This window comes from Aethalodelphis obliquidens, unplaced genomic scaffold (assembly GCF_003676395.1).
Source record: "Aethalodelphis obliquidens isolate GAN/ISIS:26980383/991018 unplaced genomic scaffold, ASM367639v1 scaffold53, whole genome shotgun sequence".
Classification (NCBI taxonomy): Eukaryota; Metazoa; Chordata; class Mammalia; order Artiodactyla; family Delphinidae; genus Aethalodelphis; species Aethalodelphis obliquidens.
The window spans coordinates 12,558,513-12,697,848 of NW_020837997.1; the positions used below are offsets into that span (position 1 = coordinate 12,558,513).

The following is a 139,336-nucleotide window of genomic DNA, read 5'->3' on the forward strand; positions in this document are numbered from 1 at the left end:
GCTGCAGACAGTGAGGTCTTCAGGCGCTGAGGCCTGAGTTCCCATCCGTGTGCAACAGACAGAAGGTTAAGCAGCTACGTGGACATCGGCCTCACCTCTACCATGAGTTTTACTGAAGGAAAATGTCCGGGTTGTGCCATTTGCTCTTGGGAGCGCTGTGCCCGCCGGGTGGGCCCCGGGGAGCCATCCTGCATCCCCTTCTGGAAGGGCTGATGGGCGGTCCGGGATACCGTCCCTCATGTGTGCAGGTCGGGAGGGGAGACAGTTCCACAAATGTTTCTCCAGCCCCGCGGGGAGCCTCGCAGGCGGCCCACCGCGGGGAGCCTCGCAGGCGGCCCAGTGGCAGCTGTCCTGTGCGAGAGGTCCAGGGCAGCAGCCACGGGGACCAGGCTGGCCCGAGTTCAGTGTGGAGCCATGACCCCGAGGAGGGGCAGACATGGGGGGTCCATCAGGTGAGAGGCCGTGCTTCAGCCATGTCCCCGTGGCCCAGGGGAGGGGACACGCCTGGGCAGGGTGAGGGCCGAGTCTGCAGGTGGCCCCGTGCGGGAGGGCAGGCGGGTGGGGCCCGTGCAGGGACAGAGAGGGCACCATCCGTGCCTGGCAGGCCGTCCTCCTTGAAGACAGGTGCTCTCGGGAGGCACTGCTGCCACTGGCACAAGGCAGGCCCCAGGGACCCGGACCACCCCTCACCCGTGGTCGCTGCCCGCGCGAGCTGGAGCTGGGACCCGGCCAGTGCCTGCTCTACACGTGCTCCATCTCCTGGTCCTGGTCGGGACTCTCCTCCTGGTCCCCGTCGTCCTCATCCCCGTCAGCGCCCGCCCTGCCCAGCGGCGCCTCGCCGTCCCGGGCCAGCTCCTCCACGTGAGCCAGCATGTCGGCCATCAGCGCCTCCTCCAGCCGCTTGCGGACCTGCTGCACCAGTTCCTCCTGCCTCCTGCGGACACAGGAAGACCTGCTGGCCAGGGCACGTCCATCTCTGGGGAGACGGGGGCGCTGCAAGCGCCCCGTCCAGACAGACGCCCCCGCTCCCGCCCCCAGCACAGCCCCCAGGCCCTCCCCAAATCAGCGCTGCTGAGAGGGCAGCTGCCGGCCCGGGCCAAGGACCCCTGTCCCCTCCCTGCCGCCTCTAAGGTGCCCCCCTCAGCACGTGGACCTGACTCTGTGCCTGTCGCTCCCCTCCACCGGCCACGAGTCCCTCCTCCGGCCACGAGTCCCTCCTCCCAGCAGGACCACAGCCACTGCCACTGCTGGACCTGACACCTACGGTTCCCACCTCACTGACTTTCTATTTCTGCAAGTTGTGCTTTAAAGATTTGCTTGGACTTTTCAGACAGTCATGCTCTTTTCCTGCCCTTTCCCTAGGGATGAGCCCTGTGCATACACGTATGTGAACATGCACACGTGTATGTGTTCATGTATGTATACATGCATATGTGTACGTGTTTGTGCATACGTGCAGTGTATGTACACACGTGTGTACCTCTATGTGTGTGTACACATGTGTGTGGTCTCACCGCCGTGTCCTCGCCTCTCTCGGGGCACAGGGCTGCCCTCTTGCACCCACCTGGCTTTTACCTGCAGTGCCAAGACTGCCCCCCACAGCACTCCAGGTGCAGCTGCTCTGCCTTCCAGCCCCTCCGCCTTCTCCCAACCTCAGCTGTGCACTGATGTTTCAAAGCTGAACACCACGCATGTTCTACCCTCTCAGCACCTCTAGATGTTTCCTGCCCAGGAGCCACTTCCAACCACCTTCCAGGAGGCCCTCCCAAACAGCTCTACCCGCACCTGGACACCACCCACAGGGTCCTGGCCAAGCACAGGCCCAGCATCCAGGGCCCGGGACGCGCTCTGCTTCCCCTCAGCCCACCCTGCCCGGTCCTGCATGTGCCAGCGCCCCCTGACCCAGGGCCTCACAGCCCACGTGCAGTCCTGCTCAGGGGAGCCATCGCAGGGCCAAGAGCCCTGTCCTCTCCCGCCCCTGCAGGCTGCCCCACCCCCCAGGCGCCCGCCTGTCTGAACCGAGCCCTCCCCCAGCCACTTCCACGTCACACCTGGATACTGGCGTGGGGGGGGGGTGGGACGCTACCTGATGTCCTCATCGGTCACCATGAAGGCCTTGCAGAGCGGCTGGGCTGTGTTGAGCCACACCCCGGGGTTCTTCTCCACGGCGGCTGAGAGCTGCCCGGTGATGGGCATGGTGCTGGTGTGCAGGGCGCTGGCAATGGCCGAGAGCAGCGTCTCATCCGTGCAGCCGGGACCCACGCCTGCCGGGCAAGGGAGGGTGGTCGCTGCGGGCACCAGCCTTGCCCCCTCAGCCCCGATTTCATTCTGAACCTCCCTTTACAGCAGGCCCTGCCCGGTCCTGCGTGTGCCAGGGCCTCACAGCCCACGGGCAGTCCCACTCAGGGGAGCCGTCGCAGGGCCAGGAGCCCTGTCCCCCAGGCATCTTCCTGTCTGAATCGAGCCCTCCCTGGCCATTTCCATGTCACACCCGGACGCTGGAAGGGGGCGGTCACTCCACGACATACAGGGAGACAACTACCCTCTCAGGGACAGCAGGGATGCTTTTATGGCGCGGCAGGGAAACCAGACCCCCGAGTGTTTTCAGGACCCCGTGACCAGACGCGGCCCCAGCGTCAGGTGCAGCCCGGCTGGCCCCAGGTTGGGGGAGCACGGGCCTCATCCCTCCTCCATCTCCCCCTTGCCCCCTGCAGGGGGTCACCTTGCAAGCCCTTGGGGAGGTCCATGGTCTTCACGAGCTCCTCCGCGATGTCAAAGGCATTCAGGCCGCTCAGCTTCTTCTCCCAGAAGAGCTGCCGCCACACAGACAGACGTCAGGCCGACAGGACGGCCAGGCCACCTGCTCCCACAGCAGGCGACCCTAGGCGGCCAGGATGGGGGTCTCAGTGTGACCTCTGACCCCCACACTTGCTGGGGCTGCTCGCGCCCCGGGGTCCTCACAGGGCAGAGAAACCCCAAGCCCTGCTTCTGGCAGGACGAAGACCCAGGACGTCAGATGCGCCATCGGACAGTCTGTGGCTCCCCTTCACCCTGGAGTTGGGGGTTGGGAGGTCCAACCTCCACCCCGGGCTGAGCCATGGGCCCAGGGCAACAGCCCCGGCCGACCCCTGTCACAGCCCGAACAAGCGCTGTCCGTGGGCACCGCCTGGTGCAGACAGGGGACCCAGGAGCCCCCGGACGGGCAACAAGCTCACACCCTCAACTGCACCTCCAGACTCTGGGGAGGGGGGCGACAGGCAGCCCCACAGGTTTCTGACCTCTTACCTAGAGGGCTCCAACCCAAATGGAACAGCACCCAGGGCGGCTGCCCATGGCGGGGCCCATGCCCTGCAGGGTCCCTGAGCGTCTCCCCCTCTGACGGCCATGGCCCCCTGCTCTGGCCTAGCACCTCCACACCCCGCTATCTACCGGGCGTTTGTAAAGATGCGTGAAAACGCGGCTAAGGCTCAGTTTTTGGAAAACAGATCACAAAACTGCATTTGCGGGATCTTTTCAATCTGTTCAAGACAGCAGCCGGACCGAGGAGGCCCCGCATACGCGTGTCGGGTGCTGGTGCCCGCAGGACCGTGCCCCAGGGTGACGGCTCCTGACCGCGGCACTGGGGCCCCGGGCCCGCGGACTCAGCTCTAAAGAGTGGACCAAGTGCTGGAGCTCACCTGCCGGGGCTGCTCCACGGCCTTCTGGGGGTCGCTCTTCACCTTGTTGCTGGGGTGGTTGGTGATCTTGGTCACTGGCTGCTTGAAGATGGACGCCGTCTGCCTGACCGGGAGGGCCGTGTTCAGGTCGGGCTTGCCCTGCAGGGTCGGGCAGGGTCCTCAGCGGGCTTTCCCCGTCAGCGAGAAAGCCGTGCCCCACAAGGGGCTTCGGGGAACAGGCCCCAGTCACCAACACACCCCGTGGCACCCACGGATCCAGAGGCAACGCCAAGCCCAGGCCCAGCCGCTTCGCTGCCCTCGGTGCGGCCGCAGCGGGGACTCCGTACACACACCTGCTCTCTCTCATCCCCCCACCCCGCCCTTCTCACCTCCCGCGCCTCGTTCTCCGCAGAGAATGGGACTGGGGGCGCCCTGGCCACCTCTGTTCTGCAGTCGGGGCAGGGAACAAAGTCCCCCGAACATGCGTCCATCAAAGACCCACAGACACACTGGTCACCAGGCGCCCAAGTGTGGACCAGAGTTGAGCCGCCTCCCAGGCCCCGTGCCCGAGCCTCTCCTGGGGACAGATGATGGGCGGTTTCCTGTCTTCTTTCTGCTTTTCCACAGCTGCTGAGCTCCCCACAGTGAGTACCTAGGCCTCTAACTCCAGGACGGTGGGTGAGCCCTACCCAGCAGCGGTCAGCGTGGGCTCACCTTGACCTGGCTCGGGGAGTCATAGCGCACCCGCTGCCGGCTCTTGTTCATCTTGCCCATCAGCATCTTGCCCGTGCGGAAGTCGAAGGTGCTCAGGTCCATGGAGCCGCCCAGGTAGCGCGCCAGCTGGGGCTTGCTCCGGAACTTCTTCCCGCTCGGGCTGCAGACACAGTGCGGTCAGCGGAGGGGGGAGCCGGGAGGGGGGCGCCAGGCCAAGCCGGTCCACCCTCTCCCCAGCGCAGCAGATGCTGAGGCCGAGAGCAGGGATGGACGCCCCGACCTTCGGAAGGATGGGGCCCAGCCCTGGGAGCCTGGCTGGAGTTTCTGGAACATTCCAGAAGCAGAATCTGGCCATGTTCTCGAGAAAAGACCCAAGGATAGCAGGTCCATTACAGCATTATGGACCTGTCCTGGGGGGGCTGGGCTGTAAAACCTCAGTTTTGGGGCTCTTTGGGCACCAAAGAGCTGCCCAGGCGAGACCTGCTGGGAAAGCCTGAAACCTGGCTGTGAAGCTCTGCCATCCTGCTCACCCCACGGACCAGCTCAGCGGACTCGCCTTTCTAGGAAAAGCTAACGCCAACCTCTAGCTGCAGTGCAGACTCAGAGCTCATGCTACAGGTGACCAGAACGGGACCCAGTGAGCACTAATAATGACACGTCCCTGGGCACGGGGACTCCTGCAGCCACTTTGGGAAACAGTCTGGTAGCTCCTCTAATGGTTAAACAGCAATTCCACCCCTAAGTATCCAAGAGAAATCAAAACACATGTCGACATAATAACTTACACCTAATTACTCACAGCAGCATGACTCACTGGGCAGAGTGAAAACAGCCCAGATGTCCCTCCACACATGGGAGCATCACTCAGCCACAAAAAGGAGAGAAGCCCTGACACTCGCTACAACGTGGACAGACCTTGAGAACATGATGCTCAGTGAGAGAAGCCAGACACAGAAGGACACACAGTGTGTGATTCCACTGATGGGAAACGTCCAGAACAGGCAAATCCAGAGACAGAGAGTGGGTTCCTGGCTGTCAGGGACTGGGGCTTCTCTTTGGGGTTATGGAATGTTCTGGAATTAGTGGTGATGGTTGCACAGCCCTGAATGTACTAGAAACCAGTGAGCGGCACACATGATCCTCCAGCAGGCCTGGCACCCGTCTAGGACGTCCCCGTCACTCTCCATCTGAGGCTAACGAGGGCCTGCACGTTGCTGATCTCCCCTGAGAGCCTCTAGGCTGAGCCTGAATTCAAGCCAGCACACGCCCGCCCCCTCCAGGTGTCCCTGGGCACTGCGGACAAGTGGCAAAAGTGTGAAGAGTGGAACCCCTTCCAGCCCCACCAGGGCCTCACCTGGGTCAGGGCCAGCCCCACCACCTTGGGTTCTGAGACCCCCGTGGACTCTTCTGGAAGATCCATTTTTCCGTTATGCTCTGTGCTGGCTGACGTGAACAGGGTCCACGTGCCTGGAGCAGCGGAAAGGACCCTGAGTCCAGACTCTGGCTCCAACTATGGCCACAAAGAGGGCCAGGACCCTGACAAGCACTCGCCAGCACTTCTTGGCCTCCAGTCACCCCACCTGCTGCTGTTCTGCTTTAAAAAATGCATGAGGACAGGGAAACAGAAACGCAGAACTGTAGACTAGGGGCTGGGGAGCAGGGCTAAGGGCAGAGATAGTTAAAGGTCTAGGGCTCTTCTCGGGGGAGGAAAAGGCTCTAACTTTGACCGTGGTGGTGGGTGCTGCTACCTGTGAATTGTACGCTTTACACGGGTGAACAGTATGGCATGTGACTCCTACCTCAATGAAGCTGTCACAAAAGTGAACGCAAGACAGAGAGTGGATGGGGGCTACGAGGAGCTGGGGAGCTAATGGACACAGGGCTCATTTTGGGGTGATGAGAACGTTCCGGAACTAGAGAGTGGTGATGGGTGCATGAAAACTGCTGAACTGGACACTTTTAAAGACTGAATCGTATGGAATGTGAACTATATCTCAATTTTAAAAACAGGTTTTGCAGATCTGTATTGGGACAGAAAAATGAGCTGTTTTATCCAATAAAAGAAAAAAACTCCTGCAGTAAAACCACAGGTGTAGAACAAAAATGAGCACTGTGGTCTTTCTAGGGAAACAGGCCTACCCGGTGGAGTAGACAGGTAGCCAGAAGCCTGGTGGCCCTCGGCTGAGTCGGTAGGACCCTGAAGCATTGGGGCCGTCATGGGGATGGAGCCAGCACCAAGCACGGAGCCCAGGGCCTGGGCCGGATGCAGGGCTGTACTAGCCGTGATGAGTGAGTGTTGACCCCAGGCCTATAAGGAGGCTTGTAACCCGAGATGCCCAGTGAGGCCCAAACAGCAAGATGAAGCTGGTTCTGGCCAAGCTGAGCCCGCTGCCCAAGGAAGGGGGGTCAACCTGCCGAGCACTTCCTGCTTTCCTGAGTATTTGCACCTTTAAAATGACCTCTGGGGTCTTCCCTGGTGGCGCAGTGATTAAGAGTCTGCCTGCCAATGCAGGGGACACGGGCTCGAGCCCTGGTCCGGGAAGATCCCACATGCCACGGAGCAACTAAGCCCATGCACCACAACTACAGAGCCTGCGCTGTAGAGCCCACGAGCCACAACTACTGGGCCCGCGTGCCACAACTACTGAAGCCCACACACCTACAGCCCATGCTCCACAACGAGAAGCCAATGCAATGAGAAGCCCACACACAGCAACGAAGAGTAGCCCCGCTCGACGCAACTAAAGAAACCCCGCGTGCAGCAACGAAGACCCAATGCAGCCAAAAATAAATAAATAAATAAATTTATTTATTTAAAAAAAAAAAAAAAGAGCTCTGGGACTTCCCTGGTGGTCCAGTGGTTTAAGCCTCCACGCTCCCAAGGCAGGAGGCGTGAGTTCTATCCCTTGTCAGGGAACTAGGATCCTGCATGCTGCAATGATGCAGCCAAAAAAAAAAAAAAAGCTCTGGAAAGTCCTCTCTATTCCACACACCCCAAAGAATGACGCTAACTTCCAAGTCCTCAACTTCTTGCCTGGATTGTAAATGTCAGGCAGGGAGATGATTTTTCCAAAGAAAATGCTCGGCTGTAACCAGATGCTCCACCGCCATCTCCCAGTCCTGAGGGCCAGGTCACCAAGCTGGAGGGGTGTGTGGGTGAGTCCTACAGAACTGTCTGTGAGGTCGCTCCACCTCTCCTGCAAAGAACACACTGGCTCTCTCCCACTCTCTGGACTAGCAAACCAAGGTTCCACATCCCTAGGGGCAGGGCTAAGATCCAAGGACAGGTCTGTCCGACTCAACAGCACCGGAGATCTGCTTTCCCTCTGCATTAAGGAACCAGGAAGGGACTTCCCTAGTGGTCCAGCGGTTAAGACTCCGCGCTCCGGGCTTCCCTGGTGGCGCAGTGGTTGAGAGTCCGCCTGACGATGCAGGGGACGCAGGTTCGTGCCCCGGTCCGGGAAGATCCCACATGCCGCGGAGCGGCTAGGCCCGTGAGCCATGGCCGCTGAGCCTGTGCGTCCGGAGCCTGTGCTCCGCAACGGGAGAGGCCACAACAGTGAGAAGCCCGCGCACCGGGGAAAAAAAAAAAAAACTCCGCGCTCCCAATGCAGGGGGTCCAGGTTCAATCCCTGCTCAGGGAACTAGATACTTATCCCTCAAGTAAAAGATCCCACATGCCACAACTACAGATCGCGCAAGCAGCAACGAAGATTCCATGTGCCGCAACTAAGACCTGGCTCAGCCAAATAAATAAATATTAAAAAAAAAAAAAAAAAAAAGAGAGAGAACCAGGGAAATCCATCTGTGCTCCCTGCCTAGACACCTGGCTCAGCATCAGGTGGTGAGAAGGCCAAGGGCCCACATTCCAGAAAAGATATCACATCCCCCCCAGACCTCCGACCTGCTGGGACAGGGTAGGTCATCCACACCAGAGACCTGGGAGTGGCACTGGACCCCGCACCCTGCATCCTGTCTCAGGCCCTCACCTCTCATTGGAGCCGTGGGAAAACTGAAATTCCATCTGTCCAGCCCCAGTTTGGAGCTGTTCCCTACCACCAGACCCCTATGCTCGGGGGCGGGGCCTTGGAGCGGGGTCCCACTTGATGGAAGCCCGGAGAGGTTCCCAGGCAGGTGGGGACAAGAGGTGAGGCGATGACAGGCTGCGGCTCTCTAGCCACGCTGGCCCCGGTTCAGCTCCTGAGCCTCCTCACAGGCTGCTGGCGCTGCCTGGACCCTCCTCCTGGCCCCACTGCCAGGGCTCACCTCTGTGCTGCCTCCCCAGACAAGCCCTCACTGACCCGCACCCAGCTCGACCAGGCACTCCCATCAATCTGCCCCTCACAGACCCCCACATCTCTCTGCATATGTCATCACCTGTTAACTATGAAAGCAACGGGGTGATGGCTGGGGCACCAGCTGTCACCCACGAGGGGAGGGCCCAGGTCTCACTCCCAGCTGAATGGCCAGGACACCCAGCATGTGCTGCAGAGGCATCTGTTAAATTAACAAAGGACTAGAGGAACAGAGACCTGCCTCATTCTTCAGACCTAAAAGGAAGAAGTGAGAACACAAGTGCGCTCAGAATTAAATGAGGGGCGGTGGTGAGAGGCCTCTTCACGCACCCAGAAGGAAGCTTCTCTAAACAGCCAACGGGGGAGTGACGTCACAGACAGCCGCAGTGAGGGGGAATACACACGTTTCCCTAAAAGATGATCGTAACCCCACTACTTCATGCTTGACATTACGAGAGGGGCAGCCAATTACAGTACACACTGGAGGGCCACCAGCACTCTTTGGACACTAGAACCTGAGCTTGTCCTGGATGAGCTGCCATCCTTACCCTGCTCACTTCCTTCACTCCTCCCAAAGCGAGGACAGCAAAGGCCCAGGACCTGCTGCACACCCCCCAACACCTGGCAGGCATTCAACACGTGGCAGGTGTCCCGCCTGCTTTTCTTTTGTCAGGGTCCTAAAGCAAAGGGGAGGGAGCCATCAAGCCTGGCTCAGAAACAAAAGCATCTTCCACCAATCAAGAGGAAAAAAAAAAAAAAAAGGAAGGAAAAGGCAAACAGCAGGTGGTTGACGGTCTGAGGCTGGGCTTCCAGCCGCCTACTGATTCTGTTTCACTGGGGGTGGGGGGGTCCCTGCCACCTTTCTCGGGCCAAGGGCAGCCCTCCCTCCAGTTTGGGTGAGGGAAGCTCACAAAGGCCGCGTCCCCGGTCTGGCGACTGGAGAGGCCACTACCCACGGTGCCCAAGGATGGGGGAGGGGCGGCTCTTAAAAGACACGCAGCTCCAGGACCAGGCCACCCTGTGAAGGGCCCAGAAACCTGCATCTCTAGGCAGCCCTCCCTGGTCCCCCAGAGGGAACCCTGCTCCCTGAAACCCGGGATCCCCACCCGACCCAGACTGCGCGCGGCCCCAGGAGCGCCCCACGAGAACCAAAGGGACAGCCCAGCCCCCACCCCCGCCTCCCAGCGGCATCTGGCCCGTGCCGGGGTGCCCCTTGCCCAGCCGGCCGCTTCGCCGCGGCCGCCGAACAAAGGCCGCCGCCAACCCGGGGCCGGTCCCAGGACCATGCGGCAGCGGGGGGAGCGCAAGCACACTGAGCGAAGGCTTCGCCGGGCACGCACGCGCACTGGGCTCGGGCCCGCCGGGCACGCACGCGCACTGGGCCAAGCGCCCGCCGCGCGCCGGCACGCACGCACGCATGCACGCACAACGCACGCGCGGGGCCCAGGCCGCGGCCCGGGTCGGGGCGCCCAGGCCGCCGCAGAGGCCGCTGGGAGACGCCCGTTGGGGCCCTGCCCGGCCGGCACGTTCATTCACCTATAGTAAAAGACATCCCTGTGGCCGGCCGACAGCCCCGACCTTCTGGGCACTTCTTCCCTCTCCCAGCCCTGCGGGAGCGCCGGGCACTCCCACCTCTTCCGCTCCATCGCGCCCGGCTCCTCGACCCGCCGCCGCCGCTGCCGCCCGGACCCCCGCTCGCCGCCGCCGCCTCAGCTGCCTCCACCGCTGCCGCCGCCACTTGCCGCGGCTGTTCCGGCCCGTGGGCCTCCGCCCTCCGCCCCAAGCCGGGCGCGCGCCGGCTTTGCCGCCCTTTCGGCCCCCTCCCCGCGCTCGCCAGCCCCCGCTCGGGGGGCCCGCTCCGCCCACCCGCCCGCGCGCGGGGGCCCCGTGCTGCGCAGGCGCCGCACAGGTCCCGCCCCGCCCGTGGCCTCCGGCCCCGCCCCTCGGCGGCGGCGCCAATCAGCGCGCGGCCTGAAGGTGGGGCCTGCGGCGGCGCGCGGCTCGTCCGCTCCGCGCCTGCGCCCTGGCCCGCCCGCAAGTGGTTGGTGGCCCCTGCTTGCCGCTGCGCTGTCCGCCTTGGTCTCTCCCGCGTCTCCTCCGAGGCCTGTGTCCCGGGATGCCCGTTCAGTGCCGGACCGCCATCCCGCCGCTTCCCTGGTCTCGTCACTGGCATCCGCGTTTAGGGTCATTGTCGGTGACCACCCACCTCCACACCCCAAGGCCCACCCGACGCTTTAATGACATCTCAGAATCGGCCCCCTTTTCCTGCCTCCTCCTTAGTCCAGCCGCTTTCTGTCTCCTGGGGCTCCAGGCCCTTACTTGGGAATCTCCCGCCCCACCTTGTGTCCCCTCTCCCTCCCCCAGGCCCTCTCCTGCCTGCCCTGTTCCCCCAGGGCAGAGCCTGGCCGGCCCAGGTCAAGTACTTAAGAAAAGACTGCTGAGTGAGTGGCCTTAGCTGTGGGCAGTGCCAGGTGCGGGCTGGGCCTCCCGACGGGCCTGTCCTGGCGTCGGGTCCCTGGGGGAGGGGGAGGCTGCGGGTGGGAAGGCCCTGGGCTCCCCCGAGGGCAGCAGGCCTGGGCCGCGCACCTGGAGCTCCCTGCAGGTGTCTTCGCAGCCTTGGGGCCCCCCAGGTCCCTGCTCTAGTTGGAGGCGGGGCTTGGGCGGGACGCCGAAGACCATGGCCCGCAGGTGTCACTTGTTTGTTTATATTAAGTCCCCGGGTAAGTGTAACTTCTCAATTCCTTAACGTCCCTTTCCCTCCTGCGTTCCCCAAGGGGTAGCTGGGCTGCTCTCCCACAGACAAAGGGCATAGTGGCCGGGAGGCACCCTGATCGGCGAGCGGTCACCCCATTACAAAGCTGGTTCGGGGCACTGTATGCCTGTGTGCAGGTCAGGCCCAAACCCAGTGCTCCAGGACCTGGCCTTCCACAGAGAGCAGTACTGGTCGCTGTTGTGTTTTCTCCCAGTGTGTGCGATTTCGTTTTAATTTAAAAATCAAAGTTGCAAAGATAGACGCGTGCATTGTAATCAGTGAAAGCACGTGAAGACTCTTAAAGGAAAAAGTTGTCAGCCTTCCTGTGACAGGAGACCCCAGCACCACTCCAGCCCTGCTTTTACTTCTCTTGGGTGCACACCCAGAGCTGGAATCACTGGCGATCCTACATTTTAATTTTTTGTTTTTGTTCATTTTTTGAGAAGGGCAAAACATTAATATATTTCTTGTAACTTTTATACAGTTTTCAAAGTGTGCTTTCCATTTACAGTTATTACCAAATATTGGCAATATTGCTCATGTCCTACAGTACATCCCTGAGCCAATCTTACACCCAACAGTTTGTACCTCCCACCCCCAACCCCTATCTTGCCCCTCTCCCCCTCCACTGGTAACCACTAGTTTGTTCTCTATATCTGTGAGTCTGCTTCTTTTTTGTTGCTGTATTTTTTAGATTCCATAGATGACCAGGATCATACAGTATTTATCTTTGTCTGACTTATTTCACTTAGTGTAATACCTTCCAAATCCCTCCATGTTGATGCAAATGGAAAAATTTCCTTTTTTATAGGTAATATTCTATTATATATGTGTACCACATCTTTATCCATTCATCTGTTACTGGACACTTAGGTTGCTTCCGTGTCTTTGCTATTGTAAATAGTGCTGCTCTGAACACTGGGGTGCATGTACCTTTTTGAATTAGTGTTTTTGCTTCTTTTGGATATATACCCAGGAGTGGAATTGCTGGGTCATATGGTACTTCTATTTTTAGTTTTTGCAGAAACGTCCTTATCGTTCTCCATAGTGGCTGCACCAATTTACAGTCCCACCAACAGTGTAGGAGGGTTCCCTTTTCTCCACAACATTCTCACCAACATTTTTTATTTGTAGACTTTTAGATAATAGTCATTCTGACAGGTGTGAGGTGATACCTTATTGTGATTCTGATTGGCATTTTTCTGGTGATTAGTGATGCTGAGCATCTTTTCATATGCCTGTTGCCCTGTGTTTAATTTTTTGAGGAACTGCCAGACTGTTGTCCACTGTGGCTGCCCCATTTCCCATTCCCAGTAGCAGCGAACAAAGGCTCTGATTTCTCCACATCCTCCATTGTTATTTCCTGGGTTTTGACAGCCGTATACCCATGGACGTGTGGTGTTGGATTTGACCTCATGGTTGGATGATGGAAAAGCAACGCCTCCACCTCAAGAACCAGCCCCGCCGGTCTCACTTGCTTCTCAGGGAATCTGAACCCTTCGGGTCCAGGCTGACCCCAGAGCATAGACAGTGGGTCTCTGGGAGTTACTCGGCCCGAGCCAAGGACTGTCCTCAAGGGACTGGTCCAGAGGCCTGACCGGGAGGGTGGCTGTGACCCAGGGTGCTGGCGGCAGACGCAGAGACAAGAGGCCAGGAGGCCTGGATGGGAGGGACGGGGGCTGCCCAGCTCCTCTCCCGTTGGGCTGGGCGCTGCTCCTTTGAAATAAACTCTTTGCCCAGGCCTGCTGGCCCAGTCCCCAGTCAGACGCCTTCTCCTGCCCGTCTCCACAAGGCGAAAGATAGAAATTAAACCAGGAGGGGCCATGTGAGGACCTTGAAAAGACTTTTGGAGGCAGGGTCTCTCTGCCCTGCAACTGCTGCTATCGGGGCCAGTGCATTCTCTGTGGGGTCATCCTGGGCACTGCGGGGTGTGGAGCAGCATCCCTGGCCCCGCCCACTCATGCCGGGAGACCCCCCCCCCCAGTCGTGACAACCACAGATGTCCCCAGCCAAGCATTCCTGCAAGCTAATATGAGGCATTCATGGCACTTACCTTGGTCAGAAAATTTAGTGGGCGCCAAAAACTTCAAGATTAATGGCAGTTAATGCAATATTTTAACAATCCAAAATGAATGCAAACAATCCATGATGAACAAAATGTCAAAAAAATTTTAAATTTTATTGAAGTATAGTTGATTTACAATGTTGTGTTTAATTTCCGCTATACAGCAAAGTGACTCAGTCATACATTCATATTTTTTTCATGTTCTTTTCCATTATGGTTTATCACAGGATATTGAATGTATTTCCCTGTGCTATATAGTAGGAACTTGCTATTTATCCATTCTACATATAATAGTTTGCATCTGCTAATCCCAAACTCCCACTCCATCCCTCCCCACCCTTGGCAATCACAAGTTTTTTCCTCTGTGTCTGTTTTTCTTTTGTAGATATGTTCATTTGTGTTGTATTTTAGATTCCACATATAAGTGGTATCATATGGTGTTTTTCTTTCTCTTTCTGACTTACGTAGTATGACAGTCTCTAGTTGCATCCCTGTTGGCTGCAAATGGCATTATTCTTTTTGATGGCTGAGTAGTATTCCATTGTATATGTACCACAATTTCTTTACCCATTCATCTGTCGATGGACATTTATGTTGCTTCCATGTCTTGGCAATTGTATATAATGCTGCTATGAACATTGGGGTGCCTGTAACTTTTCAAATGATAGTTTTGCCTGGTATATGCCCAGGAGTGGGATTGCTGGATCATATGACAATTCTATTTTTTGTTTTTGTTTGGCCACACCATGCGGCTTGTGGGATCTTAGGTCCCCGACCAGGGATTGAACCGGGGCCCTCGGCAGTAAAAGCACGGAGTCCTAACCACTGGGCTGCCAGGAAGGTCCCTATTTTTAGTTTTTAAAGGAACCTCCATACTGTTCTCCATAGTGGCTGCACCAATTTACATTCACACCAACAGTGTAGGAGGGTTCCCTTTTCTCCACACCCTCTCCAGCATTTATTATTTGTAGACTTTTTAATGATGGCCATTCTGACTGGTGTGAGGTGGTAACTCACTGTGGTTTTGATTTTCATTTCTCTAATAATTAGCAATGTTAAGCATCTTTTGGTGTGCCTATTGGCCATCTTTGGAGAAATATCTATTTAGGTCTTCTGCCCATTTTTCGATTGGATTTTTTTTTTTGTTATTGAATTGTAGGAGCTATTTGTATACAAAATGTAAAAAATTTAAATACAGATTGAACAGTACTGTGCCATTTTAAAGTGAGACAAAATGAGGAAGATATGCGCTTTATACATTTTTAACGCAATATTTACTGAACACCAACCTAGTACAAGACGTAGGAAGATTTTTTTTTGGAAGATATTTTTATTTTATTTATTTAGTTATTTTTTAATTTAATTTAATTTAATTTTAATTTATTTTATATTTTGGCCGCTCAGCGTAGCATGTGGGATCTTAGTTCCCCGACCAGGGATCGAACCCACACGCCCTGCATTGGAAGCACAGAGTCTTAACCACTGGACCACCAGGGAAGTCCCCCTTTATACAATATGTTTTTATGTAGTTTTTTTTTTTTTTAATAAGTTTATTTATTTATTTATTTTTGGCTGCGTTGGGTCTTTGTTGCTTCGTGCGGGCTTTCTCTAGTTGCAGTGAGCAGGGGCTACTCTGTTGCAGTGCGTGGACTTCTCATTGCGGTGGCTTCTCTTGTTGCAGAGCACGGGCTCTAGGCACGCAGGCTTCAGTAGTTGTGGCTCGCGGGCTCTAGAGCACAGGCTCGGTAGTTGTGGCGCATGGGCTTAGCTGCTCCGCGTCACGTGGGATCTTCCCGGGCCAGGGCTCGAACCCGTGTCCCCTGCATTGGCAGGTGGATTCTTAAGCACTGCGCCACCAGGGAAGTCCTTTGTGTAGTTTTTGATGGTTAACTTTCCCCTCCCTGAACACTGAAGTGGTTGAAAAAGTATTGAAATGTTGAAAAGGAGTTGTATGAAAACTCACAGAAGTTTAAGCCTAAATATTGTACTTAATCTGAACCTGAAGTTATTAAAATTTTACTTTTGGCTTTCACAGAAGCAAACTGAGATATTTTCATTAAAACCATTAGCCATTACAAAAATACATAAAAACTCGTGTATAGGGGCTCACATTTCCTTTTGTTTCAGGCTTTGATGGGGGGCTGTGGGACTCTCCACATCTGCATGAGTTAGAAATTTTTTAAAAAAAAATCGAGTAACTTATCTCAGAATCCGTCACTTATAGGTATTTAAGTGGCATCTATTCATTTATGTCTGAAATAACCTCACTCCACAGATATTGTTATAATGGCAAATGACAGGAAATGAATGTCCTTTGCTAATAGACTGGTTAGTAAATGTTGGTACTAGTCAGCCGTTTAAAAACTGAGGATGCTGTGTGTTTTTTTTTTTTAAATTGAATTGCAGATTTATAATGTGTTAGTTTCAGGTGTACAGCAAAGTGATTCAGTTATACACATGTATGTATATTTTTTCATATTTTTTCATTATGGTTTATTATATTGACTATAGTTCCCTGTGCTATAGAGTAGGTTCTTGTTGTTTATCTGTTTCATTTATAGCAATGTACGTTAATCCCAAACTCCTAATTTATCCCTCCCTTCCCCCCTTTCCCCTTTGGTAACCATAAGTTTGTTTTCTGTCTGTGAGCCTATTTGTTTTGTAAATAAGTTCATTTGTATCATCTTTTTAGATTCCACATATAAGTGATATCATATGATATTTGTCTTTGTCTGGCTTATATCACTTAGTATGATAATCTCTAGGTCCATCCATGTTGCTGCAAATGGCAATACTTCATCCTTTTTTTATGGCTGAGTAATAGTCCACTGTGTACATGCACCACATTATCCATTCCCCTGTCAATGGACATTTAGGTTGCTTCCATGCCTTGGCTATTGTAACTAGTGCTGCTATGAACATTGGGGTCCATGTATCTTTTTTTTTCTTTTAATAAATGTATTTATTTATTTTTGGCTGCATCGGGTCTTTGTTGCTGTGCGCGGGCTTTCTCTAGTTGCAGGAAGTGGGGGCTACTCTGTTGCGATGCGCGGGCTTCTCATTGTGGTGGCTTCTCTTGTTGCGGAGCACGGGCTCTAGGCACGCGGGCTTCAGTAGTTGTGGCACACGGGGTCTAGAGCGCAGGCTCAGTAGTTGTGGCTTGCAGGCTCTAGAGCGCAGGCTCAGTAGTCGTGGCGCACGGGCTTAGTTGCTTTGCGACATGTGGGATCTTCCCGGACCAGAGCTCAAACCCGTGTCCCCTGCTTTGGCAGGCGGATTCTTAACCACTGTGCCACCAGGGAAGCCCTCCACGTATCTTTTTGAATTAGAGTTTTCATCTTTTCCAGATATATGCCTAAGAGTGGAATCACTGTATCATATGGTAATTCTATTTTTAGTTTTTAAAGGAACCTCCAAACTGTTCTCCATAGTGTCTGCACCAGTTTACATTCCTACCAATAGTGTTAGGAGGGTTCCCTTTTCTCCACACCCTCTCCAGCGTTTGTTTGCAGACTTTTTAAAAATATTTATTTGGCTGCTTTGGGTCTTAGTTGTGGCACGCAGGATCTTTCGTTGCAGGCTTCTGGTTGGGGCACACAGGCTTAGTTGTCCCACAGCATGCGGGATCTTAGTTCCCCGAACTAAGATCGAACCTGCAACCCCTGCACTGCAAGGTGGATTTTAACCACTGGACCACCAGGGAAATCCCTTATTTGTAGACTTTTTCATGACGCTTTGTGCTTTCCAAAGTGGCATGGCTTCCAGGAAATAAGCAATAGGTGTAAAATGTTTGTGCAGAAAAGTGTGTAGAACATGCCACTACTTGTGTTAAAATATACAAAGCTGCTGTGGACTGAAAGTGTCTCCCTGAAATGTACATGCTGACACCCTAACCCCCAGTGTGGCTGTATGTGGAGATGCCCCCCCCCGAAACAATTAAGGTTAAATGAGGTCAGAAGGGTGTGGCCCTGGTCCCCTAGAATTAGCATGTCCTCAGAGTCCCTGGAGAGCTCACTTGCTCACGTCAAGGAGAGGCCACGTGAGGATGCAGTGAGAAGGGGGCTGTCTGCAGGCCAGGAGGCGGGCCCTCGCCAGGAACCAACCCTGCCAGAACTGAGCTCAGACTTCCAGCCTCCAGAACTGTGAGACACTCATTCTGTAGCTTAAGCTGCCTGGCCTGTGTTTTGTTGTGGCAGCCCAAACAGACTAATAAAATAGCTCTTCTTCACAAATAGAACGTTTCTAGAATTTTCCGGAACTTGGCAGGAGTTGGAGGGAACTGCCTGTATGCAGTATATCCTCGTGTACCCGCTCATTTTTGTATCCCCGGTGATGGTTTAACACGTCTACAGGTTCTGATGTTCCTCCTTCAAGGCACAGAGCCTAATTCTCCTCCCGAATAAGGTGTGGAGCAGGAGATGGCCTGAGAGTCCTGAGTAGGTCATAAAAGGCACAGAGGCTCTTCCCTGCCTGCTCTCGGGCCGCTGTGTAGTAGAGAGGCTCAAGCAGCGTCTGGGAGGCCCACGTGGGGAGGAGCCACGTGAGGGGGCCTCCGGGAAGCCCCGACTCCCCACCCCACCCCGGTGCCACCCTTCATCATGCAGCCGATGCCACCACTGCAACCTCATGAGGGAGCCTCAGCCAAGACCCCCCCGACAGATCACGCCCAAATTCTCGCTGAGAGATAATGAATGTTCGTCTGGAGCCACTAGGTCAAGGGTAACTTTTTAAGGCAGCAATCGATAAAAACCCCGTGCAGGTATTATCCACTAAACATCTGAAGTAATCAAACCATGTCTGCCAGCCGCTGGGAAACTGCAGATTTGCAGTTTTGGAGTTGAAAGGCTCCCCGGGTCATCTGGGCCCCTGGGCCTGCAGTCAACATAACCAAGCCCCAGCATGAGCACGTGCAGGCCAGCAGGTTTCAGGGTGAGGTTTAATGCCATGTGTGTTCACACACCAAAGTTATTTCCACCAACGTAGGAAACCTAACTCGCGCCGTGTATTTCCTCGAGGTCAATCCCAAGAGCCTGGGCCGTTCCAGATGCAGATGGAAGGGGGCAGCACCACCAGACACCTGGAGGGGGAATGAAGCAGGGTGAGCAGCAGATGCTGAGCGCCCAGTAAGAGCACAGACGCCGCCGACAGGCTCTAACACCAGATCTGGCTGTGCTACTTAGGAGTCTGTGAAATGGGGATGCGCGTGCACTCTGGGCTGTCAGGTGGGCAGCACAGCGCCAGGCTCGTCAGTGCTCATAGCAGCCCGCCCAGGGAGGCCAGCCTCCACTTTCCTGTCTGTAAAACGGGGCATCCCTCCGCCCCACCCAGGGTGCAGGCTCAGCCTCCAGGACTGAGCCCCGAGGGGCAGCGCCCACTCCCCAGCCCCACAAACCGAGGCTGCTGGCTGGCAGCTCTGCGCCACCAGGCAGGAGGCTAGTGCAGGGCTCCGCCCTCAGGCAGGGTTCTCCAGGTGTGCCCCCAACACCTGCCGGTCCAGCCCTGGACCTGCGGGGAACACTGCCCCTCTGCTGCTCAGGAATCCCGGGCTACACCAGCCGACAGCTGCTGAAACTTACCGGAGGGGTCCGAGGGGGATGGGTTTAATTAATCGTCCTTCTTGAACTTGCCGTTGATGTAGGGCACCCAGTCCAGAATCAGCCGCCAGTCAGTGGCCCACACCAGCCCCAGGGCTCCCACGGTGCCCCACATGCCCACTGTGGGTAACCTGCAAGAACGGGGGTCAGGCCTCACCCTCCCGGTAGCGTGGCCGGATCCCCCCCATCCCAAGCTGCCATTTATCAGTGGTGCCCACACCACCCCCACACACCGGGCCCTGCCCAGCTTTGTGGACACATCCTGCTGATGACCCCGAGGGCAGGCACCAGGCAAGTGACCCTGAGGCAACTCCATTCCCATCTGCTTTCATATGAGGATATGCATGAGGGGTTTTTTTGTTGTTTTTTTAGTAAATTTATTTATTTATTTTTGGCTGCACTGGGTCTTCGTTGCTGCACACGGGCTTCCTCTAGTTGCGGTGCACGGGCTTCTCATTGCGGTGGCTTCTCTTGTTGCGGTGGCTTCTCGTTGCAGAGCACGGGCTGTGAGCGTGCGGGCTTCAGTAGTTGTATCACGTGGGCTCGGTAGTTGTGGCTCGCGGGCTCTAGAGTGCAGGCCCAGTAGTTGTGGCACACGGGCTTCGTTGCTCCGTGGCATGTGGGATCTTCCCGGACCAGGGCTCGAACCCGTGGTCCCCTGCACTGGGAGGCAGACTCTTTTTTTTTTTTTTTTGGGAGGCAGACTCTTAACCACTGCGCCACCAGGGAAGTCCCTGATTAAGGTTTTATTTGAGGAATTCCACTAAAAAAAAAAAAAAAAAAGCCCAAGCTTGTAAAGCATAAGGATATCTAAACTTTGCAGGTAGGCACGTTAATGTGGTTTGCAGCAGCTCGATCCCTGAGACAGCCGATGGACTGAGGGAGGTGTGAGTTATCAGGGTCCCTGTCTCACAGATGAGACCAAGGCACAGAGAGGGCAAGCCATGCCCCCGAGACACACAGCCCACCGTGTGCAGAGCCGAGGCAGGGACTCCAAGACCACCACACTCCACATTTACGTCCATTGATGGGCAGGGTCCAGGACGGCCCCAATAGTCCCACCTCCTGGTGTTCACACCCCTGTACAGCCCCTCCCCTTGAGGTCGGCAGGATCCAGTCACTCGCCTCTGATAAATCAAATATGAGAGATGATGGGCTGTCACTTCTTTCGTTTTGGTTTGGTTTTCTTTGGCCGCACCACACGGCTTACGGGATCTTAGTTACCCGACCAGGGATTGAACCCAGGCCCCGGCAGTGAAGGCGCCGAGTCCTAACCACTGGACCGGACCGCGAGGGAATGTCACTTTTGAGATGGACTTTTAGGGACTGGCTCCGTCAGGGCGTGCTCATTTGCTCTTACCCTCTCTGCGGGGAGCCAGCTGCTAGTTTGTGAGCTGCCCTGTAGAGGGGCCCCTGTGGCAGAGGATTGAGGGTGGCCCCCTGCTGCAACCACAGGTGTGACCTGGAAACACATCCTCCAGTAAAGCCTTCAGATGAGACACTGAGCAGGGGACTCAGCTGTGTTCCAATTCCTGACCCACAGTAACTGACAATGAATGTCTGCAAAGCTGCTGCATTTGGTGGGCTCTTTGTTATGCAGCGACAGAGAACTCTCACAGGCTCCATCGCTGGTCTGTGCAGAGGCAGAATTTGTGCATGCGTGCCCACTTCACCGGATCGCCATAACCCATGGGCCTGGGGTGTTGGGGTGGAGAGATGGAAGCAGCAACACCCCCTCCCCAACCTGCCTCACCAACGACACCCCCTGCTCCCTGGGGAGACCCTGGGGAGAGGCCCGTACAACTCAACTTTGCGCCTTGGTGGGGTCCCGGGTTATTGCTGCTTTTGGAACAGGCTCTGGGGCAGGTGTCACGAACACAGAGGGAATCTTTCCTCTCACTGCCCAACAGCTTTGAGGGGTGCTGAGGTCAGAGGAGCCTGCCCTCAGGGAGGCCTCCACCGCCCGCCCCCCTCCGCCCCGCCCCGCCATCATCCTGGCCACTACCCTTGGGGCCCGGTGCAGCTCACAGAGAGGGAGGTGGCCACACGCCTGACCTCCACGGGGCACCGAAGGTGATGATGCTGCTGACAGTCCCTCGTGGGACTTCTTTACACCCTCACCACCTCTCCTCCCCCTCCTCACAGGAAGACGCCCGGAGGAGCTGAGTGCAGAGTACCCCGCTGGTGAGCGCGGATGCTCCGAGACTGAGACCCCACAACTCCATAGTGTCTCCTGGGGGTGAGTCCCGCTTCCTGGCCTCAGGAAGCCAGTGTGGGTGGGACAGGACTGCACCCACACCCTTTATTACTTTACATCAACCTCATGCCGTGGATCACATCGGTTTAATTTTTTTCTGGTCCACGACCTAGAGCGTCAGCCAGGAAAGTTCCGTTTATCGCTGTGTCTCCGGCACCCGACTCAGTAGTAAGTGCGAGCACACATCAGTTGCTCAGTGGGTGCTGCTGCCGACTGAACGAAACCCTGGATGAGGGGGTCGCTGCTCTGACCACGCGCAGATAGGGACGGACCGACAGCGCCCGGAGGCTCGAGCCGCCCGCGGTAGGGGCTGCAGGGGCCGCTGGCGGTCCCACCCGACGCCAGGGACGGACTTTCGTCCTGAGCCTGGGTCGCCCCAGCTGTAAAGCGCCACTGTCACTGTCCACCCGAAGGTCCCTGCCGGGGCTCAGGGACACGACTGCGGAGTACAGGCCCGCTGTTTCTCAGCGCCTCACGTCGTGTGCTCCCCAATCCCGGCTGCCACGTGGGGTCACCCCCATCCCACCCGCCTCCCACGGGGGTCAGTCAAGGACAGGCGCAGCCCTCGGCTTCACAACAACGTCAAACAAAAGCAAAGCCAGGAGCGCATAGGGTCAGTTTCCAGCTCCAGGAGCTGAGCCGGGGGTGCTGGGCGCGGACTGGGTGGGCACCATCGCGGCCCCCAGGCAAAGCGCCTCAGGGTTGGGGGCCAGCCACTCGCGGGGCAGACCGCGCCGCCGCTCTGTGCCTCAGTTTCCCCATTTGGGACCTGGGAGGACAAGGGGTCCGGGGGCGGTAGCCGCATCCTCACCAGTTTCTGGCCAGCTGGCGGTAGCGCGGGCCCACGAACCGTTCCAACATAGCGGCGCCGTCTCAGCTCAGGGTGACCCTGGCCCCTCCGGCTCGGGCGCACTGCGCAGGCGCGGCCCCAGCAGCGCGCAGGCCCGCAGGGAGGCCCCGCCCCGCCCTGCCCGGCCCAGCCCAGCCCAGGCGGGCTGACCGCTCGAGATCCGGGGACCGCCGCCGCTGCGCGCGCAGACTCGGAAAATATTTGCACTCACTTCCGGGGAGGGTCTGAAGAACGCAGACTAGAGTGGGCGGGCCAGGGAGGCGGGGCTTTCTGACCACGTGACGTGAGTACGCGGGGTCTGCCTCTCCGCTCCGGCGGTCAGAGTGGCCCCAAGCTGCGCAACGTCCAGCGAATAAGTGTGGCCCGCGACATTTGACTGGTGAGTTTGTGTCCTTATTACGTGCCAGAACTTTATTTACAGTTAAAGAAACAGGCCAAACAGGGAAGGGTTAAGCCCAGAGTCGCACAGAGGGGAAGGGTGGGATTTGAACTCCCTTTTGGAGGAATTAGGCGTTGTCACTGGACTCGCTGTGTGTGGGACCTTGGCCAGATGACAGCGCTTCCCCGAGCCTCGGTTTGCTGGCATTTTGTTGTCTGTTGCTCAGAGGCTCGGTGGCAAATTGTTTGCACGTTTCGATTGGGAGTGATTCCTCATTCCGGCAGCAGAGGGAGGCCTGGTTCCTCGCGCTGTCAACATTCAGGATGCCACCTGTTAGCTGATGGACCCAGGACAGGTGGGTCCTCCTCCCTCGGCTTTCCGCCGCCCCAGGCTCGCTCGGGCTCGCCTTCTCCTTTCACCGCCTCCGGGGTCCCAGCGTCGAATGCAGCCTTGGAGATGCGGACTGGACACTGTGGGGTTTGTCTGCCCAGCCCAGCCCATCCTGCTGGGATCGGCCTCTCGGCACCCTCCAAGACTGCGGTTCCCAGAGGGCTGCAGGTTCTCACCTAGCCCTGGCCTCCGACCATGGGGTTGGTTGGAGACCATGGTCTGGGCAGGAGGGGTGCTCGTTGCTATTGAGTTGGACATTGTTTCTCCGCCTTTCCAGTTGCCCTGGGATTTTTGAGCTTGGGATCAGAGAGGACCTGAATTAAGTCTCTGTCCTCGATGGAAACTTAAAAAGTGGGATGTAGGGGCCACCCTGGAGATTGTAGAATCTGAGACAGAGATTAGAAATCATGAGACAGAGACTAGACCTGCGTGAAAAGATGAGCAGAGGTGGGCATAGAGGCCTTGGGGCTGCAGGTCCTGGATCCAGCAGTTTCTGAAGCTCTGCCGCATTGTTCCTTCTGCTTAATGCACTTCAGCTCACGAGGCAGAATGCTTTTCATTTCAAGTGATAAACGAAGAACAAAAACTGGCTTAAGAGAACAGAAGGAAGTTCTGTGGCATGTTAGATGGCTTCAGGCACAGCTGCATCCAGGAGTCTAGCAATATGATTACGAATCTTCTCTCTATCTCTCAGCTCTTCTTTCCTCTGTGTTGCCCTTACTCTGTGGTGAACTCTGAGCAGAGGCACCCAGAAACTCTTGGTTGACATTACAGCAACCCTTGCAGGAAGATGGCACCTCTTTCCCAATAATCACAGAAAATGCCCCCAAGCTGCTTCTCATTCGCGTGCTGTGGAAACAGGGCAGAGTTGGCCCCTCTCATTTGAGGATGTGGGCTGAAATTGGAGGAGAATCCCCAAAAGAAAATACCAGGATTCTGTGACCAGAAGAGATGGTGGATAAGCAAGAACGGTTGGCCCCGCTCGCACCCTGCTGGCCCTCTGCCCTGGCCTCCTGGGTTCCATGCAGGATCCCTATCTGGCCCTCAGGAAAGGGAACGACTTTTCTTGTCTTCATCAATGTGAAATTCACATAACATACAATTAACCATTGTAAAGTGTAGAATTCAGTGGTCTTTAGTACATTCACAAGGTTGTGCGACCACCACCTCCATCTAATTCCAGAACATTCCATCACCCCAATAGAAGCCCCGTCCTCATCAGCAGTCACCCCACCCCTCACCCCCTTCCCAGCCCTTGACAACCAGGAATTCACTCTCTGTCTATGCATCTGCTTGTTCTGGACGTTTCCCATCAATGGAATCACACCCTGTGTGTCCTTCTGTGTCTGGCTTCTCTCACTGAGCGTCGTGTTCTCAAGGTCCATCCACACTGTAGCGAGTGTCAGGGCTTCACCCCTTTTCATGGCTGAGTGATGTTCCCCTGTGTGGAGGGACCACATGGTGTTTATCCGTTCATCTGTTGGATTCTTTTCTTTTACAATTTTTACAACTTTACTGATGTATACTTGACCTACAAAAATGCACGTATTTAAAACATACAACTTGGTATTTCGACATAGGTGCACACCCATGAAACCATCACAGTGTGGAGATAATGAACACCTCCCCCTCGTCCCCTGGAAGTTTCCTCCTGCCCCTTTGGGACCCCACCCACTCCCCCCTCCAGCCCCTACAACCACGGTACTGTGAATTAGTCTGCATTTTCTAGACTTTTCTACCGAGAATCATAGAGTATGTTCTGTTTGGTGTCTGGCTTTGTCCACGCAGCGTAGCTATTTTGAATCATCCAAGCCATTGTTTCCGTCAGAGTTTCATTCTTTCCACTGCTGAGTCGTGGACCATGGAGTGGGTGGACCCTTGTGTTTACCCACTGACCTGTTGAAGGACATTTGGGTGGTTTCCACGTTTTGGCGATGGGAAAGGAATCTGCAATGAGCAGTTGCATCCAGGTCTTTGTGTGGACATGTGTCTTTGTGTCTCTTGGGTGGATGACTGGGGTGGACTGGCTGCTGGCTGACTTGTAGGGGAGGCTTATGTTTAACTGTAGAAGAAACTGCCACAGGCTTTTATTATTGTTGAGGTGTAATTGATGTGTAACATGTTAGTTTCAGGTGCACCGCCAAAGTCTTTTCCAAAGTCCTTGTATCTGTTTGTGTTCCGACCAGCGAGGTATGAAGAGTCCCTGTTGCGTTTGGATGTTTTGCCGTTTTAAAAAAGGGCACAGATGCTATTAATTTCCTGTGGCTGCGTGACAAATGACCACAAGCTGGGTGGCTTAAAGCAACAGGGGTTTATCCTCTTCCAGTTCTGGAGACCATATGTCTGAGATCAAGGTGTCACAGGGCTGTGGTCCCTCCAGAGGCTCCAAGGGAGGGTCCTTTCTGCCTCTTCCAGCTTCTGTCCCCTGCCACCCCGCCCCCACCCCACCCCGGCATCCCTTGGCTTGTGGCTGCATCCCTCCAGCCTGTTGTCACGTGGCTTCTCGTCTGTGTCTCTTGTCTTCTGTCTCTTATAAGGACACTTGTCATTGATTTGGGGGTCACCCTAATCCAGGATGATCTTGAGATCCTTAACTTGATTACATCTGCAAAGACCCTTTTTCAAAATAGGGTGCCATTCACAGGTCAGGACGTGGGCCTTTCTTTTGTGGTTCCCATCACCCTGCTGCAGCCCGGCACCATCTGTCTCAGTCAGGCATGTCCCTTCCCTCCCTGGCCTGTGGGTGTCAGGGCTGTTCCAGGACCGGGCTCTGCGCGTTCTCTGTCAGCCCTGGAGGGCCCGGTGGGCATCCAGCAGATGGGGAGCCACAGGCTTTGAAAGGCTTGGACTCAGGAACACACCTGCGACACCACTGGCACTGTCAAGCCACACACACATCCACCGCCCCAGTTTCCCTGTGCCCAACCCCCTGCCACCAGATTTCTCTGACCTGAGTCAAGCAGATGCTCCTTCAAGAAATTTTCATGGAGCCAACCCCTGCCGGGACAGAGAGGCGACGCCTCCCTGGATAAGGATTTTGGCACCTTTAAGATATTTTTAGACACCTGTATTGAGATATAATCCACACACCATACAATTCACCCATTCAGTGTGCATCAATCATTCAGTGGGTTTTGGTGTATTACATTATTTATTTTAAAATATTTATTTTTTTATTTATTTTAATTTATTTATTTGGCCGTGCCAGGTCTTAGTTGAGGCATGTGGGATCTAGTTCGCTAACCAGGGATAGAACCTGGGCCCCCTGCATTGGGATCCAATAAAGATGTTAAAATACATACATACATACATACATACATACTAACTCAGGGAGTGGCCTTCTGCCAGGAGCCAGTCAGCTTCCACATCCCGGGAGCCCTTATTCCAAGTGCAGTTCCCTGGCTTTGCCCGAGGAACTTTGCTTCTAGAACAAGGAATCACCGTGGCCACCTTTCCCAGTGTCTGCGGCCTTGCTCACCACCACCCCATCAAACCCCGGTTGAGGGCTGAACTGTGTCCTCCCAAGAGGACATGTTCAAGTCTTGACCACCCCCCACCCGCTACCTGTGAACGGGACCTTATTTGGAAATAAGGTCTTTGCAGATGTGATTGGTTAAGATGAGGTCATGCTAGAGATTTTGCGGCCCTAAGGCAATGACAGGTGTGTGTGTAGGAGGGACACCTGGACACAAGACACACAGGGAGAGGCCACCTGAAGATGGAGGTGGAGATCAGGGTGATGCGGCTGCAAACCGAGGCACACCTGAGGCCCCCAGAAGCTGGAAGAGGCAGGCAGGAAGGACTCTCCTGGGGGGGGGTGGTGGTCAGGAGGGAACGCGGCCCTACCACACCTGGACCTGGGACATTTGGCCTGCAGAATGTGTAAGAACAGATTCCTGTGGTTTCCAAGCCCCCTGCCCGCCCGCCGAGCTGTTTTAGCTGTCCAGATGTGCAGTGCGGATAAGTCCACAACACCCCGGGCCATCCTTGGTGGGATGTACTCAGGCCACCTAGTGAGCGCCTACGCCGACACCGACACCGGGGGCACCACCTTCCCAACCCCTCTTTTCATCTGTAAGCACACAGCAGCTGAAAGATCCAGGGACAGCAGAGTATTGTCATAAAATGTCACATTTATTGCTACAGTGCTGTTATGTACAGGTCTCCAAATCGACTTTAGAGGATCGTTATTAAAAATCCCAAAGAATTCAGCCAGCTGTGTTGACACTTATATAAAATTATTCTACTTAAAAAACTTTTTGTTGTTTTTAAAAAAATCAGTTATCCTGAGGCACTCAGAGCACAATTTTCCCTGTAATTGTAGTTCTTCCCCTCCCCCAAGGCTACTTTTTCCCGTGCTGGGTTAATCTCATTATATATATATAAAATATATAAAACTTAAATTATATATGTAATACACATTTCAAAAGTTTGTGGGCCTCGGGGGGGCCGCAGAGGCTCCTCAGCCCCTGCCCATCTGGGTCTGTGGGTTAGGCCCGAGGCAGAGGGAAACTGAGGCAGGTTCCCCAAAGAGAGACAAGACCCACAGACCAGGGGAGTCACCAAGGAGAGTCCCCTGATTGGTCTTAGGGGCAGACCCCAGGGGATCCCAGGGACCTGGAGGTGGCCCCGGCCCCAAGCTGGGATGTCCCGCTCCTGCTGGCCTTGGGGTTCCCTCAAGCTTCCCGTGGGGCACCCGGCCCCCAGCCGTGGGGAGTTCCAGTCTTGAGGAGTCAGGCCGCCCCAGTGCTCGGGGCGTGAGGGGGTTTGGGGGGAGACACCTGGGATGCTGGTAGGGTGGGGTGCACGCAGCCAGCCTGGGGGTACGTAAGGCCTCTCTGCAGGGGGTAGAGGGAGGGCAGGTGAGACCCCAGCAGGCCTGACCCCACACCCAGGTGACACGTAAGGTGACCAACCGCCCTGGACTTTGTTTAAACCTGGGACAGCCCAGGCCGAGTGGGTTCCCCTGAACATACGGGAGAGAGGGCTACTTGGGGAGGCCTGGGAGCTGGCACCCAGGGCCTGAGAGCGGCTCAGCCTCCTGGTTTGCAGTGGGGCGTCAACCCTGACAGACACACAGCCTGGGGGCCTTTCTGGGTAGGGGGATCCTGTAACTTCCCCAGTCCACACCAGGAAGGCCACTCGGGGAGCAGGGGGTTTCTGTGCCAGAGTTCAGAGAATGAAGAACGGGGTGTTTAGGGAGGCCCCCCATTACCACGCTCAGCAACGCAGGCCCCGGGCCCAGGAATGCTGCTCCTCACAAAGTCCCGTCTGAGAGAGTTCCCAGGACTTGGAGGGATGTGGGGCTGGCAGGCCGCAGGCAGGGGGCCTGGGGGACCCGAGCTGCTTGCGGGCAGGAACCTCAGCTGTGTGACAGGGGAGCGTCCCTGCCTCCTTGGAGGTGCCCCAGCAGGGTGTCCCCCTTCCTGAGGGAGGGGAGCAGATCTGGCAGGGGAGGCCCCCACCAAGCAAGGGCCCACCTGCTACTTCGCAGTGAGCAAAACCACAAGAGCAAGCCCCCCACACTAGAACCTGAACTGGACGGCACCTGCCACCCCTGGTCCAGTGGCTCCCGGGGCGGGGGCACCTCAAGTTTACACGGGATCTTTTTAAAGTTTTTTGGCCACGCCACGTGGCACGAGGGATCTCAGCTCCCCGACCAGGGATTGAACCCGTACCCCCTGCATTGGGAGCGTGGAATCTTAACCACTGGACCACCAGGAAAGTCCTGGGGTCTTTTTAATACAACTTTTAATAACCTTGTTGATCATGAAATGCAATGCTCATTTCTAGAAACAGCAGCAAAAATAGCAAGACACACGAGACTTTTATACAAAAAAATTTGTTGCTTAGAAAACATACGCAAAAAAAGCTAAAAAAAAAAAGAGACCAAAGGCATCATTCTTACTAATTTTCTAATACATTAAAAAAAAAAAAACCTCATAACTAAGTTTCCTTTTATTTTCCTTAAAAAAAAAAAAAAAAAAAAAAAAAACCTCTCAGGCGTAGGCACAAGTTGCTGGTTGGTGGCTGCCGACCAAGCTGGCTCCGCACAGCATTTCCCTCCTGTGAACGGTATGTTTGAGTCTTCACGTTTTATACTTAAGGCATTCATTTTCTTGTCTGACAACATGTATATACCAAAAACAAAAACAATGCTCCTTGCCGCCCAGGCCTGGGCAGCAGGGCCGAGACGCAGTTTCAGGATCCATCAAGCCAAAGGCCTGGCGGTGGTGTTGCCTCCGGAGCGCCCAGGGCGGTGTTGGCTCAAGGCTGACCACGGGCTGCGTGGGATGGGGACCAGGCGCCTGGCGTTGACTGTCCCAGGTTAGACCAAGGTGGGGTCACTCGTCTGGGCAGCGTTCCTGTCACATGTGCCCGGCAGGGTTGTGGGCCTCGCCCAGGCCTGGGTGGGCGGCCGACAGCACCATCTGGGCATCTCCGACCACGCCGGACACCTTCTCCTCTTCTCGGCGCTTCAAGCAGGCCGCTTTGGGGTTCAGGTTACGCTCTGGGGGGAGGGGGAGAGCACTGTGGGAGAGGGTCCCCGGGGGGAGGAAGAACTGGGGGGGGGGCCCGCACGGCTGCTCCATCTCTCGACCTGTCCCCGTCCCCGAGAAGGCCATACGGGCCGGGGGTCTACAGAGCAGGATGAGCGTCGGGGGGCGCCGGCGGCTCAGGTCCCCGGTGGGCGGGAGGGCGGGGCGGGGCCGGCCCGGGCGCCTACCTCGCACCTGCTGCTCCAGGCCCAGGATGACCTGCACGGCCTGCTGCAGGATGAGCAGCTTGGTCTGCGCCTTGTCCGACTTGAGGTGCAGCTGGCACATGCGCCCCAGCTCCCGGAAGGCCTCGTTAATGTCCCGCACGCGCACCCGCTCCCGCGCGTTATTGGCCATGCGCCTCTCCCGGTCCCTCAGGTCTTTCTCCTCCAGGGACAGCACCTCCTCCGTACTGCTGGGTCACAGCACCGGGGCCCCGTTAGTCCCGAGCGGGGGTCGTGGGGAGGGCACCCGCTGGCTGCGAGTGCGCATGCCGTGTGCCTGGCAGGAGGTGGGGCCTTGACCCCCACCCGCGCATGTGCATGGAGCTGGGCGCAGCCCTTGCCCCCGCCCGCTCGCCGTGCCCAGGACTGGCCAGGAAACAGGGAGGCCCCATGCCCCCCACCCCCAGGATGACGACCTTCCCCGTTCAGAGCAGCTGCTTGCTGGGTGAAGGAGAGCTAGGCCTGGGGCTCCCAGAGCTCAGGACACTGAGTCCACAGAAGCAAACCAGCTCACAGCCTGGAGACCCCTCATGCCTGGGCGCCACAGGACTGCACCTGCCCCACGTTGGACCCTGGCTGCCTGAGAGCTGGGCCTGGAGTGGCCGCCCTGAGCCCTGCCTGGAGGACCCTGAGGCCTGGCACTTGTGCTCTAACCGCTGGGTGGCGGGCACAGTGTTGAGTCCCCCCAACGAGTCTGGAACAGGGGCTCAGAGAGCTGACCACGGGGTCCACACCCCAGCTCAGGCCCCCCAGGGGCGCAGTGTGGGGCTCTGCACGAACAACCTCTCCATCTGCCTGTTTCCCTGGGAGCCCGTCCTGCCCGCCCACCCTGCCCTCGGGCCTGAGCGACCCCCGCGGGTGGCGGCGGCGGCCGGAGCTCAGGACAAGCGTGCAGACCAAACTGACAGACAGGCCTCGGGGCCCCTTTCTTCCCTCAAGTCCCGATGGGGGCCGTGGGGGAGGAAAGGCCCGGGTCGCAGCCCTGCCGTTTCAGCGCTTGGGCGCAAGTGCGAGGTAAGGAGGGCAGCCGGTGGGAATGAGGAGGTGGGCGGCCAGGGTGGGGGAGCACGGGGGGCAGAGAGCAGAGAGGCGGGCGGACGCGGCGTGACGCCCATGCCGCCGTGGGGACGCGGAAACCCCAGAGCTCAGGGGACAGTGGGCGACAGGCCAGGGCCCTAGCTCCGGTCCAAGCGACAGCACTGCAGGAGAGAAAGGGTTAATGGGGCAGCGGGGGTGGGGTGGGGGTCGTTAAGGAATCAGCTGGAGGGAGTCACACAGCCTCCCTGACCCTCACTCAGCCTTGGGGATGGGGGGTGAACCCCACCTGCAAGTGGGGACCGATGGGCTCAGGCACCCCACGAAGTGTCTGCTCAGAGCTAGAGCGACAGTGACATTCTCTGGGAGCCAGGGGACACGAGTCCCTGCCAGCCGGACTCTGGGCTTCCTCAGAAGGTAGGGCTGGGCAGGTGGAGTCTTTGGGGTCTGAGGAGACAGTTCTGTGCCAAAGTGCCCAGGGCTACAGGGCTAGGAGTCGAGAGTCTGTTCCTCTCACTTGAGGAGACAATGGGATGGGACTTCGCTGGCGGTCCAGTGGTTAACACTTCCCCCGCTTCTACTGCAGGGGGTGCGGTTTCAATCCCTGGTTGGGGAACTAGGATCCCGCCTGCCAACGCAGCACGGCCAAAAAAACCCACTGGAGACAGCAATGGGGCCTGGCTAGGCAGAGGGCCCACGGTCAGGAGGGAGATGGTCACTGAGGAGGGAATGGCCACTGCAGAGGAGGATGGTCACTGGGGGGATAGTCACAGCAGGGAAATGGAAAATGGTCGCTGAAGGGGGGCTGGTCACTGTAGGAGGCGGAAAGTCAGCAGAGGAGGTCACTGCAGGGGTGATGTCACTGCAGGGAAAAGGTCACAGGGCAAGGGAGAAAGGTCACAGCGGGGGATGTCACGCAGGGCAGGTGGGCTCCAGGAAGGGAGGAGGGGAGAGCGAGGGCAGCAGTGGGGGAGGGGAGCGGCGCCCCCACTGACCTCGCACCTGCTGCTCCAGGTTCAGGATGACCGACACGGCCTGGTGCAGGATGAGCAGTTTGGTCTGGGGCTTCTCACTGTTGAGGTGCAGCTGGCACATGCGCCCCAGCTCCTTAAAAGCCTCATTGATGTCTCGGACCCGCAGCCGCTCCCGCGCGTTATTGGCCACCCGGCGCTCCTTCTCCCGCTCAGCCTTCTGCTCTGGGGGGAGAAGGTCGTCCTCGTCCTCGTCCGGGCTACGGGGCCAGGGGCCAGAGGGAGACAGTGAGGCAGGGCCGGGCAAGGGCCTGCCGCGGCCTCGGGAGCCGGCGCCCCGTGCGTGTGCACGGGCGCCCTGAGAGGCTCCCGTGCGCATGCGCAGCCGGCGCCCTCACGGGTCGCGCGTGCGCAGCCGGCCTGTGGGGGTGGGGGGGGCGGCACCTGGTCCTGGTGCGCGGGGCCTTGAGGTCCTTCTTCTCATCCTCGGCGGTGTCGGCCGCCACGTTCTCTCCGTCCTCCTGCTCCTCCCGCTTGATGTCGCCCGGCCCTGGGGCGGCGCCGCGCCCGAGATCTGCAACGGGCCGGAGTCAGGGGCCTCCGTGCGCAACGGCAAGCCACCCAGAAGCCCACCAAGAGCGGGACACCGGCCTCACGCCACACGCGGGCACCCGTTCCAGACCCCACGGACCGAAAGGCCTTCAGAAGAAAGTGCGCCGAAATGTCGTGGCCACTCAGGGGCGGAAAACTGTTTCCTAAAACGCTAAGGAGCTGTCCTCAAAAGAAACAGAAATCGATAAACTTGAATATATCAAAATTGAGAACTTCTCATCACCAAGAAAATAAGCGGCTGCGCCACTGGACAGAAGACGCCGTCACGTACAAGCCAACAAAGGGCAGGTCCCCACGATCCCAAAGAACTGCTACAAGTCAGTGCGGACGTGATGGAGAAGCCCGAGGGGGTCAGGGAGGGCCCCCGGGAGCCTGCAATCTGCGTCATCGCTTCAGGAAATGCTGAAATGCTGCGGGTCTGAGTATCGCTTATGGGTGTGACCGCTTTGGAAAACACTTTTTCCGCCTTATCTGGAAAAGGCGGGCACGTGTGTGCCCAGCAACCCTCCAACCCAGAATCACACCCGCCACCAGGAGACACGCTCGGAAGGTTCGGAAGAGCGCCCACGCGTGGGCCCAGGTTGGGGCGGGACCTAGTGTCCCGTGAGGCCAGGGCTGGTCCTTGCATGGCAGCTGAGCAAGCAGTCGGGTGGGAAAGCCACCCAGTAGGACAATGACCCACAAAACCCCAGGCCCAGGCCACATAAAGAGACCCGCGGCCGAGGGCACACAGCTGCTTGAAACCACCACGTGGCCGCGGGACTGGCCTGGGCTCTCCCATAGCTGAACCGCACGACGCGGGCAGTGCTTAAAAGACCAGCTCGGGGGCTCCCTCAGAACTGCTGCCACCAGGCCGGGGCATCCTGGGCCCTGTGGGGGCTGAGCGTCATCCCTGCCCCTGTAACAGCCAAAGATGTCCCCAGACGCCACCCAGGTGTGCAGTGACAAAATCTGGACACCCAGTCAAGAGTCAGGCTGGTTCTGGGGCTGCAGGGCCCTCAGGCGGGCCTGAGGGTTGTGTGGTGGGTTCAGGGGGGCCTTGCGGTCAAATGCGCGCAGCATGTGGCACAGCGCATTTTTCACCAGGTCGATGGGGGCAGGGTGGGTGTAGTCCTGGATCCTCCCCAGGCCTGGGTCTCACCGACTGTTGCAGGGTCAGCATTAACTGACCCTGGGACGGGACCCTGTGACACCCAGGGCCCCAAACCCCAGTGGGCATGCGCAAGCCTGCCCGTTACCCCATTCTATAGCTAACCTCGTGCCAAGTGACTTTGCCCCTCTCGCTACTGCTGATTTCTCTGCTTCCCCAGACAATTAACAACCCAGAACTCCACCAACGCCGCCCCACTTGCCCTGACGGGGCCCTCAACTCAGCATCCAATGTAGTGCACCCTCCTCCAGGCCCCTCAATGCCCGCCCCCCCGATCTGCCCGGGACCCTGGCCCCGCCTAAGACCCTGCCCCACCTGGGACCTGCCCAGGCTCCCCACCATCAACCCCACTGTGTGCCAAGGACCCCGAGACCCCACCTACAGACTGGAACCGTACCTCCTCCTCCACATCTGCAAATCCTTCAAAGCACCTGGAAATCGCACACCACTGCCCCCTCTTCGGCCCCTCACAGGCCAGTCCACAGCATCCACCCACACCATTCCTCCTGGACCAGCAGTCCCCCTCTGCCCTGTTTCCCACTTCCAACCCAAGCCCCCCACCCAGTCTGTCCTTCCAGTAGCAGCCACCAGAGGACGTCTATGAGCACCTGAGCACGGCCCTGCCCCTCTTCTACCCACAGCCCTCCAGGGCCCTCACCTCCCTGGGGTAAAAGCCCAAGTCCTCCCCAAGGCCCTGCACGACCTGCCCCATCCCCTACCCCGTCCCTTCCCGTCCCTGCCCTCCTCCCTCTCTCCCCCTCGCTCACTCTGCTCCAGACACACGGGCCTCCTTGCTGTTCCTCCAACACACAAGGCACAGCTCTGCCCCAGGGCCTTTGCACGCGTGCACCCACACACACACAGCTCTCTCCCCAGCACTCATCCTGACACGCTTCCTTCACCTTCCAGTTTCCGCACAAGTCACCCCCTTTCTCTGCCTGATCTGTTTTGTTCCCTGGTGCCAAGAAAAGTGCCAGACACACGATGGACACTAAACATATGCCTTTTGGGACTCTTCCGATTGACCGGGCGAACAGAGAGAGAGGTAGCAACCCACCCCGGAAGCAGCAGGGCCCCTCCCAACCCCTGTGGGATCCTGGCACCAAGCCAGGTAGGGCTTTGGTGATGTGGCAGGGGGCATCTCCCCCTCTCCGCACCAGTGCCCAGTTAGTTACCCTGGACCTCAGTTTCCTCAACTGGAGATGCGGGTGGACAGTCCCGGGCCCATAGGCCACCGGGAAGGTTGGCGGGTGGCTCTCAGTCCCCATTTTCCAGAGGAGGAATGTGGCTCCAAGGAGGAGTGACACCTACTGGCGGGCCCACGGTGTGGGCCACCCTGGGGTGCAGCCACCTCTGCACAGGGGACGTAACAGGGACTTACCGCTGTAGGAGTCAGGCGGCCGGGAGAGGTCGGGGAGGGCCACGTGGTTGTGCACGAGGCCGCCACTGCTGGAGAGGCCGTCCTCCGAGTGGCTGCCGCCCACCTGTGGACGAGGGGGGTTATCAGTGCTGGCCTGGCCCCAACCGACCCCCCGGCCTGCCCTTGCCCAGCACTCACCAGGCCAGCATGCCGCCCACCCAGTGGCATGACAGCGCCAGCAAAGCCTGAGGCCAGCGGCCCGTGGCCGGGCAGCAGTCCGTGCACGTCCCCCGCTGTGCCCACAGCGTGGCTGCGGAGGACGTGGATGGCCTCGTCCAGGTGGTCCTCCATCTTGCTCTGCTGTGGGGTGGACAGGGGTGAGGGGCCTGGGCCGCCGGGACCCCATACAGCTGCCAACAGCATAGCTGCCCGTCGCGGGCCACAGGCTACGGCCACAGCTTTGGCCACCCACCAGCTTTGGACCCTATTCCCAACAAATTAGCTGAGAAGTTTAACCTGGTCAAGGGGCACCTGTGCTGTCGCACATTCTGCTGTTTCCACGACACCTGAGACTTCTTACAGGATGTGGCTCTGTGGCCATGGCAGACATGCGAAGCCACCCCCCACCCCAAACGGGTGTCCCTGGGTGTTCACAAGCACCTCTGCTCCCTGTGCTCCCACGAGGGTGCACCCTCCCCAGCCCCCAGGACACTCACCAGGCCGTGGAGACCCCCATCGTAGCTGGGCGATAAGGCACCGGGGGCTCCTGCTCGAGGCCACTGTGACGTCCCTGGAAGGGGCAGATGCGCGTGAGTGGGGGGGGCGGTGGTCGGTGCAGCCTGACCCATGGAAGGAGAAAGGCTGGGCTGGGAGTCTGCGGCTGTGATGCCCAGACTGGCCACACAGGGGCTCCCACGCCCACAGAGCAGTCTAAGGGACCCACGTCTAAATCTCAGCCCAGCTGGCCCGACAGCTCTGCCAGGCTGGGGTGTGAACCCAGTGGGCAGGTCACATCTTTGAGCCTCAGTTTCTCCAACTGCAAAACCCACGGGGCAGGCGGCCCCTCCCAGTCCCGCCCCACCGGAGCCCCAGAGGCACCGTGCAGGCCTGTGTGCCCTCTGGAGACCGTGGCCCTCACTTCTCCACAGCCCCTCGCTGAGCCCCGGGTGCAACCTCTTAGGGACAGGGGACCCGGCCCCCTTGGCAAAGCCAAACATGAGGCACACAGTAGGTGCCTAACAGCTTCTGGGGTGAATTAATGCCAACATGCCCATGTCCTGGAGTCCAGGCGGGAGCCTCGGGCCGGCTGCTCTGCTTCTTGGGCATCCCAGGCCCCCCCGCTGGATCCCACATGCCCCTCACGCTCACAATGCATGGCCTGCCGCGTCGCACCTCCTGACCTTTGCCTCTGCTGTGACCTAGGAGCATTGGCTTAGAAGCCCCCCATCCTCTAGGGAGCCCTCCTCGACGGCCAAGGGAACGTGAGCTCTGAGGCATGTGGTCTGTCCAGCTCCCCGCCCACCCGGGGCTAGTCAGCAGACCCAGTCCCCTCCCCCAGCATGCTGCACAGACCTGCTAGGCCCTGTGGGGAGCCCACGGGGGTGGAGGGGCTGGATGAGAAGTTATTGCTTGACTGGTCTGGGGAGTAGATCTGTGACGGGGACAGGGAGAGAGAAAGGGCCACCACGTGGCTGGTCAGGAGTCAGTCTCCTGGGTCACCGACCCAGCCACCCACCACGTGCCGAGTCTCACCGAGGCCAGCGCCTTCCCAAGGGCGTCCCCAGAGCTGCCGGCCGTGGTTCCACGGGAGCCTGTGGGTGGAGAGAGGTGAGGCCCAGCCTCTGGGATGCAGCAGCTCTAGCACCTGGGCTGGGCTTGCTCGCCCCGGCTGACGGGGAGCTCCCTTCTGCACGCATCTGCCTGCACGGATGCCACAGCCTGGCCCTGGGCAGCCCCGGTCTCTGTCGGGTGTCTCCTCACGCCTCACCACGTACCTCCACAGTGCTCTGGGGACAGGCAGGCTGCGGGGCTCGGGGTGAGCAGCCCCCTCGCTGCGCCTCAGTTTCCCCAAATGAACAGTGGGACCTACTCATCGAGGAACCACTTTGAAACGTCTGAGGGGGCCCGAGGAGCCCGAGCCAGGCAAGGGGGATGCGGTTAATGATGATACCCAGGGCTGGATCCTGAGCCCACCGGAGGTGTGGGGTGAGGGGGCCGTACCCAGGAGGCTGTCGGCCCCGCTGACAGGGGGTGTGTGGCTGGAGACGCTGCTGTAGGCGCCCGTGGGGGCCGAGGAAAAGGTGGACACAGCCGGGAGCCCGCCGTTCACCTCTGCTCCGTGCAGCTGGTAGCCCTGTGTGCAGGGGACGGGGTAGGAGAGGTCAGACGGGGCACTGCCCACCCACCTCCCCCGCCCCGGCCACGGCCACCCCACGGGGCCTACCATGCGCTCGTGCTGGTGCAGGCCGCCAAACCCACCGCTGCCACTGCCACCCACGGAGCTGCCGCCACCTGCCGGGAGGGGCAGGGGGGATGAGCCCCCGCCCAGCATGGGCCCGAAGCCCACCTGGCCTGGGGGGCTCCAGAGCTCGGCCGAGGGGTGCAGGCTGCCGTCTGCGGAGAGGGGAATGGTGAGGTGGGCGGGCAGAGGGAGCCCGGGCCCCGCCCCAGGCAACCCAGGCGAGCCCTCAAGTACCTGCCACGTAGAAGGAGGCAGGGTAGGTGCCGCTGGGGGTCTTGGTGGGTGGGTAGGCGGTGGTGTCCCTGCTGTAATCATCACCTGAGCTGGGTGGGTACACCTGTGCTGGGCCAGCGGGCATGGTGAGGCAGGAGGGGCCGGGGGGGGTGGGGACCGGCCAGCCCCCGCCTCGCAGCTCCCCCTGCTGGGTCTCCCCCTCCACCTGGAGGGCTGTCCACCCCACCACCCACTTCCCTGTGCTTCTCCAAACCTTCCCTCTAGAACCGCACCTCAGCCCCGCGTCTGAGGCTCTGCTCGCGTTACCACCTCTCTCTGCTGTTCCTCCTTCACCCCTACCTGCTGCCCTCCCCACAGTCCCAGCCTTGCGCCTGAGGCCTCTGTAGACTGGACCCCCAGCCCAGACTGCCTTTTCCCTCCTTAATCCAGTAAACTCCTATTGATCCAGCAGAGCCCAGCTGTGCCGCCCCCAGCACTGGAACCTGCCTTAACCCCAGCCCTGATCACACGAGACCTGGGGGCCTCAGAGGCAGGGCCCTGGGTGAATATTCTGCCCCAGTTGCCCCAGAGCAGTAAGACAGCAAAGGCTTTCAAGGATCAGCGCCGACCCTGATCGGCTGGGCACTGCAGGAAAGTGCTGGGGTCAACTGGCCACGTCTGCCCCGGCACTGGAGCAGAAAGCGGGGTTCAAGTGCCGAGAGATGGTAGGACAAAGTGGGCTCAGGGGCCTCTCAGCTCTGATGTTCCAGGACGTGACATCACGAGCTGAGTCTTAAAACAGCCTCTGGGCCTACGGCCTGGTACGGGCCACATCAGCCTCCGGGGCTCAGCGCAGAAGGCAAGCAGAGAGGGTGGTGGCCGAGCCGGGGAGTCCAGCAAAGTGCCTTTTCTCCCAACGTGATTAAGTCTCGGGAGCACGGGGCTGGGAGCCGCTGACGGCTCAGCACCATCTGCTGGGCCTGGCAGCCCGCCAGCCACCAGGCATGGGGTGAGGACAGAGGGCAGCTCCAAGCAGGGCGGATGGGGCGGGAAACCCTCTAACTGGCTGCCAGGATGCCCACCCACTCCCGCTTCCAGGACCCCGTTCACACCCTTTCTGAGGCGCCTCGGCCAGAGGAAACCACCTTCTCTTAAAGCAGGAGGGACCCAGGCTAGACCCAAGGAAGGACTTCCCGACTACCTCAGGGCTGGGGCCTCAGGGAAGAAGTCCAGCTGAGCCCATGGGGCTTTTGTCAGACCCCACGCAGGGCCAGCCCACCCTCGGGAGGGGGTCACGAGAGGCACTCGGCCTGTGGGGCCCGTTTGTCCCACAACTCACCGAGGATGGGAGACCCGGCGGCACTTTCCGGACTTTCTTGGGCTGCGTGTCTGTTGGGACAAGAGGAGTGAGCACCCCCGGCCAGGCTCCCGCCCTTACCACTGGGGCCCTTCCCGCTTGGACACTCCTGTCACTAGGGGGTGGGAGACAGTCCCACCCTGCAGCTCGGAGAAGAGACCCCCAAGCTCCCCTACTAAGAGAATGACTTAAACCAGCCTCAGGCCCACGTGGCGAACTCAGGGGGCGGGTGTGTGCCGAGAGCCGGGTCGCAGGGTTCGTGGACACGGGAGCCGGTGCCTGCTCCGCGAGCCCCAGCTCCTGGCAGTTGCCCAGTCGCCGAGTCCCGGACCTGCAAGCTCCCCCTCGCCGAAACTGCTAAGCCCCAACCCTGGCTTGGGCGCCTCCATGGTTGCCAGGTGCCGCTGGCCTTCCGGCTCCAGTGCGGCCCGGACGGGAAGCTGGGATCCCGGTCCCACTCGCTGTGGGCCTGCGTTGGCACCTGTGTACTTCTGGGTGGGTGACTTTAGCATCACTAAATCAAAGCAACCTCGCTAAAGGAAGCGTCTTTCGACAGAACCGCACGGTGCGCAGGGTGTGTATGGCTGGGGAAGCGACCAAGGGCTGTGGAACCCTCGCCGCGCCAATTCAGCACTGCCCGACCTCACAGGACGCGACCGCCAGGACCCACAGGGACCGCCGTCCCCACCACCGCCCCACTCACCCAGGCCGCCATCTGCAGCTCTCCGCCGAGGGTGACCGGAGTAGGAGTAATAGTGGGACCCGCCTTTGACGACCGAGGGCGACAGTGGCCCCGGGCTGCTGAGGGCCAGCTCGCTGGGCAGGAAGCTGGCCTGAGGGAGGGGGAGGGTTAGCAGCCGGTCCCCTGCCCAGCCCCCAGGCCATTCTGGTTTAAAACAACAAAGGCAAGAGCAAGGGCCCAGGCCAATGGCAGGGTCCTGGGGTGACAGTGACCTGGGGCATAGGTCCCTCCCTGCTGACACCGCTGGTGTTTCTCTTATCTAAGATACCACCGATTCATTTTCATGAAGGAAAAAGATGAGGAGAGAAACACCGTCAAGCCTGAAGATGTGTTGCTGTCTGGGCGCGAAACGGGCACAACTATGCTTCAGGTGTCAAGGGAATCTGTGTGTTTTACTTCGTACGTATCCCCCCCCGCCTTTTTTTTTAAGGTAAACGGTTTAATCTCGCAGACATGCGTTTGAAATAGACTCTGTTCCCAGGAAAGCAACAATGACTGGGGTTCGAGGCGCAGTGCTGCAGCCTTGGCTCTCCTGTCTGTGCCATGGGCATGTCAGACGTTCCACGGCTCAGGGGCGTCGTGGGGACAGATGGGGCCATGCACGTTCTGCCCCTGGCCGATGACCTGGGGCCCCACGGGCACTCAGTGGCTGTGACCTGGCTGAGGCCCAGTGTGCACACAGGCGGTGCTGCCTGCAGCAGGGCCTAGCTGCACCCTGAGGTTCCAGGACTGCAGGCAGGGAATAAAGCCCTCGGGCGTGGGGCGGGAGAGAGACCAGGTGGGGCAGGACAGGAGGCCACAAGGGACCACTGTGCCAGGCAACTGGCCCGTCAGCATCCCAGTGGGGTGGCCAAGGGTGACAATCTCGCCCAGGCCGGGGACTGTGCCGAGGTTGGACCACAAGGCTGGGAGCACGGAGCGAGGGTCAGGCCTCGTCTACCTGGCTGGCCTCGGTTTCCCTGTCTGCCACTTGGGGGCAGGCGGGCGGGCAGGTGTCTCCTGGAACCCCTTCAGCTGTGCACAGGGCCCCACAGGCTGGACCCCAGCCTCCCCTTTCCCCATCGACAACCCACCCGGCCTGACCCATGGACCGGGCCCGTTTCAGCGGCTGCTGGAGAGTGACCAGCACTTGGCTGAGCCTTCCCAGATCAGGAGGCAATTTGGGATGAATTCGTTTCAAATTAAAACTAGGGAATACAAGGTGGGGTGAGAAGTCAAGCGGTGACTGTGGCCCCCACTGGGAACCTCCCATCCCTAACCACCTGGAGACGTGGGCTCTCCAGGCTCCAAGGGCCACTGGGGGCCGACGGGACCCACGCCCTCCCCTGCCCACCCTGCAGACGCAGCCTCACCTGAGTCAGGCTGCCGACCCCTGCGTCTCTCCCAAAGGGGGTGTACGCGCCCCGCTCGCCGCCCTTGCCTGTGGAAGAGGAAGGAGGGTCACCCGGAGCTGACCCAGAGGCCGGCACACGCCCGCATACAGCAGGCTCTCCACAAGTTCACGACACTGAAAACCGTGGTGGCACACTGGTCTCCCCATCAAGTGGCGAGGGGCTGAGGGACAAGTGGGGCTCCAGCCAGACGCTATCCCCAGATGACCTGCAGAGGATTCTGCAAACCCGCCAGGGCCCCCCCGTGCCCCATCCCCAGAGCGGGACAGCACCGACTCGGCTCCCCACCCCTGCCCTTCTCGAGCTTTGGTTTCCTCTGTTCAAGGTCATGAGGTGTCAACTCCCCAGGGTGCTGGGTTCCCAGGGGACAGGTCGAGGTCCCTGGTATCTTGCAAGTTTCAGCACCCAGGCCCTGGGCTCCTTCCCCAGCTCCTGGACAGGGTCAGCTCACGAACAAGCATGTGGCATCGCTGGGGATGCTGATTCAAGCCACTCAGTGCGAAGGAGCCCTTCCTCTGTGTGGGTGGGCAAGACCGAGCTGTGGGGGGACAGCCTGCCCGAGAGAGCAGCTGGTATGAACAGACTCCTGCAGCTACACAAACACCTGGATCCAGCCTCGCCTGAAGCAGGTCCCTGGATCCATCAGTACCTGAACAATTTCAGTTTGTTTCTGGCTTCAGCTGGGCACCTGTCCTGACTGAGGGCGGACCTTAACCAGCCTTACCGTGAGCAAGAAATCAGAATGCTTGACTAATTTGGTTTATTCTCAAACTGGGCAGGGGGTGTGGGGGAATTCTCCCCTTTATCCATTTATTTTTTGAATATTTTTACTCATTTTTTGGCCACGCTGCACAGCTTGTGGGACTTCAGTTCCTCGACCAGGGATCAAACCTGTGCCCCTCGGCTGTGAAAGTGCCGAGTCCTAACCACTGGACCACCAGGAAATTCCCTCTCCCCTTGATTTTAAAAGGACAATTTCAAGTGGACTCTTGGAGCAAATGCTGTTTAGGGGACAGGGAGAAGGACCACGCTCCTACCAACACAGCAGATGCCCCACAGGCCACGCCCACCAGCTCAAGCTCAGGGCAGGCGACACGGGGCCCATTTAGGGATGAACAAACCACAGCCTGGAGGCCAGAGGGACTCGCCCCCAGTCCAGAGGGTGCACTCCTCCCTCCCTTCCCAGGGTGGACGTGGGAAGCAAAGCTGGCCAGCCCAGCCAGGGCTCTGGGCTCCCCACTGCAGGGTGGGGCTGCTGTGGTTTGACCCTGCGTACAGCAGGCACCAAGCAGGGGCATCCTGAAAGGAAGGCTGAGGGAGGCAAGGAGAGAAAACAGAGGTTCTGGGAGGGGACCTGCGAGATCCACGAGCCCTGTGGGTATACAGCGGGTGCCCAAGCCATGCACCGGGCCCGGGCATCAGAGTATGAGAGGGGGAAGGAGGACAGACACCAAGAGCAGACCCACCAGGTCTCATCGAGGAGCTGGACCAGGTTGGGGGCCCCACGGGAACAGAGCGACCCTCGCCCCCTGGGCCTGGCACTCACCGCCCGCTGCCCCACCATGGCTATCGCCAGCCCCAGTCCACAGGCAAGAAAACCAGGGCCCAGGGAGGCCGAAACTGCGCCCACCTCCCCACTGTCTCGCTGGGCCTGGCCTGGGCTCCCTGCTGCACTCTCTGAGCTCCTCGGCCACTGGGGCGTGTGGCGGGTGTGTGGCACAGCTGGGCTCTGGGCCCTGCTGACCAGGCCCGGCCGTGGCAACTGCCCGTGCCAGGAAGAAGCCGGAGGAAGGAACAGCAGAGGGGAACCGGTGTCGTGGCAGGTGCAGAGGCCACCCGGCCAGCCCTCACATCCCGGTCTGGGAGATGCACACAGACTCCCGCTAGACACAGTGGGTGCCGGACACTGTGCTCCCCCTTCCTGCCTGGGACTGCACCCAGGCCACGCTCGCCCGTCTGGCTCCTTCCATGCGCCAGTCCACAAGGGCTGGACCCCAGGCCCTCCGGCCTTGGCTGCCCCACTGGTTGGTTGGGCCCGGCAACGAGAGTTCACCCACCTCCCCCAGCAGCCACCAACCCCGCCGCCATGCACCTCGGCCTGGGAACCGCTGGGGACGGTGCCAAAGGAGCCTACCTCACCCGGCTGTCATGTGCAAGGACCTCGTGTCTCAGGAGCACCAGGAGTGCGCAGCCCAGGCCCTGAGGCAGGAGCTGACTCACCCCCCGGCCCCTTTCAACCTCCAGAGATGCCAGCTTGGCAGTCACCCCGACACTCCCTCAGAACAGGGAGGGCCCAGGCTCAGCAGGGCCAGCGCTCGGACACCCAACCAGGGCCTGAGGGTCCCAGAGGCCGGGTCCCTTCTCGCTGAGCCTCAGTCTGCTCATCTGCGAGATGGGGGTGGGCCTTCGGGCCTAGGGAGCCAGGTGAGTCCTTACCACTGGCTACGCAGAAGGCTCTGAGAATCCCCATCCCCGCAGGTCGGGAAACTGGGGCTAGAGAGGGGACCCTCACCCAGGTCCCGATGCTGATTCTCACGGTCAGGATGCCGGTGCTCTGGGGAGAGCAGGCGAGGGGGCCGGCCTCAGACTCGGCCTCCCCAGGTTGTCAGGACTCCGGAGTCCACTTCCCGGCAGGCACCTGGCTGGTCCCCACCTGTGTCCTCTGCTCTGGGTGGCCATCCCGGAAGCCCTGGTGCTCGAGGACCGAGCGGGCACGGGGGTGGGGGCAGGGACCACGTGGACACTCACCTCCGAGCCCAGGTCCCAGGAATGTGGACGAAGCGAGGGTGCCGTGGGACTCACTGAAGTGGGCGCCATCACCGTAGGTCTGTAGAGGGGACGGGCAGGGATGAGGGAGGCTCAGGGACGCCTCTGGGTCAGGATGTGACCGCGCCACAGAGCCCAAAGCACCTGCAGGCCAGGCCGGGGTTCTCCTCGCGCTCGCCCACCCCCACCCCAGGGTCTCAGGCCTCCAGGGGCTCCTCACCCGGCTGGGGTCGAAGGAGGAACTGTTCTGCTCGCCGGTGCCCCACGAGCCCGAACTGGGCCGGTCCTCGAGACCTGTAGGGCAGGAAGGCAGGGTTAGGGGCCCGGCCCCTGGCCGCTCCACACCAGCCGCATCGCCTCGGGGAGCCCTCACTCGACCTGGGAAGCTTTCCAGGCCCCTCCCGACCCAGCCTGGAGCTGGAGCCCGTCCAGATGCACCCACCCTAGCACTACCCATGGTGACACCACTGCCAGCGGCAAGCACCCCGGACACACCGGCACTAAGCAGACCTCTGGGTCCACGGCCCAAGAAACAATTCCACCACCAGCTGCTGGCAAACTTGCCATTGCTGCTGGCACACTTCTACCCACCCGTGCAGCTCCCAGCCCACCCTGGACGGAGCCCTCACTTGCACTCTGGGCTTCCCTCCCCAGGCCCAAGTCCCGCCCTCTGGCCCAGGCTCATGAAGGCGTCAGGGAATGGGAATGAAGGATATCTCTCATCTCGAGAGTGGGAGCCTCCCCCTTCCCATCTCTGGCAATTCGAGAGGCGGGGCTGTCCCTTTGTTGAAGTAACAGCGGCAGCTGCCGCGGACTACCCGCCAGGCACAGGCTGGCGGCAGGGAAGGAGAAATCCAATCCGGTAAGATAGGCGGGGCCCGGGAGGCCCAGGTGTGGCAGGGTTAGCCACCGTGGGGACAAGGACCTTCGATGGAGGGTGGGCAGGGCAGGGCCCTTATCTCCCTGAACACTAGCCCAGGGGCCCAGCCCAGGACCCGGATCTTCCCAGCAGGCAGGCACACGGGCCTGCACCCTTCCCGGTTGCGTGAGCTCCAACACCGTCCATCAAGGGCCACGGGGCTCAGGGCCTGCACAAGCAGAACGGGAGCAGTCCCCGGGCCCCTCCCACCTGTGCCTCAGTTTCCCTGCTCTTCAGATGGGGTCACAAACACGCCCTACTTTGCAGGGCTGGGGGTGTCCACGTACGAGTCTGAGTCAAAGCTGCCCAGGCCAGGCTGAGCCAGAGAGGCCGTGCCCAGCCCTGCCATCTGTGCCAGGGGACGTACCCCACCCCACCCCCGACCCCACGTGGTGGACATCCCAAACACCCCAGCCGGAATCCTTCACCCCGCCCTCCTCTGCGCATCTGTACCAGAAATTTCTTTCAAATTGCATCCTTCTCTTTTGGTGCCTCTGAGTTAATCATTCCCCTGGGGAGTTGGTGTTTAATTGCTGTCTGATTTGCATAACTATGCATGTTAATCTCCCAGTCTGATAAATATTCATATACCTCGGTTAGATTCCGTTTTCTAATCAAAAATTTCCAATGTGATTACAATGGGGAGCTGGGGGCTGCTTTGGTGGGCAGGGGGTCAGACGGAGCTCCCATGGTCTCCACAAATCCATCTAACATGTGCTGCCAGGTTTGGGGTGTCTGCACCCCAAGGTCCTGAGTCCCCACTTGGGCTTTGGGGCCGAGAGCAGCTGGTGAAGGGGGGGTGACCCTGGTAGAAGGCCCAGCACCCGAGCCCCCGTTTCCCTCCACGGCCACTTACTTGTCATCCCCTCGCTCTCCGGTGCCCGCCCACAAGCTCATTCGGCTCTGGGTCCCCCACCCCCATGGGCATCCACCACGGGCCCCAGAGTCGCCAGGACCCTTGAGCAAGAGAGCAGGAGGCCAGGTCCAAGGCCAAAGCCAGGCCTTCCCACCCCCCTACCCCACCACCGAGGGCTGGCAGGGTGACGGGCGCTCCTGAGGCCGACACCCAGGGACCCCTCCAACTTGGGCCCCACAAGCTTCAGGTAGAGGCAACCAGGCCCTGCTCTGCCCTTTCTGGTAAAACCCCCCTCACCCAGCCCCAGCCTCCCCGCTGCTGGAGACCAGACAACAGAAAGAGGGATGGGCCCTCCCCCACCGCTGCCATTAATAGTTATTAACCCCCCACTGGTTAATTATGCATTTTAAATAACCCAATCATGAATATTCATAACATCTCTTATTCACGTTCTAATTAAAATGTACTAATAGAATGAAACGTTGCTGTCACAATATAATTTCTTTTTTTTGAAGTGCTGGAGGTGAAGTGGTGGCAGGGCAGCCCCCGGAAAGGTCATCTCTCTGCTCAGACCCAGCCCTGCCCCCAGGAAGAGGTGGGAGATGGGACAAGCAGAGGGCTGGGTGTGCCCAAGGGCACCACCCGCCCCTCGGAGTTTCAGATCTGATCCGAGACAGCCTGGGTGACAGAACTGCCCACCGTGAGGGCTGCCGCCAGGATGACCAGTGTGGCACAGCTGGACGCGCCCAGCCCGGGCTCCAGCCGGTGTCGGACACCCCCTTGGCTGGATGACATGGGGGGGCAGGCCCCTCTGAGGGGCCTCCGTCCCAGCTGATTCCTCCAGGGCAGGTGTGCCAACTGTGACTGGACCAAGTATGGCCCTTGCCTACTTTTGTCAGTAAAGTTTTATTGGCGCATGGCCACGGACGTTTGTTCCCTGTATACAGCGGTGTTGGTTACAACGCAGAGATCAGTTGCGATAGAAGCTGTCTGGCCCTTCACAGGGAAGGTCTGCTGACCCAGGCACGGAGAAGATTCCAGGAGCAAGTCCCTCCGTATGAAGTAGCCAGACTACCAGACTTCAGCACCTGGAGTGTGGAGAAGACGTGGTCACAGGGCCTAGGCATGGCCCTGCACCGTCCCCACCACAAACCTGTCACGTAGCCATGGTCGTCAGGGGCTTCGTGCTGCAGCCCCAGCTCTGTCAGCACCCCCCCACCCGGGTGCCCGGGCTAAATCCCAGGAGCCGTGCTCTCCCCTTCCCTCACTCCACTGCCCCCTACCCGTGGTCTCGGATCAGAGCCTGGCTCGGCCTTGTGTCCCCTGGGTCAAGCCCCATCCGTACAGCAGTGTCCCCCCCACCCCAGGTTCCCTGCCCACACTCCACCCCAAGCAGCCTGATGGGAGCTTCTGGAAGCAAAACCTGCCTCTCCTCCCTCCCTCTAGACTCTCCCATGGCTCCCCACTGCTCTCAGGGTAAAGACTAGACCCCTCCCTGACCGCCCTTCGCCCCCAGCTCACTCCTCCCTGCCCAACAAGTGAGCAGATCCCCAACCCCGACCCAAGCTCTGCCCCAGTGGTCCCCACACCTTCATCGCCCGTCAGGGAGGTTGCCTTGCTGGCCCCCTGTCCCCAGCATTGCCTGAACAGGGCTGGCCCCCAAACAACCTCGACAAGTATCTGTTTTTGGCCTCTTCATTGCTCTGATAACTATCCAACCAATCACAATGTCCTCCGGCAGTGCCATCCTCCTGCGGTCACAGGCAGCTACCACGGGACTGGCGGAAAGAGCTCCCCACTCGACGAGATGTTAATTAACGCACGAGTAGATGACCCTGTGTGGCTAAGCGGCTGCTGTGCTGGACGTGTGGCCCCCTAGGTAAAGACTAAAGTAGCAACGGCAATAAAAATAACCACCACGCACCATGATCACAGCTGAGAAAAAACTAACAGCACCTGAGGGCAGCCGTCTGCTGGTCCTCACGTAAGTGTTTTCTTCCCGCCACTATCAGCTCCCCAAGGCCGTCAGCTCCCCCTCTGGCTTTTTCCCCTTAGAATTAAAATCCCCGAGAAACGGGATGGTGGCCTGTTCAGCAGCACCTGGGGTCTCATGAGGGGCAAGCCCAACACAGGTGTGAGTCAGGAGAAAGTCCTTCCTCAAGTGGGCCGGGGCCTCCCTGCACGGGCCAGTGGGGTCCTCACCTCTCTTCCTGTGATGTTTGGGGCAACTTCTGAACTCTTACATCACTTCAGACTTGAAGGAAAGCTGCGGGGAGATGCACGACATGCCCCAGACCCTCTCATCCCTTATATGCGCCCCCTTTTTCATTCGGCCCTCCGTGTTCACAAGCAGCTACGCTTGTCTCTGGCCTTCAGAGTTTCAAAAGTTGCTAGGAATTCCAGGGCGCCAGGGAGCTCCCGCCAGAGGGAGCAGGTTCCAAGTGGCTGGAGGAAAAGTGCCCGAGCGGCTCACAGCCCTTGCCGTTGCTGCCCCTGAAAGTGGGGGTGGGGAGACAGGGGACCTGGAGCTGCGCCCAAGCAGGCGGATCTGAGGCTGGAGAGGAAGTGAGTGGAGGGCACAGCCCACCATTTCCAAGAGCAGATGGTCCCCCAAACCAGGGCTTGGGTCCAACCCAACCTCTCCTGAACCCCCGGAGCTGCAACCCCCCAACCCCAGAGGCTTCCCCAATGGGCAGAGCTGGTCCTCAGGTGGGGGGCCCACAGATGCGTGGTAATTCAGAGGAACGGGGTCCCCCAGCTGCAGAAACTGCCCTGCCCCCTCCCTCCTGTGAATTTCAGATTCGTGACCAAAGCAACAGCAGAAAGACCCCATCCTGCTTCAGTCTCAAGGGGGACCCCTCTGTCCAACGGCGAGGTTGGGAGGATCTCGCCCACCCCACCGCTCAGCCAAGTATGAGCTCAGAATCCCAGCTGGGACCTCCCTGCAAGAAACAGGCCCAGGGCGAAACAAGCGCGGAACACAGAAGATGGACATTCACAGATTTAGGATTTATCCCAGAAACATATCTAAGACCACCACCACGCGCCCTCAAGGCAACTGCAGAGCTTGTGGGTGCCGTAGAATAGAAGGAAGATAAGGCTTCAGGGAGAGAGTAAGAGCCAAAGCAGGAAAAACTAAGAAGTTTCTGCTGCCAATTCACAAGAGATTTTAAAAGCAGCGTCAGGGGCTTCCCTGGTGGCGCAGTGGTTGAGAGTCCGCCTGACGATGCAGGGGACGCGGGTTCGTGCCCCATGCCGCAGAGCGGCTGGGCCCGTGAGCCATGGCCGCTGAGCCTGCACGTCCGGAGCCTGTGCTCCGCAATGGGAGAGGCCGCGGCAGTGAGAGGCCTGCGTACTACAAAAAAAAAAAAAAAAAAAAAGCGTCAGAGGCGGCGAGGCAGAAGTGACAATGCAGAAGAGGTGATCGAACAGAAGGGTGGGTTCTGGAGACGCCCCCAAACACCAGGGAAGGGGGGATTCTGAGACAACAGACACGAGGGCCTAACACGAGCCCAGACACCAGAGCCGGCATCCCGGGAGGAACAGGAAAAACACCCAAACCTGGAGTTAGAGAAAAACCCGGAAAAACCCGCGCACGCTCCCTGGAGGCTGCGCGCGCACGATGACACACCCATGGGGCTGGAGCTGAGAGAAGGAAGGCGAGGGCCCAGGAATTCCACCCCCAACCCACTGCCCCTCACAAGAGGCAGGAGCCAGGTGCACATCCAGAGCCGCACCCCTCCCTGGAGAACAACCCCAAGGGAGGGGAGTCCCAGCACAGACCCTGCGAGTCTGGAGGACGCAATGGTGCAGGGATGCTGAGCACATCTGGGCCACGCGTTAAGTTAAACTAAGTGGAATTTCGACGCCATCCCAAGAACGGGCACCAGAGCCCGCAGGTGTCGTGCTGCTTCAGGCACTTCCTGTGGTTTATCCCACTGAACCCTTAAGTGGCCGCCATCAACCTCACTTCCCAGATGAGGAGACTGAAGCCTCGTAAGTGGCAGAATGAACACAGTAAGGACACGAGTTTCTCAGCCGGACACAAACATTGTGAACAAAGAGAAACAACATTTCTAAAGAGTGGCAACGTGTTTATACCAAACAGGAGGGTTGGGGAGGAACGCTTTCCTGCAGGACAACAAGATGTGACTTCACTCCTGAGGCGGAAGGAGCCAGACTCGGGAGGCTTCAGCACATTCCCTAAAACCATTAGAACCACCAGCAGCACAGCCTTCCAAACCCAACCCAAGAAAAAACACCAGGCACGACTGCAAGGAAAAAGTATAAAGACGGGAAAACCTAAAATAAAAGCATGGAAAGTGTAAGACAAATGCAGACTCAATTGTTTTGAGAGCTGAGAACACAGCACCTACAGAAAACAGTTCTGGAACGAGTGACTCAGGAAGACAATCCGACGCACATAGATATACCAAGCCTGTGCTCCGCAACGGGAGAGGCCACAGCAGTGAGAGGCCCGCGTACCGCAAAAAAAAAAAAAAAAAAAATTACCAAGAATCTATAAAAAAATAAATAACGAAAATACGCATTATTGAAACCAACAGGATATGGCCAAAGTGGTCCTCGGAGGGAAATCTATAACCCTCAACATGATTACTGGGCGAGAGAACAGTGATAAACAAACGGGCCTTCTATTCAAAAGTCAAAAGAGAAAAAAGAAAAGAAAAACTAAAAAAACGGGAGGAATTAAAACAGAAGTAGTGGGGAATTCCCTGGTGGTCCAGTGGTTAGGACTCCACGCTTTCACTGCCAGGGCCCGGGTTCGATCCCTGGTTGGAGAACTAGGATACCACAAGCCACATGGCATGGCAAAAAAAAGGATAAATTAACTAAATTAAATAGAAGTAGTGAAGAGAAAAACAGTTAATTGATAAAGATCGATTCGTCAATGAAGCAGATTCTTTGGGAAAAAAGTCAATACAGACACGAGACAGCTGGGTCCAGGACAAGGGAACAAAAAGAATAAGTAGATTCAGGACTGAGACATGGATTCATAGGCTCCGGACACGCAGGCTCAGCGGCCATGGCTCACGGGCCTAGCCGCTCCGCGGCATGTGGGATCCTCCCAGACCGGGGCACGAACCTGTGTCCCCTGCATCGGCAGGCGGACTCTCAACCACTGCACCACCAGGGAAGCCCGGATTCCTATATTATTAAAGAATGCAACATGAACCATTTTTAAATGTGCCTGAAACGGATGATTTTTTTCCCCCCGAACAAAATGCTAGAATTTACAAGAGGAGTGGACAAAATCGCAACAGGCCAATCGCCGCAGCAGAAATAAAGCAGTTGGGGAAGGTGTCACATGCAAACAGGGTGGCAGTCTGCTCCCCAGTGCCCAGAGAATGGGGGGCCCCACTTGCTGGAGACTGTTCCAGAGAAACTGGTGCAGAAACACGGCAGGGAGCCACAAGAAGCCTCAGTGCCACACGACATGGGAACGCAGGCAAAATGCAAAACGGATGCTGGCAGATCTGGTCTGGCAGCTAAACAAGGATATGGACCAAACCCAAAATTCAGGGAATAGCTGGGTGAGAAAAACCATTAATGGACAGCGTCAGGACGTGGGGAAGGAGGAAACCAGGGGCTGTCCTGAGGCACCCAACACACCACAGTGATGCCAATCACTCGCGTGGATGGTCACATAGGACCAGAAGGAAACGCCCTGAACATGATAAACACAGACAGTCAGAGAGATCTATCTTGAATCAACAGCCAGGATCAGGCCCGGTCCTGCTGACAAGAAGCCAAACAGCACACACCCAATGTGGTTCTACGAACACTTGCTGATGTGAAAAGGCACATGGCCTCCGCACCAGGATGGAAGAGACCTGAGGATGATTTACCTGGAAAACCAAGCCAAGGGAAGAATGCAAATAATTAGGGGATGTCAGGAGGCAACCAGGTAGAAAATATGGTAAAAAAGATCCCCAAACCACAGCATGGAAAATCCTAAAACACCTAGAAACAACCCTCACTGCAAAAGTATGTGAGCAAATTAAGGAAGAAAACTATAAAATGGCTAAGTGCCTTATGCTTTCATTTTCAAAGTTTATCTTAAAAACTTAATATTAAGGGTCAAAACTTAAGAAAGAAAACACCAAGTTCTTAAAATATGAAAATGCACTACTATAAACACAAACAGTTCTTCCGAAATTTACCTATGAATTTAACATAACATCAAAATCCCAACAGGTAGGCTTGTTTGTTTTGGAGGGATGTGGGAGGAGACGTAACAGTTATTCTAAAGATCATGAAGAAGAATCAGCATGTCTGAATATGGGGTGGGGGTGGGGGACCCTGAAAAACAACAATTGAAGACTATAAAAACACCACAAAGCTAAAGTAACTAGGGGACTTCCCTGGTGGTCCAGTGGCTAAGACTCCACACTCCCAATTCAGGGGGCCTGGGGTTTGATCCCTGGAGAGGGGACTATATCCTACATGCCACAACTAAAGACCCCACATGCCACAACTAAAGATTCTGCATGCTGCAACTAAAGACCCCACATGCCACAAATGAAGATCCCACACGCCACAACTAAAGATCCCACATGTGGCAACGAAGATCCCACACGCTGCAACTAAGACCTCGCACAGCCAAGTAAAAGAAAAGAAAAGAAAAAGAAAAAAGAAAAATTTAGTAGTAATTCTAAAAAGCTACGGTAACTGACACCAGGTAGTACTAAAGTAACAGGAAGGTAAAAAGATGAGACAAAAATTCATGGGTAAATGGCAATTTAGGAAATGCTTTCAGGTATTTCGAACCACCAAGAAAGGTTTTCTTGAGTTTATTCTGTTGTTCTAGAACTTCCTAAATTAAATGCTTACTCCATTTCTTTTCATTGTATCTGAAAACTGTCAAAGGCTACGATTCTTCCCTAAATACAGCTTTAGCTGCACCTTGTAGCTTCAGTGTGCTTAGATTATTGCTGATTTCCGTCTAGCCTGTTTTAATTTCCTCTTTAACCCAAGAGGTAAACCAAAAACAATTTTGTTATTTCCAAGTCATTAAGCTTTTTACTTATTTCTACGCTTTTTGGTCTTTCACTTCCAGTTTTACCACATTGTTCTCAAAGAATATGGCTTATACTTTGGTCACTTTTTTTTTTTGGTCACTTTCTTTATGTTACAGGTTTTTTTCTGTGCACGGTATGTGACCAATTTTTATAAGAACGGTATGATCTCTTTTACAAGGCATGGCCTTTAAAGGTAAGGGCTTCTAACTGGAGGTGCCCCTCAGAATTGCCTGGAAACTCTTACAGGCCCCATCCCAGGCTTTTTATCAGTGTCTCTGGGTCCAGGGCCCAGGGGTGTGTGTTCTGAGCACTCCCACGGGTGAGCTGGATGTGTGCCCTTGGCCAGGAACTGCTGCATAAGCTCAACCTTGATCACTTCACTGTTGAGGTTCTCTACCTCCCACTTATTTTTCACTTTTTTGCTCTGCCAAGAACTGCAAAGGCATGCTTTTCTGCCCTCCAGCATCTTTTCCCGTATATTCCTCAACTTGATGGAATGAGGTACAGGCACATTCATGACTGTCACATCTGCAATGCAGAATGGACTGTGTCATCATAATTCTCAAGGATTTTGCAGAAATGGCACCAAAGCTAGAACAACATAGAAGACTTGACAACGTAAAACTGAAACCTGTAAAGCACTGAGGAAAATTAAAAGTCTCCATCATCAACAACGGTTATAAGTGAAAACTTAGGGAAAAGGCTGCAGATCACAAAAGACTAACATCCTTCCTCTATAAAAAGCTCTTACAAATCAGTAAGTGCAGCACAGTGCAGCAGTACAAGACACTACAGGGAAACAACACTGGGTGGCTAGCTGAGATGGTTAATAAACTCTGAATTTCAGCTTCATCGTAAGTAAAATGGGGATGACAATCGCCCTTATTTCACCAACCTGTGAGGAGTGAGGACTCAGAATAAACTATCCAGGCTCAGTGCCTGGCATACAGCGCTCAACAAATGTTGACTTAAGTTGCTGTTGATAAGTGTTACTGTTGCTGTTGTTTTAAAAAGTTCACCAGATACCAATAAAAAGGAACAAGCTGTTGATCCAGCCAACAACTTGGAGGGATTTCCAAGGAACTGTGCTCAGCAGAAAAAGCCAATCTCAGAAGGTTCCATGCTGTATGGTTCCATGTATGTAACATTCTCGACACAACAAAGTTGGGAAGATGGAAAAGAGTAAATCAGGGGTCGTTAGGGTGAGGGGTGGTGGGTGGTGGGTGACAGCAGGTGGGAGGTCATGAGGCGATAGAACAATTCTGAACAGACCACGGTGGTGGCTTCATGGCACTACACACGGGATAAAACCAAGCAGAACTACACACACACAAATGTGGGCACGCAGATCTTGTGAATAAACTACAGTATCCAAATAAACTCTTGTAGATCGTACCAAGGTCAGCCTCCCGAGTTGGTGTCATGTGAGGAACTTGCAGGACTGACAGCTGGGGAGGCTGGGGAGGGGCGTGTGGGGCCGCCCCGCACATTTCTTTGCAACTTCCTGTGAATATATCACTATTTCAAAATAAAAAGTTCACTAAATCCAAGAAAAAAAGGGGGTAGTGATCAGAAATTCATCAAAAAATAACTCATCTGGCCAATCTGCTTTTGGAAAGATAATCGCCCATGATTAACATGTAAATGCCCATTGAAACGGCACATTTGGAGGAGGTTGGAAACAGCCAGCACTGGGACGCCAGAGGGACATTCTTACTGTGGAAGCAAGTCCACGGCTGGCAGTTCTAGCCGGGAACTTACTCTGAGGCCATAACCGCACAGCTGTGCTGAACCAGGGTAGATGCCGCCTTGCCTACCTGTTAGGTTTGTACCCAAGGGCACGTTACCTTTAGAGTCACACAGACCAGGAAAGCTGTGAGACAGGAAAACAGGGAAGACGTCGTCTCCTCCGGTGTCAGCAGGTGTTTCCCCATATCTCGTGGGGCCTCGGACCCTGTAGGTTGTGGCAGAGGACGTGCTGCCACTGAGAGATCTGTGCCTTGGGGTTTCCCAAAAGGGAGGGAGTGGAAAAATTATCCCCGTTCTGCAGTCTTCTGCTCTAGATGATGAGGAGAAATCCTCTGGCCTCAGGGACGGCGCAAGCAGCCCGCACACCCCACACGCTCAGCTCCTCTTCCCGAGACCTTCAGAGACCCCTCCTCAGAGACCTGTCCCCGCTGGCCTGGGTTGCTCCTCTCCTAACATGAAGTGCCCTTTCGAAGTGAATCTAAAAGAAGCAAGTTGACTCAAAGGAATTCTAAGTAGAGAGACACTAGGCCAAGACATGCAAGGAGGGTGAAGGGGAGAATGTGGCTGAGCGTGACCTACTAGCATTCAGAAACTCTTGTCCCCTTAAAGCGACACTGCCCATCTGCAGGGCGGTGACCCATCTTACAGATGAAAAAAGCTGAGGCTCAGGAAGGGGTGACTTCCCCAAGCCCTATCCCGCTGTTGGACCACCAACCTTTCCACCCCCCCCACCTTCCCCTGGAGTCTCCAGCTCCACCAACAAGGGAGTAGGGAAATGAGCTCAGAGCTGGGAGAGCCCCCCAAAGGGACCAGTCTCAGTTCCTGTGGCTCCCGGGTCTGGAGCTGCGAACCCCTGCACCCCCTCAAGGCAGACACCGAGATGCACCCCACGCCTCAGTTTATAAGGCACTTTCACGCCCAAGGACTCGCTGAACCCTCTGCCGATGGGGAGACTCCCATTTTACAGACTAGGAAACTGAGGCTTGCAGTCACACCACCTGTGTCAGGTGACACGGCCTGCCTTGTGCCTGAAGTGGCAGCAAGGAGGGAACCTCTAAGCTCAGGTCTTAGGGCTCCCGGTCCTGTGCCCCCTCCCCCGCCCCAGACAGCACTAACTGCTCAAATGAATTGGGGAAAGGGGTCCCCAGCTGTGTGTCCAGAACTGGAGACCTCCTGGGCTGGACCAACCACACCACAACCCTCGTGGGGAAGAAGAAAACTCAGCCCGATGTGCAGCGGGACAAGGCTGGACCCTCCCCACCTGAAGTGGCCAGGGCAGGGCCCTTGAGCGGGCTACAGCTACAGAAACCACACAAAATCAACCTGCAAAATTCACAGGGGTCCCAGTCAGGCTGGGCCAGGCATGGGGTGTCCTGGAGGGGCCCCTTCCTTGGGGGTTACTGGCCCCAAGTGGACACTGGGCAACAGGAGAGAGCAGGGGGATGACCTGGGGGGAGGATGAGGGAGGGACTGTGCCACCACCTCCAGGAAGCCTGCCGGGGCCTGACCCTCTGCCTGAGGCAGGGGAGCAGCAGCACCCCCTGCTCCCCAGGGCTGTTTTGGGAATGGGGAGGCAGGGTGGCCTGTGGGGATTTCCACACTTCAGGGAGGACTCTGGCCAGCCCTGAGGCCACTTCCTCAGGCGGACAGGAAGGCCAGCGTGGGGCAGTGGGGTCAGCAACACGATGTCCCTCCTTTTGCAGGGGGTGGGTGGGGGGAGTACAAACCACCCTTGAAACCCCCTCCTCCTCCAGCCAGAGCCCACTAGACACCCTGATAGAATCTGGAAAAGACAGACCCTTCCATCTTGGACCCCAGAGACGTGGGGGGACACGGCCCCCATCCCAAGACCCCAAAAAGATACTGAAGTCCGTGCAGAGCTCTGGCCTGCCCAAGGGGTCCCCTATATCCTCCCGACAGCCAGAGCGGGCTCCTCCCCATGCACGTGGCTCCTCTCAAAAGCCCAAGTTCACAAGGCCCTGCACGGCCTGCCCTCCCCCCCTCCTCTCCCCACCCCTCCTCCCTCTCCCCCTCCCTCACTCTGCTCCATCCACACAGGCCTCCTCACTGTTCCTCCAACTCGCCAGGCATGGTGCTGCCCCAGGGCCTTTGAGCCCCCACGCCTCTGCTCAAACATCCAAACACCTCTGTGGAGACAGCCCCTACTGCCCTCCCCACCACTCTGCAACCTGACCCCTGCTCTATGCTCCTTGAGGCCATGCCATCTGTCCTCCCTGGGCCATGTCCTCTGCACTCAGTACCAGGCAGGGTGACCAGCTCATCCAGGTGTGCCTGGGATGACCCCAGTTGGAACGTTCAAAGTCCCAGATCCCAGGAACACCCCCCCCAGACCTCGAACAAACCAGGCCAGGTGATCACGCTAGTGCCAGGTCTCATCAACGATCAGCACCTAATACATACTTGAATGAAAACAGCCAGGATCAGAGCAGGATTTGGAGAAAGCTGGGGTTCCATATCACACTCCTCCTGGGCCTCAGGTTCCCTCCCTGGGGATGGACTGGACACCCAGAACCCCACTGGGGCCAAGGAGACCCTGGAGGCTCAAGTGCCCAGCTCACCCAGGCCCTCGTGAGTCACAGAGTCCCCCACACCCGGACCAGGGGCCAGGCTCTCGGGGCAGGGTGGACGGTGACACCATACTGACCACGGGGCTCCCTCCCTTAGCCCCAAGGCAAGTCACACAAGCACAGCGGCAGCCGCCTCCTGGGGTTCCCTTAGGCTCACCATCCCCCCACCGCACGCCCACATGGGCACCTGGACCTCCGCCCCAGGCCCCTCACCCCCACTCCACCTGGCGGGCCTGAGCGCTGCCCCCAAACACCTCTCCCCTTAGTGCCCAGTCCACAAGGCTGCGCCCGGCAGCCAGCCCCACCCCACGGTCGCCCCCCTCACCCTCCATGGGCCCACCCTTCACACGCGGTGATCTCCTCAAGCAAACAAGAAGCCCCCAGGCAGCCAGCGGGGTCCTACCTGAGCTTCCAAACTGGGCCCCGGCCAGGGAGGTGGGCCGGCTCTTCCCATTGGCCACCGGCAGGGGGAACATCTGCGGGGAGAAAGAGGGGGTGAGGGGGGGGGTGCACAGCCCAGGGCCACAGCTCTGCCGGGGTCCTGTCCCCCAGGAGGCCCGAGGCGCCCCGAGGGCCCTGGTGGGAAGAGGCTCCCCGGTGCCCCTCCGGAGCAGGGAAAACTCCCCTGTTTACCTCTGTATTTGTTTTACGGGAATGAAATAACATGAAGGCATTTGATACAATGTATCCGCTTAAAAGTGATCCAAAGTTTTCTTCAAGTTTTGGCTTTATAAAAAATGAGATCATTTACACTCCCAGCTGGATCGCTTGTCCCACCCGTGTCCCAGCCGCGGACCCCGACCTTCACCCTAGGAGCCCGGCATCCACCTCCCCACGAGTCCCTGACCCCGAGCGGTGGGAGTGCAGGGAAGACAGCCAGGCCCCACCACTGGGATGGTGAGCGGGGAGGCCCCCACGAGCCGGGCTCCGGGCTCAGAGCTGCACCCTTCCCGGCCAACGACAGTGCAGTTCTCCCGGGTGGGCGGGCACCGAGTGTGAGTGCATGGCCACGACCCCCCCAACTCGCTCACCCAAACCCAGTGTTAAGTCCCTCAAGATTAAACAGCTTAGCAGCATTAACTGGGAAAACCCAACATCAACAAACCCTCGTGCTGCAGAAGAAACAAACCATGACCCTGCTCTGCCCCAACGGCCTGAGTTTCAGAGGTTCTTTTGGGGACCAAGCAATTTAGAGTGGCCGCAATCAGCATTAAGGCTCTGTGGGGAGCGGCTGACAAGCAGGACATGGGGGTGTGCGTTCTGTGGGCATGACTTGGGGCAGCATCACAAGCCCTGGGAGTGACCCAGGAAAGGGGGTCCTGCCCCCACACCCTGTTCTCCAGAAGGGGAAACTGAGGCCACAGGCTGAGCTGGCAGGGCGAGTGCAGACTCGGGGCAGGTGTGCACCCAGGCACACCCAGGACTCGGGTTCTCACGGGGTCTGTAGTCCTCTCCGGGGGCAGGGCTGTGCTCACCGCACCCAGGGCCTTGGCTTCAAGGCGGGCCCCTTTCCTGCTGGGGACACTGAGGCTTGCACTGGGGGAGGGGCAGGCCTGGGGATCAGGAGTCTGAGGGGGGTGGTGCTCAATGCTGTTTCTGTTTCGTCCTCCAGGGTGCCAGGGGCCGCTGACGTGGCACTTGCCACGGGGTGGGTGGGGTGGGTGGAGGGAACTGGTCTGTGTCCTGCGGGCACTGAAGGTCTGTGATCAGCCCAGCCAGGCCCCCACATCCCCCTCGGAGCCTCAGTATTCCCTTCTGTGAAACGGACGCAGCGTTCGCACCGTGCGGGCTGTTATGAAACCCAAACGCACGTGGGCATCGTGGGCACGTAAGGGCCTCTGCACGTGCAAAGCTCAGAGGAGCACGGTCGGGCCACCAGGCAAGCCCACAGCACCCTCCCCGGCCCCTCGCCCTTCACGGCTGTCGTCAGACCCAGGGACCACCTGAGGCCCACACCCCCTCGGAGCCACCAGCTTAGCAGGCGAAGCTCAGGGCTGGGGCAGAGGTGCAGTTTTACCAGCTAGGAGGAGCCGCTTTTCCTGGCACTGAACTGGCAGTTGCCTCGTTGACTTTAGAGGGACCTACCCCAAGGAAGCGCTTTCCCTTCAAAATCTTTTCAGTCGAAAATTTGTTTCAAAAAAACAAATTAACTCAGTGTCTCTGGGGCAGGTGGGAAGAAAAGGGTGTGAGCCTCCTGTGATGGGGGGCTGCCTCAGGGCCTCTCTCCTCACGGGAACAAGAAGGTCGAACAAAAATCCAGTTCTGGGTTTTCCCAGAGGACACACACTGGGCACCTCGCATGCTCAGCTTCACCTTCCTCATCTGTGAAATGGGTCTGAGCTGGGGGCGGGGGAGTTTGGACCCCCTGGACAGCAGGGGGTGGTGGGCAAGTGGTTGAGGCTGTGGGTGTGGGGGGGGCGAGATCAGAACCTGTACCACCCCCTCCCCTGACCCCCAAGCCGGTCTGTTCTGGCCCAGTGGTCTGTGACTTGTCAGTTTAACAAAAAAACAACTGAGCAGCACCCCTGATTCCTCAGCTGGGACGCAAAAATAAAACGGGGCTTAAAAATACCGGCATGGCCCTTCCGGAGCCGCGGCCGCTCCGTCCCGTGGGCTGTGTTTTTCCGCAGGGCGGATGATGTCGTTTCAGTTTGGGGACTTTTGTTTCGACAGACCTCAGTGGCCTGGGCCTCATACCGGCAGAGAATTAAATTCAGACCGAAAGCATCCTCCCTGAACCCATTTCAAACCAAAATAGTGCTCGCTGGGGGAGGGGTGGGGGCAGGATTTAGGGAGTCCACACACAGCTCCTGGGTTTGTGAGGAAACGCAGACCACCCCCCCTCCCCCCGACACAGGTGGCCCACTGCACAGACAGGCAAACCAAGGCCCCCAGCCCTCCAAGGGACGGTCCAGCTCCCAGCCTCCCTGGGCCCGCCTGAGCTGTGTGACCTCTGAAGGCAGTACCCTCTCTGAACCTCCATCGGCCTGGCTGGGGAACGGGCTGTGTCAAATGGAGCACACCGCCTGGGAAGTGTGAGGACATCCCCCTGCCCCCCCCCCACCCCGTAGACCCACGGCACTGGCTCTCGTGTCAATAAACTGAGGAATCACACGTCCACTGCCTGTGACCTCTCCTCATTTACAGAAGGTCTCCACAGAGGACACCTAGACTATGGGCTCCCACCATCTTTGGCACCCACGAGAGCATGAATAACCCCAATCACACAGTTTTACAGGTCCCAAGGCAAGGTCACTGCATGCCCAGAGCCAAGCTGGGGCCTCACAGCCAAGCCTCCCCAGAGAAAAGCTAAAGGCCATGGGCAGTCCCTCCCTCGCTCCGGACCTCAGTTTCCCCAACTGAAAAGTGGTGGGTTGGACCCACTCTGTGCCTGGGCAAACAGCTGGATGACGACAGGTGCCTCTGGAAGCCGACAAGGGCCCCAAAGCTGCACCCCGCCGCGGAGGCGTCAACCCATCCATCCGAGGGCGCCCCAATTCCCCTAGCCCCACCTGGGGCTCTTTAACCCATAGGAGCTTAAGGTCCAGATGCTGGCAGTGTTTTTGGCACAAGCTTCTTTCCCAATGTCTGGGGGGCGCAGGAGTGTGGACAGCTGGGCATGCGGGGGATAGGGGGGAGACGACGGGGGGGGGGGACGGAGAGGGCCGCTCACCATGCTGAAGTCTAGGAGATCACTGAGCTCCTTGTCCGTGCCCACGGGCGCCATCCTCTGTGGCTGGTTCATTCTCCAGCGGCAACGGGGAGCCAGGGGCCGGGGGTGGGCTCCTCAGGCCTAGAGACAGCCCTGCAGGGTGCCCGCAACGGATGCAAGGAGAGATGAGGGGTGGAGAAAAGAAGAGCTATGAGTGACAGTGGCCGAGGTGAGCAGATGGGGGAGAGCTCTTTAAGAGCCCCTCTAACTGCTCTGGATCTGGGTCTTCCAAGGCTGCGTCCCTCCCAGACTCTGAGACATGGGGGTGGGACAGCCAGAATTCAGGGACTGGGGCCCCTAGAGACCCCTCCCCAGAGCCCTCAGGGAGTTTGAACAATGTGGGGGGAGCGCAGAGTACATTCCCTGAACTCCCTCTGCGACCACCAAGGAATCAAGTTGCAAATTTTAAACTGGATGCGGGGTGGAGTGGTCCCTTCCCAGCTTAGCCAGAACCCGCCCCTCTCCCCGCCACCTCTCCCATTTCCACCCACCCTCAGGCTTTCCACTGGCCCCACCCCAGAAAGGGGGAGGGGCGACCCGGCCCCGCCCCAAGGGAAATTTGGTGACACCCCCCCAGCAGCTGTCAGAGCACGTTGAAGGCCCGGTCACCCCCAAATTCAAAGCGAAAGAAATCCACAAGACGGCGAAACCCCCTTCCTGCTCCACAACTAAATAGGGGGGACGCCCCGCGCAGGGACCTACCCGCAAAGCTTCCCACTACACTTAACCTCCTCCCCCCCATAAAAAACAACCAAATTCTGGGAAAAAAAAAAAAAACAACACCCTAGATTGTTTTATTGTCACGATGTATCCGGGAATTATTCTTAAGCAACTTTGAAAACATCCCTTGCGGGGGTGGGGGTCCCAAGACCAGGGTTTCCCCCCACCCCGCATGGTCCCTAGGGACTCCATTCTAGCATGGGGGGGATCCACCTGCCGGGCCCCATCCCACACCCTGAAAAGAGAGGAAGACAGGGTCTCCGTCCCACAGTCAGACAGTGAAGTCCCTCCAGCTTCTCTTCCCCGAGCCCCAGGTGCGGGCGGGGGTCGCGAGCGAAAGGGGGTTCCGAGATCGAGGGAGACCCGACCTCAGAAGCGGAGAAACCCCCGCTTTGTTTGCCAACTGGAGACGAGTGTGAAACGGATGCCCCAGCGCAACCCCTCCCCCGCGAAGCTTTTTCTTTTTTGGAAAGCGTGTGAAACTGACTTTTTTTGAAGAGTACGAAACCGCACTTTTTCGTGGGGTGGCTGAAACCGATTTTAAGGCAGATCTGGGGGGGCTAAACAGGCTTCTCTAGAAGAGCTGAAACACTTCTGGGGTGTCACGAGAACTTTTGGGGGCTCGAAGGGGACTCGAAGGACGTGTGAAGCCACCCTGGGAGCAGAGAAGCAGAAACGTCTTCCTTTGGGGGGGGGAGGGGTGGGAGGAGGCCCGGGAAACCAATCCCCACCCCACCCCCCGCAGCCGGTGCGGGCGGCGCAGCCCGGGAACCCTTTGAAGCTCGGGGCGCAGCCACTGCCACCGCGCTGCTCGCCCCGAAGCTGCCGCCCGTGCCCGCGGAGCGCGGAACAGATGGGGCCCCCGGCCCGGCCCCCGGCCCGAGCCCGCAGGCGCGCGGCGCACCTTCCCCGCAGACAAAAGGACGCTCCCTCTCCCTCACTCGCTCCCCTCCAAACTCCGCCGCCGGCCGGGCCCCCGGGGGAAGGGGCGCTCGCGGCCTCTACGCCGCTGCCCCGCCGCGAAGTTGGGCGGCCCCGCGGCGCCCCCCCGCGCCCCCGCCCGGCTCCGCAAACTTTCCCGAAGTGCCGGCCGGCGGGGGCGCGCGGGCCCGAGCGCGCACTCCACGTCGCCGGCCCCCTCCAGCGCGCAAAGTTGGAGAACAATGACTCCGGCCGCGCCGCCCCCCGCCCCCCGCCCGCCCCCGCCCCGCGTCCCCGGGTCCCCGCGTCCCGCCGCCGTGCGGGAAGGCCCGGCCCGCCGGACACCAAGCGGCGGACGGTCCCGGCGCGCTCACCTGCTCGGCGTGGCCCGGCCCGCAGCGCACGGGGGGCGGCGGCATGAACGGCCCCCCCCGGACAAAGGGGCGTCGCGGCCCCGAAGGGCGCGCGTGGGCGGCGGCGCGTGGCCCGGCTCCCCGCGTGTCCGCCCCGCGGGCCCTACGCGGCCAAGGCGCTGGCGGAGGCGGCGTGCGAGGAGCCCGCGGTGCCCGCCGGCCGCGTCGTTGGGCTCGGTCCGGCCCGCTACGCCCGCGGCCGCCGCCGCTGCCTCATCTTCCTGCGGCGGGAGACATGTTCCGCCCCCCACCCCGCGCCGCGCCCCGCCTCCCGCCCCTGCCAGGCCCCGCCCCGCGCGCGCCCCGCCCCGCCGCCGTCCGCAGATCCCTCCGCCGTTGCCCGCTCGCCCGGCCGCCGCCGCCCGCCCCACGCTTCCGCTGAACGCGGCTGAGGTCCCACGGAGTCAGGAGCCTGGAGCGGGCGCGCTGGGGTTCCGTCGGCCAACGGCCGGGGTCGAGGGCAGGGACTATCTTCCAGCGCGGAGGCGCACGTGGTCTCAGTGCACGGCCTGACACAAGCGGGTAGGACAGTGAGATGGAAAGATAAGGCAGAGCGACCGGGGCCAATCGGAGAGTGCGAAAGCCTGATTGGCGGGGCCCTCGGCCTTTCGTAACTAGGCCCCGCCTCCACCCCGCCCCCTTCGCTCGTCCCAATGAAGGAAGAGGCAGGACTCTCTGAGCTAGAGGCCGCGAGAAGCGGTAGGGGGTGGGGCTTGCAGTTTTATTTTCAGGTTTGCGTGGCCGCCCGCACGGCCGTTTTGGCTCGGTCGTATCTGAGTTCCTAATGCTGGACCCCGGTGCTGGGTGTGGCGAGCGTTTCAGACCCCCCGAGAAGGATTCAGACTAATCTTACCTGCCAGGCCACCGATGCCAGCTCTGTTTTAGGGTCAGACAGCCCCACGTGTAACCCGCTCTGTGCTTCTGACTTGCTGGTTGCCTTTGCCTGCCTGAGACTCAGTTTATTGATCCATAAAATGGGATCTGGACCTGAGTTTGGGCAGTACTAAGGCCGGACCAGGGCTTCTGACTCTCAGTGGTCTGAGAGTCCACTTAGATCCCAAGGCCCCCCACACACAGCCAGGGGCTCTTCAGCTTTTGGGAACCATAGACCCTACAGAATAAAAATAATAATTAGTATAAATTAAAATAACACAATCTTTCGTGGCCCCCCGTGTCCTCAGAGAGAAAGCTACACTCCCTTGCAGGCTGGGAAGAGGCCACGGGTACCCCTGGCCCACTGGGCTCCGGCCTCAGCGGCCTCCTCCTCCTCCTCACTATTCCAGAACCTGCCACGCTCATTCTCATCTCTGGGCCATTGCCCTGGCTGTGCCCTCTGCCTGGAAGGCTCTTCCACCCCATCTGCAGCCCTGAGTTCCCACAGTTCAGGGCAGCCCTCGGTCCAGGGAGCAGGGCTGAAAGGAAGGAAGAAAAGTGGGGGTCCTGGGGGAGGGGGGTGGAGAAGACCCCAGGGGCAGGTGGGGAGCTCATGGGGCTCCTTTAATAAAGCCTCTTCCTGCTACTTGCAAACTGGGCTGACCTTCACCCTGACCCCGTCTGGGCCAGAGCGCCTCCATGTGCCACAGGTCTGGGGAGAGGACTGAGGGTCTTGTGGTCGGGGTTCAAATCCCTCATCCCTCCCAGCATCACTGTGACCTCGGCCAAGTTCTTGCCACTCTCTTGGCCTCAGTTTCCCCATCAGGAGAATGGAAGGGTGATGGGCACAGAGTAGGTGCTGATGGGCACAGAGTAGGTGCTGAGGACATGTGTGTTCATCCTGCGGCCTCTCCCCACTGTAAGACCTAGGTGTCCGAAATGAGGGTCCCCTCAGCCCACAGTCTTTCCCTGGGCCAACCATGACCGCACAAGTCCATGGTCTGCTCTGGCTTCCTCCTAGCCTGAGGGGTTTCTCAAGGACCAGGCTGAGGCTGAGGCCCCTCCGGGACCCCAGCCTCACTCAGGTCGGGCCAGCACCCTCTCCCCCGACAATGCTAAGGTTCTAACCCGCATGGGGCCAGTGTTCCTGGAGTTGACACACCCACCGAAGCAGGGGAATGATCCATTCATGGGCCATGCAAATACTGAGCACAGATAGTGTGCCAAGCTTGGTGCTGGACACTGGCGCACATTGGTGACTGTGACCTGTCCAGTCCCCATCCTCCAAGGCAAGATGAGCCATCAAAGGCTTCCCCCCCAGGGCATCCCCCCAGGGCTTCCCCCCCAGGGCATCCCCCCAGGGCTTTCCCCCCCCAGGGCTTCCCTGGTGGTGCAGTGGTTAAGAATCCGCCTGCCAATGCAGGGGACACAGGTTCGATCCCTGGGCCAGGAAGATCCCACATACCGCGGAGCAACTAAGCCTGTGCACCACAACTACCGAGCCTGCACTCTAAACCCCAAGAGCCGCAACTACTGAGCCCGCGTGCCACAACTACTGAAGCCCACACACCTAGAGCCCGTGCACCGCAACAAAGAGTAGCCCCCGCTCACCGCAATTAGAGAAAGCCCGTGCGCAGCAACAAATTCCTAGCACAGCCAAAAATAAACTAATTAATTAATTTTTTTAAAAGGCTCCTCCCTTTAGTCCCAAATGTGCTCTTTCCATCCATATGTTTGGCTGTCAGGTCCTCACGCCTGAGTGATTAAACCCATTGTACAGATGAGGAAAATGAGGTTTAGAAATCTCCTCCCTGGGGCCCAGTCCACCCTGGGGCTCACACCTGCCAGAAGGCCCTCCCGGCACCCACAGGCCACCGTTGTCTTCCTTGGGGAGACCCAGCTTGGGGCTGAGTCACCGGGAGGAGCAGCCCGTGGGGGCCCCACTCGGCCACAAGCTCTGCCCAGCCCCGAGGCCCGGGTGTGCCCTACAGGGCCCTGGCATGGGGACAGGCAGCCAGCAGCTGGTGCCAGGGGCCCCTCGAGGCCAGCCACAACCCGCCCCCCCCCCCTGACTGCGGCCTTTGTTCTCCTTTGGGTGCCAGCCGGGCAGGCAGGCTGGAGCCAGGGACCTGCCTCCCCACCTGGGGCTGCCTTCCCTCCCCCCAAGCCAAACCTACTGTGCGCTGCCGGAGTTAGGGACCCAGAGGAGGAGGAGGACCCCATTCCTGGTTGAGCAAACTCATGCCAAGGACAGATTCCCACCAGTGAGTGGGGCAGCTGGGGACAGAACATGGGGATGGTGGTGGAAACTTCCAGAAGACAGTAGTTGTGCAGGCCACGGTTGAGCACGGAGAGAAAGCAGTTGGACTTAGGACTTGAGGGCCACCCTGCTGACATCGTGCTTATTTGTCTCCAGAGTGGGCACCTTCTCCTGGGCTGTGAACAAGCCCACCCCCAACACTCTCCCACCCCCACCCAGCCCCTCCCTGCTTTTCTGAAGCCCGGGAGGAAGGGAGGGGCCCTTATCAGTCGAGCCAGACCCCACACACAAACCTAGGTTCAGGGTCCCGAGGGAAGCAGGGGGCGGCACTGCCTCTGGAGCTGGGGGCTTGGTAAGCCACCCCTGTGGAGGGGCCTGGCCCCGATTTGTCCACGCTCACCATGACCCCCACCCCAGACATCATCGGGGCTCATTCATTCATTCATTCATTCATTCTCCCTGGATTCTGGGAGAGAGGTCTCTGCAGGGCCTGTTGCTCGGGTCTGGGGCCAAGGGCTCTCGCTGGATACAGGGTGGGGGGCTTCTTACCCTCTGCAGAGGAGGGAGGAGGTGCTGGCCGTGGCGGGCATAAAGTGGACGATGAAGCAGCACTGCTGGCCACTCCCCAAGCCTGCCTCCCCTGGCGCTCACAGCCGTGGGCATAAGGAGGGGACCCCGTCCCTCCACCTGAGCTTGTCCTAGGGAGCCAGAGGGCCAGGAGGGCTGGGCAGGGTGGGTGCCTGGAGCCCCAGCCTCGTCCTCCCCATTGCCGGGGCACGAGGAGGGGCTCTAAACTTGCCCTTCTCTGCGGTGGGTTCCCTGGGGCAGCGACACTTGGATGTGACCAGAAAGATGAATGATATCAGTGGGTGAAGAATAGGAAGCACTGGGAGTGGGGGCACTGCACAGGTTACTTCAGGAAGCCATGAGGCTGGAGCCCAGACAATTGGAGGGAAGATGAGCGAAGGTCAGGGGCACTGGGTCTCCATGGTGGCGTCACTATGGAGCCTCGTGGGGATCTGAGCAGGAGAGAGAAGCGGTCCCAGTGGTGCCATTTGGAGGCTGCAAGTTCAAAGGGGAGGAGGAAGGATGATCTTTAGGGGAGAGAGGGGCTGGCCGTGGGGTGGTGAGCTGGGTGGGCTGGGGGTACGTTTGAGGGGTAACAGAAGGCTTGCCTGGGGTGGGGGTGAGGAGGCAGCCACCTATGGGCACTGGGTGTGAGGCCTGGGACCTCACTGCCTCAGTAGTGGTGCCCTCCTCTGAGCAGGGCCGTCTCAGGGCCAGTGACAGGGATGAATGGGGCACAGGAAGCCCGCGTCCCAGTCCCAGCCCTGCCAAGGCCCCAAGGGACAGAGCCCCAGGGGGCAGAGCCAGGGCTTGGCCACGAGGGGCTGCACGAATGAATGAATGAGCACCGCCCCAAGCTGAGCCCCAATTCTGCTCTGAGCCCCTACCCTGGATCAAACCCTGAGACCAAGCTGAGCCCCTGGCCCTGGCCCAAGCCCGACCGCACTGAGCCTCTCCCACCCGGGCCCCCCACCTGCCCCCTCCCCCTGCCCTGTGCCCATCCGCCCCGGGGGGCTGGTGCCACCTGTCGAGGGCTGCCCTTCCTCCTCCTGGCCCGGTGCCCACAGCTCCTGACTCAGGGGCCCTGGGGGCCTGTCCCACCACATTCCGGGGCGGCCTGTGTCAACACTGGGCGCCTCCCCCTGGACTGGCCCCCAGGCATTGTTCGGCCCAGTTCTGGGGCGGGGGTGGGGGTGGGCGAGGGGGGCAGGGCAGGGGACCTGCTGCTGCCCATGGCCCCACCCACAGGGTGGCCCCACTGACTTCTGCCTGCGGCGGCATGGGGGTGCTCCTAGCTACCCAGGGCACAGACACCCTTCTCCCCAGTGCCCTGCAGCTCCCCTGAGCTTCATGCGGTGGGAACCACCCATTGCTCAGATGGGCAAACTAAGGCTCTGGCCCCTGCCTAAGGCAGGCCAGCCTCCTATACCTGGTTCACCTGTCCGCCCAAGCTCCTTCACCTGTTCCCTGGTGCCTTCCAGGAACAGGGGGACATCCTGGCTGCCAGCACCTTGCCACACTAAGGGGTGTGGGTTTTACTCAAGGGTGCTGGGGAAAGCCAGGAGGGCAACGTGGTTTCCTTGGGGACACAGGAGCTGAGACTGAAAGGTTGAGGGAGGGTGATCAGGAAGAGGGCACAGCTGGGGCCAGGGCCGGGTGTGGCCTGGGGGATCAAAATTGTTCCCTGGTGTGCACTGAGGGCCCTGGAGAGCCCTGGCACCGACCCTGGTCCCGGCCACCCTGTCTGGAGCTGGGACCCCTTGCCTGCCCCCCCCCCCCCCCCCCCCCCGAGTTTCCAGGCCTTTGTCCTGGCTGTGCCCTCCTCCTGGGTCACCCTTCCTCTTGCTGTGCCTGACTCTCTCCTCCTCATCCTTCGGCCCTCAGCTTGGGTGCCACCTCCTCCAGAAAGCCTTCCCAGCCAGCAGGGCAGGCCAGGCCCCCTGCCTGTCTTATAACTCCTGTCACCATTCATCCGTCTTTTTGCCGTTTCTGTCACCCCATCACTCGCGCCAGATTAAGGGCTCCCGGGTGGCGGCCCAAGCTTCCTTGCTCACTGTCACGCCACGAGGCATGGGGCATACCAGGTGCTGTGGAGGCCTGGAGGGTGGCAGTGAGGCAGCCGAGGTCCAGCAGGGCTCCTGGTTCCTAGGGACAGGTTTGGGGCCAGACAGGTGGGTGTCCCGGGGAGGACCCGGAGCGTGAGGACTCCTCCCAGCCCCTCAGCCCTGCTCCCCAACAGGTTTGAGTTCAAGTCCCACCCCCACCCCACCCCGAGTCTTGGCTGTATGACCCTGGGCAGGGCTGGACTGGGTCATCTCCGGGCCCCAGGAACTGCTCAGTGGCACTTTCCCTGCAGGTATCATCTCACTGAATCTCACCTCAGCCCTGTGAGGCAGTGACCATACGGCGTCCGTGTTGTACATGGTAAAACTGATGCCCAGAGGAATGCAGCCACATGACCAAAGCCACCTGACCAGGCGGCGAACTCAGCAGGGCTCCATGCTCAGGACCATCTGAGGGCAGGGTCCCTGGGTAGGTGCTTACAAGGGGCAAGTCAATGGTGTCACCCATCAACATGATGCAGTTTTTCTGCCCAGCATCTCCTGCAATCTTTCCACCTGGCCCCTACTTGTCCTGTGCAGCCAGCAGGGAGCGTGTGTGGGGTGGGATCTGTTGACTCAGCTGAGCTCCCTGTGCTCCCAGGATTGGAGGAAACTCTGAAAAGGCTGGCCTCCCATCTCCCCCCACCTCCTTACCTTCTTTGGGGGTGGAAAAGGCAGAAAAGCCAGAGGTATAAAGGGACAAACATCTTCAAATGTGACTCCATAAATATGCTTCTGAGTTGTAACAAACCGACAGGTGAGGTTAGATGAGGTGGGACATCTGGGGAGAAAATATTTTCCACACGGTAAGAGAATAAGGATTTGGGTCCTTCGTATACAAAGAGTTCCTACAAATCAATAAGAAAACAACCAAACTGAAAACTGTGCAAAGAAAGGAACAATTCATTCACACATGAAGACACACAAATGGCCACTGGAGAGACAGAGAAAAAGAAGCTTAGTCACTCATGACTGAAAAAAGTGTAAACAAATACGCAAATAAGAAACCACTTTGGGCTTCCCTGGTGGCGCAGTGGTTGAGAGTCCGCCTGCCGATGCAGGGGACGCGGGTTCGTGCCCCGGTCCGGGAAGATCCCACATGCCGCGGAGTGGCTGGGCCTGTGAGCCATGGCCGCTGAGCCTGCACGTCTGGAGCCTGTGCTCCGCAACGGGAGAGGCCACAACAGTGAGAGACCCGCCCGCGTACCGCAAAACAAAACAAAACAAAACAGAAGCTCTGAATCCCTTTGAACTCCCTCCAATTCCAGCCCTAACACTCAGGAATCTAATAAAAATGAGGGTGTTCATTAGAACAAGGTTTGTGGCAGCTAATACTCAGAAACAATCCAACAACCCGTGCGGGCAACCGGGGATGCGTGAGAAAATTCCAGTGTGACTGAACAAGGAAAACCATCCTGCCTGACAGCAGAGGGAGTTTGCACACCGGTCCTGAGCCAGAAGGACATCCGAGGTGGACTGTTCAGACAAAATACAAGTTCGAGACCCATGGTGCCATTTTGAGAGTAAAGTTTTTTGCGACGCAAAAAAGTGTGTATTGAAGAAATACAGGCGGAGGAAATGCCCCAAGGGTTCCGCGGTTCCTCTGGGTGCGGGGTGGAGGGGGAACTTTCAGTTCTTACTTTATATTTATATTCAAGAGGTGGGATGAGCTGAGAGGTTGGATTGTATTTCTGTGTGAGTGTGTGTGTTCTGGTATTTTTTAACTTAAAAGAAAGTTTCATTTTCAACTCATGGCTGAAGTTGGGTCTCTGAAGAGCCATGGGATGGGGTGGGGTGGGTTTCCACTTGGGGGATCCCTGACCCCCTCGGGGACCAGGCTCACTGGGCATTCCCTGGAAGGAGCAGGCTTCCAGCTGCCCCGGGGTCCTTGGGGGGGAAAGCCAGGGAGGTGCCCCAGGGAGGCCCCCCCACAAAGGGCGACCCTGAGACTACGCCAAGTACAGGGAGCACTGAGGAGAGAGTCCAGCGTGGGGTACTTCCCTACTCGGGGCCCAAGTTCTCACCAGGTAAAGCGGACTTGTGAGCACGCCACCCACCAGGGGCGAGGCTGGGCTGCCTGGTCTCCGGGCAGGTGCTAGGGGAGCGCAGAGGGAGGGCCCCCTTCCCCGAGGGCAGGGACGGCCCCAAGCACTGCCCAGAGGAACTGGGTAATGCGGGGTGACGGAGCATCCCTTCTGAAGGTCCCTGTCTCAGTTTCCCCCTTTGCATGGAGCCTGGAGAGTGGAGGTCCTTCCTCAGACCCTCGGAACCACCCAGCTCTTGGTTTCTCTGGCTTGACCTCCCCATCACCCTGCTGTCTGGGTGAGGCCTGGCCCCTCACTGCTCCTTGGCTTCCTCCCACCCCCAGCTGGCCCCAGGCGGCCCGTGACTTCTCTGTGCCTCACTTATAAGGTCTGCAGAATGGGCACAGAGAAGAACGAGAAATTCACCCACCAGACCAACCAGCTCCGAATTCCTTCCCTGCCTGGGGCCTGGCTGTGTCAGGCTGGACAATGACACCTCCCAGCCGGGGCTGGGGTCCCGGCAGGCCTCAGTGGGGGGCGATCCGGAGAAGGAGCAAACTGGGGGCAGAAGCACCGACTGTGCCCTCTGACCTGGCCTCCCTCCAGCCCCTGCAGCAACACTGGCTTCCTCTTCCCTGCTCCTTGGACACCACGCCTCATTCTGACCTCAGGGCCCTTGCACGGCTGGGCCCTTGCACGGCTGGGCCCTTGGCCGGGAGCACCTCTCTCCCTCACTCTCCAGCCTATTATGCTGGCTTTTCACCTCGCCCCTCGCCCCACCAATGCCCAGGACTGCCTGATTTGCTTGCTCAGTGCCCCCACCCCAGTTCCTGCAGGGCAGCCCCCAGGCCTGGGCCTGGCACACGGTGGGCACCCACTGGGTGGAGAGGCTGGGGAGGATGGTGGTCCCCATTTCACAGGTGACAAAACCAAGGCTCAGAGGGAGAGGCCTGAGGTCAGGCAGAGAGAGGCACTTAGAAGCCCCCGCACAGGCAAAGGCATTTCCTCCCTCTCAGGGGGCTGCGGGGTCCTGGGGCAGCTGGTGGGGCGCCTAACGGGCCTGCTTGTGTGGCAGCAGCAGCTGGGGCTCTTGGGGCCCAACCCCCACCCGGAGTGCAGGAGGGAGGGCGGGAGGGGGAGGGGGAGGGGAAGGCAGCAGCTGGTGGCTGGCCCTGCGCCAGCTTGGGGCTCTGCGGGGAGGGGCTGCACGGGGACTGTGTCTCTCTCTCTCTCTCTCTTTCGGTCTCTGTTTCTCTTTATCTCTCTCTCTGCCCGTCCCCCTCTGTCTCTCTGGGTCTCTGTTTCTTTGTCTCTGTCTCTGTCTCCCCTCTCTCGCTCTCTGCCTCCTCCGTCGGGGCTGGGGGCGGGGCTGGCCCCATTTCAGAGCATTAGAATCCCCCCTTCACTTAGACCCGCCTGCATGACTCCATGAACTGAAGGACACCCGGGCCTCTGTACCCTCACTGTGGTCTCTATCCCTCCCCAGATGGGGAGCCTGGGACACACCTCTCATGGGCTAGGGGACCCCGAGCAAGTCTCCCACCTGTAGAGTGTTTGTGGGCACCCTCTCTGGGCCAGGGCACGGGGGTGGGGGTGGGGGTGGGTCACAGCCAGCCTGGGAAGAAACAGTCACCAAGGAGCCACGTTATAGGCATCTAAACCTGTCGGGGGTCCGAGCTGGGTGGCCCGAGAGGGCCCCGGGGAGAGGATACAGAGGCCAGGAGCGATCCTGGTGGGGGCCCCAGCCTATGCAAAAGCCGTGAGGCCTGGGGCCACCCTCAGCCAAGTTCCTGGGTCCCCACCCCCAGGTCTCACAGCAAGCTGAGCTGGCTGACCCTGCCCACTGTGTCCGTACCCACCCCCCCCGGCCCCCCAGGGTGTGCAAGCAGCAAGGAGGACGCTGCAGAGGCAGGGAGCTGGGTGACCCTCCCCCCCCAGGACCCTTACCACCCAGGCCACATCCCCCCACCTCTGCCAGCACCTCCCTGACAATAGAATCCATCCAGGCAGAAATATCCTCTGGGGGCTGTGGCTTAATCACCCCCTGATTTGCATTTTTGCATATTAATACAGGCAGAGCTGCTAATTTTGCCGCATTATGTTAAAGGTGCAGAAACTCTGGAACTGCTGAGGGGTGAGGAAGGGGCAGTCCTCACTGGGCAGGGGTGGGGGGGGCTGGGTCTCTGGGGACAGGATCCCTGACCCTCGGGTCACAGGGACCATGTCCCCGAGGGGTCTCCAGGTCTCTGCTCCTGAAACTGGGGCATCAACCCTGGCGGGAATGGGGATTCCGGAATTTTCTGCAGGCGGCTCCATCCTGAGCATCCCATAATGGGAAAGTTGAGAATTTAGGATCAGACTGCCTTAAAACCTGCGGATTCTCTCATAGACCCTGGATGCAGCAGTCATCCCCACTTCCTGCCTTCAGGCCAGAAGCCCCGCCCCCACCCCCACTCCCTGCAGCCCCCGTGGTGGGTGCGGTGCGCCCCACAGTTGGCCCCAGGCTCTCTCAACCCAGGCTCAGGACGCCTTCCAGCTCCCACTTGCCCACCTCGGGTTCTTAGCACATGCAGCCCCCTCCCTCCCCGCGCCGGGTGTGCTCCTCCTTTCCCTACAAGGTCACCTCTTGAGCGGTCCTCTGAGCCACCCTGCCCAAGCATGTGTCCAGCCCTGTCACCTCCAGGTCCCCATCACGAAGCTGGGAAACCGAGGCATAGAGCGACGAGGCCGCGTGCTCGGGGTCACACAGGGTCCTCCCAAGACCGCTCCCCTCCCAGGGGCCGCGGGGGCGGGGGCTGGACCCTGGGGACTCGGGGTCCTGGGGTTCAGGCCCGAGGTGAGCACTTGGGCGCGTGCTGCCACCTGGTGGCGCCCCGAGGTGGGGCTGCCGGTTTTCCTCCGGCATCGGAGCCCTCACCCTATGGAGACCACCGCGCGCTGGGGGACCCCGGGAAGCCCCCGGGTGCGGGGATACCGAGCCGGGCCAGACTCCCCGGACCCGGGCGCTTGGACGCCAATGGGCGGGATGGAGAGGCTTCAATGGTGAGAAAAGAAATGGGGGCCCGACCCGGCTGCCCTGTCCTGACCCTGTCCAGACCCCTCCCGCCCTGCTTCTCCAAACCTTCCCGTCCCATTCTCACCCTAAGCTGACCACTTTACGCCCACGCTGACTCCCGGCCTGACCCGGTGGCGCTGGGGTCTGGGGTCTTCCGGTCTGGACCCTCCTCTGCGCTACCCGGGACAAACGCGCAGCCGGGCCCGGGCCGCGGCCATTTTCCACTAGGGGGCGCCCGCCGCCCAGAAACCCGCGGGGCGCCTGCTGTGAGCGGCCACCATCTGCGCACGAGCGTGCCCTGTGCCCGTGGGTTCTGAGTGCTGGCGGCGTTGCGACTCGCGCAGGTAAGTCCACGCGTGCCCGGGCGGGTCCTCGCACGTGCGAGTACAATGTGCTCGCGTGTACGCAGCTCTCAGCTGTGCTCACGCGCTCGGTCCTGCTTGCACGCTGGCGTGTCTACGTTGACGTGGGTGCCCACACGGGCTGCAACAGCTCGTTTGGGTATAGAGTGCTCAGCTGTGTTCACATCTGTACGTGTGCCCTGGCGTGTCCATGCACATGCACGCAATTTGTGTTTGCACCCGTGAGGCGTGTTTATGTTTTTTCATGCGTGTGCACACGTGCTGGCCATTCCCAGACGTCCACCTTTCCTTTGTGCCTTGATCTGTTCGCCTGCCCTCCGGCATGGTCACACGTGTAAGTCTCCACGTGCTGCCTGGCATATCCGCATGTCCTGGCAAACACGTGTCCACATATTCTGGCATGTTTATTGCGTGTTCGCACATGTGCACTGTGATGGGGCACTCACACATGTGCACTGTGATGGGGCACATGAACGTGTGCTCAGGCATGCTCATGTGTATATCTGTGTACACACCTGTGCTCACTCAAAGCCACAGTCCACACTTGGGCCCCCTCCTCGGAGACCCTGGTCCCAGCAGGACCCCCTCCTACCAATTCAGCTGCCTGACTACCATGAAGCCGTCCTCGTCCTCCCCGAGGTCCTGACGCCCATCCCGCTCCCTCCCTGCTCTCTCTATGGCCTACCCTCAATCTCCTCCCATCGGTGGCCACAGGCTCCATGTCACCTGCTCCAAACTCCCAGCTCCTGCCCAGGGAGCTTCTGGCCGAGTTGACATCTAGGCCTTTGCTGTGGCTTTTGGCCCAGACCTCCCCAGGACTCTGCTGGCATGTCCCCCGCTTGGCGTCACCTCTGGCCAGCACTGGCCCCCACAAGGTCCCCCACCCCATTTCTTTCCTTTGTTGCCCAGGTCTCGGTGTCGACTGTTGCCTCTCCCCCATGATGACCTGTGCTCTGTGAAGTCACCCCTCATGTCCAGCACCCCATGGGCACCTACCTGAGAAAGCTCAGAGGCCCGACTGTCTGAAGGACATGCCCAGCAGTCCCCATGATTATGGGAAATCTATGCCCGGCTCTGACAACCAGCCACAGTCCACCAGCCTCGGAGAAGTGCCACCATCAGGGAGCCTGCCTGATACCCCAGCATCCCACCCCTTCCTCTCCACTCACGCCACTCATCCTTACTGTTCCCTCTCCACCCCTCAAACTCCTATTCATCCTGTGGGGCCCTGTGCCATTGGCCCCTCTTCTAGGATGCCTCGCCTGGTCTCCTGGGCATGCACGGATGAGAGGCCACCATGGAGGCAGGCTGACCCCGGGTGGTCCAAGCCCAGTGTGCACACAGAAGGCCATCAGTGGTGCATCAAAGGTGGACTACAGGGAGGGTGAATGCCAGTTCCCGGGCCACCCCGCAGCTGTTGGTAGAGCTGACATGCTGCCCAGGAGGCTCTGATGTGCACCCCTCCCTCCGTGCCTCTGTCCTTCCCTCTGTCTGTCCATCCCCTCCCTCTATCCCTACCTCCCTCTCCTCCCTCTCTCTGTCCCTCTGTCACCCCCGGCCTGGCCACCCCCACCCAGCCCCCAGGGGCCATCTCCTTGGCAACGGTGGCCATGGGGTCAGGGGCTCCATCAGTCTCCTCTCACCCCGGCAGCCCCGACCCTGGACCTGGACAGTGACAAGGAAGTGGGGTCAGGCCTGGAGCGTGGGGTGGGGGGATGCTGCAGGGTTAGGACAGGGGTCCCTCAGCCAGGGTGGGGGTGGCAAGGTGTGGAGGGGGAGAGAGGGTCCCTGGGGGTAGGGTCAGCAGGGTCAGAGATCAAGCAAGCCCTGGGCACACAGTGACTCCAAGTCAGGTCCAGGCCTGTTCTTCCGAGCACTCACAACATGTGACCTGCTCCTCAGCCCAATTTATGGCTGACAACAAGGCCGCCTGGCCGGGCACTGGTCAGAGCTGGCCCTGGAAACCAGGGCTGTGTCCACAGCACGCCAGGCAAGTCCACATTCCAGCTCCTGAGCCGGCTGCCATCACCGCTTCTGGAAGATTCCACTGTCAGCGCTTCTAGATTATTCCACCATCACTGCTTCTAGAATATTCCATTACTGCTACTGCAGGCCACCATTACTGCTTCTAGAATATTCCCCATCACCACTTCTAGAAGATTCCACTGTCACCGCTGCTAGACTATTCCACCATCACTGCTTCTAGAATATTCTTCCATCACTGCTTCTGAAGAGTTTACCCCCAGGGGCCTTTAGGTTTTTCCCTTTCCGGGCAGGGGAAGGTCCCCAAACACACCAGGAGGAATTGGCTGTCTCCCTTCCTCAGCTGTGGGGGGCACAGCTCCACAGAGCAGGACAGAGGGGTTGGGGCCACAGGGGGCCCGGTGGCAGGTCGATGAGCCTGGCCTGTGAGGACATTGATTGCTAAGTGCGTTTGTATAGATCCTGAGACAGGTAGCCCTGGCCCGAGGGGATGGGAGGCAGGGCCATGGGAGCCTCGGGGGATCTTGGGGGGGCTGAGTGGGGACACTGTGGCTGGGGGCGCAGCAGAGCACAGAAGATACCTCAGCCTCACTTTCCCCATCGGGGAGGTGCAGATGTGGAGGCGGTTTGCAGTGGGCCTCCCGGGCCGCCTTTTCCAGAGGATGCACCTCCAGCTCAGAGAGGTCAGGCTGCTGGCCCAGGACCACACAGCCTGGGGGTGGGGGCCCGCAACGCGCTGTGCTGACGCAAAAGCCTTTCTTCACCCAGGGCCTTCCCAGCCTGCGGCAGGTACCGGGGGGCAGCTGGGGACCCCCTCCCCGCCTGCCGGGCGGGGCCGCTGGCCCTTTAAGAGCCTCGTTTTGGCGCGGCCTCGGGTTATCGATCGCAACCTTGGAAACACGATTAGATTATATGGGCTGGGAACAGCAGCCTGGCGGGGGGCCGCCCCGGGACTGCAGGCTTCTTGTAAACGGCTCCCCCGAAGGGCACTGGGGCTGGGTCTCGGGCCGGACGCTGGGGGCTTCCCGGGTGCGGGAGGCCCTGTGTTCCCGGGAGGGACGAAGGGGTGGATGACCGGTGCCCCCATCTTGTATGTTTGGAAACTGGGGCGCACAGAGGGGTGTGCCGTTGTCCAGCCACATATATTGAGCGCCTCATGTGAGGGGAGCGTGAATCCAATAGTCACTATATAGAAAAACATAATCAATTGGTATTATTACCATCAATAATAACTGCGGCTTGTGCTGTCCCGCTGTCCTGCGAAGGCTTTACATGCGGCCTCTCGCATCACTGCAACAATTGGTGTGGGTTGGGGGAGCCCATGATCGCATTTTACAGACGGAGAAACCGAGGCCTGAGCTCTCGCAAGCCCGAGGGGCTGAGCCAGAACGCGCAGCCCCCGGCTCATTCCTGGGGCGCGTCCCCGGCGGGTCACTTGGAAAGGGTCGGGAAGGGACCGGTTTGGGGGACAAGCCCTTCCACCAACCCTACCCCGCTTTGCACCTGCAAAGGCCTCTGGTTGGTGCTTGAGCGTGGCGGGCAGGACTGAAGGCAGACTCACCCCCCACTGTGGGCGGAGGAGGCGGCCAGTGGGGAGGACAGCGTGGGGAGGACTAACGGGCCTCTGCGCCTGTGCGGGGCTGGGGCGCCCCCTCCACCACCAACTTCTGAAGCTTGGGGAGAAAGCTTCACTCACCCGAGGCCTGCCCACGCGCGTGGACCGGGCCGCGCAGGCAGCGCGCAGGACCCGCCTGGCTCACACACTCCTCCGTGGGTTGGGGAGTGGGTGGGAGGGGCACACCAGAGCACATGCGGACTTCCTTGACCACCTACTGTGTGCGCATGCGGGACCCTGCTGGCCCTCACGTGAGCACACCTGCCAGGATACTCAGCGAGAGCTGATTCCTACGTCCACCCACGCTCACCCCGGAGGCTCCCTGAGGCCCACTTCCAAATGCTCCAACAGTGAACGTTTGTCGATTGGCTAAACAATAGTGCTTAGCAGTAATGGTAATAGCAATAAATTAAATCCAAAAGGCTTAGGCTGGATGTCGCCTCTTGCTTACCCTCCCAGCCTCATCATCCCGCAAACCTCTATCATCCAATCATTCCCAACATCTATTGAGTGCAGACTGTATGCTCCAGCTACCGCCTTCGTCCCCTCAACAGCCCTGCGAGGCAGGAAATATGACCCATCTGGTCTACAAAGGAGGAAACAGGGTCAGGGAGGTGGTGGGGCTTTATTGCAGAGCCCAGAAGATGAGTTCTAAACCCAGATCCATCTCTACCTGACCCTCGGGTGATCTCTGAGGAAAGGGGCTTGATCGTGTATTTCTGAGGTTCTGAATGTGGGGAAACTGAGGCCCAGAGCCAGGGAGGCAGTTTAGACAAAAGTGGGGACCAGCCAGGTTTGGGCCCAAACCACACAGTGTGACCTTGAGAGCTTCACCAGGGACGGCACACAGGGAAGCGGCCTGGCCATTGGAGGGGGGTCTGAGTAGAGGGAGGTCCTGGGAGGGGAGCACGCCCACAGGCGATCGCAGACCAGCCAGCCAGAAGGGCCCTACACACAACAGGAGCTTAATAGATGCACCGTGAAGGCCCAGAGGGGACCATGGGAGGGGCTGCCTGGGGGCTGGGCAACGGGAGGGCTGGGGAGGAGGGATCCACCCATGTCCTCCCAGAGTCTTCCCTGCACACCCCAGCACAGGGCTCCCCCAGGGGCCCGCCGTGTGCCCTTTTATAGCCCTCCATCTCTCTACATCCCTCTGTCTCTCCCTGTCCCTCTGTCTCCCTGTCTCTCTGTCTCTGTGACCCTCTGTCTCTCCCTATCTCTCTGTCTCTGTCCACCCCTCTCTCTCCATCTCTGTCTCTGGGCTCTGCTGCAGTCACATGTCTCCCCACCTCTTAGCTCTGGCTCACCCCCTCCCAGAAGCCACTGGCCATGGCCTTGCTGGGTGCCCCAGCCCTGAGCCCCCAGCCATCAAGAGCCTTGTGGGGGAGGCGGGAGAGGCTGGCCCAGGAGCTCAGGGCCGCGAAGACTTAAGAAGCTCCACGGACGCCCCCGCCCCTCCTAGAGCAGAGTCTGAGGCCACTGGGCTGTGTGGCCTTGGCAGGGCCCCTGCCCTCTCTGGACAATGTTACCCCACTGTAGACCCCCAAAGGGCTGGGTCTCCAGGCAGTTGAGAGGAGACACGCAGGGCCCCATCCCTCCCCATGGCTCAGCCCTCAGCTTTACGCAGGCTGGGAGAATCTGTTTTGGGCTCTGTCCCTGAGCCTGGGGCCCCCGAAGGGCCAGGCGCCCGTGGTGAGCGGACACTGGGTGGAGGGAGAGGAGAGAAGAAATGAACCCAGCAGTCCTTCAGATCTGACCCCCTCCCGCAGGGACCTCCCCTCACATCCTGCTAGGGAAACGGAGGCAGCAGCAGGACAAGGGTGTCAAAGGAGGGCCGATGCCCCAGATGCTGGGCGTCCGTCCCCCTTGCTGCCTCCAGGCCTGGCTTTGGAGCATCCCCACCCCATAGATCCGTCTAGATCCACCCCGAGGGGCTGCAGGCTGAGGTGAGCAGGGTGGCCCGGGCCCAGACGGGAGACAGCCTTCCAGGCAGAGGGAACAGCAGGATGCAGGAGGTTCTGTGGGCCATGGGGAGGTCTGGGGTCTTTTTCTGGAGTGCACTGGGGAGCCGCAGGAGGCATTAGAGTGATACGCGGATGAGGAAAGAGTGATGCTTTGAACCAGGCCTCCTGGCCGCTGGGAGGGAAGGGACGTTGGGGGCAGGCGGGGAGGCTGGGTCGAGGCTGCTGCAAGGACACGTGGACACCTGAGCGAGGGCAGGGATGGGGAGACGGGCCAGGTTTGCCTTCCTGCCCAGCCCCAGAGACACAGAGAGAAGCAGGGTGACCAGGGAGGGGCCCAGGGCCAGGAAGGGGTGCAGGGCAGTGGCCGTGGCCCTGCAGGTCCCTCCGAAGCAGTAATTAAGGGCTCCCGGCATCCCCGCGGCGTGATGTATGTGTGCCTTAACTAATCATTTATTAGGTCACTGATGGTTCGTCAATATTAATTCATTTATTTAAACAACTCGGCTCCGTAATGAAGATGTTGCCTGAGAGGGGACGCCAGTGGGCGGCAGGGCCAGGGTTGCAGACAAGGGGCTCAGGCCCAGGTCTGGGGGTCTCCAGGGCACCAGGAGCCAATGTCCGGGTGAAACAACCCAGCGGATCAGGGTTACACCAACACTCCTGGGCCGACGGGGAGACTGAGGCCAGAGCAGGAAGTGAGATCCCTGGAGGCCCCAGAGCAATCGGGGAGGGTGGTGAGAACTCAGACTGACCCCTCTGGACACTCCACTGCTCACCAGCCCTCTTCCTGCTGCCTTGCTTCTGGAAAGCAAACACCAGCCCAGCCAGCTGGCCACGGGCTAAAATGCTCAAGCGTGGCTTTCTCCTTACGCACGCTGTGCCCGCTGCCTGGTGCATCCTTCCCAGACTCCCTGCCTGCTGGCGGACTTAGACTTGTCAGGGGAACATTCAAGGACAAAAATCAGATCACATCCCTCCTCTGTGCAAGAGCCATCTGTGGCTCCCCAGTGCCCTGTGGAGAAAATCCAAACTCATCTGTCCCTGCTGACCTCCCTGACCCTCCCCACCCCAAGGGGCCTCCTTCACATCTCTAACACCCGTGACTCTGTCCTGGTGATTTGGTTACCTGTTTGTCCTCTGTTTTCCCTGCCAGCCTCACCTGGCTGAGGGAAGGGACCCTGTCTGTCCCAGAGTGTGGGTGACACTCAGCAAATGCCCCCCCAACAGCAGACACTTTGGGGGCCAGAGTCTTGGCCCCGTGGCCCCTGTAATTTCAGCATAGCTGCAGCTGCCTCTTCCCAGCGAGACTGAGGCCTCCTATGTGCTTCTGGAGGGACTGGAGGCGAGGGGCAATATCCCTCCATGACCTGATGGATAAGTGCCCGTCATTTGTCCTTGACAGTGACCATTCTGGGGTGTGTCCTTCGAGATCTTTCCTGGGTGGGCTCCTGGATAACCACCCTCACTCAGCCCTGGTCTTGGGCTCAGCTTTTGGGGAACCCATGACTGGAGTTTCTGAGGTCCAGGAACAGAAAATACACATCGTGAAGCTCTCCCACTTCCTTACTCCAGATTCTGCCTTTTTTTTTTTTTTTTTTTCTTTCTGGCTGCGCCATGCAGCTTATGATATCTTAGTTCCCCGACCAGGGATTGAACCCGGGCCCTAGGCAGTGAGAGCGTGAAGCCCTAACCACTGGACAGCCAGGGAAGTCCCCAGATTCTGCCATTAAAAAAAAAAAAATCTAGTGCTCGCCTCGGCAGCACATATACTAAAATTGGAACGATACAGAGAAGATTAGCATGGCCCCTGCGCAAGGATGACACGCAAATTCGTGAAGCGTTCCATATTTTTTCCTTCTCAAACTCTTCCGAAATATAGCAAAGGGAGGAACACTCCCAAACTCATTCTACGAGGCCACCATCCCCCTGATACCAAAACCAGACAAGGATGTCACAAAGAAAGAAAACTGCAGGCCAATATCACTGATGAACATAGATGCAAAAATCCTCAACAAAATACTAGCAAACAGAATCCAACAGCACATTAAAAGGATCATACACCATGATCAAGTGGGGTTTATTCCAGGAATGCAAGGATTCTTCAATATACGCAAATCAATCAATGTGATACACCATATTAACAAATTGAAGGAGAAAAACCATACGGTCATCTCAATAGATGCAGAGAAAGCTTTCGACAAAATTCAACACCCATTTATGATAAAAACCCTGCAGAAAGTAGGCATAGAGGGAACTTTCCTCAACATAATAAAGACCATATATGACAAACTCACAGCCAACATCGTCCTCAATGGTGAAAAACTGAAAGCATTTCCACTAAGATCAGGAACAAGACAAGGTTGCCCACTCTCACCACTTTTATTCAACATAGTTTTGGAAGTTTTAGCCACAGCAATCAGAGAAGAAAAGGAAATAAAAGGAATCCAGATCGGAAAAGAAGTAAAGCTGTCACTGTTTGCAGATGACATGATACTGTACATAGAGAATCCTAAAGATGCTACCAGAAAACTGCTAGAGCTAATCAATGAATTTGGTAAAGTAGCAGGATACAAAATTAATGCACAGAAATCTCTGGCATTCCTATACACTAATGATGAGAAATCTGAAAGTGAAATCGAGAAAACACTCCCATTTACCATTGCAACAAAAAGAATAAAATATCTAGGAATAAACCTACCTAAGGAGACAAAAGACCTGTATGCAGAAAATTATAAGACACTGATGAAAGAAATTAAAGATGATACAAATAGATGGAGAGATATACCATGTTCTTGGATTGGAAGAATCAACACTGTGAAAATGACTATATTACCCAAAGCAATCTACAGATTCAATGCAATCCCTGTCAAACTACCACTGGCATTTTTCAGAGAACTAGAACAAAAAATTTCACAATTTGTATGGAAACACAAAAGACCCCGAATAGCCAAAGCAATCTTGAGAATGAGCTGGAGGAATCAGGTTCCCTGACTTCAGACTATACTACAAAGCTACAGTAATCAAGACAGTATGGTACTGGCACAAAAAGAGAAACATAGATCAATGGAACAGGATAGAAAGCCCAGAGATAAACCCACGCACATATGGTCACCTTATCTTTGATAAAGGAGGCAGGAATATACAGTGGAGAAAGGACAGCCTCTTCAATAAGTGGTGCTGGGAAAACTGGACAGGTACATGGAAAAGTACGAGATTAGATCACTCCCTAACACCATACACAAAAATAAGCTCAAAATGGATTAAAGACCTAAATGTAAGGCCAGAAACTATGAAACTCTTAGAAGAAAACATAGGCAGAACACTGTATGACATAAATCACAGCAAAATCCTTTATGACCCACCTCCTAGAGAAATGGAAATAAAAATAAACAAATGGGACCTAATGAAACTTCAAAGCTTTTGCACAGCAAAGGAAACCATAAACAAGACCAAAAGACAACCCTCAGAATGAGAGAAAATATTTGCAAATGAAGCAACTGACAAAGGATTCATCTCCAAAATTTACAAGCAGCTCATGCAGCTTAATAACAAAAAAACAAACAACCCAATCCAAAAATGGGCAGAAGACCTAAATAGACATTTCTCCAAAGAAGATATACAGACTGCCAACAAACACATGAAAGAATGCTCAACATCATTAATCGTTAGAGAAATGCAAATCAAAACTACAGTGAGATATCATCTCACACCAGTCAGAATGGCCATCATCACAAAATCTAGAAACAATAAATGCTGGAGAGGGTGTGGAGAAAAGGGAACACTCTTGCACTGCTGGTGGGAATGTGAATTGGTACAGCCACTATGGAGAACAGTATGGAGGTTCCTTAAAAAACTACAAATAGAACTACCATATGACCCAGCAATCCCACTACTGGGCATATACCCTGAGAAAACCATAATTCAAGAAGAGTCATGTACCAAAATGTTCATTGCAGCTCTATTTACAATAGCCCGGAGGTGGAAACAACCTAAGTGTCCATCATCGGATGAATGGATAAAGAAGATGTGGCACATATATACAATGGAATATTACTCAGCCATAAAAAGAAACGAAACTGAGCTATTGTAATGAGGTGGATGGACCTAGAGTCTGTCATACAGAGTGAAGTAAGTCAGAAAGAGAAAGACAAATACCATATGCTAACACATATATATGGAATTTAAGAAAAAAAAATGTCAAGAAGAACCTGGGGTAAGACAGGAATAAAGACACAGACCTACTAGAGGATGGACTTGAGGATATGGGGAGGGGGAAGGGTAAGCTGTGACAAAGTGAGAGAGTGGCATGGACATATATACACTACCAAACATAAAATAGCTAGCTAGTGGGAAGCAGCCGCATAGCACAGGGAGATCAGCTCGGTGCTCTGTGACCACCTAGAGGGGTGGCATAGGGAGGGTGGGAGGGAGGGAGATGCAAGAGGGAAGAGATATGGGAACATATGTATATGTATAACTGATTCACTTTGTTATAAAGCAGAAACTAACACACCATTGTAAAGCAATTATACTCCAATAAAGATGTAAAAAAGAAATCTAAATCAAGATAGATTTAAAACATTCATTTAGGGGGCTTCCCTAGTGGCACAGTGGTTGAGAGTCCGCCTGCCGATGCAGGGGACGCGGGTTCGTGCCCCGGTCCGGGAAGATCCCACGTGCCGCAGAGCGGCTGGGCCCGTGAGCCATGGCCGCTGAGCCTGCGCGTCCGGAGCCTGTGCTCCGCAACGGGAGAGGCCACAACAGTGAGAGGCCCGCGTACCGCAAAAAAAAAACAAACCATAAAACAAACAAACAAAAAACATTCATTTAATAAATGAGCCTATGGACGCCACAGAGACTAAATTAGTCACATCACTGGATTCCACTGCTTCATCTGCCTCTGTGTTTTACTGAGGATCTAAGCTTAAACTTTGTTACGACTTGAATGCTTATACATTGTTTTAATATTTTCACCACTACTGACTATCCATAGATGTTATTATACCTGCCATTCTTCATTGCTCCGTTTGTTATTCAAAGAAGTGAAAGCTATTTTCCATCAAATTTCCACTGAAACGGGTTACTAATAAATTTAAGAAAAGTATGAACAAAAATAGGTGCACCAAAGTAAAACAAATGAAATAAGTTTTTATTTTTAAAAACAATCTAAAAATAAGGGTAGTTATTGAAATCTGCCTGGAGATGGCAGAGACGCAGGAATGAGGGTTGGAGGAAAGGTGTAAAGGGACACAAACTCCATAGCACCAGGGGTACCGCTCATCCCAGACGCTGGGATTCCGGGATCTCGGAGTTCTGGGACATGGAGATTGGGGCATTTCAGGATGTCAGGATTCTGAGATTTTCGGGGTTTGCTGCTTTATTCTCCTTCAGGGAGGCAAAGCGTCTAAGGAGGGAGGTGGGCGCCTCTCCCCTGAGGAATGTCTAGGTCCCTGCTGGCCTGGGGCCAATTTTGTTCCCTCCTCCTCTCCCAAGACCCTTGCTGACTTCTTTGGCCAGCAGGTCCCAAGTCTGTCATGGACACAGTCATTGTCCCCCTTGTCCAGAAGGGGACACTGAGGCACCGTGTGGCTGCGTTACACGCAGGCAAATGTCAAAGCCAGGATTCAGACTCCTGGTCTCCATCTCTCCCACCCAAGACATTTCTTTCTTTTCTTTTCTTTTTTTGGCCACATGGCTTGTTTGATCCCACTGTTTGACCAGGGATCGAACTGGGCCCTCGGCAGTGAAAATGCCGAGTCCTAACCACTGGACCACCAGGGAAGTCCCTCACCCAAGCCATTTCTACCAGTCATCCAACTAGGGCCCTCTCCTGCTCTACAACCTGCCAGGGCTCCCCACTGCCCACTGCCCACAGGGTCATGGCCCCGGGGCCAGGGTCTCGAGGCCCACACCCTCCTTGACTTGGTACCCTCAGTCACCCCTCTGCCTGTTGCTCACTCTGAAGGCTGAGCTCCGGCCCTCTCAGCCTGGGACTGTGTGAAGTTTCAGCTGGTCCCCTCAGTGGGCACGTCCAAGGGGCCCTGGGGAGGCCAGCTGGCAGTGTCTTCAGCTCTCCCAGCTGTGGCCTCTTGTCCTGGTTCTGGTCCAGCCTCTGAGGGCTGCAGTGCCCATTTTACAGATGGGGAAACTGAGGCTCGACAAATGCAGCAGGCCTGCCCAGCAGGCACGAATCACAGCAATGACAACAATAATCTCTCACTGCAGGCTTGTTGTGAGAATTTGTCAGTTGTTCATTCGTTCACTCGTGCCCCCAGGTGCACCTCTCTGTTCCCTGGGTGACCTGGAGCCCCAGCTGGTGAGTCCAGGTGGAGTGGAGACAGAGCTGGGCACAGATATTTCCAACCCCCTGGAGGTCAAGGGTGGGGTCAGAGAGAGAGATCCAGGGATGGGGCAGGGGGTCAGAGAGGGGCTGAGGGCCGGGCCTGGGGGAGGGCTTGAAGGATGAGAAAGTGGGTATGTTCTGAGTGAAGAGGGAAGGGAATTCCTGGCAGAGGGACCAGAGCTTGCAAAGGTTCAGAGGTGTGAAAGGGCATCCTTTCCTTAGAAATCCTGCCCGGCTGCAGCGTGAAGGGGAGGCTCAGACTGAGACCAAGGTTCCAGGGTCCATCGAGGACTCTGTGCTCTTGCAGGAGGGCACGGGGGTGGGGGCTCAAGTTGGGGAGGGCTGGGGCCCCGATCTGCCTCCCAGATTTGTTTTTTTTTTCTTATTTTTTTAAATTAATTTGTATTGGAGTATAGTTGCTTTACAATTGTTGATAGTTTCTGCGCCTCCCAGATGTATAACTCAACACTGGGTGCAAGTGGGAGCGAGAAGCCTCACTGAGAATGGAGGATTAATTGAGCACCTACTCTGTACCAGCCTTCGTCCTCATGCTCAGAGGTACCAGCACACCAAGGCTGGAGTTGGCTCGCAGTGGCGGTGGTTTTGCCTGCATCACATCCTGACAACAGGGCTAGCCTCCCAGGCCAGCCTGAGGTTTCTACCGTGCGACCCAGGAGGGCCTCCCATGCCTTTGTGCACAGCTGGAACAGCTGAATCTCGCAGGGCCGGGAGCCGGGTCTCAGTGGCCGGGTGGTATGTGGCAGGCCAGTGCTGGCTCCCTTCCAGACTCGGCACCGCTGGTCCACGTCTGGGGTCTCCTCGGCGCCCGCGGAAACTCCCGGCAGCTCTCACAGTGAGCGAGGCGGGTGGCCAGGGCATTAAAGTTAACTTCCTCTTAAACAGACTTAATTAGTGTTCTCCAGTCCCACATAAATTAATCGTGGCCGGCCACGGAGGCTGGAGCGCCCGATCGATGGGCAGCTGGACGGCGGCGAGGATTTCTCCAGCTCATCCGTCACGTCGCTCTGGCTGATAACGGCTCACGGCTTTATCTTTTCCAACCAGGCCCGGCGGCCAGAGGAGTCTGGGCAGGGGCAGCCCCTCTCTGGGCCTCAGTTTCCACATCTGTGAAGTGGGGCGTTGCTCAGATGGGCAAGGAGCCTGCTGAGGAAGGAGTAAGGTAATAACGTAACAGTCCCCCAGCGGGTCATGGGACCAGCCTGGAGCTAAGTATTACTTCATTTTTTATTTTATTTTATTTTATTATTTTATTTTTTTTGCCGCACCGCACAGCATGCGGGATCTTAGTTCCCCAACCAGGGATGGAACCCTGTGCCCCCTGCAGTGGAAGCGCAGAGTCTTAATGACTGAACTGCCAGGGAAGTCCCAAAGTATCACTTCATTTAATCCTGGCAAAGGGCTACAAAGCACCCGTTTCTGAATGTGTCAGCTGGGGGCAGAGGAAGTCATGTGAACCGGGCATCGAGCTCTAGGATGTAGTTTAAACACATCCCAAGGCGCCTCCTGCTCTGAGGGCTGGGACTTTGGGGGTGGTCACTGTGGCATTGATTGTGCACCTGCTGTATCAGGGCAGGGGCCAGGAGGGGGGTGGAGAATCCCCCAGGAGGCCCTGCACCCCAAACTCTGCCAGGGAAGAGGGCACACCAAGTCTTCAGGGGTCAGTGGGCTTGAACAGGCTGGGGGGATCCTAGGGCGTGAAGGGTGCAGGCAGCTCCCAGACAAGCCCAGCCTGGCAGACCTTTGCCCCCCCAAGGCCAACGGGCCAGGCAGGGGTCTTCAGGAACCCTCCAAGTGGGGACTGAGACCCCGCATTCGTGCATGTTTACACAAAGGTATTGTGAATACCTCCTAAGTACTAACCCCCGGTCTGGGCACTGGGAACATTGCAGTGAGGACATCGGAAGTGACCTTGTTCTGTGGTAGAGACAAACAAATGAAGGTCTAACTAGAAAACCGTGAAAGATTCAGGGAGGGCTTCCTGGAGGTGGGGGCATTGGACTGAGACCTGGAGGAGGAAGAGCTGAGGTGGAGGGTGGCCGGGGGCAAATCGATGCCACCAGGAAGGAGTGGAGAGTGGGGGAGGTATGAAGGGGCTCCCGAAAGCCCCCAAACGTGGAACCATTCTGGAGTCGCGGGGAGGGAAGCGGGATGGGGCATTTGGTCAGGAGCAGAGCTCTGGAGGGGCGGCTTGCGGCTTGCGTGGGGTGGTGGAAAGCGCGCTGAATTTACGTGTGGACGTGGTCGATATGGGGCGTGGCCTGGGCCTAGGCGAGTCAGGCAAGGTCTCCCCTCTTTGAGGGCAGGGCTCAGGTAGCAAATATTCCCCAACCCGGGAAGAATTTGGATTAAATTGAGACCAGAGAGGTCTCTGTCTCGAGGTCCCGGAGGCTGGTGGCAGACAGAACTGGACACGGACTGCTTCCAGGGCTGTGGGGCAGAGTGGGATGCGAGGGGGGGGTGGGGGTGGGGGGTGGAGCCTAAGGGATATTGGAGGCTCTGCTTGGGGGGGGCAGGGAAGTCTCCCCAAGGAGAGGACTTTGAGTAAGGAGAAGGAGCTGCCTAGGTGACAAGAAGACCCGGATTGGATCTGCACATGCAAAGGCCCTGAGGCAGGCAAAGCGAGGGATGGGGAGTGGAAGAGCCCCAAACCCCGGGTTGGAAAAGTGGGTGGGGTGGTCGGGGATTTGGATTTTACTGAGAAGGGAGGGAGCCATGGGGGGCTTCCAGAAGGTGGGGGGCAGGCAACAATGCAATTGTCTTTTGGAAATCCCTTCTGGAGGCTGTCCCAGGCAGGAGGAAAGGAAGGAGGAGGTGGGGGATCAAGGTCCAGGCAGGAAACCGGGGGTGTCACGGACGGGGGGTACAGGGGTGGAGAGAAGTGGACAGATTCAGATTTAATTTTTTTTTTTTTTTGCCTTGCTGCCAGGCGTGTGGGATCTTAGTTCCCTGACCAGGGATCGAACGGGCACCCCCTGTATTGGAAGCTCGGAGTCTTAACCACTGGACCACCAGGGAAGTCCCTAGGGTCCAATTTTTAAGGGGAGGGCGTTGGAAAATCAGGGAGGACCCCTCCACCGGCCTGGGGAGAGGCACAGGTGGTAATGTGTCCCCACCCCTACCTTCATAGCTGCCTGAGCCCAGACAGAAGGCTTTGATCCTGATGGCTCAGGGCTGCCTGGAATCATTATTCATAAACATATTTCAGGCCCAGCCTCTGAGTTGGAATCCCAGCCCTGCACGTGTGCCGACAGTATCCGGCTGCTGTTGTGAGCTCGGCCAGGTCTGGAAGCAAACTGCTCCTGGCCCAGCATCAAACAGCCACCCAGGCGGGCGGCTCCCCCACCTGGCTGGTCTCAGTTTACCCATCTGTGCAGTGGGGCTTCCTGTGGATGGAAAAGAGGCTGCTAATAGGGGTCTGCAAGCAGGAGCAGCTGTGTGTGGTCCCTCTACGAGCTCTGCCATGGAGAGACGGTACACAAACTCCCCAGCCTGAGGGGTCAGGGCAGGGAGCCTCCTCCAGGCTTCAGATTCCCCATCTGGGTCTGGTTGAGCGCCAGGCAAACAATAACAACAACAACAACAACAACAACAATAATCGTATCTGCCCAGGGCGGCTGAGAGGGGCTCCCCAGGTGCCCCTGTTCCTTGGGCCAACTGACCTTCCTCTCTGGACCTGGCGGGAAGGATGCTGGTGGTTAGAGAAAAACGACGACTTCGGAAAATGATGGTCAGGGAGCGGCTGAGTGGGGTCCTGTGCAGACTCGCCAGAGCAGCCAGTCCCACTGGCCCCTGGGGGCCTTGGGCCAGCCACTGGGCTCTCTGATTCTCAGTGTCCCCATCTGTAAAATGGGGGTGGTTTGTGCCTTGAGGAAGTCTTCTGATCTTGGAGCTGCAGACTGGTGCCAGAGGTGAGGTTACCCATGTAAAATGAGCTCCACCCTCATTACAACTTCACCTCCTGCAGGGGAGGCTGGGCCCCCTGCCCCGGGTGTGTCCCCAGAGCCTGGATGTGTGGAAGGCAGGCAGGCAGGGAGGGGTGAGGAGGGAGGGGCTGCCTCTTCCCCTTAGGGGCCCCGGCGCCTCTCTAAACTCCCGGGAACAGCCTGCAGCAGGTCTGCGTGTCTTTGAAACTCCGTTTTCCCAGCTCTGAAATGGCTGCCCCGACTGGCATGCCCTTGTCTGAGCCCAGCCCCCTCTCCGACCGCTTCCACCCCCTGAGGGACAGGGAGCTCACCCCCTCCCCAGAGCCCGCAGGTGGTAGTTTGATGTGAGTCAGGCTGGGGCCCGGGGATGGGTCTGGAGGAGGTAGTTCTGAGAAGAGGTGGAGACAGTTCTGAGAAACCCCGAGACCCTGAGGGACTGCTTCTCCTTCTCAGAAACGCTCCCCCCGCCCGCAGAAAGGCGGCTGAGCCAGAGACGTGGCAGCTGCAGGCAGGGGGCTTGGACCACCGCAGACACCAGCCCCTCACGGTACCCCTGCCTCTGGCCGCCCCCCATCTTCCCCCTCCAGCCACAGCCCCCCACCCAGGCCAGTGTCTCCCACCTCCTGCCTGTGTCCCCCATCCTTCCCCTCCAGGCCCCGGGCCCACCAGGCCCGTCCCCCACATACCTGCTGGTTCTGAGCTGACGGCCTCCCCACCCTGCCCTGACCTGGGTCCACTTGTGGCTTTGGGCTGACAACCCCTTGAGCCCAGAATTCACACCCACTCAGCACAGATTGGGGGGCTGCTTCGGCCCTGCCTGCCCACTGTCCCCTCCCCACACTGGGGAGGGGGTGACGCGCTGACCTGCAGCCTCTCCTCCCCGACGGCTCCCCGGCCGCCCTGGCCCAAGGTCATGCTGGACACAGGAGCCCTGCACAGTGGGCCATCTCAGGGTCCCCTCGCTCAGGAAGCAGACTCAGCCCAGGGCACCCCCAGGGTGTCTTGGTTGGCAGCGCTGGGGCGGTGGGGCCACCCTGATGTCAGGCTGGGAACGGCTGCCACACGCTCCAGGCGGACCAGCTGCTCAATGTGTGTGGCTGGGGTCCCACCCAGGGCCTCCCAGGAGGCGAGATGCTGATCCTTGACCAAGTGCTCCCACCTGAGTCCTTACATGGCCCAGGCCACCCCGGTGTCCCAGAGGGACGGTGGGGCTCTGGTGGTCAGTAGCCGGGGTGCTGAGATGCAGGGAGGCCTCCAGCCCCAGTGCTGGGGAGGAGACACTGAGGAGAAAAGGAGGAACATCCCCTCACCTGGCTGCACCCAGAGCGGAGCCTCAACCTCCCAGTCTCCCCACCCCACCCCTGCCTGAAAACCAGGCAGTTCTCCCAGGAGCTGGAGCCTGGTGGGTGGGAGTTGGAGGGGTCGAAGCCCCCAGCCTCCAGTTTCTGCTACAAATATCAAAGGTTTCACATCCATCAGAACGGCTTTAAAACGCAGACAGGAAAAAAAATGAGAAGCTTTGGAGGTGGAGGAACTGGAATCCTAGGGCGTCGTGGGAGGGGCTGTGAGGTGGGGCAGCCGCAAGGGCCTCTTCCCTGGATCCCTCAGAAGTTACACGGTCGCCGTGTGGCCTCGCGGTCCCACCCCCAGGGCAGCGATCGGCATGGGCGACGGCAGCCTCAGGTTGCAACCCTGGAGTTTTAAACATGGAGGTAAAATTGACTTCATGTAGAGCTAACTATGTTACAGTGAACAGTTCAGCGATTTTCAGCACATTCACAGCTGTGAGCAAACATCACCTCTAGTTCCAGAGCATTCTGTCACCCCAAAGGAAGCCCCGTCCCCATCAGCAGTCACCCCATCCCCCTCCCCAGCCCCTGATAACCAGGAACCGACTCTCTGTCTGCGCATCTGCCTGTTCTGGATGTTTCCCATCCATGGAATCACACCCTGTGGGTCCTTCTGTGTCTGGCTTCTCTCACTGAGCAGCATGTTCTCAGGGTCCATCCATGTTGTCGCGAGGGTCAGGGCTTCAACCCTTTGCGTGGCTGAGTGATGTACCACCGTAGAGACGGACCACATTGTGTTTATCCATCATCTGTTGATGGACATTTGGGTTGCTTCCACCTTTAGGCTGTTTTGAATCACGCTGTTGTGAACATGGGTGTGCAGATGTCTATTTGAGTCCCTGCTTTCAATCCTTCTGGGTGTATACATGGGTGTGGAATTGCTGGATCATGTGATAATTCTACGTTTATCTTTTTTGAGGAGCCACCAAACTGTTTTCCACAGAGGCTGCCCCATTACACTCCTGAACGTGCACCTGAGAAAGTGGGGGTGTGAAACCAAGAGGTTTGAGGAGGTGGACGCTCAGCCTGGCTCAGTCAGACCATCGTTCAGACCCCCTGCTGACCCCTTCTCCTCAGTTTCCCTGTCTGAGTGGTTGGCAGATGGGGTCAGACCGGGGCTTCAAATCTTTGCACGTAGTGGCAGAACCGCTTTTTTCAAAGAATCAATTTGCAGAAGACTACCGGTTCGGACGGATGAAACAGGGTTCCCTCCGCAGCGGGGAGGCGGGAGCATGCAGGTTGGGGGTGTATGAGTTTCCTGTTGCTGCTGTAACAAACTCCGCAAACTTAGGGCTTTAAACCACACATGTTCATTCTCTCTCAGTCCTCAAGTTCAGAACTCGGACGTGGGTCTCACGGGGCTAAATCCAGGCGTGGGCAGGGCTGGTCCTTCCGGAGGCTCCAGGGCAGCATCTGTTCCTGCCTTTTCCAGCTTCTAGAAGAGCCACATCCCTGGCTCGCGGCCCCGTCCTCCATCCTCACAGCCAACAGCGCAGCATCTCCATCTCTTTCCGCCTCTGACTCTCCCTCCTCCCTCTTATAAGAACCTTGTGATGACACTGCCCCCCCCAGGGAATCCAGGATCACCCCCCATCTCAGGGACCTTCAACTTAATCCCACCTGCAAAGTCCCCTCTGCCTCATGAGGTGACACATCCTCAGGGCCCGGGGATTAGGGATGGGTGTCTTTGGGGACCACTATTCAGATCATCACAGAGGACACCCCCCGCAGTCAACCCCTCTCATCCCGATCTTACCTTGCAGCCGGGACACCATTCATAGCCTCTGAGGCTGCGGAAACTGTTTGTGCCCCTGGGGTTAGATGATCTCCAACTTCCATCACTCTCACAACAAGCATTTATTGAGCACCTGCTGTGTACCAGGCCTCTCTAGCGGGGCTGGCTTTGCAGGCGGGCGACCTATGTAGTCGCCGAGGGTTCTACACTGGGTTTAACACCCTGCTGCCACCCTCTTGAGACTCTTAATCATTTGATCTCTGACCTTGTGTTTAGTAAGTGATGGCCCCTGGGACCACAGAGCAGGATGTGAGCTCAGGACCCACGCACGAAATGCGAGCCCCCACGTTCCTGCTGCCCTGTCTGCGCCACCAGCGTCCACAGCATTGGCAGAATGTTCACATGTCCAGAAGTGAAGCGAAAACACCCAGGATTGGGGCTGTGTTTCATCTGTTCTGATGAGAACAAAACGCTTATGCCGGCGCAGGCTACAAAATCCAAACTGCGTTTTTGGCGACGCTGCGCATACGAGGTACGCGATCTTGTATCTGTTTGCACGCACGACCTGAATTGCACAAAACAGGTGGTAATGTCCCTGCTGATCATTCAAACTTTTCATTTTTCGTTACTTAGAAAGACATGGAATCGCAAGTGTTAAAAAAAACCATGGCAAGTGGAGAGACACACACCGAGGGAGAAAGGAAAAAGCTTCGTATTTTAGCACCTTGAACGACGCCTCATTTCTTGCTCTCGGAACAGACGGTCCTGCCTTTTCATTTTGCAGCAAAGCCCCACCCGTTATGCCTCGGTTCCCGCATCCTGGGGCCTGGAGACAGCTGTGAATGGACAGGCATTCTAGTGGGAGAGACACTCAAGGAATAGCTGAATATTTTGAATGTAAGGTAGACAAGATGGTGATATGAGCTGTGGAGGAAATTAGTAGGAGATTGGGGAGGAAAAGGGAGCTGTGGTTATGTATTTGTTCCGTCTATGACACACCTACCCTGTGTTGGTGGTGATGGTAATTGATTTCAAGTTGTCTGCATGAAAGAGGGGCCCGATTCGTTCTCCCAGTCCAGCTGCCCTGCAAGAGTCCCCACGGTGCCAAGCACACAGCCTTCTGTTTTCTCAGTAAGGGAGGGAAGGATTCCTCCTTGCTGCCTCTGACTGAAAAACCCCAAGGAAGGGCTTTTATTGGCCAGTGTGGGTCACATGCTCATTTCTAGACCAATTAGCACAACCAGAGGGAGGAGGTACTACACAATTGGCTGGCTTGGGTAAAGCACTCCCATGGCCAAGACATGGTTTGGAAGAATCCCTGGGATTGGGAGGAGACAGGGCTGGACACAGATATTTTTAAGCCCAGGTGGCAAGGCTGGGTTGGGGGTGGAGCAGGGGAGAAGTTATGGTCAAAAGCCATGCTTGGGACCCAGGTGAGGATTCGCAGAGGAGGGGGCATTGGAGCTGGGGCTTTGAGGGATGAGTAGGAGTTTGCCTGGTGATAAAGGTGGATGACAGAGGAAACAGCATCAGTGAGAGAGAAAGCATGGCTGTAAATGGCAGCAGTGATGGCAGGCTAGGCCAAAGCCCTGAAGAGCCTTCCAAGCCAAGACAGGAGAGTGGGACCTTTGTCCCCCACCAATGAAGAGGCAGAGAAGAGGTTTAGCTCAGGGGAGGTATGCACCAGGTCTGAGAGTGAGAAAGAGCCCCCTGAGGTCAGTGTTGGGGGTGGTCTAGATCAAGAGTTAGCAAACTATGGCCTGAGGGCCAAATGTGGCCCTTGGCCTGTTTTTATCAATAAAGTTTATTGACACACAGCTACGCCCACTCACTTCTACACCACCTACGGTGCTTTCACTACAAGGGCAGAGCTGAGTTGTCCTCACAAAGACCGTCCGGCCCAGAAAGCTGAGCTTATTTACTCTCTGGCCCCTTGCAGCCTGGTCCAAAGGAGTGAGAGCAGAGGTGCAGGCCCAGGAGGAGTCGAGGCCATAGGGAGGCTGCAGGGGCAGCCCCTTCCAGGGAGACTCAGAACGCAGGATGGAGATTGTTGGAAGGACTAACTGTGGGGGCCAGACGAGGGCCAGTGGACAGCGTCTCTAGCTGGGAGATGGGTGGCTTGCAGGGCCATCACTGATGGGGACACGGAAGGGCCCTGAGGCCAGTGAAGCTGGCCAAGTCGGGGGCCTGGGGCAATGGAGAGGGGCTGTCAGGAGAGGAATGCAGTGGCCTGTGGGCCTGGAACCTTCCACGGGGCCTGGTGGGCTTGGGCCAAGGCCCCCAGTGGGCCCCCAGGGCCCTGCTGGCTATCTTCAGAGTGGCCCCTGTGTTGCTGGAGATCACCTGGTGACTCGTGGGGACAGAAGAAGGTCCCACAGCCGGAACCCCCGAGGGTCCGGAACTGCACCGCAGGCAAGGCAGACATCAGGTATGGAAGCTTTCCTGGTGGCCACCCAGCTGGTCCAGGGGGAGCTGCAGAGTCCAGAAAGCTTCCCCTACGAGGAAACCCGTGAGCCACTGTCTAGGGCTTGTCTAGAGTATGTGGAATCACTACAAGTGACCCGGGGAGAGTTGCCCACGCGGTGGGGGGCAAGGCTGGCCCGGGGGGCTGGGTGCAGCTCGGGCAGAGCTTCAGATGGTGGCCAGAGGCATGGGGGCTTCATCCCACACGGAACAGGGACCCCTGGTCCTACAGAAAATGCCCATTGGCCCCGATGGTGCCCTGTACAGGCCCCCAGCTCGGGTGCTGAGCTGGCCCCGACGGCCCCCGCTGCCCCGGCCCCGAGCGCCCCGCCTGGGCCCCTGCGGCCTCCCGCGCTCCCTGGGCCCCGCCTGGCACAGACCCTGGTGCTCCGAGGATCCCCGGAAGGATGGGCTGTGGGGAGGGCCGGGGGATCAATAGCTCCGTCAACCGCAGGGGGGGCGGGCGGAAGCCAGGCCCGGGCGGCTGCCTGCTGTCCCCCACCCCACCCTCCAGGAAGGCGGATAAGACTCAGGGACCCTCTTGAGCGAAGCCGGGCACCCGCCTGCCACCGGGCACCCCTATCTGCCGCGGAAGGACCCAGTTCCTGAATTGCTCGGATGGGCCGCATCGCAGGCCTCTGCCGAAGCCCTTAATAGCCTGGGCCTAATGTTTTATTGTTGGTTTTAAAAGTGTAATTAGTTCAAGTGTAAACAGAAAAAACCTGCTTAATTAAGAATTTTTAAACAGGGGCATAAAAGCGCTGGCGGAAACACTGCGAACCCCTAACTGCTTTCATAAAATCGATCGGGAAGAAGCTCGAGCGCAGGGCCGGGCGGGGCGGGGGCGCGGGGGGCTGCGGGCGAGCCTCCGGATGGATGCCGTTCGCCGACCGGGCGCAGGCCCCAGGGACCTGCCGGTTTACGATCGGGGTCTCGGGACCCGTGCCTAATGATTTTTACGCATTGATGAAGAGGAGAGTTGGCTAGGACGACGAGACTGTTTAAGAAGCCCTTTTGGATGGCTTGGAGCTGAGTCCCGTGACCCCGGGGCTGCCTGGGTGGTGAGAACCCTACCCCCGCCAGGGAGGCCCTGGTCCTGACCCCTTCTTGGGCCGGTGGCCGGCCATCCTCTTGGTGTGGGCCACACACACAGTATCAGTTGACGGAAGCTCGGTGGTCACTGGGTCACCTCCTTGTCGATCGGGCTTGCCCCCTGCGTGTGTTAGACGCCCTCCCTCCGTGTCAAGTGCATGAACTTCCCGCTGGGTGCTGGCAGCGCCTGCCTTCCACAGGGGTGTGGGGGGGGTGTCCACAGAGGCGCTCTGGGCTTGGTAGGAGCCAGGGCCCCCCTGAGAGATGGGCTGGACCCGGCTGCCGGGGAGGGGCGGGTGGGACTGTCACCCATCACCAGCAGGTCATGAAAGCCCCAGGTTGGGCCCCACCACTCGCAGACTCGGGGAGTTTGCCTGCTCCGAGCATCACGTTTAAGAAGCAGGAGAAAATTCCGGAGAGCCGTGTGGTTGATGGTACTGTGCCGGTGTAGACTGGAGCCTGTGGGTGGAGGGTCCCGGGGCTTGGGGAATAAGCGAGGCAGGACGTAGAGCATGGGCTGTGGTCTGGCCCCAGCACCCTCATCCGTGAAGGGGTCCCATCCTCCCTCACCCTCTCTCCAACAGCCAGTTTCTGAGAACGCGAATATGCGGCGTTTCCAAAGTGGTTGGCAGGTCCAGGCTGGGGTCTGGGACCCACTTTCGGTCTCAGAGCCTCTGGGGCTGAGGGGTTGGTGGTCTTCTTCACCTCCGTCCCCTGAAACCCTCCTCGGGTCCACTCAGCACGGCTCCCCAGGAATGGAGACCGGGCACAGGAGCCAGCCTGGGCCGAGGTCCTTGCTTGCCAGTAGCTGCAGTAGGATTCTGGGGTTACTGTCGCTGCGTCCCACATGGCCAGGACGCTGCCCCACTGGACCGGCGTGGACACCCGGGCTGGCCCAACCCCGTGCGACCTGGGGTCAGATCTGGTTGTGCCTGGCTCCAAGGCCTGAGCTTCGATCCGCTGAGCCACGTGGAGACCACTGGAGAGGGCCCAGAAGGAGGAGACTCTCCCTTTCCAGAACAAAGAGGCTATCTGCAGGAGGTCCTGGGTGCCTGTGTCCCTGGCATCTGGGCAGGAAGGGGTCCTATGGACACCCCTCAGGTGATCAGAGAGGCTGAGATGGCCACCTGAGGCAGCCCAGTGCCTCGGGGCAGGGGGACCATGGATCTTGGGGTCTTTTCTTCCTACGGGACAGAGACAAGGTGGATCCCCTTTGGCCCTCTGCCCACCTGCCCACGGGTATTGGGGGTGTCTGGGCTGAGCCCCTCAGTCTAGGGGGTGCTCCCTGTGAATCATAACGATACTGATATATGGAGGGAGGTCCGGGGCTGGCATCCGGGCTGCCCCCCGGAGCCCCACCTGCTCCCAGCCACAGCCACGAAGGCAGATCAATAACCGGCGAGGCAGACAGACTGGGGATTTCTCTCTTCTAATTGGGAGGTGCTGGTGGGGGGAGAGGCGGGCTGGGTCAGCTGTGCACGCACGACTGGCACCTCTGTGGCCAGACATCAGGGTCTCGGGCCCTGCTCTGTAGCTCCCACGTTTGTGGGTCTCTCTCTATCTCTGTCTGTCTCCATGTCTCTGTGTCTCTTTGTCTTCTGTGTCTTTGCATCTCTTTATCTCTCCTTTCTTGTTGGCCTCTGCTTCTCCAGTAAGTCTTTGTGGGTCTCTGTCTCTCTTTTAAGCTCCATTTCTCTGTCCCTCTCTGTCTCTATCCCTCTCAGTGTCTCTCTGTCTCTCCCTCTGTCCCTGTCTCTCTCTGTCTCTCAGAGACCTCTCTCTCAAAGTCTGTACCTCTCTCTCTTTCTCCCTCTCAGAATCCAAGCTAGGACCTGACATCTCCCCCAGAAAGCACCCCCAGGAGCCCCCAGCCCAGGATGGGACCACGTCAGCCTCACCTCCCTGTGGACCCCACCCAGACCCTGGTTGAATGTCCTTTGTCAGCAGAGTGTTCAAATTTGAACAAGTTTCCATCACAAAAGCCATGAGATTTCCATGGGAAAATCCTATGCTGGCCACTGGGCTGCCACAGCTGCCCTGGTCTGCATTCCTGGTGGGGTCCCAGCCCCCTGGCCCTGCCTGCTGCAGGCCTAGCACCCCATGCCTTATCCGTTTGGACCCTTGCCATCTGTGAGGTGGGGTCTGTGCTACAGATGAGCAGACCCAGCGACTCCCCATCCTTTCCCCACCCCGTGTTTGAATCTTCCTCTGAGGGCGGACCCTGGCTGACTTCTCAACCCCTTGGAGTCTCAGGGCTGTCATCTGCAAAGTGGGGGTGAGTTTCAGAAAACAACTCCAGTTCCCTGAGGTAAGCAGGGCTCCCTTAGCAGGCAGATGCTTGTGGGTATGAGAAACAGGAAACTGGATTTCAGTGCCACCAATAGTAGAACCGTGGAATGGACCTATGAGCTGAAGGCCAAAGGTAGCAGCTGCAGGTAAGGCTCGATCCAGCGGCACAGCCTGGTCACCAGAACCCCAAGATGATGGCTAGCAGCCTCTTCCCTCCTTTGAGCTCAGTGAGAGAGAGACAGAGAAAGAAGGAAGGAGAGAGAAGGAGAGGGAGAGAGGCACATCCCTCATTGTCCCCAAGCAATTCAAGGCCTGAGGTTTGCTCTGATTGGATCAACTAAGTCACAAGACCACCCTGACTTAATCCCCGGAGCCCCGGATGAGCCCCTCTGATTGGCTCTACCTCTGGCACGTAATTTTCTTGGGGATGGAAATCGGGGGCCGCTGGGAAGGGAGAGGGAGTTACGGATGTCAGCAGCCAGTACCTGTGCATGGGGTGCCTCCTTCCTAAGGGAGAGAGTGGGGGAGTCAAGGAAGGGGCAGCGATGCTTGTGCAGCTGGGGCTGACCAAGCCTGCAGGCCCTACCCACGGGTGGTCAACCCCAACTTCTTTCCATCCCCAGCTCCTATGCCTTCTCCTCCAGGCAGCCCTTCTTGACTGCTCCTCCCATGAATTTCCCAGATTGAAATCCTCCTTCCGGCCTGGCCCGGGCCACACAGGGCTGCGCTTATCCAACTCTGTCCCTGCCCCTTAGGCTGTGGGTCTCAAGGCCTCTCTGCCCCTCCCCCCCCCACCATTGTCTCCATGTCTTTCAAATAAATCCTGTTGTCCCTCTGCCCTGGCTGTGACCTGGGGTATGCCCCACCCCCAGCCTCCCAGCCTCAGTTTCTCCTCCTATAAAAGTATCTTGATCTGGGGAGTGCTCTCAGCCAGCATCTCAGCCAGAGGGAAAAAAACACAGGAAGCCGGATGAGATTCGACTTTCGTAGAAGCAGCAAATATGTTTCTAGCGCAAGTGCAAGTTTTAGCACTTCCTCCCGTCTGCACGTCTGTCCCGGCTGCGGGCGACCACAGGGGCTTTGAACCTAGCTCCCCACTCACTGGGGTGGGGGCGGGGCTTATGTGGATGGGGGCTGGACCCCCACAGGCGCCACCAGTACGAGGACGAGCACCCGCACCCGCACTCGGGACCCACTTGCACTAAATAGTCATTATTTTGCTGAACTCACGTGTAACTGGGCCTCGTGACTTTATCGGGCGACTCTGGGGGGTGGGGGAGGCAGGCTCTGCTCCGGAACCTGCGGGAGCCCCTCTCAAGGCCTAGGGCCTGGCTGACTTCCCGAACTCTTCCCCCCCCCACCCCCCACAACGGAGCATTTATTAAGCACCTACTGTGGGATCTAGACACTCCACCCCCGGAAGTGGGGGCGGGGTCAGGGGGCGCCTGGGGTCGCACAGAGGCCCCCGAAGGAGCTCCCCGGGGAGAGTGTGGCCGGACCTCCGGGAGCCTCCACCCTGGCCAGGCCGCGCATCCCTCCCAAGGCTGGAGCGTGCGGATCGATGGCTTCTCGGTGTTTCCAGGAGCCGAGAGCAGCCCAGATCGAAGCGGGAGGGGCGCAAGGGGCTGGGATGGGGGAATGGACGGCGCGGGTGCGCATGTGCATGGGTGCCCGCGGACATATGCCTGTCTGCCTGTGCACCTGTGCACACAGCTGTGTGGCAGCGATGCTCTGCATCGGTATCTGTGTGCCCGCCAGTGGCCTGTGTAGATGTCCGGGCAGCGTGTGCCCCAGTGTGGACGTCGGTGTGGTCTGTGCAGATGTGTGTGGACGTGTGTGAACGTTTGTGTGTGTGGTGGACCCTCTGGCCTTGTCTTTTGTGCCTGGCGGCCTGGCCGTGTTGGAGAGGTCACCCTGGGCCATTGGTGGTGCCGCCAGGACAGCAGGGACCCTCAGGGAGCCACAGTCAAAGGGGTTGAGGGTGCCAGGCAGCTGGCTCTCCCAGGGCTCCCCAGCTGGGCTGCCCACATGTGGACACCAGGCTGGTGGTCCCAGGTGTCCACCTTCTCTTCCCAACTGGACAGAACGGGGCAAGACCACCCAGGCCTCTGGGTGGACACTTGGCCAGCATCCCACCAAAGCCATTTCATCAACTCCCAGTATGGGAGGGGCGGTGGGCTGGGAGAATCCAGAGACAGAGAGACAGAAACAGAGAGAGGAGGGGCAGCAGGTGGAGGATAGAAAAGAACCTAGAGCCACAGCAGCAGCTCACACTGTCTCTGTTTCTGTCTGTCTCCCTCCCTCCCTGTCCGTCTGTCTGTCTCTGTCAGTTTTGACTCCACCAGGCCAGCAGGATAACACATCCTTACATAGAAACAGGAATAAATAAAGAAGCCCCCCAGGAGCAGGCATTCCTGGGGTGGTCTGAAGGACAGAGCTCTCTCCCTGCCTCAGAAGCCCTGGCCTGCGTAAAGGCCAGCAGAGTTGGGGGGTCAATCTCTCCACAGCTGTTGGGGAGGCCCCACATGTGCCCTGGCCAGCAGTTCCTGCCTACCGACACCCTTCTGGTCACAGCAGCTGGAGGGACTGAAATGCCAACTTGATGGTACCACTCTCCTGCTAAGACACTCGCTGGCTCCCTGTTGCTCTTAAGATCAGATCAGACTCCTCACGGTGGCCACGTCAGGGGTGGGTCCTGCTGTCCATCCCGCTTTTAGAGAGAGAAACACTGAGGCTTGGAATGGAAAAAGGACTCAGCCTGAGTTCTGGCTCAGCTCAGAGGGTAACAGAAGCACTGGTCAGGCCTGAGATGGTAGGAGAGGGAGGTCAGATGTGACACAGGAGACCAAAGTGGGGAAGGACCTGCTAAGAGTCTCCAGGCACACAAACTCAGGGCCCACCACATCCCAACATGAACACACAGGCACCCTTATTCAAAGGAGAGAGACTCACTCAGGTCCTGGTGACTCTTAGGCTACAAACAAACATGACAAAGTTCAAGTTCTTGTTTCTAGGCTGCAAGTTCAAGGGGAGAGGGACCTGCATGTGCTGAGACGTGACAGTGAGGGGAGAGGCAAACAGGGTAGGCCCGAAGTCAACAAATTCTGTTCCATACTTGGGGGCTACTTAGTGGAGGGACCAAAAACACTACAAACCCCAGACATCGCTGCATCCCAGAAAACCGATCTTCATCTGGATCCCAATTTGCCCAGAAAAGTCACAATCCATTCCTCAGCTCTGTTTAAATAGAAGATCAAATCTGTGATCCTTCTCTCCCCCTCCCCCTCCCTCTCTCCCTCCCTCCCTCCCTTCCTTTTTGTTTTTTTCTTTTTTGGCTGCGTTGTGTGGCATGTGGGGGTTTCAGTTCCAGACCAGGAATTGAACCTGGGTCTTGGCAGTGAAAGTGCCGAATCCCAACCGCTAGACCACCAGGGAACTCCCTGTGATATAGTTTCATATATTAAAATCATGTGAGCTTTATTCACATTACAAAAGTAATTTGTTAACCTTATAGACATTTTTAAAAATCCTGATAAAAGCAGAGAAAATAAAAGAAAAATTACCCAGTCCATCTGTCATAGGTTGAATATAGCATCCCCCCAAAATTCATGTCCACCTGAGCCTCGGAATGGGGCCTTCTTTGGAAATAGGGTCTTTGCAGATGTAAGGAGTTAAGGGTCTTGAGATGTGAAATCATTCTGGATTTAGGGTGGAAGGAAAAGACAGAGAAACACACAAGGAATAAGGTGACATGAAGAAGGAAGCAGAGATTGGAGTGATGTGGCCACAACCCAAGGATTGCCGGCAATGCCAGAAGCTGGGGAGAGAAGCCTGGGATGGTTTTTCCTGTGGAACCTTCAAAAGGAACGAGCCCGCTGACACCTGGATTTCAGACGTCTGGCCTCCAGAGCTAGGAGAGAATAAATTCTGTTGCTTTAAACCACCCACTTTGTGCTACTTAGTTTCAGGCGCCCCAGAAAACTAGTTCACTGTCCTACTATTGCAATATCTGCTCCGAAACATTTGTGTGTGGCCTTTCACTCTTTTTCCTATTCACGGGAATCTTTTCTTTCTGTCTGTAGGTTTATCCAAAACACTCCACTCTTGTCAATTTACAAGAGTATAATGTGAATATTTTCCCAAATAAATACTCAGCAGTCCTCACTTTCAATATCCGGACACAGATATGTCATCGTTTATTGAACAAATGGTCTTCTTTTGGACACTTAGGTCATTTCCAATTTCTTTCTGTTGGAGACAGGACAGCCGAGAGCATCCCTGAATATGGGCACTTGGACACTCTGTGGAGTTTCCTTCAGGACAACCTCAGCGTCAAGGAGACAGATATTAAGGCTTTGATGATACACTTTCTCAAATTACCTCCAAAGCACCTTTACAAAATACACATCCTTTAGTTGTGTCTCAGCATGTACATTTGCCATCATCCAAGCCAGCCAGGGGAGTTGGCATTTTTTAACCTTTGAAACATCGAGGTGTACAATCCAGCAATTCCACTTCTAGATACGCACCCAAAAGAATTGGAAAGAGGTGTTGAAACAAGTACACGTGCACACATATTCTCAACAGCATGATTCCCTGCCGCCATAGGTGGAAACAACCCAAAGGTCCACTGATGGATGGTGGATAAACACAGTGTGGTCCATCCAGACACTGGAATATGATTCAGCCTTAAAAAAGAAGGCGATTCTGACACCTGCTACCATGTGGATGAACCTTGAGGACATGATGCTCAGTGAAATAAGCCAGACACAGAAGGACAGATACTGTCTGATTCCATTCACAAGAGGTCCCTAGAGGAGTCGGATCCACAGAGACAGAAAATAGATGGTGGGGGGCAGGGGCTGGGGGGGGGGTGGGGAGTGAGTGTTTCATGGGCACAGAGCTTCAGTTCGGGAAGATGAGAAAGTTCTGGGGATGGGTGGTGGGGATGGCTGCAGGACAGTGTGAGTGTGCTTAGTGCCACTGAGCTGTGCGCTTAAACTGGTGCAGATGGTAAATGTTTATGTTATGTAGATTTTACCACAGTACAAAAACGTTTTTAAAAGGGATAAAAACAAGGTAGAATTTACACACAGTGAAATGCACAGATCTTAGTCTATAGTTTGATGCGTTTTAACAAACGCACCGCTCCTCGTGTAAAAAGAATTCTACCAGATCGGAACGCTGCGGTTTTCATTCATGAATTCCGGTTTTTCGTGTGATTGGTTATTTGTGTTTCCTCTTCTGGGAATTTCCTCACTGTGGTTTTTGCCCACTGCAACACGGTGGGCTGTTGCCCAGAACCAGACTAAACCCGACTGGCCCTCGAACTCTGCCCATCTCTAAGTGCTCGCGTGGACCAGTGGTCCAGGGACAATTGCGAGGTTGGAGAGTGTCAAAAGAGACATGGGTGGATGACACACCTGCTCGCACAAGCCCAGCCTGTGCCTGGAAGGAGATCCCAGACTCCACATAACGCACGTCCCTGGGGAGGGGGACTGAGATAGCAGTCTTTTTGCTCTGTTCTGTTTGCTGTGGCTGAAAATATCGTTTGCCACTGCACATAATAAAGTAAACATGCTTGTAATTTAAAATTCACTGCTGGCAGCATTGTCCCCTGAGAGCAGAGCTGCCTCCCCAGCCCAGGGCTCAGGACTCTTTCCCGGTTGAAATGTCCGCCTTTTCTCCCACACCCCACTCCTGTCACTCAGATTCCGTCTCCCAGCCTTTGAGGCTTGTCCCTTCCCCTGGCAGAGGACTGAGGGTCCCTTCTAGGGACCAGCAGCTATAAGTCACCCCTGCCCTGAGGGGCCAGGTAAGTGTTGACTGGAAGATGGAGAGACAGACATATGGATGGGGACACAGGTGGACGGATAGACGGCTCGAAGGATGGAAGGGCGGGTGGAGGGTAGATGAGAGAAAACAGGTGAAGGTCTTAGAACAAGGCCTGGCACACAGTAAGCAATCAATTAAGTGTTACCTTTTGATGGGATGGGGGAGGGAGTTGAGGGGTAGACAGTGCAACGGATGAATGCCTAGGTGGTAGGAGGATGGCTGAATGAATGAATGAATGAATGAAGCCATGATGGGTAAGTGAATACGTAGGCAGACTAGGTATGTAAATAAGTGCTCACATCCATATGTCAACAGATGGTTGGGTGGACTGAGGAATGGACAGATGGAAGGATGGGTGAATGATGGATGATGGATAAATCTATGGGTCTACGGATGGATGATGGGTGATGTATTAATAGATGAATGGATGGATGGACAGACAGATGGATGGATGAATAGAAGAACATATTATAGATGGTGGATGTAAGGATGGATGGGTGGATGGATGAATGAATGAATGAGTCATGGATGGAGGATGGGTGATTTATTAATATATGAATGGATGGATGGATGGGTCTATGGATGGATGGATGTAAGGATGGACAGAGGGATTATGAATATATGAGTGGTGGATGGATGGACAGATGGATGCATGGATAGATGGCCATGCACGTGGATGGATGAACAGACGGGTAGATGGATATGTGGACAATTGTCCCTGTGATTCCCACACCCAACAGGGCTGCAGGCCACTGCTTCCAAGGCCTGGTTGGCTCACGGGGGCTGCACTTCCAGGCTTGGATGCAGCCATCTGCTGCCCTCTGGGTGTCAGTCTCTCTCCACATTCTTGGGGGGACACGAGGGGGCCCAGAGTCTGCTACGCGGCCCCCTCTCGCACCACCCCCATTCCTCCTCCTCAGGAAGGGCCGGTCCAGGAGCAACGCACAAGGTGCAAGATGCAAAAAGGTAATTAATCTACGGTGGGGAGAGGAGTGTTAATACCTTGAAGACACAGGGGACACACTGTCAGCTCCCACCAATTAGTGGCCGAAACCCGTGTGGGTGCTTTTGGGGCTGCGGCCGAGTTGATTACTCTAATTAATTTTGCATCGACCCGCATGGATCTGCTGGGGAGCGCTGACTGGCCTGGGAGATGGATGCTACCAGCCGGCCTGTAGACCCCCCCCACCCCCTGCCCCCCCCCCCCGTCCCCCCCCGCCCCCCCCTCCCCCCCCCCGCCTCCAAGGTCAACCCCCCCCCCCCCCCCCCCCCCCCCCCCCCGATCTCCTGCATCCAGCCCACTGCCCAGGACACACCTGAACCTACGGAACAGGGTGGAGGCACAGCCAGGAGCCTGTTTCCCTGCGACAGCGGTTGGAGAGGAGCTGAAGGCATCGTCCAGGGCTGACAGGGACCCCTCAGTGAGCCTGGATACGGTTCACGGCCACTGAGGGCTGCCCGATGGGAGAGCGTATGGGCTCAGCGTTTGCAGCTACCAAAGCTCCCTGCCTTGGCTTCCGGCGACAGCCAGACTCTCCTTCCCCCGTGCATGGGGGACCTCCCTCAAGCAGGGGGTTTTAGTTTCCCATTCCTGAGATAACAAATTGCCACAAAGATAGTGGCTTAAAAACAACACAGCCCTGGAGGTCAGAGGCCTCACGGGGCTGAATGCAGGCGTGGGCAGGGCTGGTCCTTCCGGAGGCTCCAGGGCAGCAGCGGTTCCCGCCTTTTCCAGCTTCTAGAGGCGCCGCACCCCTGGCTCGCGGCCCTTCCTGCATCCTCACAGCCAGCAGCGCGGCATCTCCCATCTCTCTCTGCCTCTGACCCCCCTGCCTCCCTCTTATAAGGACCCTGGGATGACGCTGGGCCCCCTGGGGAATCCAGGGTCATCTCTGTCTCAGGGACCTTAACTTAATCCCGCCTGCAAAGTCCCCTCTGCCCCGTGAGGTGAAAAGTCCACAGGTACCAGGACCAGGACGGGGACGTCTTTGTAGGGCTGTTATTCTGCCGAACCCAGGCAGGTGTCCCCATGCAGAGGCAGAGCAGTTCCCTAGATCTGGTCAGAAGCTGGATACAGCCATGCCTGAAGGGACTGTTTTAAGTTGTTGGGATGAAGAGAAAGCCAAGACGGGAGCTCACCAACATATCCAGAGAAAACAACGTGACTACTGACACCCTCCCCCAGTCTCCTCCCCCTTTCCCCATCGTGGGGCTGAATGGCAGCAATGCCAATGTTCGGTTTAGAATCACCAGAGAGGATTTTGTTCTTTACAGCTAGATGCATCTTTATATATAGATACACCTATGTAACCTTCATCCCAATGAAGAGCTACAGCGTCTCCATCCCCAGAACGCTCTGTCGTGCCCCCAACCAGTCTATATCCCCTGGAAGTCATCACTACCCTGGCCTCCATCACCAAGAATCAGTTTCACCTGTTCTCGAAATTCATATAAATGGAAGCAGATGGGGATATTTGGGTTTGATGGACATTGGATTATGTCCAGTTTGGAGCTCTCATGAACATATCTGTTATGAATGATCTCCAACAAGTCTGTTTTTGTGGACATGAGCCCTCATCTGTCTGGGGCATTCACTCAAGAGAAGAATTGCTGGGACATGGGATAAAGAGACATGCCCGGACTTCTATGTGGTGGGACCACCTTATGCCCGCACCAGCAGGAGATGGGAGGTCTCACGCCTCTACTACAGAGAGAACGGACCAGCAGTCAGGAGACTCAGCGAGAAGACATGAACACTATTTTCTAGCAAATGGTAGTCGTCTCAGATCTGCCTTCACCTAAGGATGATTAAAAATACGGATAAGGGGCTTCCCTGGCGGCACAGTGGTTGAGAGTCCGCCTGCTGATGCAGGGGGCGCGGGTTCGTGCCCCGGTCCAGGAAGATCCCACGTGCCGCGGAGCGGCTGGGCCCGTGAGCCATGGCTGCTGAGCCTGCGCGTCCAGAGCCTGTGCTCCGCAACGGGAGAGGCCACAACGGTGAGAGGCCCACGTACCGCAAAAAAAAAAAAAAAAAAAGAAAAAAAAAAGCCAGCCACCTACTGAGCCCCAAAGAAATCCCAATCCATTCCTAAGAGTGGGAAGAACGCTGGCGATGTTTGTCAACCACAATGAATAAATCTAGAGATAAATACCAAAGTCTTAAAAAGAACTAATTCTCGGATCAAAACAATTCCAGAGTACTTGAAAAATTATGAGAATGAAACTCTTCTCCCCAAAATCTATGGGTGATGGCCAGGCACAAATCCATTGCCTTAAAACGCTTTTATGGCTGAAGGAAAAAACAGGGAATATAAATAAAGTCAGCATCTCAAGAAGACAACAACCCCAAAACAGAGCTAATGAAAGCAGAGGAACAAATTAATAAAGCTAAAAGCCAAAATTAACCAGTTAGAAAAGAGAAACACAGCAGAATTAATAAATAAATCCCACGGCTGCTTCTCTGAAAAAAAAGGAAAACACTCTAAAATAGATAAACCTGCTGGTGGAATCAAGAAAGAGAGAGAGAGAAGAAACACAAATGAGAATTAGGAATGAAAGACAGGCTATGAAACCATAAATACCGAGGACGTTTAGCTGCACAAAGATAAAACGATGGAGGATCCTATGCTAATGAACGTGAAAACTGGGACGAAATGGATGATTTTCTTGGAAAAACGTAAATTCTCTAAATTGACCCCAAAAGCAGCAGAACACAAGGAAAAACATGAGAGAGCTTTGCCCTCAGGTGAAGCCATGGATCTCTACCCAAAATACTTGAAAAAAGATGTTCTAACAAATACTTGTTCATGAATGTTTACAGCAGCCTGATTCACAGCAGCCCAAACGAGTGCCCATCAACAGATGATAGATAAACACCACGTGGTCCCTCCACACACGGGACTGTCACTCGGCCGTGAAAAGGAGAGAAGCCCTGACACTCAATAACATGTGGACGGACCCTGAGAACACGATGCTCAGTGAGAGAAGCCAGACACAGAGGGACACACAGGGTGAGATTCCATGGATGGGAAACGTCCAGAACGGGCTGATCCACAGACACAGAGAGTGGGTTCCTGGTTGTCAGGGGCTGGGGGAGGGGCTGGGGGTGATGCTAATGAGGTAGGGGTTTTCCACTGGAGTGCTTTGATATTGAAATTAATAATAATAAATATATATTTGGCCTTTGTCCCTGTTCCTGATACAGAGCTCGTAAAATGCTGGAATTTCCTAAGTGACAAGAGAAATAGAGGGATCTTGTGGGAGTCACAATAAACCCCTTTCAACTAGCCTGAGTTTATGTTAATGAGGTGACTTTGGGACTGTCCCTAAGGACAGGGAACCAGTGATTAAAGGATGGGAACTTTCAGCTCCACCCCCCAGACCTCTGGAGAGGGGGCAGGGCCTGGAGGTTGAGTTCACCATCCCCAACAGCCAGTGATTTTATCAATCATGCAACAACGAAGCCTCCATAAAAACCCAAAAGGACGGGGTTCGGACAATTTCTGGGTTGTTGAACACATGGCAGGGGGCTCCCAGGAGGATGGTCCCCGGAACATGGGAGCTCCGAGCCCTTCTGACATACCTTGTTCTAGGCTGTTCTCTTCCGTGTAGCTGTTCCTGAGTCGTATCCTTTTATAAGAAACAGGCCATCTAGTACGTAAACTGGTTTCCTGAATTCTGGAAGCCACTCTAGGAAATTAATCGAAGCTGAGGAGGGGGTCATGGGACCCTTGGGTTTATAACACAGGTGACAGCCCGGATTTTTCCATTGCCATCTGAAGTGGGGGCAGTCCTGTGGGACTGAGCCCTTACCTGTGGGATCTGACGTGGTCTTCAGGTAGATGGTATCAGAACTGAGTTAAGAGGCTTCCCTGGCGGTCCAGCGGTTAGGACTCCGTGCTCTCACTGCCGAGGGCTGGGGTTCAATCCCTGGTCAGGGAACTAAGATCCCACAAGCCTCATGGTGTGGTCAAAAAATTAAAAAAATAAAAATAAGAGTTCAACTATTAAAAAAAAAAAGAACTGAGTTAAATTTAGGACATTCAGCTGATGTCTCACAGTTTTTTGGTGTGGGGAAAAACCTCCACACCTTTGCTGGGAAAAAGTAAACTGGCCTGTGGATAGCATAGTACACTGTTTTTTTTTTTTTTTTTTGCGGTACGCGGGCCTCTCACTGCCGCGGCCTCTCCCGTTGCGGGGCACAGGCTCCGGACGCGCAGGCTCAGCGGCCATGGCTCACGGGTCCAGCCGCTCCGCGGCATGTGGGATCCTCCCGGACCGGGGCTCGAACCCGCGTCCCCTGCATCGGCAGGCGGACTCTCAACCACTGCGCCGCCAGGGAAGCCCCATACACTGGTTTTGAAACGAGAGAGAGCCAATGGTTGCCTGGCATTGTGAATGCACTAAACGCCACTGAATTGTACACTGTACAACGGCTAATTGTGCTGTGTGGACGTCACCTCAATTTTTAAACATACGAAACAAACAAACAAAAAAAGAGATGGTGCCTGACGGAGATGGTTTCACAGGTAAGTTCCTTCAAGGTTAAAGAAAGGAGAAGTCAACGTGATTCCATTTAACTATCCCAAAGCCTGGGAAAATGAGAAACACCCCTCAACGAGGTAACTAGTGTCCCGTGCCCCCTCCCCGGTCACGTCCCCTCGGAACCTCAGAATGTCACCTTATTTGGAAATAGGGTCTTTGCAGATGTAATTAGCTGAAAATGAGGTCGTACTTGGAGTAGGATGGGCCCTAAATCCAATTTGATAAGAAGTGCATGTGAAGTCAAAGGCAGAGATCTGAATTACGCTGCCAAACCCAAGGGACGCCAAGGATTACCAGAAGCCCCAGAAGCTTGCAGAAGGATGAGAAACAGACTCTCCCTCAGATACTTCCAGAAGCCACCAGCTCTGACGACACCTTGACCTCAGATTTCTGGTCCTCAGTCAGTGAGGGAATACATTTCTGTCATATTAAGTCATCCCATTTGTGGTACTTTGTTACGGCTGCCCAGGAAATTCATACGGCCCCCATGATCTTAACAATATCAGCGGACCCCGATATTAAACCTGCCAAAGATAAAAGGAAAAATAAATCTGCAGACCACCTCCACCCATTAAAACTGCAAAAGGACAAAATAAATTAAAAGAAAAATTCATCTCATCCAGGTGAATCCAGAGATATTGGAAGAAAAAACACCCCACCGTCATCAATTAAAGCTGGTTCCAGGATGGCAGAAGCTAGTCAGTGTTAGAAAATCTATTCAAATAAAAATAGACTTCACTGTCTTAATAGATCGGAGGAAATGAACCAAGGGCTCCTCAGGAGATGCCACAAACACTTGCCAGAGGTTCTAGGTAAAACGGGAAAAGAAGACTACCTTTAACGTGATGAAGAAATGGACGGGTCTGCCGGCATTGGCATTGTTGTTAACCACACGAAATCTTCACGGAAGTCTCCGAGAGAGAGGTTCCCAATAGCGTCTTCTAGTTTTTTCACTGGGGACCCACATGTGTCTTGGGAACAGGGAGCTGGGCATGAGGTCCATTCTAAACCCCAGGACCTGCACCAGGTAACCCCAAATTCCTGAAGCCTGCACCTCAAGAGTGAGGGCTGAATGGGATGGCAAGGTCCTTCTGATGGGCTCATGCCCCCTTCTGTTTTCCACGAAGCTTTCCGGTAATTCCCTGCAATGGAAGATAATTTGTCAACATCGTCAGGGTGGGTTGACTCCACCGTGGAAGTGCTAGCCAGCTCCATAGGGCAGGATAACAAAATAGCCCTCGTTAATAACGGAAGGGGCGGTAACACTTGAATCAATGCCCATGGGAGCTGTAAAATCAGGGTACAGCCAAAATAGGAAAAGAACTCACTCATTGCTATTTTGGGATGGTGTCATTGGATTGCGGAAACCCCAAGAGAGTTTATAAAGAGGCATCAAGGTGTTAACGATAATTACAGTGTAAATACGCAGAACCAACAGGAGCTTTCCGCAGACTGGCAACAACGGGATGACAAGCTGTGGAAGACAGTAAAATGGAGATAAATAAATCCCAGGTGGAATAAATTTCTAAACATACTGTAATGAAAGCACAGATGTACCGGAAAGACAAAGAACAATCTGAGGATAGTCAGATGTATATCATTTGGTGGAGAGGAAGGCTTCCTTAGCAAGAGACCAAAGGCAGAAAGTATAAAGAGAGAAATTGGGCTAGAAATAAAACACCGGAAGCAAAAATAGAAAGCGGTTAACAAACCTAGAAGAATATGAAAACATGAATGGCAACGTTCGTGTCTTCCATCTGTAAAGAGATCTTACAACTTAAGAAAAAACTTAGGTACCCCCAATGGAAAATGAGCAAAACATCACAGAAGCAGTGACAAATGACCCAAATGAGATAAGATGATTAAAATAAGATGCTATGTCCTCCACATTAGGGCAGCAACACTAAAAAGAATAATGATACCCACCACTGGAACAGATGTGGGTGTCGACAGCCTTTCAATGAGATGATTTGGTGACAATTCTGAATTTAACTTGTCCTTTAACTTGTGAAACCATCAGAGAAGATGTGGTACAGATATTCATCACAGGGTCGCTCTTAACAAGAGAAAATTATTATAAAGCCTTAAATGAGAGGTGGCTAATTAAATAAAATTGGATAGTCAGAAAGTTAACCATAGGGACTTCCCTGGTGGTGCAGTGGTGAAGACTCCACGCTCCCAATGCAGGGGGCCCGGGTTCGATCCCTGGTCAGGGAACTAGATCCAACATGCATGCCGCAACTAAGAGTTTGCATGCCGCAACTAAGGAGCCCGCCTGCCGCAACAAAGACCCAGCACAACCAAAATAAATAAATAAGTAAATAAATATTTTTTAAAATTTTTTAAATTTTTAAAAATTTAACCATAGAATCACCATATGACTCAGCAATTCCACTCCTCGGGATGTACCCCAAAGAATTGAAAACAGGTGTTCAAACAAATATGTGACCACATGTGTTTTCAGCAGAATGATTCACATTTGCTAAAAGGTAGAAACGACCCAAATACCCATCCGTGGTTTATGGATAAACAATGTGGTCCCTCCACACACGGGAATATCACTCAGTTGTGAAAAGGAGTGAAGCACGGACACTCGCTGCAGTGTGGACGGATCTTGAGAACACGATGCTCAGTGAGAGAAGCCAGACACAGAAGGACACACAGTGTGTGATTCCACTGATGGGAAACGTCCAGAACAGGCAGATGCGCAGACACAGAGTGGATTCGTAGTTGCCAGGGACTGGGGGAGTGACTGCCCATGGGGATGGGGTTTCTCTTCTGGAATTTGATAGTGAAGTTGGTTGCACGACTCTGAATATGCTAGAAACCATTGAATTGCACACTTTACAATGCTTAATTTTATGGTATGTGAATTTCATCTCGATCTTAAAAAAGAGGAAAAGGAAAGAAACTCAGTTATGTCAGCAAGCAAAATATTGTTAGCAAAAATTGTAGAAAAGATGGATATCTGCTGGCCTAAAAATATTCTCAATATTACATTAAGTGGGAAGAAAGACTGAAAAACATTTTGATTCCCTGTTTATAAAAATGGGTATATTCGTATCCCTAAGCACATCTGCATGAAAAAAAGCCTGAACTATTATGGATCAAAAGAAGAGAGGTCTAGGGCTTCCCTGGTGGCGCAGTGGTTGAGAGTCCGCCTGCCGATGAAGGGGACACGGGTTCGCGCCCCGGTCCGGGAAGATCCCACGTACCGCGGAGCGGCTGGGCCCATGAGCCATGGCCGCTGAGCCTGCGCGTCTGGAGCCTGTGCTCCGCAACGGGAGAGGCCACAACAGTGAGAGGCCCGGGTACCGCAAAAGAAGAGAGGTCTAAATGTGATATGAAATACTGCATGAGATTCTGGAACAGAAAAAGGATATTACGAAAAACCTGGTGAAATACAGATCAAGTCTATAAGATATAAATGTGTTAATTTCTCGGTCGTAACACACACACATCAGTGACAAGATGTTTCCATAAGGGTAGGGGCTGGGGTGGGGTTCCCTGCCTTATCTCTGCAACTTTTCTGTATGTCTAAAATTATTCCAAAATACGAAAAAGCTTTTTTTTTTTTTTTTTTTGGTGCCTAAACCTGAGAATTTTTTTTTTAAGGAAGAGAACTGCTGTTTCAGTTCTAAGGCATGAAATTACCAATGATTAGATTTTCTCCGTTCTTTTCAATATTTTCTAATTATTTCTGATCCTGGTGACATATTACTTTTTTAATCAGAAAGAGCTGCTAATCTTTTCGTGCAGATCACAGACAATGTATGAAGCCATTTTTGCAAACTTCTTTAATATTTAGGTACAATTATTTTCCACAAATGTACATGTCTGTATGGGAGAAATCTTGGAAGGTCTCTCTCTGGAACGGTGGGGTGGATACTTTTGGTTGTAGGGGATGATGACCCTCATTTTAATACATTTTTGCCACCACAGACAGGCAGTGTTTGTGTAATAAAAAATAATAACGGGATTTATTTTTCTACCCACGAATTTCCCCCATGGCCTCCTGTGAATTTTCCCAATGACCTTTCCCAATACCCACAGTAATTGATCCTTAATCAGATATTCAAATGTGTGCTTCGAGGGAAGACACAGTGATTCGGCAACTTTGATGATGAAGAATATTTCTCTGCCTTCCTCTCCCACCCTGCCTGCTGCTACTTGCCTCCTAGCCCCCCTGCCCCCCAGCTTTCCCAGCCCAGCCCCCTTTGCCCCCTGCCCCACTGGAGTCTTGCAAATATCTTTTGGTTTTAAGAGTTCCCCAGGGAAGCCTTGTTCTAAATGAAGTGTAAAAATCTAAGCGGCACACACACACACACAAAATAGCGAGAGGCTGGAATCAATACCCTCTTCACAGCTGCATCGATTAACAACCATATTCTTCATTTATTAATTATGAAGGGGGATTTCAGAGCCGCCATCTCCTTCTTTTGCTGTGACATGGCGCCCCCCCATCCCTGCTTCCGGCGGCTGCCCCCCTCACCTGAGGCCACCCTGGGTCTGGGGCCCGTGGTACCCTGGCTCTGCATCCCCCAGGCCTGGGAGAAGAGGAGGGAGACAAACACCTGCCCCCACCTGCCAGTCCAGCCAGGAACAGAGAGCTTGGGAATCAGTCTTGCAGCAAATGATTCTAATTTCTTGGCTTCTTTGCTGTTTTATTCCCCCGGTCTTCCCCCTTAGAACAGAAGCTCCGTGAGGGGCCTCACCAGCTTTTTCCCTGCCGTGTTTCAATAAAGATCTGCTGAGTGATCCTGCAGGAGGAGTCCAAAGAAACAGGGCAGCCGGGGTGGGGGCAGTGAGTGTCAGCCCTTGTCTGGGCTGAACATGGTTGTCACAAGAGAGCAAAATGTCCTTGGTCTGGGAACTCATGGGGCGGGGGCCAGCTCAGACTCACCTTTATCTCCACAGGGCAGCATCACCATGGCCCAGAAAGGACCACGGAAAATGCCTGTGGTGGATGAATGAATGGGTGAATTGATAAATAGATGGGTGGGTGGGTGGGTGGATGGGTAAGTGGATGGACAGGTGGATGGAAGGGTGAATGAATCAGTGGACGGGTAGGAGGGTGGTTGGATGGGTGGGTGAGTAGGAGGGTTGATGAATGAATGGGTGTGTAAATGGATGGGTGGATAGATGGGCAGATGGATGTGTGTTTGGTTGGAAACTGGATGGTGGGAGGAAGGATGAGTGGATGGCTAAAAGGATAGATAAATGGAGGGACGACTGGACGGATGAATAGGTAAGTGCATGGGGAGGCAGGTGAATGGCTTGGTGGACAGATGGATGGATGGATGGATAGAAGAATAAAGTGGATGGGTGAATGGGTGGAATAGGTGGGTGAATCACTAGGTGGATGGATGGGTCATTGGGTATGTTGGTGAATGCATGGATTGTTGACTGTATGGGTGGCTGGATAAAGGGATAAACAAATGGATGTATTTATGGATGGGTGAGTTGGTGAATGCATGCAAGATGGGTGGAAGGTTTGGTGAATGGATGGATGGGTGGATGGGTAGGTGGTTGAGTGGTTAGGTAGATGAGTGAATAGGAGTGTAATGTGTGGGAGGATGGATAGACAAATGGGTGTATGGGTGGATGGGTTGGATGGATGGTTGGGTGGATAGATCAGTGGCTGGATGAATGGGTGGATAGAAGGATAGATAAGTGGATGGATGAATGGGTGGAATAGACACGCGAATCACTAGGTGGATGGATGGAGGGATGGATGGATGGATGAATGGGTGGGTGGATGGGTAGGTGGGTGAGTAGATGGCCAGATGAGTGAATAGGGGTGTAATGTGTGGGGGAATGAATAGACAAATGAGTGGATGGATGGATGGGTGGATGGATGGATGGGTGGCTAGAAGAACAGATAAATGGATGGATGAATGGGTAAGAGGATGGGTGGGTAAATCAATGGGTGAATAGGCAGAAGCACGGATGGATGGATGGAAGGATGGAGGAGGCATTGGATGAACGGGTACGTTGGTGAATGTATGGCTTGTTGACTGGCTGGGTGGATGGGTGGGTGGATACTGGACGAGTGTCTTGGTGAAAAGGCAGATGGGTGGGTGGGTTGAGTGACTTGATGAGCAGGTGGATGGATGAATACTCTGATGGGCACGCTGGTGAATGTGTGGATGAGTGGGCACGTGGGTGGGTGAACAAAGGTGCTTAAGTGGGACTATTCTGCACGGGTTACTCTCTTTCCGAGTATTTACTGTACCTGTGCAGGTGCTGTGAGAGGAGAGCTCCTGCTGGCTCAGGAGCAGCAAGCGATTCTCAGAATAGGACGGCATGGGGGTGGGGGGGAGGGGAGCCCTACGGCAAAGAGTCGCAAGAAGCAGAAGCAGCCACTGGACTTGGAGCTGGCAGCAGAGCCAGGCCTGGGAGGGGAAGAACAGGATTCCAGACAAGGAGAGATGCTCGCAGGGGTGGGAAGCCTGAGACCAGCCTCTGCTCTCCCAGCCCGCCCTCCTTCCCGAGGGACCCCCTGACACCGAGTTGGCCCCACCCCCCGCCCCGGCTCTGTGCACACGGCACCTCCCCCCTTCCCTTGCCCTGTCTGTGCCCTCCAGCCCCCACCTTCTCCGGGACGATTGCTGGAGGAGAGGGGGCGGCCCTGCGCGGGGTGCTGGGGTGCAGAGCCTCGGGCAGCGGGAGCTGTCAGCGCCGGATCGTGGGGAGGGGCGCCTCCGCTCGAGGTCGATGGGAGCGGGGGGCCTGGGCTGTGGTTTACACTGAATCCACGAAAATCACCGAAGCTTGAAAAGTGCTCAATACTCCATCGATCGCTCTCTGCTGATCGGCGCGGCCGCCGCAGTGGGCTGGGGGCAGGGACCGGGCCAGCAGACCGGTCTCCCACCGCAGAGGCCCCACGCGCCCGCCCCCACCCACCCCGGGCCTGGGGAGAGCATCCCCCGGTGCACGTGCAGACCCCCAAATCCTTCCCCGGCTGTTGTGGGTGATATGAAATTAAGACAGAAAACCTGGCTCATCCACTGCTGGGCTGTGTGACCTTAGTGCGTTTCTAACCTCTCTGGGCCTCAGTTGCTGCCTCTGTAAAATGGGTGTGGTAACCCGTACCCCAACAAGAATTCCTGACTTACTTGCTGTCTATGGCTTCTGCATTTCCTCCCATCTTTGGGGTGATTCTCCTCTTCTTCTCAGCTGGGGGGAAGGGTTTCAGGCAGAGGGAACAGCATGTGCAAAGGCTTGGAGGCTGGATGTCACATGGGGCGTTCAGGACAAGCGACTGGGACCTGTCTTCGGAAGGAGGGTGCACGGTGTTTGTGGCAGCTTTAGCTTTTAATCCCGGAGGTAAAAGAGAGCCTCTGGAGGACTTGGAGTGACAAGTGGCTCAGCAACTTTCCCCCCAAAGCTATGCCTCGGTCCTGGCATGGCCTGGCCTCCCCTGCCCCACCCCCAGGGCGCATTGGTCACCACTTCCTGCCCTAACCTCACACGGGCTCCCCCAGATACCTTTCAAGGCCAGCTCTGAACTGGGCCCTCCCCTGCTCTAACCCTCCCATAGCTCCCCGACGCTGGTCCAGGCACCTTAGCTGGACAGCAGTCTGTGACATGCCCCACTGCACGTCTAGCCACACGCCAGCCAGCCAGCGGTGCTCCAGCTGCCCCAGCTGCTGTCACTCGTGCTCTCATCCCACCCGGACTTTGTCCTCCTGCTAGGAGTCCTGTCCCCACCCCGTGCACCTACTAAAGCCCTCCTCATCCTCCAAGCCCCACCCCGGGGCCTCCTTTGGGCTGTGTCTGATTCTGTGTCTCCCAGCCATGATTAGGGGGGTACTGGGGGGCATTTGCAGCAGACACTGGGGTGGGGGCTTTGGGGACACAAAGCCGGAACCTTCCTCCCACAGTCAGGGAAGCTGAGGCCCACCTGGGGGGGGGTCCTACTCCCCTCAGCTCCCTCTTGCCTTTGAACCCAGTCCCCAACCCACCACCAGTGTGACCCCACCTGACCGGTTCCCAAGAGGTAAACAGAAAAGAGAAAAAAAGAGAAGAGACAAGTGAAGGGGCTTCCCTTCCCCCACTCCTTTCTCCAGACCACCCCCTTTCTGGTCTCTTCCATGAGTCCCCCCTCACCCACCCTGGAGTCTCAGCACCACTTCAGGACCCCCATCTGACCTCTGCTGGAACAGGGGCTGCCCTCTCCCCACCCCTGCGTCCTTCTCCTCAAAGGTCAGGCAGTTAATTTCATTCCTGTGTATCTCTCACACCTCGATGATTAATAATTGAAGAAAATGTATTTCTTTGGGGGCCCAGAATAAATCAGAAATAAGTCCAGCATTCACATGCTGCTTAAGGGCTGGGGATGCCTGGGGCGGGGGAAGGAAGAGGCAGGAGATGGGGGTGTGGGCTTCTGAGGGTCTAGCAGCCGTGAGGATACTCAACAATCATTTCAAAATCATCATCATAACAGCAACAGCAAGTTCACTGAAGACTCGCTCTGCATACAGAGGCACTGTGCTTGAAAGAAATGAGCTCGCTACCCCCATTTTACAGACAAGGAAACTGAGGCCCAAATCAGGAAACTGTCTTGCCCAAAGTCACACAGCTGGGATTCAAACTCAGGTGGGTCCTGTGCCGTACCTGGGGCTCTGTCCAGAACCCCTTCTGGTATATTCCCTTCAATTGGGGTCTTGAGGCCCATGTGGGGTTGGATAGAGGATGCTTGGCCCCATATGGGGTCTGTTTGCTGCCCCAGGACTTGCCACATGGAAGTTAATGAGGTCAAAAGTCACCAAGGTACACCCATGTTCACAGCGGCATTATTCACCATAACCCAAAGTTTTGGCGTTCATCAATGGATGACAGATAAACGAAATGTGGTCCTTCTGTACGATGGAATTGTTATGTACTATTCAGCCGTAATAAGAGTGAAACACTGACACTTGCTACAACATGGATAAACCTTGAGGACATGATGCTCAATGAAATAAACCAGACACAAAAAGACAAATACTGTCTGATCCCGCTCACAGGAGGTCCCTGGAGAGTCAGATCCACAGAGACAGGAAGTAGATGGTGGGGGCCAGGGTCTGGGGGAGGGGCTGGGGAGTCAGTGTTTCACGGGGACAGTTTCAGTTTTACAAGGTGAAAAGATTTCTGGAGACAGATGGTGGGGATGGTTGAACAACAATGTAAATGTACTGAATGCCACTGAACTATGCACTTAAAATGGTTAAAGTGGTAAATTTTGTTATGTATGTTTTACCACAATTTTTAAATTTTCTTAAAAAAAAGGAAAAAAGCACTGACACACACTATAACATGGATGAACCTTGAGATCATGAAGCTCAGAGAAAGAAACCAGACACAAAGGGCCACATAGTGTGTGACTCCATTTATAGGAAAGGTCCACAATAGGGAAATTCAGAGACAGAAAGTGGATTAGTGGTTGCCAGGGGCTGGGGGAGGGGCGGCGGAGGAGTGGATGGTGGCGGGGTGATGGCTACTGGGGACAGGGTTTTAGTTTGGGGTGATGAAAATGTTTCAGAGCTACACAGTAGTAGTGATCGCACAACATTGTGTATGTACTAATTACCACTGAATTGTACACTTTAAAAGGGTTAGTTTTATGTTATATGAATTTCACCTCAACTACAAAGAACAATATACCATGAGGGCTGCCCATTCCCATCTCTGGGCATCTGTCTATGTTTTGGTGATACTGCCTCCCCCCCCACCCCTGAGGTGGGGTAACAAACTTTAAATGCTTTTTATCCAGTTTCAGACATGCGGCAGTGGGGGGGTCTTTATTTTCCATGTTCTGATCCCCAACTGATTTCATCCTGTTCCACTTACCCTGTGCTATTTTGCTGTTTGCCAAAAGAACATGTGCTGGGGGATTTCCCCGGTGGCGCAGTGGTTAAGAATCCGCCTGCCAGTGTAGGGGACACAGGTTCCAGCCCAGGTCCAGGAAGATCCCACATGCCGCGGAGCAACTAAGCCCACGCGCCACAACTGCTGAGACTGCGCTCTAGAGCCCTCGAGCCACAACCACTGAAGCCCGTGCTCCTAGAGCCCATGCTCCACAACAAAGAAAAGCCACCGCAATGAGAAGCCCGCGCACCGCAACGAAGAGTAGCCCCCCTCTTGCCGCAACTAGAGAGAGCCCGCACGCAGCAACGAAGACCCAATGCAGCCAAAAATAATAAATAAATAAATAAATTTACTTTTTTTTTTAAAAAAAAGAACATGTGCTGGGACTAGCCTTGCTTTCCAAGGGAAGGGGATTGATAAAGAGATGTCTCCTCCTTGCGGGTAATGCTGGGTGGGTATTAGAGGTGATGGAGGAGGAGAAATTTTAATGACATGGAAAGATACCCATGTGATAAAGTGAAAGACACTGACCACATGACAGCTGGAGGTCACATGAGCCCATTTTGGTAAAGCCTCTTGCCTCTGTCAGCATTTCCCTGGGATCCTAGCCCGGAGCCAGTTGTATGGAAAAATGTCCTGAGACCATGCAGAAGGCCACCATCATATCTGCCTCCCTTCATGCCCACCCAGTGAATCAAATAATGTCCTCCGGAAGTCATGTCCACTCGGAACCTCAGAATGTGGACTTATTTGGAAATTTGGAAATACAATCTTTGCCGTTGTAATTAGCTAAGATGAGTTCATCCTGAATTAGGGTGACCCTTAAATCCAGTGACCGGTGTCCTTATGAAAAGAGGAGAGACACACAGAGACAGAGAGAAGATGGCCATGTGACAACAGAGGCAGAGTCTGCAGTGATGTGGTTACCAGCCAAGGGACGTCAGGATTGCTGACAACCACAGGCAGCTGGAAGAGGCAGTAAGGATCCCCCCCCAGAGCTTTACAAGGGAGCACGGCCCTGTGACACCTTGATCTCAGAAGGAGGGAGCGGCCTCGATCCTCCAGACATGCTTGCCTCATTTTTCCTGTTTCCTCATCTGTAAAATGGGGATACATTACCCAAATGCACAGGATTTTGAAGAACCTGTACTCTTGCACGTGCAAAGCACTTAGTGAAGTCTAGCTGTCTGTCAATGCTCAATAAATATTGTGAAAAAGATGAATCTGAGGCAGAAAGAAGCGAGGGGGAGGAGTGGGGACGGCCCTGAATTTGTAACAGGTGCAGTCTCCGAGCCAGTGACTTTTCCTCTCTGGGCCTCAGGGTCCCCATCTGAGAACAAAACATGGTTGATGCCAACTTAGAAACAAAGAGCTTAATGGGACACCTCGCAGACCCCAACCGGGCAGGTACTACTTTACCTCACGGTACAGGTGGGAACCCTGAGGCCGGAGCCCCCCTGCCCCAGGCCACTCAGCCGGTGGGTGGTGGGGACAGGATGCTGCCCCGGGGTGGCCCCTGCATGCACCTCCGGGATGAAACTGGGCACCAACGGGCTCCTTTGGCTGGGATGTTGGGAGATTATAAGTGGATGGTCCAGCGCTGGATGAACGTGAGCTGCTGCTGCTGCTGCTGTTGTTGTAGTTATTATTATTGAAAGGAGCAGGAGGGGAGGAGGTGGCGGATGGCGGGGCACCACCCCGCCTTAAGCCCTTTTCCGAGCTTATTAAGAGCCTCGGGCCGCTGCGATCGATGGCCACTGGGCGCCGGCTGCAGCATCCCTCCCGGCCGCGGGCCGCGCACGCGCACGGGTGCCGGATTGATCGTGGCCGCCTCGGATCCATCGCGCGTCGGCCCGCCCCTCCTCCCGGCCCGCGTTGCCCAGCAACAGCAGCTCGGCGCGCTCCTATTGGCCGGCAGCGCGCGGGGCTCCCCGGCTGCGCGTGGTCAGTTGGTCAGCGCGGCCGCGGCGTGGCCGAGGGCCTGGCTCCGGGCGAGGGTCGATGTCGCCTCCCGTCTGACCTTTCCCGGCGTGGGGAGGGAGATGCAGGCGGGAAGGGGGCCTGGGGAGGATGGAGCAACCCGGCCCGTCTTGGAAAAAAGTTTATTGACCCGTGTCTTATCTCGGGGACGCACGGCTTCCTGAGGTGGGGGCGACTGAATAGCCAGGGTAGGGGGTGAGGAGGCGGGGCGAGGACCCCTCCCCAGCTCTCCCCTGGCCCCAGCATGCACGGGGCTGCATCTGCGAACCCTACCTGGCCATCTCCCTGGACTGGCTGGCCCCATTTCCTTGCTGGGAAAACCAAGACTAGTAAGAGCGCAGTGCCTTGCCTGGTTCACAGGTCATAGGATGAAGGTGGGCCTGCCACCCAGAAAGTGTGGCTCAGGGCCTTTGGATTCTTTCTGCCACATCTGTGTGACCACTAGTCACCCCCCTCCCCAAAGGAGATAGAAACATTTATCCGGTGCTTACTGGGTCCTACACACTGGCTGCCCCTGTAAGGAAGGACAATGATTTAAACTATAATATAATGTTGAAATTAAGGGCTCGGGGGTGCTGTGGGATCTTCCTGTTTAAAGGGCACCCCCCTTTCACAGAAGTTCAGGGAGGCCCAGACGCAAGGGTACAGACTTCAGAAAAGACACTGGTTATTTTGAAGGGGGTGGGGGTATGTGTGCTGCCCTAAACCTTCCAGTTAAAAAAAAAAATCCCAAAGCGCCCAACAGTCAATTGGGTTTATTAAAATGAACAGTTAGGGCTTCCCTGGTGGTGCAGTGGTTGAGAGTCCGCCTGCCGATGCAGGGGGCGCGGGTTCGTGCCCTGGTCCGGGAGGATCCCGCGTGCCGCGGGGCGGCTGGGCCCGTGAGCCATGGCCGCTGGGCCTGCGCGTCCAGAGCCTGTGCTCCGCAATGGGAGAGACCACAACAGTGAGAGGCCCGTGTACCGCAAAAAAAAAAAAAAAAAAAAAAAAGAACAATTGGATTTTGTCAAAGGAAGCTTTTTTGTAAAACTAAAGATGCTGTTTATAATAAAATGATAGGGTTCCTGGCATGGGGCAAAAAATATTTCTTTGAGGGTGAGAAACAGGAATGAATTATTTGATGCAAATATGTGATTGTTAAAAAAAATTGAATGTACATAACAGTTTTAATATGTATCCTGTACCAAGTCCAGTGCTGAGAGATTTATTTAAATGATCTCAATTAATCCCCCACACACACATATATCCACAGATCAGCGTTGTTTTGCAGAGGTAGAAACTCTAAATTCAGTTCTATAACCACTTTAAAAGGAACAGAAGAGGACACAACCATTGGCCACAGGCTCACGCACCTAAAATCAACTGTGGTCATTCTGCTCAGGCCTCCTCCCTGGCTTCTGTGCACAGTACAGACACGCTTTACAAAGCCGCCAGCCTCCCTGGGTTTTGCATTTATTTTATTTTATTTTTCGCATCATACTGCACCCAGTCTCCTTCCCTGGCCTTTGCCTTTCTAATTCTTAGCAGCTGAGGAAGCTTGCATTGACCGGTGGAGTGTGTGGGGTTATTTTTGAAAGCAGATGCTGGAATTCCTTTTTTATTTTAACCTGGTTATTGAGTGGGGTGGGGGAGGGAGAGGCTGGCCAATTCGTGTGCAAGATGAAAAAGCTGGATTTTATCACAGGCTGAGCAATTTTGACAATGGCTGCTTGGGTGTGTGATGTGTGAGTGGTTCCAAGGCAGTCCCGAATGCGTGTGTGTGAGTGTGCAAATGTGGGTGCATTTGAGCGTGTGAACGGAACGGGTGTGAGTGTGTGTATGTGTGTGCACTGTGTGAGGGGGCGGGGAGAGGGAGGGGGCAGAGGCTGGTCTGTGCACCTGACCGTGTATTCTTAGTGTGTGTGCACGGGTGTGCGAGGGAGAGTTGGTACGTGTGTGGTGTGGGTGCATGCATGCGTGTAGCTGTGTGTGTGCCTGTGAGTATGTGGATGATGTGCAGGAGTGTGTGGGAGGCATCGTGTGTGAGTGCATGCCTCTGCACGTGTGTGTGAGAACTGTGCGTGCCCGTGTGTGAGTGGTTACAGGTTAGATAGGCGTGCGTGTGCTTGGGATCACGTGCCTTGTTGGTGCACATGCGTGAGCGCGTGAGGCTGTGTGTCTGAGCCTCTGCCCCTCCTGCCTTCCTCGCTCCTGCAAGCTCAGCTCCCAGCTTCCCGAGACCGCTCTGCCCCTGCCTGGCCTCCCTGCCTTCTCTCTGATGCCCCTGCCGCAGGGACACGGGTCCGCACCTCTTCACTGCTGCCCTGCTCAGTCTCTCACGAGCCTCAGGTGCCCCACTCGGGACAATATGCTGAGATGCATTCATTCCATAAATGTTCACCTCCCCTGGGAGCTGTCTGAGGGCAGGGCCCCACATCCAAAGCATGGCTCGGTCCTCAGTCCCCAGAGCCCAGGACAGGACGACCGGACGAGAGTACGCCACCCGTAGATAAGAACAGTGGCCTGGACTGTAGGTGCCGGCACACTGTGCCAAGGGCGGCCGTGGAAACCCCCTTGATGGATGGGGAAACTGAGGCCTAGACAAGAGGTCCCCCCACCCTGGGATGTGCCTCCCACCCCATCCAAGCACCGGCCCTGCTGGGTGTCAGCTGTCCTGGAACACTTTCCCTGTCGGACCTGGCCCGGCGCATGGATTTCTGCAGCCATCTCTCCATCTGGCAGCTTTATTAACCTGATTCGACTGATCGAGTGATTGACGTGTTTGCTTACGGGCTACTCCTGCCCCTCGAGGGACCCTGACTAGGAGCCCCCCACCTCCATCTCCATCAGCCCAGGAGGACAGGGGACACCAGGATCCTCTCACAGGCCCATCACACACACAAACAATTACTCACAATTAAACACTTGTGGTGATTGGGTCCATTTGAGTGGACCTTTCCAGAAGATGATGTGTCAACATCTAACAAAAAATTAAAACCCAAACTGAAAATGCGAGCTTGGCGAAGACAAGAACTTCTATCTGCCCCCTTCCTCCCTGGGTCCCGAGCCCCTTAAAACCATGCCAAGCACACAGTAGGTACTCAATAAATAGTAAATGAATTCCCCTGGCCTGTGTACTGCTAGAAATGTACCCCATCCCATGGGGGCATGCACAGTGGGGCAATATTTACATAAGAGTATGTTCCTAGAGGCATTCATTGTTCCAGCAAAAATCTGGAAACAGCCTAAAAGCCAGGGATAAGATGCTCTTGAAATCAGTTACAGAGTGCCGGCAGCTCCGAGCACTACACAGCTGTTCCAAAGGCGAGTGCCGCCCAGGCAGCGGCACTGAATATTCCCAAGAGGTATTCAGTGCAAAGGCTAGTTGCCCCAAAGGGGCCAGCAACTTACGTCCGCACAAAAACCTGCACAGGGGTGTTGACGGCAGCTTTATTCCTAACTGCCCAAACCCGGAAGTAACCGAGATGTCCTCTACTAGGTGGACGGATCGTCCAGAAGATGCAATGTTACTCCACACTAAGAAGAAAGCTAACAAGCCATGCATAGAAAGACACGCAGGAACCTTAAATGCACATGACTGAGAGGAAGAAGCCAGTCTGAAAGGGCTACACACTGTGATTCCAACTCTGGGACATTCTAGACAAGGCAGGACTCTGGAGATGAGAGTAGGATCAGTGATGCGGGCACTGGGGGAAGAGGGATGGATAGGCGGGGCCCAGAGGGTTTTTAGGGCTACAAAACCATTCTGTATGATGCTGTAATGCTGGATGAACAGTATTATGTCATGAGAGCCCATAGAACTTACAACACAAAGGGTGAGCCTTAATGGAAGTTATGGACCTTAATGTGCCCTAACAAGGGACCTCAGACTGAGTGGCTTAAACAACAGAAATGATTCCCTCCCAGCTCTGGAGGCCAGAAGTCCAAGCTCAGGGCATGGGCAGGGCTGGTTCCTTCTGAGGGCCTGGGGGAGCATCTGTTCCAGACCTCTCTCCTGTTTCTGGGGATCGCTGGTGATCCTTGGCGACCCTGGCTTATAGAAGCACCACCCCGATCTCGGCCTTCATGTTCACATGGCCTTTTCCCTGTGTGTGTGCTTCTGTGTCCAGATGTTCCCTTCTTATAAGGACACCAGGCACGTTGGATTATGACCCACCCCAATGCCTATCTCAGCTTGATCTGCAAAGACCCGATTACTAAATAAGGTCACATTCACAGGTGAACTTCAGTGTCTTTTGCAAGGGACAAAATTCCACCGATAACAATCACTTGTAATGTATTAAGGTCAGTTCATTAATTATAGCTCGTGTACCACACCGATGGTAATAATAGAGGACGGTGTGTGTGTGTGTGTGTGTGTGTGTGTGTGTGTGTGTGGTGGGGGTGTATATAGGAATTTCCTACACAGTGTTCACTTTTCCTGTGAAACTGAAACTATTCTAAACAGCAGAGTCTATTATTAAAAAAAAAAAAGCTAGGTACTAAACAGTGAGAACGATGTTCAAATTTGAGCAAAGCAACGGGGGCACATCTTTGTGTGGGGCTCGTACAGATACAGGACACTGAGGCTGCCAAGCTCGCCCTCCTCCTGCCACCAAGCCTTTGCATATGCTGTTCCCACTTCACTTAATTAACTCCTGCTCTACTTACAGCTCTCAAGGCAAATGTGCTCTTCTTGGGGAGCCCTCAGGCTGCCTGTCCAGCCCCCAGTCCCCCTTTCAGCCCCCCTTAGTCTGGGTCATGCTTTAAGGTCTGTCATCCCCAGACTGAACTCCCCTGCTCCCCCTGCGCCCCGTCCAGTCCTGGCGCACAGTAGGTGCGGTAAAGATCCTTTGAGCGATTATAAGATTAAAATAAATGGAGACTCCACAGCCTCCTGTAGCAGGAACTCAGCAAATGGGATCACTGTTTGAAGGGTTATTAGCAGCCATCAGGAGGCCCCCCCCTCCATAAGCCCTCGCAAGCCCAAGGAGGGGGGGACAGAGGCCCCTTTAAGGGTCCACCGCCACCCGGCACCCACCCACCTGATGAGACTCAAGCAGCCCATTAAGCGATTTTTTTCCTCCACTTACAGCTAGCGGCATCGACAGGGATACTCAATATCTGAGGGGCCGCTGGCCTTGGAAGAGAGATTGCAGCCACCTCGATAAAACATTCCCTCTTGTCAGCGCCTCCCCCGTCCAGCCGAAGCTGCGTGTCTGATCCCCTCCCCTAATGAGCTCCGTTCTCTCCCCTCCGGGAGGATGAGATGCTGCCCCCTCCCAGGCTTTCAAGCTCAGCTCAAGGGTTGAGGGTGGTGGTGGAAGGAGAACCATTCCTACTTCCCATCTGTCCAGATTCTGGTGGGGTCACCTCCCCCAGGAAGTCCTCCAGGATCACCCGAGTCAGGCTCTGGATTCCTGCAGCCTTGCTTTGGGAGGTGGGAGGCTGGGGTACATAGAGGGACCGGGGACTCAGTGGGGTCACCCAGCAGTGTCCAGATGCCACCACTTTCAATTGTCCATTTGCTCAACAGAGAGGGAGGCAGAGCTGGGCTCTGGTACTCCCAGCCCTGTGGGGCTAACGTGAGGGGCTGGGTAAGATGGGGTGGGGCGCCGGAGCTACAGAGCAGGGAGGGACCAGACAGGGTGCAGGGCTAGTGGGAGCCCCCTCAGGATGCGATGGCAGCAAACTGGAGGGCGGACAACCCGATGTGACTGGACTGGGCTCGTCCAGCCTGCCTGGGGAGGGGGGACGTGGCCTCTGAACGCTGTGGCAGGGGAGGGAGCTCAGCTGGCCAGGTTGGGGGTGGGGAAGCCCTCTCCCCAGACTGAAGACCTCCGGTTCTAGCTTCAGCACCAAGAACAGCTCCCCAGTCCTCTCTCGATGGGAGGGGACCTCATTCGTCAGAACGCAGGACCTCTGAGAGACACCTCCCAGGACCTCCTTGGGTCTCAGTGTCCCCAGTAAGATGAGAAAAATGCCTCGCCCTTGTGGTGGGGGGGAAGGGAGGCAGCAGAGTCAATGCCAGAGTGAATGAGTAAATAAATGATTCCAAAATTTCAAATCTGACTCAAACCCCTTGTTCAAAAACAGGGAAACTGAGACCTGAAGAGAGTGTGGCTCTGCCCCTCCTCCACAGCCATATTCCAGAATCTTCTCTCCGGGCCTAAGGGTGAATGGGAAGGGGGAGGCAGGGAGGGAAGAGGGTTGAGGGAACTGCCACCTCCCAAAACGAGCCCTGTTCATTGTCCAGACACTGATCCACTGCGCTGGGAGATGCCAAAGTCCCGGAGGGCCAGCTCTGGTCTGGATCTCAGGAAGCCCCCAGGCTGATGGGGAGATGGGCGGGGGGCACTGGGTGGGCCAGAGTGCGAGCCCCAGTGTTCAGGAGTCCCTGGAGCGGGGAAGTGAGGGTGCTGGAGTCGGGCAGCTGGGGAAGGGCAGCGAAGGTTCTATCTGGGAGGGGTGGGGAAGTTGTATAGAGTGGGGGCATTGGGACTGGGCTCTGCAGGTAGAATAGGAGTTTCCTAGAGTGAGCAGAGGGACAAGCAGAAACACAGGTGAGAGATCATGGCTCATTTGGGGAGGGTTGGGAGGAACTCAGACGAGGAGGACGCCCCCCGCCCCAGAGGGGAGAATGGGGGTGAATTGAGGGACCCCCTGGGACCTCGGCCAGGACTAGGAGAAGGTGGGGGCTGAGGAGGCCTGCTCAGAGGGGCCCAGGCACCCACTGCGGGGACCAAAGCCTCACCTTATCCCCACTAGCCAGACATCAAACCCAGCCTCCCCGTCTTTCAGGTTATTAATTTTTCAGAGAAGAAAATGCTTTTTGTATTTTTTCCAGGCAAAATATTGATAATGGTTTTAATGTGCCTTTCCTGCTTTTGTGTGTTGAGAGGAATTTTCCATCCTGGTTGCCGCAGAGGTTGCTATCCCCCCTACACACACATACACACACACCGCTGCAGCCCCCCATCAGCAGACCCGCGCTTGGCTGTGGAGGCCTGGGTGTCTGCAGAGATGGCTGGGAGTGGGGTGGGGGTGTTTTGATTGCTGCCGGGTGGGTTTTGATCGCAGCTCCCTACCCGCCTCAAGCCCCCCACCTCTGCCTGCACAAAGCCAGATGCCCACCCGCTCCAAGGTGGGTCGATGCGCCCTGCCAGGGGAGCTGGTGTTTCCAGCAGCTCCAGGCTGAGATACATCTTCGGGTTGTTTGAAATATGCCTGCCTTATTTTCATGACGATCAAGACGCAGGAAGGTAGGGAGGCCCATTCATTTGTTCATCCATCCATCCATCTACCCATCCCTCGTTCACTCACTCACTTGTACGGCAGCCGGTTACTAGGCACTTACCGTGCACCACGCAGGGTACTGGAGCCACAGCCACCACCAGGCGGCCCCTGACCCCTGCCCTTTTGGAGTTCACCGTCTGGTAGCAGAGAAGGGTACTAACCCAAAAATTCCAGGAAAAAAGATATCATTACAACTTGTGACATGACCGCTGTGAGAGACACATAGGTGTGTGAGACTGTGAAACAGGGAGGGGTCAGGGACTTCCTCAGGGCCGTGACACCAGCTGAGCCCCGATGAGCCAGGAGGAGCGGCCTCTGGGAAGAGGGCCAGTGAGGTGCTCAGACCTCCTCCGAAGGGAGCAGCCTGTGTGGGACCCCAAGGCACCAGAACCGACTCTCAGTGGTTCTGAAACATAAGCAGGTTTCACAGTCCCATGGAAGGCTCCCTGATGCCCAGCCAGCCAGCCCCCAACCTCTGGGGCACTGATTCAACAGGGGATCCTCTCTCTGAAGGCCACCGCACCAGGGGAAGCACCAGTGATTGGTGAGATCCAGACAAGGGCCATACTTCCAGGTACAGGCAAAGGGGGGGCCCTGGGGCCAGACACCCTCAAGGCCCAGCTTACCATCTGCATGCTCTGGGGGGGCTCACTTCAACCTTCAGGTGTCAGCTTCCCTGTAGGGAAAACGAGCATGGTGAGCATCCCAATTTCCTGTGACAGGAGAAGGGACGAACCAAGATGACCCAGATCAAATACTTAGTGCAGAGCCTGGCACACGGTAGGTGCTCAATAAATGTGAGTGCCAATGATGATCAGGTGCATGACTGATTAAGGAGCAGGAACCCTCCCCTGAGCTGATGCCCAATCAAAATGCAGAAAGCAAGAGCACGTCACACCATGTATTAGTTAGCTACTGCTGCATAACAAAGCATCGCAAATTTACCAGCTTGGAACAGCACACATCTACGATCTGTCAGGCTCTGTGGGTCAGGAGTCAGGGCACTGGGTCCTCTGCTCTGGTCCCACAGGCCACAGTCAAGGTATCAGCCAGGCTGAGTTCTTTTCTAGAGTTCAAGTTCCTTTTCCAAGCTCACGTGGATGTTGACAGAATTCAATCCTTGTGGTTGTAGGACTGAAGTCTGGGTGGCTTTATTTTTTCTGGCTTTCAGTAATGAGTGTGCCAGCTGTTTCCCAACACATGCTCCCCTCCAGGGACCCCTCACAATATGGTAGCGCACCTCTTCAAGGCCAGCAGGAGAATCTCTGCTGGGATAGGGTCTTATATAACACAGTGTAATTATGGGTGGACACCCATCACCTTTGCCATATTCCACTGGTGGGACGCAAGCCCACACTCACGGGGAGGGGGTTACACAGGATGCAACACCTGTGGGTGCAGGTTCCGTGGCCATTAAAATTCTGCTGAGCACACCCTGCTCGGGCACACACTCACATGCACACGTCCAGGACCAGGCTTAGCAATGGCCACAAAAGTATGCGTGGCCATAAATATGAACATACCGGCAAGTGCTTCTCTTTTCGCATTGCCTGCTGGGGAGCTCAGAGCCAATACTGTGGCCCACCTGCTGGGTTTAGAACCACCAGCTGTGGGTTTTATGGACTAACTTCTCTTCCAGCTACAGCTTCTCTCGACCTCATTTCTAATTTATTTTCTCTGGCTGCCTTACCCCTCTGCAACCTCCTCCGTCCCAACTTTCTGGACCCAAAACAGGCTGATAAGGATAGCAGTTCCCATCTGCTCAGCAGATGAGCACTGTTCTAAGGGCTTGACATGAATTCTCTCATTTCATCCTCAGTAAAACCCCCTCTTGCAGATGAGGGAAATGTTGCACAGAGCGGGTGTGAGAACCAGCCCAGGGACACCAGCTAAGAAGTGGAATAGAGAATCTGGGTGAGAAGCTGGGCTCAATTCCAGGAGATTGGGTCTGAGATCTTGGTCTATAGGCACCCATCACGGACCTTCAGTGAAAACACGTACAGAGACTGATCTGCAAAGCAACCTCGGAGAGGGTTGAACCAGCAGGAAGGCTGCCCAGCCGTCACCTCCTCCCCGCTCCTGAACCCACAGCTGGACGGTGGGGCTGCCCCAGCATCAATAATCTTCTGCAAACGCACCTCCACCCACACATCGATCTGTGGGCAGGACGGAAAGCGCTGCTTCAGGGAAACAGTTGATCCAGCAAGCAACGTGAAGCCCCTGCACCAGCCTGCTGGGGACCCCCCTCCAACCCCCGGACAAAGGCCCGGCCCCATGCCCCTCCCAGAGCCCCCCCAAAGGGAAGATGAGGGGCCCAGGGCTGAGGCAGGATGCTTGCTCACACCATGTGTTTAGCTGTCCTCAGGGACTGCACAGGCCCCAGCCTACTGCTGAAGCACGCTTGAACGGACCTTCCGGGCAGGTGTCCATCCCTATTGAGCAGCCCTGGCCTGAGCGGGGCGATGGGGACACCAGGGCACCCCAAATCCTGTTTGTGCCTTCAGGGGATGCCCAGGCCTGGGAGAGAGACAGCAGGGAAGAGGCAGGGCAGCGCACACTCTGGGTGGAGAGCAGATGGAGCGAGACACGACGGGATCACAGTGGGGCCTCTCAGGGTGTGGTCCTCAGACCCTCCAGTCCCCTCTTCCAGAGCTGCCTCCGTGCAGCTTTGTGCAGCCCCGGGTTCCAAACACAGGCCTGAGTATGCATCCAGCCACCTTCATTAGAACAAAGGCCCTGCACTTCCCTTGAATCAATTCACAGTAACTCAACGTGATCCCCATTTTACAGATGGGGAAACCAAGGCACAACGAATTGGGTGTGTTACCCAGAGTCCACCAGCGGGGGCCTGAGCTCACACCCCAAGTCTGTGATTGTCAAGGTAGCGGGGGAGCTGGGGCCTCAGTCTCCTCACTCATAAAAGGGGGGTGACCACCCTGGCCTTGCCCACCTGCTGGGATCGGGGGCAGGAGGTGAGCTGAGGCCCACAGCTCAATGGTGCTCAAGGATGCTGAAACCAGGGCCCTAGCCCTGCCCCTGCCCAGTCATTTCTGCCCCATTCAGAGAAACGGGGGGAAAAAATAGCCCTGGGAAGGTACAAGAAACAGAAAATCAGGGGCTTCGTACAGAGGCAGACTGGGCATTCCAGAACCAACACACAAAACGAGGGCTGGCTAACCAGAGGCGCCTGAATCCACCACCATGTGCCTGGTGCCGCCGCCCTGGAACCTCCTGTGAAGTGTGGCCGGGGTCCTGTGGGGCCTGCAGGGGAAAGGAGGAGCCTCCCTCGCCTCTGCCCGCCCCTCGCCCTTCTCTCCTGCCGCTTCCCAGGATCAATGTGCAGATCAATGCCAGGCTCTGTCCTCTTGGCCCTGCCTCGGGGGCCCTCTGACCCCCACCCGGTTCGCTCTCCCTCAGACACAGCTCGGTGCCCGCACCTGCACAAGCATTTCCTGGGCATCACCCAGGTGCCCTCGGGTTTGCGCCGTGTATGTGTTGTGTCCGTTCCACAGATGAGTACGTTGGGGCGCTGAGAGGGTCCGTGAGGTGGGTAAGGGAGAACTGGGGTTCACATGCAGAACTCACCCTTGACTTTGGGGGGGGGAAGCCCTGGTACCAAGGACCCTGAGCCAAAGAGGCACCCACAGGGGATTGGCGCCCCTGGGGGTCAGTGGCTCCACGGAGCAGCCAGCACAAGGCTCAATCTTCCCATCTGTGAAATGGGCCGCCCCTCAGAGGGGTCGAATCAGCCATGGCAGCACTAAGCTGGCTTGACATGGGTCGTCCCCCTGCACCCTGTCCCCCACTATGCTTCTGGAACCTTCAGAGGGCTTTTCCCCGGCAGCCGAGAGCTGCTCAACACTCTGGGAGGCAGGAGCCTGGGTTCTGCCTCAGTTTCCTCACCCAGAAAACAAGCGAGGGGTCGACCAGATGACCCTCGGCCCTCCCCAACCCCTCCCCCTCCTGCCACTGCTATGGTCCTGGGGACCCCCCGCCCCCCAGGCCTAGCAGCCCACACGGGGACCCTCCTGATGGGAGCACATCCCTGATTTCTCGCTCCACCAGGGCCCTTGCCCTCCCGCCTACCTTCCCTCTATGTGGAGGGCAGGCGAGGAGGGGGCTGGAGGGTCTCTCCCTCCAAGTTCCCCTGGGAGACACAGCCAGTGGGAGCCTGGCTTCTTCCCTCCCGATGCACAGGGAGTTCGAGGTCGATAATAATAGAAATGTTATGTTGTGCATGCGTGCGTGTGCGTGTGTGTGTGTGTGTGTGTGTGTGTGTGTGTGTGTATCTTAAGTAAAGAGGAGGAAGCTGGGTCCCTACCCAGCCAAAGTAAGGGATTTATTACAGAGGCAATTACACAGGGAGCCGGCAGGGACTGCTGGGGGCCAGGGTGCTTGTTAAGGAAGTGGGTTAACAGCAGTTACAGCTGTTAGCAGCGGAGGGGAGGGGAGTGGAGAGAGGGAAGGAGGGGGAAGGGGAGGAGAGAAGTGGGGGAGGGAAGGAGGGGGAGGAATAGCTGGAGAAGGTGGGGGGAAGGGGAGGGATGGGGAGGGAAGAGGGAGGCATCAAGACCCCTCTCTCCTTCCTGGCAGACCCTCTCAGTCCCTCCGTGTTGGGGTGTCTGGGCCAGGCTCTGCTCTCCCCACTCCCGGGGCTCCCCAGAAGTCAAGCTGGAGAGAGTTCGAGCGGGACTGCAGCGGCCTTTTCTGGAGGAGCCCAGTTGACCCTACCTTTCCCCAGTTCCTTTAATGATTATCTGGCTGGGTGGGAGTCATGGGGGAGGAGGCAGGAGCCCCTCCAAACTTTAGCCCCCATGGCTCAGCTGCTGGTTCACAGGCCCTGAATAGGGGACGCCCTGAAAGTGCAGGCTGGAGTGTCCCTCTCAGTCTCCTCGTCATCACCCCTCCCCCGAGTCCCTGGGACTGTCCAAAGCGCTGGGTTGAAGGGAGGGACCGCAGGCAGGGATATTCTGTGTAGCTGGACCCCGTGCCCCACAGATTCGGCTGGGACTTCAGCGTTGCCGCCAAGACCAACTCTATCCCCAGCTGGACACACCAGTGTGTCCACAACACATGCAAACTGGGCGCACACTGGGACTCAGGCCTGGGGTCGGTCGGCTCACCGGTTGGGGGTCTGGGGCAAATCCCTGAACCTCCCAGGGCCTCAGTTTCCTCATCTGAAAAATGGGGATGATTAGCGTTGCTCCCCCAGAGTCTCACCTCCCCAAGCGCACAGCAAGCATTGCTGGGGTGGGGGGAGGGCAGGCAGGTAGAACCGGGTTCTGCTGGGCGCGTGACCCGCCAGGGTTCGGGGAACCCCCTCATGTACACACCTGGGGACGGAGGAAGAAGGCGGCAGCTGATAGAAGGAAGGAGAAAACTGTTTCCTTCCCGCACACCTCGGTGACTCACCTGCTGGGCTCAGGAACAAACACCTCTCCCTCCCCCACTGTCACCGCCCTGGGGGGAGGGGGAGGCATTCAGCCCCCACCACATCCATGAGGATGCTTCTTTGTACAGACTGGGGCTGGAAGGAGTTGTTCTAGAGGCCACTGGGACCCCCTCCTGCTGGCATCCCAGCCCAGGAGAGAAAGCCCAGCCCCACTTAGCCTGGCGTTCAAGGCCTGGCTTTGACACCCACCCCCTCCCGTCAGGTCCCAGTTTTATCTCATTGACTCATTTAACAAATATTTCCTTGATGAAGGCCTGTGAGCTAACGCCAGCCTCCTGCCCCTGCTCCACTCCCTTCTGCCCCAAGTTAGAAGGGGTCTTTTCATCCGTGGACTCGCCTACCTGACTCAGACTCCTGCACGTTGTACAAAACCCAGCCTCGAGGTCCTCCCCTCCAGGAAGTTTGCTCCCTCCCCCCAGTCCTGCCCTCAGGGGCATGAGTGTCTGTAATCTTTGTCTCCTCCTCCCCAAGTAGAGGAGCTACACCTGGAGGGCGGGGGCTGCAGCCTCAGCTCCGGGGTGGGGACTGCGCAGAGGGGTTTGTTAAATCAGGTGAACAGCCCAGCTCCGTTCCTCCGTCCTTGACGTGTAGATTCTGCCTGGCGGGGCGCGCACCCCGGTCCCATTCTCAACTTCTCAGTGTCCCTCAGACAAGTCTCCTAGATCCCCTCAGCCCCCAGGGGTGCAAGCAAAAGAGACAGACCTAGAGGGCAGCTAGGAGGTAGGGGGCGGGCAGCCTTGGGGATGGGGCCGGGAAGCCTCCTCTGCCTCCCCTCCCCCTTCCTGGCCCAGCGGAAAGGGCACGGGTGTGTTCAGATAAATGGCGCATTAATGGGGCGCCAGGCCAGGGCGAGGCTCCCCTGCCGGATGCCGCGGAGGGTAACCCACGGGGGCGGGGCGTCGGACCCTCCCCGAGTGGGGGGGGCAGAGTCCTCCGTCCCCGCTGGGCCTCCGTCTCCGTATCGGAAAAGTGGGCGCTCTCCCAGGCCTGTGCTGCCCACCCCCGCCTCTGTCGTCTCGTCCGGGGCTCTGGGGATCCAGGGTAGGACCCTCCCGGGGGTCGAAGCTGGCGTGCTCGGGCTCAGCAGAGCCCGCGCTGCGACCCGGGCCAAGGTAGCTCCTGGAGGTACCCCAGGGTCAGCCCCGCTGCAGGCCGGCCGGGATCACCCGGCCTGGCGCCTCCCCGAACCCATCCACCGCGCCCCGTCCCACCCCCAGCTCCAGATCCGCGGGCCGCCTTTCTGCAAGGACGAAAGCGTAGTGGATTAAATATATATATATTTACATCTTTACTTGTCAAAGGAGCGTCCCTTCCGGGAAGGGCAGAGGACGCTCAGGACCGCCCAGGGTGGGGGGACTCGCTTCACTGTCGGGGCCGGAGCTTGGCCGCGGGGATGGCCCGGCCTCTCCGGAGCGGGCGCCAGAAGCGGGTTTCGTTGCGCCGGGGAAGTCAGCGGCCTGCGATGCCCGGGCCGCGCGGTCAGCGGAGCTGGGTAGTGGGGCGCCCCCCTCTCCCATCCTCCGGGAGGCCGCAGCCCGCGCCCTGCCTGGCCTGGCCTCAATTTCCCCGACTGCACACCGCGGAACAAGGTCGAAGTTTCCTCACTTAGCAGGCGGCGGGGGGTGGGGGGGGTGGGGACGACGGGTTGTGATCACGAAGGAGCCGAGAGACCAGGGGTTCGGGCCTGAGGGGGGCGTCTTCGTGTCCCCAGCCCCTTCTGGCTGCGCCTCCAACTCGGCCTCTCCGTATTTACAAGGTCGGCGTCCTAGGCTCCAGGCCCCCAGCCCAGCTCCGGGACCTGCACGCGATCCCCGGCGCGCAGAGGGAGCGAAAGCAGGCGGAGCGGGCGGGAGGTGAGCGAGCAGATCTCCAGAGCCCTGGGGTCCCCTCGCCCCTGCGGGTCACTTTCCAGACCTGGCAGGAGGTGCGGGCCCAAGCTCCGCAATCCGGGCGCCCCGCGCTCCAGCCCGGGCTTGGCCGCGACCACCCACCCGGAGTCGTAGTGGTGGGGGTGGAATTCTCTCCGCTATCTGTGCCTGGAACTCCCGGGCCCGCGGAGGCCGAGCTGCTGGGGGAGAGGGACGAGGACGCGGGGCCCCAGGGAACCCCCCGCCGGCCGCGGGCTCCCGGTTCGGGTGCCCCGGCGCAAACAAGCTTGGTGTTTGCGGAGAGCGCGGCGGGAGGCTCGGCCCAGGAGCGATGAGGATTCGATGGAGCCGCGCGGCGTGGCGCGGGCAACGGAGCCAGGGCGGGCGCGGGGATCGATCGGGCGCAGCTGTCGCCGACACGCCCGCGGGAGCATCCACCCCGCGGGCCAGCGCGACCCGGCGCCCCGCGACCGCGGGCAGGAAGCTCGGACGTTCTGCCCGCCAGCTGCGAAACCCCAACGTCGTGGCGCCCCAGGTTCGGCGCTGGGATGTCCGCACACCCAACGTCCGAGACTGGAACCTTCGGGCGCCGCGAGGGCAGCCGGGCCGGGACCCCCGGCCGGGCAGGAAAAGTCTAGCGCCCTCCCCCCACACCCCCAATCTAAATAAAGTCCTCCGACCCCGCCCGAACGAAGGCGCAGGAGTCTGGCGGAGCACGTGGGCCCAGCCAAGTGCGAGCCGGCCAGAAGTTGGGGCGTCTGCAGGTTTGGGGGACTGTACCTGGGGCTGACACGGATCTCGGGCTGGGCGGGACTGGAAGGGGGACATTAATCGTCACTATTTATTAAAACCTCGCTCTAAACAAAAAGGAAGGTGCGCAGCGGCTGGTGAGTTTCATTTCCGTGGGCGACAAATCGAATCACAGAATCAGCAGAGAACCGTGCAGGGGCCTAGCGGAGGCCCGGAAAGGGAAAACTTTGAGTATAACACCCCCCCCCCATATTTTTGGCTGCGATCTGGAGTCAAAACAACAAGGAATGTTGCCTGTCCAAGAAGAGAGGAGGTGGACGGTACTGATTCGAGTTGGGGCGGATTGGGGGTGTTGAACCGGAGGAGACGGCTGGGCCCCCCGGAGCGGGGAGGAGGCCCGAGCTCCAGCCAAGCCTCCCTGCCGCTTGCTGGACGCTGCAAGCCCCCGGGTTAGGGGGATGAAGTGTTGCACTTCGCGGCTTCTCCCAGGCCCGGCTGTGCACAGAGAGCGTGGGCATTGACAAGAGGCAGCCCAGCGTGGGCCGAGGCACCCCCAGGCACAGACGCGGGCTCCAAGCGTCAAACTCCAATTTTCCTGGACGGGATACTGAGGCCAGAGAGCTTCCGCCACGTGGCCAAGGTCGGGGCAGGGGCGAGGATGCGTGTCGCCCTGCCCCCATCCAGCCCACCCTTCCCCCTGCCGCAATTTGCCTAATGACCCAAGATCGATCAGGGCCTGAGCCACCGGCCCCGTCCGTGGTCAGCTCAATTCTATTTTACTAATTACTAAAAGGCCACTGGTGGGGGAAGCCGGTTCTGGAGCTCCAGGGGGGCTCTCCGCTCACTCTCTGGAGGGTGGCAAATTTTTGCTCAATCTCCCAGGGGGACCATAGCCTCTGCAGGAGCGGGATCCCTGTCCCTGTGGGTGTCTGAATGTCCAGCCTAAAAGGGGTGCAGGGCTGCGCGCACCTGGATGAGCCTGGTTCCCCCGCCTGGCCATCCCCTGCCTAGTGGAGGTGCTCAGGGTGTCCTGAGGCAGCAGAGGGGAGGGGGCTCCTTCATCTCAAAGCTGCTGGTCTCCCTCTTTCAAAATGGACGCTTTCCCCGTTAGAAAAGGCACACATGCTTGTTATAAAAGTGAAAGTGAGAAGCTGGAGGAAATATTTATATAAAGATGGAGGTAAAAGGCTGCATGGCCCTGACCCCCACAGAGCACCCCTTGGTTGACTTTGGGAGCACTTCCTTCCACCTTAGCTTTCCCACCCATAGAGACCCCCCCCCGCACCCGCCTGATCTGCGCTTGTTGGGCCTGGGATGCGATCATTTTATGAAGGCTGATTGATTTTTAGATCCCACGATTATTTTTAATTATCTGTGATTGTTGGCGAGTGAGATGGGGGGGCGGGGGGCTGGAGCCCCGCACAGCCAGAACCCAACCTCCCAGACTTGGAATCTGCATGGGGAGGGGGATATTCACTTGTCCAGACCTGCCCATCTCTGCCACCTCTGTTTTCCTACCTGGAATATGGGTGTACTGATCTATAACCTGAAACCGTATATAAGTCCTGAATTGAAATCGTCATGGACCTGGACCTGGGGGCAGTGTTGGCCCTTGGGAAGAATGGCAGAACAATCAGTGCCACAGTCTACCTTGGACCGGAGGCAGAAGCAAAGCAGCCGTGCAACTTCCCCTTGGGGCTCGGTGAAGAGTGTGTGTGCCTGGTAAAACGTAGGCAGCCGCTAAATGCTAAGTCCTGAGCACAAGGCATGAAGAGGGGTCCCTTGTAGCCCTATCCCCCCCCAGGCCATTCTACTGTCTGATTCTCCAAAGCTGGGGGTCAGCTCATCCTGGTTCCCCAACTCCCTCACACTCAGAGACCCCCACCTCCCTCTCCCGCTATAATGGAAAACACAGATGTGCCCCGGGCTCTCTGCTGGGGCAGGCAGGAAGGCACCCTCCTCCCCGTCAGAGAAGGGGAAACAGACACAGAAAGGGCCCTGGCACAGGGTCCAAGCCCAGTGGCAGTTCAGAGAATCAAACCTCCAATGCGTAGCCGCGTCTACAGGGG

General features: G+C 56.9%; 3 protein-coding genes, 1 long non-coding RNA gene and 1 other non-coding gene across 26 annotated transcripts; 2 read left to right on the plus strand and 3 right to left on the minus strand.

Moving 5' to 3' along the window:
• Nucleotides 1–324: 324 nt before the first annotated feature.
• On the minus strand, nt 325–10,462 carry MBD3 (methyl-CpG binding domain protein 3). 6 transcript variants are annotated; one of them, XM_027085605.1, is made up of 6 exons: nt 10,202–10,462; nt 4,371–4,530; nt 3,678–3,776; nt 2,723–2,813; nt 2,087–2,264; nt 325–934 (listed from the first exon to the last, which is right to left on the minus strand). In XM_027085605.1, exons 1-6 carry the CDS (start codon nt 10,309–10,311, stop codon nt 742–744), a joined length of 831 nt encoding a protein of 276 aa, XP_026941406.1. In that variant the 5' UTR covers nt 10,312–10,462; the 3' UTR covers nt 325–741. The 6 variants fall into 6 exon arrangements, with proteins under 6 accessions (XP_026941406.1, XP_026941405.1, XP_026941407.1 ...); XM_027085604.1 differs by having other exon boundaries at nt 3,678–3,815; nt 10,202–10,452; XM_027085606.1 differs by having other exon boundaries at nt 3,678–3,815; nt 10,298–10,448.
• Nucleotides 10,463–18,399: 7,937 nt separating this feature from the next.
• UQCR11 (ubiquinol-cytochrome c reductase, complex III subunit XI) lies at nt 18,400–22,274 on the minus strand. The gene is made up of 3 exons (XM_027085612.1): nt 22,145–22,274; nt 19,059–19,207; nt 18,400–18,559 (listed from the first exon to the last, which is right to left on the minus strand). The coding sequence occupies exons 1-2, from the start codon at nt 22,192–22,194 to the stop codon at nt 19,087–19,089; spliced, it is 171 nt and encodes a 56-aa protein (XP_026941413.1). The 5' UTR covers nt 22,195–22,274; the 3' UTR covers nt 18,400–18,559; nt 19,059–19,086.
• Nucleotides 22,275–22,569: 295 nt separating this feature from the next.
• On the plus strand, nt 22,570–40,066 carry LOC113608772 (uncharacterized). Its single transcript, XR_003428417.1, has 2 exons — nt 22,570–22,917; nt 39,431–40,066. It is a non-coding gene; the product is annotated as an uncharacterized LOC113608772 (long non-coding RNA).
• TCF3 (transcription factor 3) lies at nt 27,068–62,926 on the minus strand. Of its 17 annotated transcripts, none has more exons than XM_027085622.1 (19): nt 62,653–62,926; nt 60,599–60,730; nt 57,329–57,401; nt 43,994–44,067; nt 43,756–43,834; nt 40,969–41,036; nt 39,578–39,707; nt 38,857–38,906; nt 37,539–37,641; nt 37,287–37,354; nt 37,064–37,196; nt 36,596–36,654; nt 36,416–36,494; nt 35,560–35,633; nt 35,042–35,203; nt 34,865–34,967; nt 32,166–32,295; nt 31,746–31,981; nt 27,068–29,463 (listed from the first exon to the last, which is right to left on the minus strand). In XM_027085622.1, exons 2-19 carry the CDS (start codon nt 60,668–60,670, stop codon nt 29,321–29,323), a joined length of 1,836 nt encoding a protein of 611 aa, XP_026941423.1. In that variant the 5' UTR covers nt 60,671–60,730; nt 62,653–62,926; the 3' UTR covers nt 27,068–29,320. The 17 variants fall into 17 exon arrangements, with proteins under 17 accessions (XP_026941423.1, XP_026941415.1, XP_026941417.1 ...); XM_027085614.1 differs by having other exon boundaries at nt 35,042–35,200; nt 37,287–37,456; XM_027085616.1 differs by lacking the exon at nt 31,746–31,981 and adding an exon at nt 29,680–29,903 and having other exon boundaries at nt 37,287–37,456.
• Nucleotides 62,927–81,241: 18,315 nt separating this feature from the next.
• Nucleotides 81,242–81,348, plus strand: LOC113609019 (U6 spliceosomal RNA). The gene has a single exon (XR_003428481.1). It is a non-coding gene; the product is annotated as a U6 spliceosomal RNA (small nuclear RNA).
• Nucleotides 81,349–139,336: the final 57,988 nt, after the last annotated feature.

Coding starts and splice junctions, on each gene's coding strand:
- MBD3 (XM_027085604.1), bottom strand. CDS start 10,311: ATGGAGCGGAAGAGGTGGGAGTGCCCGGCGCTCCCGCAGGGCTGGGAG. Junction 2,814..3,677: donor CCGTGGAGCAGCCCCGGCAG/GTGAGCTCCAGC, acceptor GTGTGGCGGCAG/CTCTTCTGGGAGAAGAAGCT. Junction 2,265..2,722: donor CCTCCCCAAGGGCTTGCAAG/GTGACCCCCTGC, acceptor CTTGCCCGGCAG/GCGTGGGTCCCGGCTGCACG.
- UQCR11 (XM_027085612.1), bottom strand. CDS start 22,194: ATGTTGGAACGGTTCGTGGGCCCGCGCTACCGCCAGCTGGCCAGAAAC. Junction 19,208..22,144: donor CGCCAGCTGGCCAGAAACTG/GTGAGGATGCGG, acceptor CCGTTCTTGCAG/GTTACCCACAGTGGGCATGT.
- TCF3 (XM_027085613.1), bottom strand. CDS start 60,670: ATGAACCAGCCACAGAGGATGGCGCCCGTGGGCACGGACAAGGAGCTC. Junction 43,835..43,993: donor CCTCCTTCGACCCCAGCCGG/GTGAGGAGCCCC, acceptor TCCCCTCTACAG/ACCTACGGTGATGGCGCCCA. Junction 37,197..37,286: donor TGCACCAGCACGAGCGCATG/GTAGGCCCCGTG, acceptor CCCTGCACACAG/GGCTACCAGCTGCACGGAGC.